The 112,500-nt window shown below is 48.3% G+C and overlaps 2 protein-coding genes across 5 annotated transcripts in view; one reads left to right on the top strand and one right to left on the bottom strand.

Moving 5' to 3' along the window:
• lurap1l (leucine rich adaptor protein 1 like) overlaps positions 1-4,663 on the top strand; it is a 4,706-nt gene extending 43 nt beyond the window's left edge. The window contains exons 1-2 of the mRNA XM_079757804.1: positions 1-597; positions 2,797-4,663. The exon at positions 1-597 is cut by the window's left edge and continues 43 nt beyond it. Of these exons, the coding sequence (XP_079613930.1) occupies positions 388-597; positions 2,797-3,189 (603 nt within the window). The 5' untranslated portion in view covers positions 1-387 and the 3' untranslated portion in view covers positions 3,190-4,663. The remainder of the gene's footprint in view (positions 598-2,796) is intronic.
• A 17,345-nt stretch (positions 4,664-22,008) lies between these two features.
• mpdz (multiple PDZ domain crumbs cell polarity complex component) lies at positions 22,009-86,132 on the bottom strand. 4 transcript variants are annotated; one of them, XM_079758334.1, is made up of 45 exons: positions 86,085-86,132; positions 83,720-83,804; positions 81,680-81,849; positions 78,312-78,485; positions 76,861-77,000; positions 75,507-75,720; positions 72,933-73,058; positions 68,847-69,041; positions 66,691-66,799; positions 66,141-66,229; positions 65,352-65,622; positions 64,049-64,138; positions 63,237-63,316; positions 62,626-62,772; positions 61,994-62,158; positions 60,661-60,903; positions 59,515-59,724; positions 56,623-56,829; positions 55,025-55,369; positions 54,607-54,718; positions 53,475-53,673; positions 52,280-52,321; positions 50,293-50,388; positions 49,893-49,982; positions 48,520-48,697; positions 47,866-47,976; positions 44,779-44,841; positions 43,109-43,298; positions 40,246-40,442; positions 39,324-39,415; positions 38,660-38,747; positions 36,635-36,718; positions 36,099-36,194; positions 35,942-36,016; positions 35,232-35,463; positions 34,821-34,966; positions 33,427-33,510; positions 31,586-31,779; positions 28,423-28,570; positions 27,575-27,737; positions 26,459-26,622; positions 24,926-25,030; positions 24,186-24,280; positions 23,621-23,744; positions 22,009-23,212 (listed from the first exon to the last, which is right to left on the bottom strand). In XM_079758334.1, exons 2-45 carry the CDS (start codon positions 83,733-83,735, stop codon positions 23,066-23,068), a joined length of 6,306 nt encoding a protein of 2,101 aa, XP_079614460.1. In that variant the 5' UTR covers positions 83,736-83,804; positions 86,085-86,132; the 3' UTR covers positions 22,009-23,065. The 4 variants fall into 4 exon arrangements, with proteins under 4 accessions (XP_079614460.1, XP_079614461.1, XP_079614463.1 ...); XM_079758335.1 differs by having other exon boundaries at positions 72,933-73,055; XM_079758337.1 differs by lacking the exon at positions 35,942-36,016.
• Positions 86,133-112,500: the final 26,368 nt, after the last annotated feature.

Here is a 112,500-nt window from a genome sequence, read left to right as displayed (position 1 = left end):
CGGCCGCTCCCCTCCACCGAGGTTGTATATATATATATCTATATCTGCGAGCCTGCTCCGTTTTCTGCTCTATCCTCCGTTTGCATTGGTTAACAAAGTCCTGGGCAACAAGTGTGGTTTGCTGGGACCAAACGACCTCCTCTTAAGAGTGGAGAGAGAGGACTTGCTCGTTGTGGATAGTTTGCTGCCCGGTTCCTCCACCACCACCTCCCAGCCTCCCAGTCACCGACCTATTCTCTGCTTATGAAGTCATTGGGAGTAGTTCTGAGGTCGGAACCCCATAATCTGCTGCGCTGACGGCTCGGAGCCACTGGCAGTGATTGCACCGCGCCGAGACAGCCTTGCAAAAGGACACTTTTTTGTTGTTGTATACGTTTGGATTTGAGCATGGACGAGGACAGCGTCATGCCGGATTTTAAGGATCTGGAGGCTAAACTGGGTCGCAAAGTCCCCGAGAGTCTGGTTCGGTCTCTGGTGGACGGGAAGGTGGACAAGAAGCAGGAGAAGTCCAGTGGGAACACAGCGGTGAAGTGCCGGGCCAACTCTGCAGACCTGAAGCGACTGCAGAGCAAGATGCTGTTTCTGAAGCAGGAAATGGTGAGTGGTCCCCACTTGATCCCCACACATTGCATGGATTGATGCAATGTGTCCGCGGAGTAGTTCAAACGCAACAGGACTCTGATCTGTTTGAATGTGATGTCTGTCCCCCATGGTAGGACACCCTACAAGGTGTAAGCCGATACCGTTTTGATTTATATCTATATCTTGTCAAGTAGATCTACCGACTTGTGTCCCAAGACCAATGTGAGGGTAATTGCTTTAGGATGACTCAGACTTCCACTTGCCAACTATAAAAGTCATTAAATTATTAATATAGGGCAATTGTCCCTGATTGGACAGATTGGATGCATTTCATCTGCAGCCTGACAATGCATACAGGTGGTTTATACGGGCCTTGGAAACGTTATTGAAAACGTATGATCATTGATGATTGACAGCCTTTCAACAGGTGTCATGATTCTAACCAATCAGCTCAGTCACAAAAAAGTGACAATTTTTTACCGTCCTTCCTCAAATATCTTGACTTTTTGTATTCAAGGTCCTTGCAGCAGCTTAGTTTAAGTCGATACGAGTGTCAAGTCGTCTCAGTTGACCCTCAATCAGGGAAAATCCCCTTCGGATCGCCAGGGTCATTCATGCCCTGAGTTAGGCCTGGGCAGATGGTCAAGTTGACCGCGTTTCCCCAGCTGTAGTCAAGCCCTGTCATTATACTGAGTCAGCTCAGCAGCGAACAAAACAAACGAAAACATGGACGGAGTTTCAACTCGACCTGGAAGTACTGAATAATTCATGAGATGACCTCACTTAGAGTGAGCTGAGATTTGAGATGTTATCAGTGCATATTCAACTAGTCTCAAGGGGGAAGGGAACGGCCACACAATGGGACTGTTTAATTCCATTATGAGACTACTTAGTCTGCGCCGTCTTCCTGGTCCCTTTTGTGCTGCAGTGAACCCCGACTGTGTTTACATCTTAATCCCTAATCCAGTCGAGCCAACGTCTCTTCCTCCTCTTTGACATTCAGACCCATGTTATACGGCAGACAGAATGTATGGGACCACTGGAACATGTCACGTGCAGCCACGTGTGGATTGGCTTTCAGTCTTTTAGAGGAAAAACATGGTATCCAAAATCCTGACCCTTAGGTCCTAAATTAACTTTAGTGTCTGCGTGCGGATGCCTGTGTGTGTGATATGCATTTGCTTGAATATGATATGGACACAATCAAGTCATCAATCATAATCAAGGTAACATGCAAGAATAAAATGGCAGTGAGGGGCACCCTTCCCATGCCTTATAGCACCCCTTCATGTAGACATCCTTGCGCTACACCTCTGCAGATCCCGGCAGCAGCCACTAGCCCAGCTCGCTTTGCATGAGGAGATTAGCCCTGCACGCAGTGCCTCGGTGTTATCACTGAGTTCAACAGTGGCCAGGTTTATTGTTGTTCAACATGCAGCCACCCACATACAGCTCTTGTTTTATCAAGGCCGTTCGCAGCAGTGGGGAAACCGTCTTTTCAGCGCCTGCAGGGATCAGTGTGTGTTTGGGTACTGGGGGGGAGGGTCTGGCTCGGAGACTCACACCCAGAGGCCAGAGAGTGCATCTGAACGGCAGAGCTAATCAATGGCACGGTTGTGTCTATGGCAGGAAGTTAAGATGTCTCTGTCTGGTTCACTGTGACCCTCTCAAGTTGAGGACTGAGTTCACTGACTGGTGCCGTTACAGGGTGAACAACAGATCCATATCAACACAGTGGACACCTTTTTTGTTTATGTATTGTTGTGTCTGCCACAACGAGAATTACAGCACAGGATGTTCTCTCCAGTCTGCCCACTCTCCCTTATGCGGCTGACAGTGCTTTTGTTTTCTTCTGCTGGACTATCTTGTTTATACTTGGCTTCTAGCGACTAGTTGGATGTGATTAAGGTGATATACCGAAGAGGACTCAAGGGCTGCTGCTGTTGTGTAGGCTGACAAAGTGTGTGTGTGTGTGTGTGTGTGTGTGTGTGTGTGTGCGTGTGCGTGTGCGTGAGAGATCGATCTGTGGGCCTCCATCAACCTCCAAAGCCCTTCTGTGAGGTCTTTCACCCCGCCCTTCCTATGCGTCCACCTGATACGCGAATACGCTCTCACAAAACAGTAGATTGATGCTTAAGGTACAACTGTGTGTGTGTGTGTGTGTACCTATGTGTATGTTTGTTCTAATGTGCTCCGTGTCCCCTGCAATCGCAGGCCCACTTGCGAGCCATCGACGGGCAGCTGATGCAGCAGCTCATGTCCATCAACGAGGGCATCGAGTCCATCCGCTGGGTGATGGACGACAAGGGGGGTGTGGCCAGCCAGGAGGGCAGCCTGATGGGCAGCCTGTACAGCCTATCGGACAGCCAGGATGGGTCGTCGCTGCGCGGGAGCTTCAACAGCCTGAACGACGGCAACAGCGACGGGTTGGACGGGCTGTCGGTGGGCAGCTATCTGGACACCTTAGGGGAGGACTTCCCGGACCGGCCCTCACCCACGGACCTCGAGACATTTGAGGAGAAAAGCGCGATTAACGGAGAGACGGCGTTCAGTAAATCGCCGCTCAAACTCAGGGTTGAATCCGATGAGTACTACTGCTTCGGGTAGAGCGGAGAAGTGCACAGTGGTGGTGCTTCATCCGGATTGTTTTAATGTGTTTTTTTTTTTAAAGGAAGGATGTGCAGAAATGACACGATAATCTGTTTTGTAAATGACGTTGGGATTGACTCTTGCAGCAACAAGTGGGCGCCAGGTTGTTGGGAATAAATTATCTCGACGTTACCGTGAATCCTAATTCTTAATTTATGTGTATGGTGTAAACGCTAAAGTCACACATTGCCACTTGCCAGTCAATATAGAGGCTCCAGAAGAATCATTTGCCGGTTCATTTTTGTGTTTTGTTTTTTTATGCTTTGTTTATTCATATGTTTCAGCATCACAGGCTATTTTATCACCCCATGTGCTATCCCCTTTGAATAATAAGCTTGACAGCGGCGAGTCATGCCTCGTAAAGTGGATTTAAGAGCAGCCCTGACATCTGGAACTCCCACATCTGGAACTCCCACCGCCACACTGCATTCTGGGAGGAATTGTCTCTTTAAGTGAGTCACGCTAAACGTGTTCACACGGTAGCGGTTGCGTCAGTCAGTTGGTCTGGCGTCTGGGAAATAATCCTGACGATAAAGTTTAAACGACTGTTGTAACTTTTATTCAAGGTTGCTGTTAATGGAGGTGCAAACGGCGTCAGGTGCAATTATCTCGGAAAATTTTGTGCAATTTTCTTTTCCGATCCAAAGTTGTTGTTTTTTTCTATTTTGATCTTTTTTTCTAATTTGGGCTTTTCTAAGATTGCTATTGTCTGTACGGTACTGTAAAGCCTCCCGCACTCAGAAACCAAACCTTTCACACCGGTTTTAAAAAGTACTCTCGTTGTTCAAGGCTGATTCCAAAACAGTTGCTTGGATGTTTGTCTGCCCAAAGCTATACTATTGTGGCCTTTTTGAAGGTGCTTTAAGCATTTAAGCTTGCATACCTGGTTGTGGTTTGGCACGGTCGGTCGGCTGATAAGACAAACACATGTGAAACAGGTGTGTGTGTGTGTGTGTGTGTGTGTGTGTGTGTGTGTGTGTGTGTCTAGTGGGCTACTTTCAAAATAAGCTCTGTTTTTATCTAAAACAAAACAAAATTGTCAAGAAAAAGGATTCTGGTCTTGCTTGATCAGTTGTCTTCGTTTTTGGTACCGATGTACTGTACTGTTTGTTGGGTGCTTCCTTCATATTGTTGTTTTGATACGTTTATTTTTATTTTTAAGTCAAGTCAAAATGATAATATATTGTGATCTTTCTAACCCCTGTGTACAATAGTTTGTATTGCCTAATACAGAAATTGAACTGCATGCTTGTTCAACGAGGGCGAGAAGGAGAGTCTAAAAGGGAGAGAGTATGAGACAGAATAAAACATGTCTGTTACACGTCCTGCCCTCTCCTGCCACGAATGAGTCCCAATGATCCTACATTTTGAATGTGTAACGTGGCAAAGACAAAGGCCTGTATTAAATCGGGTCACCCCTCCTTAAACTCAATTTGACTCAATCATTTATTTCGGAAATGACTTCTCTTTTTTTGCCAGAAATATTTTTTTGGCTTTTTGCAGAGGAAGGGAATTCTGTGTGGCGCTTGGCTGATATGGTGGTGGAAGGGGATGGGAGACAAAGCATCTTGTTTCAGCCTTGAAATCCCCTGGTAATCCCTGTTATCCCAGTACGTTGCTTGCACCCCGTTAATTCCAACTAGCCCCGGTCAGAGACCAGACAAAGTTAGGACCCATGCAATGTTTCACCATTGTTTTGTTTCGGCGCTCTCATTACGATGGGTGTGAGTTACACACACATACACACACACACACACCGAGAGACACACACATACACCGAGAGAGACATACACACACACACACACACACACATGCACCGAGAGACACATACACACACACACACACACACAGCAAGAGACACATCCACACACACACACAGCGAGAGACACATCCACACACACACACACGTGCGTGAGAGAGACACTCACGCACGCACGCACTCAGTCTCATTGATGTTCCCGGGATAATCGGAGCTCCAGACAGAATGCCCACTGGGAAAGTCATCACTCGGGAAGCTGAGAACATTTGGTCTCCGTGGCCAGCGAATAAATGAGTGACCATGATGGGGCGAAACTTTCCAGCGCTAAAGTTACACTCTCTTTATGCGGCGTGACACTGGACCCTCGGTTGGGCCAGCCACGGCGCTGTTTGATCAGCCACAGCTTATTCTATTCTTAATGAGCCCTCCGGGGCTGGGGGGATTGGGTAAATGCCGGGGTTTCGGATTTCAGACTCATCCAATGGTTTCTTTTTTAACAAGGAGGCCAGAGTGTGAAGAACCTGAACCCTTTGCTCATTGTATGTGCGGCGCTTTGCGTGGACTGTATGGGTGGTGAGGAAAACACGATAGCACAGATGCTGAACAGCGTCAGCTCAGTCTCTGCTCAACCCGCGTTCAGTGATTCACCCCTAGCCACGCAGATTGAGCTGTCCCACCGGCAGTGCCAGCTTGGCCCCATTTGGTTTCATGTTACTGGTCTAATCGCTTCTACACGGAGCGTTTGACATGCTGCAAATGTCCTTCAAGCTAAACCGCGATTCAAAATCCCAGAGAATTATGAACGGCAAAACACAATCTCTCTTTAAATCAATTATAAATATTATAGGGTCCTAATTTAGACCTGCTAGTACAATAGGGGCCCTTAAGTATTTAGCATTTTTGATTATCCTTCCAATAGGTGTGAATTCGCTGCCGCATTAGGCCCCTAATTCACCACCAGAGTGAGATTAGACATCACAAGCCATTTCAGAATCTGCGATCTGGTGACATCATGAGATTGCGTGCCCACCAAGATGATTGATGAAAAGACAAGCCTACCAGTTCGCACAGTCGACTGGCTAAGCTGGTAGACTGATCTTTCGATCATAGCCAGAGGGCAGGTTTTGAAATGGCCAATCACACTCACGCCTGGTGGTAAAATCGGGCACTCTCTTACAATCGATGAGAATTACTCGGTATCCCAATCACTTTCCAACACTAGTTGGTAAATTGAGGGCCCAAGGGCAAGTGCATTAGTGCGTTAACAATGGCCTGACGTAACCGGGTCATTCAATGGGGGTCTGGTCAGTTGTCACTTGACAGGTGCTCTGAATTCCACCATTGGTCGAGATGGATTTAATCAAGGTTTATCAACAGTTTCTTGCTTTATGGTGTGTTGATGCATAACACCGAAGATACTCGTGACATATCAACCCAGACACAGTACGTTAACATGCACAGCTCGTTCACATTACAGATTTTTCGATTTACATCTACATGTATATTTTTATATCTCTCAGTGCAAAATGACTGAGGTCTTGTTCAGAATTCAGATTTTATACTCATAATTCTGACTTTATATTTATAACTCTGAGTTTATTCTCATAAAACTCAAAATGTATTATTGTTATTAATAATAATTCCCACGTGGCCCTGATACTCGTGTGTTTCCGTGCAGAGAACGCGCGTGTCATCTCGTTTACGTATTCCTGTGTATTTTCGGGAGAACGTGTCGTAGCACCGGACCGACTGCGGCTCAACGTCTGTTAACTTTATGGACGATATTTAAAAAGGAAATCATAATCGAAAGTCATCCTTGAGTTATTGATCACCGCGGTTTGGTTGCCAGATAAATGACCGTCTGTAAGGACCCTGGTTTCTACCGCGCTGTCGACTGAAAAGTGTTTGGTGAGTATAATTTATTGTTCATTCCAGGGTTATCATTATCAATGAAGCTTGAACTGAAGCTCCAATTCAAATACTATCCAAAATGTCTGCCCAAAAAGGTATAGCAAAGGTTTTTCCTATACTTTGTGGACCCTATAAATAGGTCCAAAACTATTACTTGTTTTGGACAATGATGGGCTGCGTTCCAAATCGCAGAACTTTTTTTTACCTGTAGTAGGCCTACGTACTGCAGCTACCCTTACCCCTGTTGGAAGTCAGGGATGAATATAAGCAATTGTGAGGATGAGGGAGTGTATTCTTGACATTCACAAGTGGATGAAGCTTGAATTTAAGCTACTTCTTATTTGTTGTGAACAATGATGGGGTGTGTTCCAAATCGCATACCTTTTTCTTTTTACGTGTAGTACGTACTGTAGCTACCCTTCCCTTTATTGGGACGCAGGGATGGATAGTAGCTATTGATGATGAAGGAAATATATTCTTGAACTTCACTAGTGGATGGTGGAGGAGTGATGGGGAAGCTCCCATGATGCACTCTGTTGTACAAGCCCCCAATTTGGTGGGCCTGCATTATGTAGCTGACATATTGGCCTGTTGTGAAGAATAAAGGAGCTTTTGCTTTAGCTCAAAGCAATGATTGGGATCATTTGTGTTGATAAGGTCTTCAATTAGTTTTTCAACAAACCAAATTATACCTGAAAGAGATAGAGCTTCAATGAGCGATCCACTGACAAACGACTTAGCAACCGTTGGAGCTAGTGCCACGATGTGATTAGGGGGAAGCATTCTGGTATCTGGGAGACCTGTCGCTATGCTACGGGGAGGACACACTGGAACGTATCCATTACTGCCAGGGGAAACATGGAGAGGGCTGTATTTACTGAGCCACACGCACCCCTTAAGATGGAAAAACATGGCTGGAAACAAGTCGGCGCTGACCTCAAGTTTACGTTAGATTTCTCGTTTCACATTTTCCAACCTCCCCGATGTAGTTTATCTGAATCTCAGCAAATTGAGTGCATCTTAATTCAATCCAATTTTCTGTCTAGCAGACTTCGCACCCACAGACACATTTATTCAAAAGATGTCATCTCAGCATCAGGAACGATTGCCCTTGGACTGATATGGTGGTTCAGCAGTGATGGCTTGTACGAAGTCTGCGCTGTGAAAGAGATGCAGCATATTAGATTCACTGGGTCAGCCCTATTAAATTGCCAGACTTGAGCGCACTCTGTTAAAAGATTTATGAAACCATTGGAAAACTTAACAAGGCCTGGCCTCTATAAATATCCTCTTTCCTCGAGGAAAATGACTTGATGTATTTTAGGCCTAGCCACACTGCTAATGTGCCGTTTCTTTTCGGCGGTTCTCTCCGCGGCACGCACTCTCTGCGTGTCCTGCGTGAGCACTTCATTCCTAGAATATTATTACATCACTGCCTTTACCTCAAGACGGACATCCCACTTTGGCAGTTAATAGAGTCCTCTCTCTCTCTCTCTCTCTCTCTCTCTCTCTCTCTCTCTCTCTCTCTCTACCAGCCCCTCTCTCTTTCTCTCCCAATCTCGCTCTCTCTATCCCAGCCTCTCTCTCTCTACCAGCCTCTCTCTCTCCCAGTCTCTCTCCCAGCCTCTCTCTCTCCCAGTCTCTCTCTCTCTACCAGCCTCTCTGTCAGTCTCTCTACCAGCCTCTCTCTCTCTCTCTCTCTCTCTCTCTCTCTCCCAGCCTCTCTCTCTCTCTCAGCCTCTCTCTCTCTCTTGGCCCCCCACCACAGAGTAGAGGACACATCATTGCTGACCGCCACACATGGGCCTCATGAAATCACATTGGTCTTGGGGACCCGCCTAACCAAATATGGTAGAAGTACACTCTGGAAAGGTTTTCTTCCATGCAGGTTTGCCAGTTGGGATCCCTCTGCTATTTGCACTTCAGCGATCCGCAGTGCCTAAGCTCCCGGCTCTCGCAAATTGTTCACCCGCCACTGTTGCACCCAGGCAGGAGCCTTTTAAGAGCTCTGCAAATACCACCCAGCAAATAAACACAAGCGTGCACACCAAATGATAAACTAAACAAATTAAGGTTGACATGAGAACTGCTGAGGCTTTCCCGCGTGACCTTGTGAGTCCACACACGCTGTTTTCTTTTCAAGGGAAAGGTATTTCGAATCCCACTTGGACGCTTAATGAGGTATGATTTCAGCTGGAATCATTACAGTCTTGACAACCAATTACAAATTCCTCATCGGTTTCATGTTGTTGTTGTGTGTCTTTGTACAGCAGTGTCAGAGCTGTTCTACAGTCACTTTAGGCACACTGGGACACTGCCCTTTATATTTCTATGGGCATGCAGTGCTTCAGTGTGATAGGGTGATAACAGAGGTCAGATGCGTCATAAAATAAATTCATCCGTTGGCACACTTAAAATTTGAATCTTTTCTCACCGACTCACTCACTGAACACACTGTTACATTTCCTCAGTTAATATTTAGTCAGTGACTCACCACACAAACCTCATCAAGTCATCGTTGTGTTAAAGGCATGTGTTAACATCCATCACTTTACAGTAGAGACAATATAACTCTTTGCCTGACTGCTGTGTGTCTGCTCCTTTTGTGTACCCCTCTTAGTTAGTTTTTTTATACTTAAGTCAGTGGTGCCCCCAGAAAAGATGCAAGACTATGAACCAGCAAACAAACTTTGACATGTCGCCTAGTTCATTCTTTCCTCCATCCTCCCACAAGTGCTGACATGAAGGCAAAAGATAGACATTGCGTTCCCTGTTTTGTCCCTGTCTCTAAACGCAACCATCAGGACAAAAAGCTGGTTTAATGAAGTCGCCCCACCACAGTCTACCTCTCAGACCGGTGTTACTGGTATCTGCGTGTCCCGATTCTAACGACAACATTTTCCACATTCTCCATTTTCTCAAGTTGTCGTCGTGTTTCCGCGGAAAACCTTGAGTCTTTAAGCATGAGGAACTAAGAATTTCCTGATTGGTCGTTAGTTACAATCTGCTGCACGTAGGTGTCGCACACACAAGGGGAAGGCAGGCATTCACACACGCACACTAAAGATTAGCTTATTATCCCTCTGTTTCGGAATGCACACTTGTGAAATATGTAATGTCCCTGAGACCGGGCCTTTACTCCGCGACGAAGCGCTAATTCTCTGTGTGCTTCAGTAGAGGAAGGGCATGACGTTCCCCAAGAGACGTCGCCTGAAGGACAAGACGCTGAACTGTTGAACTGATCATATCTAATCCACCTGCAGGCGGACGTGCCTGTCTGAGTGTGTCTGTGTGTGTATGTGTCTGTGTTGATGCATTGCCATACAATCACGACTAGCTTCTCTCATTTTAACACTGTCTGAGTGCGGCAGTCCCCATTCTCCTGCTTTCGGACCTATAGCTGCTCCTCCTGTCAATCCCTTGATGTCCACAACATCAAGGCTTTGTCCTGTGACATTCAGGATGCTTTGATGGGCCTCTCTCTTTGTCTCTCCTTCTCTACTTCTAACTCTACCTCTCTCTCTCAATGCCCCATATCCCACAGGAAATGCAGTGCAGTCGCTAGAACGGGACCCTATCAGCTGTCAAAGGATAGAGAAGAAATCAAAACTCTATCTAGCTTGGTCTCTCTGTTCTTCACTGGCACTCTCTCTCTCTTTTCTCACCAATCTGTGCCTCTCTCTTTCCCTGCCTGGTACCAACCAAGCCTTTGCCTTGCTGTATTAGGAATCAAAAAGGTCTCTACAGAAAGGCCCTGACCCCATCATCTTGGCTTATGCTGTGCTCTTTTCAGACACACACAGAGAGAGAGAGAGAGAGAGAGAGAGAGAGAGAGAGAGAGAGAGAGAGAGAGAGAGAGAGAGAGAGAGAGAGAGAGAGAGAGAGAGAGAGAGAGAGAGAGAGAGAGAGAGAGAGAGAGAGAGAGAGCTATTGTGTTATCTGGAATTCCTAAACAGGAGTCAGAATTCTGACTCCCAGCAGCAATGTCCGCCATTTGGTTAAATTTGTCCCCAGTGCCGCTGCAGTATTCAATTTGGCCTCCAACTTGACGATTCAGGAGTCAGATTGGACATGGACTTCCTGAAATGTGATTCGTTTGAAGCCTGCCAAATGCGGTCTGCAGAAAGCACACGACCAATAGTGTGTAGATAAATTGCATCTGAGTTGAGTGACACGGATAGAGAACAGGCCATGGATAGGTCTGGATAAATCGGGTATCTGTATGTATTAGGCTGAGAGGTGGTTTTAGGTGGAGGCCTTAATGAATTTCTGAGGTATTTTAGTCGCTAACAAGGGTCTTCTCTGAACTCATGTGCAGGTAAGTTAATGTGGCCTAAATCAGGTACGATATTCCCATTCCCTGGTTCTCAACCCTTTAGTGTTTCATCATCCTCATCATCACACTCGATTTATCCAGGGTACAAAGTGACAGTCTCTTTAGTGAGCCCGGATCATCATGGCCATTTTAAATGCATAACAGACATCAGTTAAAAGCCGGTATCTTTCTGCCTGTCTTCATTACATAGTTAATTGTACAAGTCACGTAGACATCTTCCCCTCACTGAGGACGGAAATCCCTCTAAGCAGCAGCCTTGTCTCTGATCACTCATAAACCGGCATCCTCTGCTGGTGATGTTCCAGAACGCTCCGTGAGAGATGGGATCCTCAGGGGGAAAAACAGCAAGTTTTGTCCGGCTCCCAGAACTGTCTCTCACTTTTTTCCGGTTGTTTCAGAGGGACACTGTTTGAGTCGTATTTCGCTTTTCTATCGCTCGCAGCGCATGAAAATAATGTATCATCTCTGTCTCAGTTGATGTTTCCGGAGATTTTTTTTTTTTGCCTGTGTTGATTTATTCAGATATTCTCTTTCGGGCTTCTTGCCTGTTTCTCTCTGTATGTGGCAGCATGTGGTTTGCAGTCGCTTGTGGTTTGTGTTCTTTATCTTGCCACGGTTGCTTGTTTGTCTAGAAGCTTCTTGTGTAATTATGTGTTGTCAGCGGGGCCCTGTTTGATCATCGGCCAGAAAGCATGGCATGTCCACCCAAATCTGGTTGGTTGTCAAACAGTCCCAGTAAGGCCTAGTCTGATCTGGCCCTGGTATTCAATATTTACATTTATCGTCTTTGAGAAAGTTGTTGGATTGTGAGTGTGTTGTGAGACTCAGTTTTGTTAAAACAATTTTTTAATGAGGAGATGGATCAAAGAGATCCAAACGAGAGTTTTGAAAAGCTACAACCTCAAATCCATAGTTAGACTGATTTACCAATGATTGGTATTTTTAATTGTTAAATGTATAATGACCATATTCGGGTGGTCACTGGTTAATCCGGATTATCTAAGAAGTCACCTCACCCCTGTCCCTCTCCCCCCCTTTTTTCCCAGCAATTCAGATTAAAATTGCTGGAGGTCAAACACCAAATACAGACAAAACAACAGATACCGGAGAGCCTTAAAGATTTCCCCCGTTAGTGTGCTGGGTCAGTGGGCAAATAAAGCTTCCGGAACAGGCCCTGAAGCCCTGGCACTCTCTCCCTGGCACCCACTTAAAGCCCGTCCGTCCCCTTTTCAGCGCTTCAATGAAAACAGAAAGGCCATTTTCCACTCAAGGGAGGTTCAGACAGCGACGACTGGTGTAGCGCAGAGTTTGGCAGGTTTTGAAGCACCCTCGCTGTTCTGTTTGCAAACAAATACGACGCGGCATGAATTTCAAACGGTTCGAAGATCCGACTGATATGAAAACAGAGTGACTCACATAATGTTGTTCATTATATAATGTCCTGTGTTGCCCGTTTTGTATTTCCTCTCAAATATGAGGTTTTTTTCGTAATCTGAGCTTGACCTTTTTAAAGAGTTACCATGTTTGTCCCTCATTTATTCCTGTGTTGTCTTTATCTTCGTCTATCATCAGTGTCATTTATAACTTCCAAAAATGTCCCCAAGAGGCAACATGATATCCAGTCCATGTGCCGCACGCTCACAAAACCAATCTCCTTTTGAACAGATGCATAAACAGTCTACTAAAACCCACGAAACACACACACACACACGCACACGCACACACACACACACACACACACACACACCTCGGCTTGTGTTGTGTCCGACTTGACTCCGATTACTCTAGCAGACACACACACACACACACACACACACACACACACACACACACACACTCCCCCGTGGGGTTGGCCACCTGTCCAGGCCCACTCCCGGGTTGGCCCCAACAGGCAGCTCTTTGTGGCGGGGGCAGGCTGAGCCCCTTAGAAGCCCGTTAGTGATAGGACCCCAGGGTGGAGGTGGAGGGTGGAGGAGTTACAGCAGCGTGGTGCTGGCTGTGTTCCGGCGCCACGGGTCGCCGGTTTTGCTTTTTAATGACCTTTTTGTTTTTTCGGTACTTCCTGCAGAGTTCTCGGGCGTGGCGAGTTGGGGGGTGCCGGTTTGCATTTCTCTCTACAGGCGATGCGTATCGCTTAGGCCTGGGCTTATTCTCGTTTTTGATGAGGTAGTAGGACTCGCACCGTCAACCTCTAGAAATTGACCTGTAAAAATAAATAGTTTAACTAAGTAACCATCGACAATGACCTCGGTTTAGAAAACAAATACACACATCATTAAGTACAGAGTCACTTGAGTCCTGGCTCTTAGAACAAGCTCAGGTAATTACTGTCGGGCAATCTCTGCGGACCTTATTTTGTTGATGATTAGCCCTGCATCAGATCATCAGTTGTGCATCCATAGCAGGCCACCCCCCCCAACACCCTCCCCAGTCCCCAACAGCCTGTCCTGCCCGTGTAGACAGATGGACCCCCCACCCACCACCGGCTCCATTGACTAGTGGGGGCTCCTGTTGGAGGTGTGTGTGTGGAGCCAGGGTGTGCTATTAGCACGCGGGCTAAGTAAGACTAATGCATGTCGCCGATGGAGCGTGTGGTGAATAAGGAAAGCAGAGGGAGGGCCTGGTGATTCTTCAGTAGGCCTACTCAGTAGGTTAAAGTAATGTTCACAAAGTCGTGTTATGATGCCAAACACTTGGAGCCTCTCATCTTTATGCTGTGCTGTATTGGTTATTAGTCTTGGTTGGTGTTCCGGTTTAAGCACTTCATAACAGTGGTTACTCACTAGTAAGGTTCTGATTGATTCGACACATTTTATTACGCATGGGTTTTATGAGGTCATTCTAGCAGCTACTCTGCGTGGACATCTATGTCTGAGTAAAAGGGGGAGGCGAACTGGAGTGGAAGGGAGTTTGGCCTATTTAAAATGTAAAGGGCACGCCGTGTGTCAAAGATGGACCTGTTGAACTTTGCTGAGCTTCGTTGGAGCCTGTGGCATTGTTTGAAGTAGGAAGCTTGAGGATTTATATAGGAAATGGACCGGTACATTTCCTATACACAATAAGTGTGTACATTAAGTGCAAGAATGTACAACATACAACAAATGCATTAGAGGGGTGGGGGGAAGTGATAACAGGAATATGATCCAAGAAATCAGATTGGAACATTCTGCTATAGTTTACAAATGTACGATTTGTCTTCTACCAACAGGAACCTGTCTCGCTCGGCTGGCCTGAAGCCCAGTCACAATAAATGCCATAAACAGGCCTATTCTTTAAAAGAACGTATAGAAAACCCTTTCAGTAAAACGTATCCAATTATAAAAAATGTGCGTGGTATGCAACCCATTCTTGTTTAGAATAAAAGACGTAGAGCCGCAATACAAAACAGTGCCAAAGGTTATCTTAAATCCTCCACAGCCATAATTATACCCTGAGCTGGTATAAAGTGAAGTGAGGGAGAGCGGCGTCCATTGTGGGAGAATAATGCTCACGCAATGTCTGTTGGCGGATCGCTTTGCATGGGCCTACTCGGCGTGGAGCACAGCGGTGACTTCATCGTTTTCACGAGAACAAAACAACCAGCGCTGAGGCGTGTGTTTAAAAACTGGGGCTCATTAAAGTGAACTTTCCCATGCGAAAAACCCATACTTGCATCACGCCTGAATGAATTGGTATTAAGTTGTGTCTGCGTAGCATAAGGGCCGATTGAGACGCCTCGCTCATGGGAACCTTTTATGTTTATGAGGATGTCAATCAAGATTAGTTTTAAAGATGACAGCCGTGTGTTGTTATCTTAAGTCACTGAATATTTGATTAGCTCAGAGAGAGAGAGAGAGAGAGAGAGAGAGAGAGAGAGAGAGAGAGAGAGAGAGAGAGAGAGAGAGAGAGAGAGAGAGAGAGAGAGAGAGAGAGAGAGAGAGAGAGAGAGAGAGAGAGAGAGAGAGAGAGAGAGAGAGAGAGAGAGAGCTCTGTTTCTGGTGGCATCCACGATTGCATTCAAATTCTGGATTGTGTGCCTGTGTTGGTTGGCACGCTCTGCCCATGTTGTTTCCGTCATGCTTATCGCTGTGACAACCGCTGGATTGTTGAGGCTTGAGTCCAGTGTGGGCCACAAACTGAAGGGACATTGTTGTTGAACGCCGCGGTGGCCGGACATGGCGCCTGGACCGAGCCATAGGGTCCTGGCCTCTCATTCAGCTGCAGGCAGCATTGACTGCGTCTTACACAAGGCTTTTAATAGAGCTGGATCCCTCCCTGGCATCGCCAAACATGCAAAGCAATGTTGACAAAAAGAGCTTCATTTCATATGCCAACGCAAATAGAGGCATGAAAAGGCGTGTACAAGTGAGCTTTTACTTTCTTTGTATCATACTGTTCTTATACTTATTTATTTCATATTTATAGAATAAACTAAAAGAGACTACCTTAACGCCACCCATTCTGTGCTCATAGCTCAAGCTTTGTCGGTTGGCTAATGGGGGGTCACCTGATTTCAATACGGCAGTAAGTGTAGCACCATGCTTCTAATGAGAAGCTAATTAAAAAGAAGTGTGCTGGATCAAAGACGGCTCTATGGACGGATGCAGTATGACCATTGATAATGACTTACATCATGACGACAGTGCTGGCCTCTGTGCCTTCAAGGGCTGAGGACTGGATGGTGTTCCCTCGTCTCTTCCCGGCTGTAGGCCTACCATCCACCTACAGATCTGACCGCGATGGCAAAGCAGTAGTTAACCAGTGTTCAGGCTTCAGGGCGGAAATGTGTGGAGTTTGTCCCTCTCAAAGGACACTGCTTGTCCATAGGGCTTGTGCATTGTAGCGTCACATCGCAATGATTTGCCTCCATTTGGGAAGTATAGGAAGATAGGAATATTATTGATGGTAATGGTGTTTTGGTCATCGTTTAGTAATTATTCGTGAAATAGTTTATCATTATCGGGTGACATTGTTGTGTTTGAAACTGCCACAGCGTTTCTCGTGCGAGACGTGGCAAGACACTTTTTATTAGCCTAGGTTATGGTATATTTATGTTTATTTAGGATTTTATGTTACAACTCTCGAGATCATAAGATGGCGGAGAATCACCAACAACAATTCCCATGATGCATCCTGATATACTTGTCCTGGCTATAGGGACTGCTAGGGTGTGACTCACTGGCCCAACGTCTCTGGATGTCCACATCCTAGATAAGAAGTGCATCCTGGAGCGAGCTGCCTGACCCTAGCCTCCCCTGAATGACATGGGTATGTGTGCTCTAAAATCACTTTGACTAATGGTAAGTTATGGTAATTTAGTGGTTCTCAAGGGATTCTATTATATTTTGAAATAAATTTCTCTTCTCATGGAAAAAAGGAATGAATAAACAGAATGAACAAGCATCGCAATAAAGACATCATGAATGCAATAATGATTTAATAAAACAGCAGTAGTATGACAGCTCTGGTGTCCCTGAATTGATGTTCGGGCCCCTTCAACATTAAGAAAATCAATTGGGGCCCCTTTTAAAAACAAGAAAATCAATTGTTCGGACGTATTCAGATCGATAACACCTCCCACTGACGAATCGTCCATAGTCCATACAAATTATTTCTAGACTTTTGTGATTGTTGTTGTGTTTCTTGTAATGGCGCTCATGTGTTGTGAAGCCAACTGTATAATAAATCAACAACAACAGTTAGGCTTGGACTACAAAATAACATCCTCAAACTGACACATACGTACAATGCTGGGTAACGGACTTGCACCCATTGCCATGAATATTGTGTATTCCCATACGCTGTCCGACCAGTGTCAACCGGAGATGTTGTGAGGCCATTGAACTTCAGCCCATTGAACAGAGAGAGGGGGGGGAGGCTGCACTACTGGTTTGCCATTAGTTTTCAATCTCTTGTCACCGGGGTAATTAGTAAACTACTGAACAATAACCTGGCACAGCGATATTCTTTTTTTGAAGGGATGGATTACTTATCTCCAACAAGTCCCGGAAAAGTTTCCGCTCTGGCCTTAATGTCAAGAAATGGTGCGGGTGAAGTTAGCATGGTGGCTACTAAAACCATTCGCTCTATTGAACCACTGACACACACTTTAACAACAGATCAGTTGGAACAAGGGCTAATTTTGCCACCATGAGTTCTGGTAAAGCAAGTCCTGCTGCCATGTCTAGCTAGAAGAACCCGCCTGAGCTAGCTAGCTCAGGCGGGTTCTTCCACTCTCGGCTACGCAAACACACTCCCTGCGGCGGCCGGCAGTGCACACATGGGAGGAGGGCAATAAAACCGCGGTGACTTAAACATTAGCTAATCAGGGACCCTTCAGTTCGCATGATGTAATGGGAGTCGTCCGTTTAATCAGTAACCGACCACGAGGGACACGTTTCCCTACACACAAAGGAGTGGACCAAAAGCAAACACAGCGGGCAGGTTTGCATAGTCGCTATCGATCCCGTCGGTTGGAGGCTCTGTGGGTGTAGCAGGGAGACTGACGGCAGGTTACTTTTGTTTTTTACAAACCCGGGGACGTTGAAAAAAAGTAAAAACGTCCCGTCTGTTCGTCTGGTAAACATGTCATAAGCGGCGAGGCGTGGAGAGGAATGGGGGCCGCTTTAACTGTTTTGACTCCAACTGCTATTTTGGGACACAAGACAGCTTTCTGTTTGCGGTGTTCCCTTGTCACACACACACAACAATACAGACGGGCCTTGTTGTCACTCCACACAGCCTCGGAGGGCAGACCTGCGACCTGTGGTTCGTGTGCAAACACACCCAGCCCAGCACGGGCTGTGACACCTGATCCCAGGTGATGTCACGGGTAGGAGGGGGCGGGGGGGGGGGGGGGGCTGTCATTCGAGTCTTTCCAGTCTCACCTTTCAGCCGTTTCAGCAAACATTTGGGTAGAGGGAAGGGTTCACCGCGCACAAGCTCACACACTGACACACGTCTCGCCCTGTTACAAAGAGGGAAAAACCGGACAGTAAATCAGCATTGCATTGTGTTCCCTGGCTCCATCATAATTCTAGGTTAGGCAGGCCGGGGAGGAAAAAGCCACTTGTTCATCCCTTTCTGTTTACTGTTTACTGCAACTATGATTGCTATGATCCTAGTTAAAGATATGCAGTTGTTTGTTTGAGCTGAGAAGTTTTGTGTCCGCAAAAGGGAGCAGGAAATGGATAGTTTAGACTTGCATTTTTTATGTGAACTAGTGTTTGCACTGGACTTGTTGTAAATAGTGTTTAGTTCTAGAGCGAAGGCCTTGCTCACTTCCAATAATCCTCACTCACGTTCTCCTGTGTTGTTTCTTTTCCAGTCAAATCACTACATGGATGCACACCACTTCATGTATAATACCGGCCTCCCTTTGTCGAGACAGCGGACAACACATCGGCCTTTCATATATTAAATCTCACAGTTATTATAACCATCTCAATTGCTTGTGTAACTGAGTTAGTGGCGTGTCAATAAGATCAGACGACGACTAATAAAGAACAATCTCTAAAGAACGCTATGCGCTTCGTGTGCAGTCACGACCATCAAAGTGAAAACGTCTGACTGATCGGCTGGAATGCGGCCGTGTTCGAAAGTTGTGGGCGAAAAAAACACAAGAATCCGCAGCCAAGAGAACCTCTCAGCCCATTTGTCTCCATTTACACCTGTGTGTTGACTGAGCAAGACCTTGAGAATGGCAGCTAATGTGCGCTGACGCCAGCGCGGCAGGTAATTACACCGACGCCAAGGCAGTTCTTATCTCCTCCGACAGCTCTCCTGATGTCAGGGAGACAGCCCACCCTCCCCCCCCCCCCCCATTCTCCCCCACCCTCCCCCTCGAGGCAACGCAGAGCTGTACAGTCTGAAAACATTTACATATTTTCCCTCAACGTCGGCTAAACGCCTTTGTGTCTTTTCATTGTCGCTCCTAAACCTTCCGCCGTTGATTCACTACGGTAGGCTGGAAGTAGGAAGACGTAGTAACGTAACCGGAAGGTTGCTAGTTCGATCCCCGGCTCATCCTAGCTGAGTCTCGAGGGGTCCCTGAGCAAGACACTTGACCTTAACTGCTCCTGACGAGCTGGCTGTCGCCCTTGCAAGGTTGACTCCGCCGTCGGTGTGCCAATGTGTGTATGAACCGTTGTAAGTCGCTTTGGATAAACTTGGCGTCTGCTAAATTCCCTTGATGTAAATGTAAACGTAGGCCTGCATACCACCGGCCACTCTGACCTCTTCACACTCAAGGCCAGCGAGGTGAAACCCAAGTCGTTGGCGTACTGGCGCCACCCGTATTCAAAGGAGGCTCTTGGCACGTGACGGAGAAACGCTCCCAAACAGGAAGCGAAGCCGTCGGGAGCAGGAAGATCGGTTAATCTCCGCAGATACGACCGTGTTGTGAAAGGGGTTTGAACACACACTGGTGCCTGGTGTTTGGGCTTCCGCACTGCTGCAGAGTCGTGCGTGTCGGGGCACGTCGATAGAAGGGCGTGTTATGTCAGCGATGATAATAAGCCTCATGCAGTTTTATATAGAAGGAACCTAGACGGATTCACTTGTCGAAACAGTTGTTGTGATAAACCGCCGTAGGCCAAAGATCGGTGATTCATTTGACAGAAAACTAAGTATGACATTTATAACTTGTCTTTTAAGTAATTCCTAGGGTGTTATACACCAATATTTTTTGCATTTATGGTAAGAATGTATACTCTAAAATACATTCCTACCCATATCTAGTGTACCATGGCTCCTTAAGCAGACAGTACAGAAATGTATACTTTTGCCGAAGACTATAACTATAACAAAGACCTATAACTACCTAAAGGTTGTTCCCTCCCTTAGCACCACTATGGAAACGTGCACTTCCTTGAGTTTACGTGGCTCTACCCTTAATTGTTGTTCAACAGATGTAAGGAAGGAAGGGCCCATTAATAGCCGAGGCAGAACAGGTGTCAAGCCGAGGTGGAATGGCGTAGCACCACAGGTATGCAGGCTGAGTCATCATCAACGAGACACACACACACACCCACCCCCACACACACACACACACACACATCTTAGTTTATTGACCTAACCTCTGACTGGGCAGCAGGTAGTTAAACTTAGTCACACCGGTGATAGGGGGCATGGGAAACGTTTGAACAAGTAGCGACAACTGTTTGAAGCCTGGGGCTGAAGAGGTCAAACGCATTAATAAATAGGGACTGACCCAAAGAAAGGTCCACCAATATTAACTCCCTTTATCAGTCAGGATTGGAAACAGGGGGAATTCAAGCTGATACAAGATATCTGGCGGATGTTTTAGAAGGAGCCTGATTAACTGCCCGGGTCATTCGATAGGCTCCCCGGGTTGAGTCGGTGGGGTTGTTTTTTTTCATCACGGTAACGTGAAACCCCTGTTCCGGGTCATGCACCGTCGGATCCGCACATCTGAAGGACTTGTTCTGACAAGCCCCCGGTGACCCCGAGACCAGGGGCCTGCTGCAGTGAGGGAGGGAAACAACCGCACGGCGGTGGCGACGGGACACTCAGACAACAGGTGGCGGGGGAGTCCAGCTGTCGGTGTCGGTGGACCCTCGCCGTGCGCTCTGTTGTGCAGCAGCTGTCGCTTGTACTGTCGTCAGGAAGCAGGAAAGGGCGCCAGCATAAACTACCCACTCTCTGTATTTGCTGAATATTTTTTGTCAAAGTATTTGACAAAAAATGTTATTAAGTAGAAATTTGGTAAATAGATAGTAAAGTATTTGACAAGTCAACGTATTTGCTTTCAAAAGAGGGCCTGGTTTATTTGCTTTTTTTCCTTTTGTTTTATCCCCACCGTTTCCTGCTGAAAGGGTTTTAAGACGTGATTTTATTGGTAACTGTCTAGGATAGATGTAAGAATGCTGACTGTACACTATGCTTGTGGTTGTTGATTCATGACATTTTTTGAGGGTTTCAGGAAAGACAAGTGTGTAACGGCCCTGGGAACTAACAAATACATTTTATGAATTTATTATTTATTATATTATTTTTTTAAAGGTTGGGCAATCTGTTCATCACGGCAGTGTTGTCACAGGGTAACCTGAGTCGACTCTCTGCTTCTCCATGTTTCTTGGGCAATTTTAATGAGGGCTGTCAGTCACAATCTCCCAGCTGTACCTTCTGACACAACCTTTATTATGCACGTCTCCAGTGACAACACAGGCCCTATTCAGTCCTTCAGTCTGTGTTTGCAGTTCACATGGACTTCCACACAGTCAACATTTATGTTTGACAGGCCATCCGGTTGGTTTTGACATTAATTGATTGTTTGACATAGCTTCATTGTCTGAATTATAGCTTTTCTCATCGAGGACATTAAGTGCAGATTGTTTGCTTCTGGTGAATCATGACGGATATCGTGTGTAAAATGTAACATGCGTTCGATGACTTGGCTGTTCAGATGTCGACACACATGTGGATGTACTGAGCTGAGCTGAGGGAGTATCGCCTTTACTCAGAGAAGCACAGAAGAGACCCTTATTTTTATAATTTCTGTTAACGGGAAATGATGGATATCCATCTGTTGGTCAATTTCTGTCTTTTATTGGATGTCGAAGAAAGGCTTGACAACGTTTGGACAAAAACATGAATTAATGTGTGGATATAATATACTCGAATGCCAACCAAAGCTTGTAAGTGACGAGAGCGAAATTCGATATAGAATGGCGAGGAAACTATAAACTTTATCCAAACATATTACATTTACACGAACATCAATGGAAAAACGAACCACGCCAGTACAACATGAGTCTGAAGGTCACTTTTATTAAATTCACAGCAAGGAAACAGAATCGGTAGTATCCGGTGCCGAGCCTAGAGAAACCAGACAGTTCAGTGGTATACGAAAGAAAGAACGAGTTCATTGGTGTGAAACATAGCAGACAGTACGTATACCGAGTCTGTCTTTGAGTTCTGGCTCGTCATAATACACCCGGGGAATACAGCCCTCAAAGATCTACAGCAACAACACAAAGGACACTGGATAAATGTGCTCTTGGATATGATTAAGCTCAGGCTCACGCGCTCATGGGACTTCAGATATTTACAGAATACTGTCATGTAAAGGTTGCTTTAGCAGCGCTAGGTTTCAGTGGATGAGGTGGGATCACTCCCCCGTTGCGGCGACTTTGTGAATCGGATCCCGTTTTAAACAGCAGTTGGAGCAGCGTCTACCATTGAGTTAAAATCAAACAGTTTATACATGTATTAACAGTGGCTACGCACACCCCAGGACAGAACAATGATACAGTGAAATAATAACACAGATGATGATTACTTATTGACTCTCAAGTGTTTAAATACTTCTCAAATCATCTTTTATGTTCAAAGCAACTCAATCGGTACAACCAAGGGTTTTTATATTGCGGTTTTATAATCGTTATCTTCAACCCACAGCAGCCCCATGTCATTTTAGTGTTTTATTACCAAACACACCACGTAAGTATTGCTCTCCAGTCCGTCCCCAGAGTGTGTGTGAACGAGTGTATCCGGTTCAACTCGGATATTTAGTATTTGCGGACGCCGTGTGGTTCAGCTACGCTAGTCTACGACTGTGTGTGGGCGTACCCGTGAATGAGATTCATAGTTTTAAGTATAGTATAAAATAAAACTACAACGTGTGTGTGTGTGTGTGTGTGTGTGTGTGTGTGTGTGTGTGTGTGTGTGTGTGTGTGTGTGTGTGTGTGTGTGTGTGTGTGTGTGTGTGTGTGTGGGTGCGTGCGTGCGCATGTTCAGTGGGTTTAATATGCATGCATTTAATGATACGCAAGGAGTTCATCTGTTGCGGTTATCCACTGGTGTTGCCATGGGGACGGGGACGGTTTCTACGACAACACGGTGAGGGTGACGGTGCCCTTGGTCTTCTTCAGGATGCCCACGGCCTCCTCGTGGGTCACGCCCTCCAGCGTCACGCCGTTCACCGCCATGATCTGGTCCCCGCGCTTCAGACGCCCGTCCTCCGCCGCCGCACCCTGGGGCACGCAGACAGTCAGACACGGGCACGCACGTTGGCAGGCAGACAGGCACGCAGACATTGGCACGCAGACAAGACGCACAAACACATTCACGCACACACACAGACACAGACACGGACACAGACATGTGAGCAGCAGATGGACACACACATTCACGCAGACAGACGAGCACACATGCACACAGACAGGCAGACACACGCGCACACAGACGCACGGGCAGACAGACAGACACACATTCACACAAAAAGACAGACATTCACACGTACACACATGCAGGCAAACAAACACACACACACACAGCAATTTTTTTATGAAAAGGGTCCTCAATAATACAGATAAATAAATAAATGCACAACGTCCAGATGTCGCAAACTCCTGAAACCGAATCCATTTGTTGCGGCTCACCTTTCCGAAGACGGTCTTGACGTAGATGGGCAGGTCTCCGTGGGGGCTGCCGTAGCCCCCCACGATGCTGAAGCCCAGGCCATCGGGCCCCCGGTCCAGGGTGATGGACTTGTACTGCGGGGGGCTGCAAGCAAGCAGACAGCGTGGTCAGAACGGACGGAGGTATAAAGGCTGCAGCGGGGGGGGGGGGGGGGGGTCTCGTCGAGTCGTAGAGGCAGTATACATACTTAACGTCGGAACGACAACAAGATGGATCAGACGATACGCTCAGTGGACAATGAGGGTAGGGGTGAGGCGTTTGATCCTTGATGCCAAACCACTTCTTACTTCTTACATGCATCTAATGAGAGTGAAAATTTGTCGTGTTTGGTCGCTAGATCACTAGACTAGATCAGACGATAAGCTAACTTGGACATTAATTATAGGAGTGAGGTGTTTGATCCTGATGCTAAACCATGACTTAGTACTTCATGACATGCGTCTAATGTAAGTGAAGGTTTGTCGCGCTTGGTCAAAACATCTGCAGGGGGGTGGGGGAGTAAAGTCGATGGTGTGCTGGTGATACCTGAGGTCGTCCTGGAAGATGCAGCTGGGTGTGAGAGACTCGGCCGTCTTGGTCTCTGAGGGGTCTGCCACTGTGGTGTCACCACCCGACACCACCTGGGACACACACATATGCACGCACGCAACAACACGCACACATGCATCGGATGTAGACAAAACACATACACACACACACGCACAAACACACACAGACACACGCATTATAGACAAATACAAACACACCAAACACACATATACACAAACAAACACACACATAAGCATAGACACACAACCATGTAGAGAAACATACACACACGCATATAGACACACAAAAAGACAACCACACACATGCATACAGACGCAGAGAAACACACATGCGGGCAAAAGGATTGCAGCTTAGTTCAATCGCTCCACCGGCGGTATAATCAATGCAAAACCGTGATACAGCCCGGCTATCTAGACGATAAGCCCGTGCCACTTGGCCGGCTGAACCGGTTTACGGTACACTTCAAAGTCTACAGTAGACAAGGCTTTCGCAGTTCACTTCCCGCGCTCACACAGTCTGTTCCGGGATAAGATCATTGGTTATCAGTAAGCTTACAGATGCATTTATTTATAAGAACAATACGTGGGTGGCATGTTGTGTCTGCGTGTGTGAGCGTGGTTGCGTGCGTGTGTATCTGGTGTCCGGCGTCTTGATGCGTGTGCGCGCGTGCATGCGTGCTTGTGCGTCTGGGTGCATGTGTGCGTGCCTGCACACACCTGCAGCTCGATGGTTCCCGTGGCGTTCTTCAGCAGAGCCACGGCCTGTGCGTGGCTCATGCCGTCTGCTGGCGTTCCACAGATGCTCACGATCCGGTCGCCCGTCTTCGATTTGCCGTGAGTGGAGAGAAACGGTAGTCAGTGGTGTCAGGAGTTCCGCCAGACATCTTTTTACTTTTTGACCACCTTCTTCTTGCTTCTATACAAGTGCTAGGAGCTATAATTGGGGAGGAAATGACTGCACTGTTCTTATATCAGCACCTGTGGTCATTTATCCGGCTGAGGTACTTTTGGGAGTATTAGGTGGAAAATAGTACCGGGAATGTCGAGCTGTAACAGTGGAAAGAATCCATTAGGCCAGCGAAATCACCCGGTATTTAAGATGTAGGAGAGACAATGAAAATGGGCCTTTTGAGTGTTGGAAATTCACTGAGAAAGGGGCTGTATGAAGCAGGTTAATTCACTAAGAAAAGTTACAAAAGCTTCAGAAAAATATGATGTCAATTATAGAGGGAGGGAGGTCTACCACTGTAATCTTTGTATTCATACAGAGGATAATAAACAAAGGCAAACCATGCTTGCGTTTGTCTTGCTTGCGTTTTCAGTGACCTTTTTCCCGTCTTGTTTGGTGAAAGGAGGCTGTATGAACGAGCCATAACAGATTATTCCCCCGTTCGTCTGGAGCAAGTCGTCTCTATATACTAGGCTCAATGTTCTGGTCACGGCCGTGACAGATTTATTGCTCGCAGTTGTCTCTCGGGCTATTGTTCTCCTCCTCTCGGCCTGTCGTCACACAGAGAAACAATTGTCTGTGCTTTCGGTTCCATTTTAACCAGAAGGAGCTAGAAAATCAGTTGAGGCTGTAGGCGCGCTTGTCCTTTAAGTCTGAGGCCCACAGGACTGAACTGAGTGGGAACAAGTAAATAGTTGTGGCTCGCATTTCATTATCCGTCATGGCCTTTTTTTGTTCTGTTTGGTTCCCAAGCGTTTGGGCTCTGAGACCCACCTGTGTGGGGGCACCTTTTGACCTTTGAAACCACCAAATATTGAGCGCACTAAAATAAGCACTACATTCTCAATGCCATGGCACGAAATGCGAGATTTTTATTTATTTATATATTGTTGTCCAATACCGTAATCTCCTCGGTCAGTCTTCAAACATACCAATGATTGAATTTACAGGCGAGTCATGTAGGAATGCGTATTGTAGGAATGCGTATATATTTACAGGGTTGCCACTCTTTTGTACTAATAAATTTCAAGCACTTTTCAAGGACAAATTCAGGGTTTTTCCAGGCCCAAAATAAGGCTTAGGCGAAAGCAGCGGAGGGGAAGAAAATAAATTCTGCACGCTACTGTGAGGGACTTAGTTAAAGACCAAAGAAATGATCATAAATAAATAATTTAGATTTGATATATTGATATATTTCTTTGGTCCCCTGCAGCCACTTATGGTCCCAGACCCACTGGTTGGAAACCCCCTGTCTATACCAAGCCTTCCTAGCGGGATGCGACCCCATACCAGCTCCTCACCTTTAGCTGCTGGGTCTGGGCGGCGAGCCCACCCGGGTTCATCATGGCGATGAAGATGGGAACGTCCCCCAAGGGGCTGGCCAGGCCGCCCGCGATGCTGATGCCCAGCGAGTCGGAGGGGCCTTTGGTGAACTGCACGCTCCTGACCTCCTGCTGGTCTAGAGCTGGGACGGGGGAACATCGGGTGAAGGAGAATTACGGGCGACATCGAACCAGAAATGTAAAGATTCTTTAGATTAAATGTTAAAATAAATTATACAGGGCCCATTTGTACATCACAACCCTCTTACACACTTATTTGTACGTCCTGGCACTTAATGTACGCCCTTATTGTATGTCGTACGTCCTGGCACTTAATGTACGCACTTATTGTATGTTTGTACGTCCTGGCACTGAATGTATAAATTATTATAATTTGTACGTCCTGGCAATTAATGTACGCACTTATTTTCTGTACGTCCTGCCACTTAATATACGTGCTTATTTTATGTTGTACGACCTTGCACTTAAAAATATTGTGTAGCATCTTATCCTAGCTATTTTTGTTGTATACAGGGTATGGGTTAACCTAACAATTGTTAGTGCTTGGCACTTGGTTCTATGAACATCCTTACTGTACCGACAGCGATATATTGTTGTTTCTCTTTCTTCTGACAAATGTACTTATTGTAAGTCGCTTTGGATAAAATGCCTGCTAAATGCCTGCTAAGTGTGAATGTAAAGGTTGTAGAATCAGAAGACTCCAAACAGAGCTTCAGGGTCATGATGGAGACTCGCCATGTGGCTAGCAGTGACCGGTGCACTTTCAGCCTTGTAAGCCCTTCAGAACCACAAACCGGGGGGTCGAAAAGGTGGGGAATGACCCCTAGCCTGATGATGGTGATATTTATAGACCAGCCACACAGACCAGCTTAATGCTCTGAATATAAATGTAGAAATGTCTTTTAGATCAATCGTTTTTTAAAGCAGTTTGTCGCCCTGTCGCCCTGTCACAGCAGAAACAGTCTCATTGTTCCCCGGGTGTGCGTGAATCAATATCAGGACGTCAGCAGCGACGACTGCGCTCCGCCGTGTGTTTGCACAGGGCCCGGGACCTGAAAGGCCGGTTGCACTTACATTCCTGACTCCTGCCGTGTGTGTCCAGGTCGCCATGGCTCCCCGGGTCGCCGGGCGAGGAGGCCAGCCCCACGGGGCCGCTGCCCTGGGACAGCCTCCTCTCGGAGTGGAAGGGCCCCGCTTTGAACCGGCCCACCTCCATGACGATGGGCCCCACGCAGCGCTGGGGGACACGACACACACAGTGGTTTCATGCGGAGGAATTCAAAATGATAGTCGGTAGGTGGGTTACGGGAGTCGAGTTGGTGTAACTCAAAGAGGGCGGTCACGCGGTGCTCACAAGCTGTGAAGGAATAAAGCAGTTAGAAGTAGGCATGCTGGTAAGCAACCAAACACAGAGAAGCAGGTTGGAAAACTACAGTCGCAGTTTCTTTTTAAAAGGGCTCACAGAGTTCCAAAGCGTGTGGAGGCAAGGGCAGTGTGGCATTATTTAATTCATTGGTTTGGATTCAATCATTTTTTTCTCGACGTAGTTCATGAGAAAATGTTGTTATTGTGAGACAAAACTATGCGGAGTATTTTCCATTACACCACTCCTCCCCTTCTGCGGTGTTCCCCATCACCCAGCCAAGGGGTCAGGGGTGTGCTGAGCTCGGGGGGGGGGGGGTGGGTTGCCTTGGTTGTTGCTAGTTAGATCCCCAGAGTGTCAAGGTGTCCCTGAGCAAAGCTCCTCAACCCGACCGCTCCCAACGCGCTGGCTTTCGCCCTTGCACCGGCCGACGCCGCCGTCGGTGTGTGAATGTGCGCGTGAAATCGTGGGTAAATGCCACCCACGATTAGCCGGTGGAGTCCAGGCAGCTGGTCTGGGGGTAGGGTGAGGGGTCTGGGTGTCTGGGGCGCAGGGGTACCTTCAGGATGGCCGCCACCCCTTCCTGGGTGGAGGACCTCACGTCCTCGCCGTTGACGGACAGGATCTGGTCGCCCTGCATCAGACGGCCGTCGCTCTCCACTAGGCCCCCGCTGACGATGTCCGACACGAACACGCCCGTGTCACTCCTGAGCACAAACGCACACGCGCACGCACACAGAATGGGTTACATGACGGCAGGATAGAACTGAAGTCACTTTCTCTACCCTCGGTTTCACTTTGAATTGGTGCTTGCACCTGAATCCCTACGGTCAATTTGTCAAATACAACCGGGCCAATTTGGCTAATTCATCCCGACAATCCAACACAAACGTGGAAGCAAACTCGTGAGCGGAAAAAAGCAATTGCAGCCACTTGGGACCGCTGAAGTGTAGCAGGTTGGAGCGGGCCCTATTTAAAGGTTTCTACCTAGACAAACACAGAGAATAGCATTTGTTTGCGGGCCGAATCTGTCCTCTCCACACACGGCGCACGATCCGATTACCATATAGAGTACTGCTTAAACCAACCACGTCCATAAAGGGATAAGGCCTGACAGTGTATATCTCAGCGCTAGCATCGGGTGTCCGAGTAATTGTCAGTCTCGCGGCCGGCACCTGTAATTGTGTGGCCTCGATTTTTGCCTCCTGTGCTCCAAGAGATAGCATCTCTTAAGAGAAACAAACAAAAAAACTGAGATAATTTCTCAACCCCCCCCCCCCCCGTATCTTCGTTTTGGCGTGCCTTAAGTCCATACGAGAGGATGTTGAAGTGACGGGGGGGATTTTTGTTTTTCCTTCATTTCATCTGCAATCTTTAACCAGTGCGGACGCTGCAGTTTCTGAAGTGACGATCGCCGCGTGGGGATTAGGAAAAACGTGGGGTTTGGAGGCGTGCACACACACACACACACACACACACACACACACACACACACACACACACACACACACACACACACACACACACACACACACACACACACATATATATATATATACACACACACACACGCGCTGACGCACGGACACACACGCGCACTGACGCACACACCGCGACCACAGGAGCCTGGCTGTGACTAACCCCTGACCACTAAATGCCAGGTTCCAGCTTAGTTCTTTGTTATTCTTCTTCATATTTTTCTGTTGCAGTCATTTCTTTTTTCCACTTGGGTACTTTTTCCCCTCCCTGCTCGAGTCGCATCGGAACAACGTCGTGCATGGCCGCCGTGAGAGAAGGGGTATGCTAGCTTTAATGTATTCAACGTGAGCTAGCCTTCATCCTATTGGTTGAAGGGGGGAGTGCGCTTGAGCACCATAGCGCTCCCTTGATAGTTTTATTTACAGGCTACTGCTAGCCTAGGCAGTATTAAAAATGTTCTTTCATTGCATTTTTTGGTTTCTTGGCAAGCACAGACACATTTTATAGCACACTGTAAATCTTAACAGGGACACATGGGGGCAGGTAACGCACGCACGCACGCACACACACACACACACACACACACACACACACACACACACACACACAGGGGCGTTATGTTTGTACATGCTTGTTGTGTGTTTGCTTGGCTGCGAAATCCATGAGGTTTGCCTTTGCAAGGCCTTTGGCTCATCCTGGGGGGTCAGGTGGACCACCATGCAACACCACACACACACACACACACACACACACACACACACACACACACACACACACACACACACACACACACACACACACACCTGTGAGCGACAGCAGTGGAATGCCCTCAAGGCCATTTTGTTCAGGGAGAAAAACAAGCGCAAAAACATATGCAAGCCTCTGCTAATCTACTCTGAGTAGGTTATGCATGGCTGGTTGTGAGTTGGGCTGTTAAGGTTATGCAAAACCGGGGTTGTGGGACGAATGTAACATGTGTTTGTGTGTGTCTGCGTGTACGTGCGTGTGTATGTGTATGTTTGTGCGTCTGTGTGCGTGTGTCTGCGCGTACGGGCTTGGGCACGTGGGTGTCTTTGTGCACGTGTGTGTCTGTGTGTGCGTGTGAGTGTGCGTGTGTGCCTGCTTGGCACTGCAGACGAAATCTAAATCTGTGGAACTGTTTTTGTAATTTCTACCTCGGCACACACACACACTATCCTAAGGCCTGTTTCGAAACATTTACCTTAACTCCCGTGATCTGCATTAACGAGAGAGAAAGACCAGACGTTACTTTGAAATGGCTACAGGTTAGGATGAAGGAGGAAATTACAGCGCGACCAGGATCATTCGGATAAAGTATGCACCGGCCAGAAACAAAATCCAGTCGACTAATTATCCCCAGTTTAAAGTCTAGTGGTGCATGCAGCTTCAGTATTGCGACTAGATTTTAGTACAAGGCTTCCAGACAGTACTTAAGGCTATCTGTTGCAGGGAGGGTAATCTACTAATTGTCCTCCTCGCTGTTCGTTTATTGGCCGGTGCATTCCTTTAAGATGAACAAAAGGACAATAACCATACCAGGTTGTCACAGATGACATGATTTCTATTATGCAATTATGAAGGTCTCCGCTGACGACAGTAACATCATCATTTGGAGTGCACACATCGTCGTCTACACAACTATTTAAAGGGAATAACGCAAGGCCGTGTGCTATAAACATAGGCTAGAAGAGGAGATGCAGGTCTATTGTGCTAGGTTTGTATTGCTACTGTAAACATTCCTCTCATTCCCTCAGAACATCACAAGGGCAGGGTTTTGTGTTATTCCGATAACTGACAGATTGTGCATTTGTCGACCTGCGGCAGAACCAGTGAGTGAAATAAAGTGGTATTTTGCTCCCATGCGGCCTCCATTGAAAGCACAGCCAAACAGCTGATAGTCAAGGACGCCTGCATGCAGCCGCGCTTTACAAAGACAACACAAAATGGGAAAGGCGTCGAGAACAAAACCCAACTCAATAAACCGAGCACAATCAGTCACGGATAAGGGAGAAATATTTACATGGAGTTGAAATCTCTACCCAAAAGAATGTGGAAATTCAAATGCCAATATCGAAAGAGAGATTTCAAGGGACATTCTTTTACTTTTGGCACGACTCGAGTAGTGCAGCCAACGGTAATAACAATGCGCGAATTTTTTTCGAGAATTCCGGAATTCCGGAGAAATTTGGGAATTCCAAAAATTCCCATTGAAGTTCCCTCACCTTCTTCCCACGATGCTGAGGCCCAGGCCCTGGCCGGGGCTCTTCAGGAGCGCCACGGTGAAGGTGTCCCACAGGTCCTCCTCCTTGAACTGGGCCTCGTCCCGGTACACCCGCAGTCTCACCTGCTGGGGGGTCTGCCGCAGAACGCTGATGGCCTGGTCGTGGCTGGCCGCGCGCAGGTCCATGTCGTTCACCTTGAGGAGGAGGAGGAGGAGGAGGAGGAGGAGGAGGAGGAGGAGAAGGAGGGGGAGGAGGAGGAGGGGGAGGAGGAGGAGGAGGGGGAGAAGGAGGAGGGGAGGAGGAGGAGGAGGAGGAGGAAGGGGGGAGGAGGAGGAGGAGGAGGAGGAGGAGGAGAAGGAGGGGGAGGAGGAGGAGGGGGAGAAGGAGGAGGGGAGGAGGAGGAGGAGGAGGAGAAGGGGGAGGAGGAGGAGGAGGAGGAGGGGGAGAAGGAGGAGGAGGGCGGGAGGAGGAGGAGGAGAAGGGGGAGGAGGAGGAGAAGGGGGAGGAGGAGGAGGAGGAGGAGAAGGGGGAGGAGGGGGAGGGGGAGGAGGAGGAGGAGGAGGAGGAGGGGGAGGTGAAGAAGAAGGTGAAGAAGTGGAAATTTCATTGGCTTGTGACATCTTGACATATGAAGCCAAAAGGGACAATGGAGTTTTTCAGTGAAGGTCGCTTTTTAAAGTATTATTATATTATTCTTTAAGAAAAGTTACATTTTACTCTTAAATTGGTACAGAGGAGATACAAAAATGACAAAATCCACGAATTAACTTTGAACTCTGTCCTCTGTGTCCGGCAGCGGACTTCACTCGGTCACTCTATCGCCTTATCATGACGCCGAATAAACAAATTCATTAGCCCCTTGCTACAGGCCATGTATACATTTCCATCGGTGATCGCCTCCACTGGCATGTGTTGGGCCCAGGGAAAACTTCAGCACAATAACAAAGCACCGAAGGTATCCCTTTTCAGTCACGGGCACAACAATGGCCGTCTTGTTTTCTTTCCAATAGATGCTGGGGATGGAGAAGAATGGCCCTCTGAAGACACTGGTTCTGCTGCTGACGTTTTTCATCTCTGGGACTTTGTTGCCAAACACTGGGCTGGTGGCTCCACTCCAGCAGCGAATAGAAGTCGAGGGGCAATTAAGTCGTAAGGTGGTCTGTGTGTGTGCGTGTGTGTGCGTGGGTGAATGCTTCTCCATTGACTGCGATACCAAACCCTTCCTCCCCTTCATCCTTGCCCTGCCTCCTATTGAAGCCCCAGAGGTCACCGAAAGGCTGAACCCAAAACTTCAGTCACTTGATTCGCCGTCTGAAGCCGGTTTTTGAAACCCTACTCCGACGTGTTTCCTAGCTTTGATGAGTTAATTCTGGCCGATGCTCTTGTGATCTCCGCGTTTGACACGTGCAGAATTTGAGGAATGTATACTACGTGAGGAAAGGATCAATGCGTCGTTGTCGCGGTGTCGTAACAGGTCACTTCCTGCCGGCTCGCATTCCCCCTGACCTCATAAGAAATTCCAGCGACAACCTCCCTGTCTCTAATGAACGGTGGGAGTTCTTAATCAAACCTCCGCTTTAGATTTATATTGTGGAGAGATGTGTTTTCCAGTCGTCGTTAAAACACAGAGTCCATAGTGGGGGTCTCCGTAAAACTTTAACACGCCGTTAACCCTGCCAGAACAAATACTAGCCAAGACCAAGCGTGAGAGATGGCCTTTTTCTTTTTCCATCTAACTTAAGTTCGCCGGGAACGTTGCCATCGCCTTTTAAAACTAACAACTGCGCTTTGGAGCTCTTCCTGCTACTAGAAGGTGCCACGCGGCGTTCCTGACACCACACCTCCAGTATGTGGTCTCCTGCCCAAAGCCGGCCGTCCTTGGAGGCCGCCCCCTCCTCGTAAACCTCGTGGATAATGATGGCCCCCTGTGGTGATAAAATGAGAAGAAGGAGAATGAAGAGAGGAGGGGAGAGCAGGAGAGGGGGGCGGGGGGAGAGAGAGGTGTAGAGGGAGGGGGAGAGAGAGAGTGTTAATGGTTTGGACGAGAGACAAAAAGTCTGCCTGAGGCGTGAGAAGATATAATCATGGCCTTCAAGAAGAGCGAGAAGACGAGAAAAAATGACTCGGGACGAAAGTGACCTTGATTTAAAGGAAAGATTATGAACGATAAAGGTTTTAATAAGAATAATGTCTGTCGGGGGAAAGAAATGGTGAAGCGGTGATTCGTGTGACGTGATTCATTAAAGGAAAATGAGTGGGTGAGCGGCTATTCAACACACCTCTGTGTGTGTGCCGAGCTTTTCCCACACCCGCGATCAAAGCGCAGCATCTCTGTTCACCGTTTGACACCGCCCGCCCGCTGGGCCTTCAGCCGCGCGCCTACGTCACGCGTACTTTTCCACTGGGAGCGACGGCGCCACCGCCCGAGGTTCACACAGGGTTCAGAGGTCACATTCCCAAGCTGGATATTGTCTCCCGTGGCCCAGGCTAGACAAAGAGGCAGTGCGCCCCCCACCCAGACCCCCCCCCCCCCCCCTCCCCCCTCCCACACCAACGCCACCGCCACCACTATCCCCCCAAGCCTGACTGAGCCGACAGAATGGAGCGACCTGGGAGAACCGGGCGGAGGGGAGGGGGGTTCTGACAACATCGTCTCTGCATTCCTCTTCCTGCCGGGGGCTGTGTGTGTGTCAGAGCGACCCGTGTGTGCGTTGTCGTGGAACCGTCCCAGCAGGGCTCCAGGTGGGCACGGCTTGCTGCCGTTTTTCACGGTGTGCTTGGAACACGCGGAAGCGTCAGGGCGACGTCAGGGTGGCGGAATGGTCGGTGGAGCCGGGTCGAGGGGAAGAGGGAGCGTGAGCGCGCTCGCGGACGCGGACGCACTCCGACGACACACCCCGAGTGTGACTACACAAACCGAAACGCACACTCACTCACTCAGACATAGGCAGGCAACAGACCAACAGATGCACGCAGGGACACACAAACACAAACTCACGCACACAAACAGGAACACACTCTAACTCAGACACACGCGCGCACACAAACAGACGCAGGCAGACTCACACTCACTTACTCACACTGACTAAAAGACACAAACACTCACAGACAAACAGACCCACACACACACACACACACACAAACACTCCAAGTCCAATGGAAAGCAAAAGGGGAGGGAAATCATCTCTCGGCAGTAGTACTTGTTTGGGAAGCTGTTTGGGGGGGGGATACCTACCAGCAGGGTGTCGACGCCCCCGACGATGCTGAGGCCAAGGCCCGTCCGGCCCTTGGAGATGTCGATGGTGGTCTCACAGCCGGGGATGATGGGGCAGGTCGAGGGGTCAGAGGTCAGGGTGCTCGGGGTCGAAGGGCGACTCGGACCTGGGAGAGGGAAATGTGTTTTCTTTAAAATTCTAGCACAGTTATTTTTTGACAGTTTGTTTTGTTTAGTCATGGTCACAATGACAAAAAACATCACCACACTATTTTTCTAAATTCGACTTTAAAGATGCAATGAACGTTTGATTTACAATTTATATAAGAACTAAACTACACTAACTAAACTTTAAATACATTAAAGTGATCTAATTCCATCATCCTCCACATCCATGTCAGTCTTCGTCTGAACCCGGGCGACTGCACTCACTGCTGACGAGTTCCGGTTCCGCCTGGTCGATGGAGTCCAAGCTGCTGCAAGGCATGCTGGGAGAGCTGGTGAGGCCCACATCGGTCGACGCCCCCTGGCTCTGGCTGGTCACCACGGCGTCCACCGTTGGGCAAAAGGAGGAGGAGGACGAGGAGGTGCAGGGAGGTAGGATCTTGTCCGAGCAGAAGGTTATCTTGGCCGGCCCCGTGGTGTTCCTCAGCAGTGAGTAGACCTGGGGAGTGAATTATTTGTTATTATTAACGCGGGAGTTAAAATAATCTGATATTCATGACACTCAAAGCTGCTGTCAGCAGTTTTTGTTTTGATTGGATTGGGTTTTGATTGAGTCTTGTTGATCTTTTACGTTCAGCTCCGTAGCGATGGCCAAACCAAGAACCAGAAGTCAATCTAAACACAATTTCATTGCAACGAAGTAGGCCAAGCAATAAGCGCTGATTGCAGCTTTAAAAACCATGCGTGAGTGTTAACTAAATACTATTTAAAGCAATGTATGAACTTAAATAAAAGATTATGTTAAACTAGGAGCTAATGACAATGTTAAAACAACGTCCTATTATTAGACTCGTACACTATGTACAATATGCACGCCTGTATTTTAATCCAATGGGGAAATCCACAACTATTTCTGAAGTAACCCTATATCCACTACTGCTACGGGACGGGTTTTGTTTGTCCTCCGCATACTCTACCTTCTCTAGGGAGTAGCCCAGCACAGATTCACCGTTCACTGTCAACAGTTTATCCCCCGGTTTCATGCAACCCTCCTGTACGTGATAAAAGCAGCGCGAGAAGCGTTAGCGTGCTAGCGGCTAAAGCGGGCTGTCGTAGCCGCATGCTAGCTCTCACCTTCGCCGTGTGTCCCTGCATCTCCGATATGCTCTGAACCTCCGCCCCCTGCGAGGTGTCCCCGTCCAGGAAGGTGATGCCTAGCTCGCCGTCGTCCTGTTTTCAAAGTGGAAAATCAAACTTTTGGATAAACGGACCTGAACCGAACACACTAGAAAATATGCTTCTTTATTTTTGTTTAAATTATAACAATGCAGAAGGTATACAAAGTTCCGGGTTGTGCTCTGCTTCACAAGGCCTTGCTGAAACTTCTCCACTGTGCGAAAGACCCTGAAAGGTACTTTCTGTGTATGTATGCGTTTTGTGTTGGTATGCGTTGTGTGTTAGTATGCGTTATGTGTCTCTATGCATGTATAGTCCTGCAGACCATTCTAAGTTTCTGGTAAGTACGTTTCTATTGAAGACACAACACCACAACATACACAACATCACTACATTTTGGTTTCCCATAGAGCTTGAGATCACTCTATTCCAAAAGTGAAGTCAAGTGTGTACGTCTGTGTGAGTGTGTGTGTGTGTGCGTGCGCGTTGCAAACCTTGTGTTGTACGATATGGTGTGGGTCGTGTTCCTCCTTGTCGTCCTCATCTCTCTCAGTCTCACATGGAGAGCTCGATTCAAACTGACGGGGAGAAAGAGAGAGAGAGAGGCGCTGGCATCAAGGAGCAAACGCTAAAAAATGAATTTGGGTTAGATGAGGGTGTGTGTGGTGTTGAAGGGAGGGGGGGGTTCAAATTCTGACTCCTTTCCACGTTTCTTTCCCTTTGTTGTCAGTCTGAGTGAAGTTAAACCTCAACCTGTCAGCCAACCGAGTTGGAGCCCCAAGTCTTATTCCCAGAGAACTTTTACATCGTCAAAACTTTTGAGCGAGTCGGAAAAAATGACTTTTTTCAGGTTTGCGGCTCAGAAGAACGTACAATTAGGGAAACAACTCCATCATCTCTCTTTCTCCCGTCTCTCTTAATCTCGACATGAATCAAACTTTGATTCGGTACGTAAAGAGCATTATAGATTCGTCGTCATTAACCCCCAAAGAAAGCCCCAGCCGACTGATATCCGTGGCTGATGCACAGACTACTATACTCTGTCTTGGCTGTCAATTGCTCCCACATCCAGTCCCTGGCCTACATCATCCTGAGACAGGGAGAGAAATTGACTACAACCTTGTACAACATGGCACTACCTCCTGCTCTTGCTAGAGGCTCAACTTAAACAAGAAGAATTACCAGATCACCCCCCACTGCCTTGGATTCCACTTCATGCTAGGGCAGATTTCTGAGGGCGCTAATGCCTACCTATAAAACGCTACATGAGGTAGCACATTCTTGCCTCCGCTCATACTTGATGATAGGTGCGTGTTCGCCCCTTGGCACCCTATCAATCAAAACGTTTAAAGAGGACGGAGGGAATCGAATGAAATGCTAACGCCAGGGTTGGCGGTTTGGAGGAACCAGCAAAGCATGCTCGATTTTGAAAGTAACCAACCGAAGAAATCCCACCCCTCCCTTCAGACTTCCCGCCAAAGCCACGCCCCCAAAACATGCAATTAGCTCGCTAGCTTTAGCAACCAGGCTGCCTGGCCTTGTGGAAGACTCCGGTCACGTGCAATGAGTGACAGGCAGAGAGCGCTCGATTATTCGAATTCATTTGTCAGAGCATTCGAGTTATTGATTGCTGTCACAATGTCCAAAAATGAAAACAAATCGCCTACCCTCCCTTTTAAAGAAGACTCTACCTTAACCCTTCCTTTCTGAGCTGCAGTCCTTCTTTACCGTAACAACCACTGCAGAATAACACTCCACTGGATGCTTCTCAGCTGAACCTTCAACCAATGTTTGTCTCTCTTTGATCCATCCCTCTCACCCATCGATATTAGCACTCATTAACATTAGCACTGATGAGGCTAATGCTATCATTAGCATTGTCAGGCGACCATATAGATCGGGCATTAGCCTGGCCCTGTGACCATGACAACCAGGGTCTCTCTACATGCGCCACATGTCGACGCCATGGTATGTTGTACTGTTTAGTCTTTCCTGCGTGTGCCGGGGTGTTGTGACTGGTTTAGGGACACCGTGACCTGTCCCTCTGGGAGCGACCTGGTACGGCTGGGCGAGCTCACGTGGGGTCTCGATCGACGGCCCGCGCCCTACATAGAGTGATCGGCCACGTGATTTACCCCCCCAGACACACACAAACACAAACACACACACCACACACGTCTGCACAAAGTGATACCAGATCCACTGTCACTGATCCACTGGTTTGTGTGGTGCTGGTCTGAGCTAAGGCCCTGTGTGAATGGCCAATCGCCATCAATCCCTAATAATAATAATAATAATAATAATAATAATAATAATAATAATAGTACATTTATAAAAAAAGTAAAGCATGTTTAGAAAATGGTTCAAAAATAAAACTACTCAATACTACTAAAAACAAAACTACTAAATACGCTACAATATTTTATTCAACACGAACACGAACCCTATGGGAAGGCGTGTACACCTTGACCACGATTCAGACGGCTACTACCAGCCAGCCAGTCCGAGGGGTCTCTTACCTTTACGGGGGGCTGCTCCTGGGGGCACCCCTCCTCTTGGCGCTCTCCCACCGGCCCCACGGCCATCTGGCCCAGGGCCCCAGTGTTCCTGAGGGCCAAAGACAGGGCGTCATAACTCACATTAACCACCCATTCCTCTGTCCAAACCTGACCCCTCGGGGCCTCGTGTGTGTGTGTGTGTGTGTGTGTGTGTGTGTGTGTGTGTGTGTGTGTGTGTGAGTGTGTGTTGCTGGGTGTCTGAAAGGGGCTTTCAGGTTAAGCAAAGGGTCAAGGGAGTGAGATCCTATTGAGGCATTGGTTCCTAACACCCCCCACTCAAGCCATTTAGTTTAAATGTTGTGTGTTGAAAGGGGGGATGTATTGAAAGGATGAGCATCAGTGTTCTCAGTGCAGGTCATTTAGATAACGTGAACAAGCAAGGGTATTTGTGTTTGTAGACAGACGTCACAGGCTATATTGCAGTTTGACCAAACACTTCTTTGTTTTCTCTGTACCAGCTCCCTCTAGTGGGTTACAGGGATACGACAGGCGTTAACTTGTACTTTAAGGTCAATGTTTAAAGAAATGCATTTCAATGAATCAGAATTTGGGAGGCTTTTGTAATCAAGGCTGTGGGGGCAGTGGCGTTTTGGAGAAAAAACAAAAGCGAAAGAACTACAGCTACCTGACAAATATGATCTTGACTTTCGACGGAGAGCTCTTGATGATGGAGGACGCGTTCTGGTGGCTGTGGCCGTGCAGCTTCTGCCCATTGATCTGGAAAAATACAACATACGTGAAGATATATCGTTATTAGTAGTTTAAATGGCGTTTGAAGAAAACTATATTTGACATCTCTACTTTATGTCTTCAGAAGCAGTCTGTCTGCCGCTGTTAAACACCAACCTAATAAATCACTATACTTTCTTACCCACACCAAAAAGACATGCCTCCATCACGCAGACATATTCCAGCCCGTCTTCCCTTTGTCCTCTCGCTCTCTATCTCACTCTGTCTCCGTCTCTCTCTCTCTATATCCCTCTATCTCTCTGAGTCTCTCTCTCTCTCTCTCTCTCTCTCTCTCTCTCTCTCTCTATATATATATATATATATATATATATATATATATATATATATATCCCTCTATCTCTCTGAGTCTCTGTCTCTGTCTCTCTCTCTCTCTCTCTATATCCCTCTATCTCTCCGTCTCTCTGAGTCTCTCTGTCTCTCTCTGAGTCTCTGTCTCTGTCTCTCTCTCTCTCTCTCTCTCTCTCTCTCTCTATATCCCTCTATCTCTCCGTCTCTCTCTGGGTCTCTTTCTCTCTCTCTCTGTCTCTCTCTCACTGCCTCCGGGTCTCTCTCTGTCTCTCTCTCACTACCTCGGGGTCTCTCTCTGTCTCTCTCTCTCTCTTGCTCTCTCCCTGTCTCCGGCTCTGTGGTCTCTTTGCTGTCCTCTCTCACAAGGACACAATCAAACCCGGGCCCTGAACCCGGTCTGTCCCCTCAACCCGTACCGCGGACCCCAACCCCCCTCTCCCTCTGAGCCCCCCTTTACCTCCAGCAGCTCGTCCCCCACCGCCATGCGTCCCCGCTGAGCCCCCCTTTACCTCCAGCAGCTCGTCCCCCACCGCCATGCGTCCGTCGCGCCCCACTGCCCCCTGGGGGTCGATGCCCACCACGAAGACGCTCCGGCGGGCGCGGTCCCGGTTCCCCGCCAGGCTGAGGCCCAGGCCGGCCCGGCCCTTCTCCAGCTGCAGCATGTGGAGGGCCCCCGGGAGCCCACTGTACCGCTGGGTGATCTGACCTACCGGTGGGGGGCCACAGGGGGTCAGGGGTCAACGTGAGGTCCGTGACGTCACATGGGTCATCAATCAGTAATCATAATCAGAACAAAACATTTATTTAGTAAAGCGTGTTTCAAAATCGTTTTGAATAAAATATTCAATAATACCTCTATAAAAATATTAAATATAAGTATTCATACCACTATAAAAAATATTAAATATAAATATTCAATACCAATTTCAACAAAACAAAACAAAAATTACTATACAGTATAGTATATAGCAGTTTTATTTGCAGTGTTAAATATTACATTCAACACTACATTATATTTTAAACAAAATATGGTCCAGCAAAGTACAATCCTATACTATCCTATATGTGATTTAATATACTAAATAAAAGTGCTATACTTTACACAGCAAGAATAAAATCCCTTGATAAAAACAAGCGAATAATAGCGCGAGTCCGCGGTTCAGGCGAGGTCACCGCGCTGGAAGTGTTACGGAACGACCTGAAGTGACAAGTACTGTCGACTTAAAGAGACCCTCTCTCCACCGCCGCCACAGACCTTGTGGTTGACAATTGGCGTCCCCTCGTCACTACTTATCGCTAGCACCCCGAGTGAAGCAAGCAGTCTGCCTCCCTCCGGCTCATAACAAACCGAATAAACAACACAAACAACGTCGTTGTTTTTCGGGAATCTTCCTTGTTGACACTTGCACCGGATCTGACAAAAAGCGGGACGTGCGTCCTTGATGTTTGGATGGGACTGAGTGTACGTCTGTCTGTCTCCATGTCTCTTGCCCTCTCTGTCTGTCTGTCTGTCTCTCTCTCTGTCTCTCCCTCTCTCTGTCTCCCTCTTTCTGTCTCTCTCTCCCTGTGTCGCTCTCTCTGTCTCCCTCTCTCTGTCTCTCTCCCTCCCTGTGTCACTCTCTCTCTCTGTCTCTCTCCCTGTGTCACTCTCTCCGTCTCTCTCCATGTGTCTGTCTGTCTTTCTTTATTTCTTTCTTTCTTTCTTTCTCTCTATCTCTCTGTGTCTGTCCCTGTCTCTTTCAACCTCTCTATCTGTGTCTCCATGTCTCTCTCTCTCTCAGCGATGCTGGTTGGGGCCGGGCCTTAAGGAATAGACTGAGTGGGCAGACTATAGTAGATAGAGATTATGCATCCGCACGTAAAGTAAAGGCTGGGAGTCGAGGGAGGGGGCCGATGGGGGGGGGGGGGGGAGAACCCACAGCGATTGAAATGTCAGGCTGTCGCCTTAGTATTCCGAAAAGCTTTCTCGTCCTGCGCCACGTTCCCTTCAGCCGTCTATCTCTCCTTTGTCCTTCTCCCCATCGCCACTGAACCCCCCCCCCCCACACACTATCAGCCGCTACCTTCCCTGCATTCTCTCTCTATCGCATCTCTCTCTCTCTCTCGCGCTGTCTCTCTCTCTGGCTCTCTCTCACTTTCTCTGTCAGTATCGCATCTCCGGCTCCACTTTGAGTCCTATCACATCTCTCTCTCTCTCTCTCTCTCTCTCTCTCTCTCTCTCTCTCTCTCTCTCTCCCCTCTCTCTCCCATGTCTCAGGTGGGTTGGGGCCCCGCTGTGCAGTAGATATTGGGGGCCCCTGGTGTTGGTTGGCGTTCGCCCACTGATGCATCAGTCCTCCGCTAATCTCCCCCCGGTTCACCTTCTCCCTCGCGACCTCATCCATCTTAAACCCCCGGGACACACACACACACACACACACACATACACACACACACACACACACACACACACACACACACACACACACACACACACACACACACACACATACCGTCGTGCACACCCACAAACACGAGAAAGTACGGAAAAAGTACAAACACACCCAGATACAGTAATATCATGCACAAACAAGTACGCAAGCACGCACACTCGCACATGGGCGTGCTTAACACACACCAACAGATTTGCATCCACACACACACGCACAAGCAGAAACGCATTGAATTGGAGGATTGGATAGAAACACCCACACTCATAGACGCATCCATCCATCTCAATAATGAAGTCACACACACAGTCTCTAACACACATGCACAAAACGAACCACAGCATGTGATATTCAACCCTCTCACTCAACTCAGATACACATCGAGTCCTGGGCTCGGATGAGCGTCACCATGTGTGCACTGGGAATCTAATTGAGACGGTGAGGCATTGCCTTCACCGTACAGCTCCGGTAAAATCGCCAGATGCATTGAGGCAAGGTACGGGCCTCATCTGTCCCTCCTCATCTGAGACCCGTAGGTGTTTTTGTATTCTTGTTTTGCATAACAGATGGGTCTAAAGTGGGTCATTTGGGGGGAAAGATAACAAGAGAATGGGGACCTCTAGTGGCTGCTCTGAAGCAGTGCATGCTGGAGGCACGACCACGTTGAGAGCATCTTAATGGAAACTTTTCATGTTGGCCCTGCCGTCACCACCACTCATCAGAGGGCATCCTGCGGATTAAGGCTCTGTCCTCCACACACATACATACAGACACACACATACACACAAACACGCAGTACACACATACACATTCAAATACACGCACACAGATGGACACACAGACGCACACATACACACAGAGCACACAGCCTTTCTGCAAATCGATGGTATCAACGGTGGCATGTCTCCTCCGTAACACAAAGGACAAACTCTGGAAAACTCACTCCAGCTGTAGCCAAACTCATCCTCCTCGTCCTCTTCGTCTTCCTCTCGTTCTTCCTCACGACGGTCGGGGGTGGGGCTGTCCGGGACCTGGCTCAGGGTGTCCGTGTCTGTCTCCCCCACGTGGGGGACCACCAGGAGCGGGGGAGGGGGCCAGGTGGGCGACGCCCTACCCACCTCCCACTTCGTCGGCTGTGGGGGGAAACGGGGGGCGAGAGTAGAGAGAGAGAGTGAGAGAGAGCGGGTGAGTGAGAGGACGTGTGGGGGAGAGACGGGGGGGGGGGCTCGTGGGATTGACCCGTGCCAGGTTGGGTTTACGCGGCCTGGGGGGTTTTATAAAGTTTACTGGGCTTTTAAAAGCGGCCTCGTGAACTGGTGAATTTGTCCAACAGTTATACTGGCCACTTCTTTACTTTACTTCCTTTATGTGTCACTTTGACATTTCAAGCCTCTTTATGGCGAGTAGACCTTGGAGGAAAGTTGTGGGGTCTTTAAAGTTAAAGACTGGAAAGAAAAAGGAGTCCTTTAGGGCCACCCTGTAGGGCCATATATAAATATATATATACATATGGATGTATATATATTTATTCAAATAATTATAATTTATATGATTATAAATATGATGTAGTTATTGTTATTATAATCATAATCATGATCATAATAATTATAGAAATCAAGCTAGCTTTCAAAGTGGAAAACAATAATACTTATAATAATAATAATATATAATAATATAGCACTTGATAATTACAGGGTAGCCCAAGGAAAAGCATAACCTTCTTTGAAGCAACCATGCAGGTCATGAGTTTAAACGTCGGCCATTTTAGTTTAGTTTTGTTTATCCTCTACTCATAGTATGCAGGACAGAATGTAACACAACCACGCCGGACTGTACACACAAAACAACGCACACACATCACAACAGAGTGTGTTGGCACATGTCCCAACACACACACACCACTTATATGTGCATCTCCAACACACGGCCGCGAGGATACGTGATGAGGGTATGACGGTGTGAGACCACACTCACACCCCCACCCCACCCACCTTAAAGGGCGTAGGAGTGAAAGGGTTAGTCGGGGAGAGGCGGAGGTAGAGTCTACTGTGACTCTCATCCTCCTACAGGAAACAAGAGACAAACAGAAGACACATGTGGCGTGACCAGCGGGACGTTTCTAAACCGCTTAGAAAGTCTCTTATCTATTTTTCAAACGCCGGTTGGGTAAGAGGCTATCGCGTCCGCGGGGCGAGCCGCTGGCTCAGTGGGTGGAGCGCGTACCGTTAAGGCTCAGTCCTTACCGCAGCGACTCGGGTTTGATTCCCGCCCGCGGTCCTTCGCTGCTTGTCTTCCCCTCTCTCTCCCATATACCTTCCTGTCCGACTCAACTCTTTAAATTCATTCATTAAACCTGCAAGTCACTCTTAAAAAAATAGATAATAATATCGAGGCCTATCCACACACGAGATTTGCGTTCACAGCGGACGCCTCTTTCGAGAGATCAGGTTCGCCGCCAGCGACCGCAACCACGACGCCACGAGACGCTATAAACCCCCATGATAGACGAGGGCGGGCTTTTACGGGCCAGTCGGGGCTTCCATAACTTCCCCTTACGACTACTCTCCTCTCCTTCCCGCAATGTTTTTGTTGTTTTGTTGGAGAGAGGCGTACCTTGCCCTTGGTGGCGGCTTCGGCGGCGGCGGCCCGTTCCTCGTGTGAGTCGGTGGTGGAGGACTGAGACAAAAGAGACAAAACGGGAACACAGAATCACAAACCGACTCTGCGCTTTCATTGCGTCGCTCATAGCAGCCGTTAGAAGCTGGGATCTTTGACCTTGGGAACGCGGCCAAACGCAGGCTGTGCTCGTTTCCATGCGGCGTCGGCTGGTCAATAATACGAAAGGCACAATAGTGGTGATGAATCACATGCAGGTTGTTTCTGGGTGAAAACCGGGTTGTCCGCGGTGCGTTCACCGAAGCATAGTCACCCGTGTTTACCGGTTATCTCATCAAGAGGATTCAAGTGCTTTCACCAAAAACAACCAGGACATCTCCACGGCAACCTTGCGATTACCGGCTTGACAGAGCAGTGAAACCAAGGTCAAAGTCGTGGGTTTATATAGCACAGACGTAGTTCGTCAGGGGAAATATATGGTTGTCAGGAAATGTGGCTACTGTAGGAAGTTCATGCTATTTATAATAGCTGCACGCACATGCACATGCACACGCACACACCACAGAAGAAGAAAGACATGCACCATGCAAGGCAGTGTAGCGACACTCGTATCAGCACATCGCGAGACAAACACGAGTTACGAGATATCATGCGAATTTCCACCACAGACTCGAGGGTGGGGACGAGCGACGGCGGGGTGGGGTTGGCTGCGGTTAGGGGGGGTGGGGTTGGTCTAACCTGGGGGAGAGCAGGGTGCGTTAGGCAGGTTTGATTAGTGCGGAGCGGGCCTCCGAGCTGGAGGAAGGGCAGAGGCGGCTTCTGGAGGCAACACACCACAGGGCATGACGTTCACACGCGCCGCAAGGGGGCAATTGTCATTTCAAACGCTTCCGACAGGAAATGATTTCACCCGGAATGAAGGAGAAAAAGTGTGAAAGAAAGAAACGGCGTGTGGTGATGACAATGAGCTGCCATCTTGTTTCCTCTTTTCACCCCCCTCTCTCTCTCCACAATAGCGAACGTCGGTTATTTCTTCCTGTGAAAAGAACGAGTCGACGGCTCCTCTGGGCTCGCTCGTTCGGCGCGCACCAGAAGGATTTCAGACTCTCGAAACGGGCGGACGTGTAATTGTACTCCCTAGGCGGTGAGGGAGCCATTTTCTCCGGCTGGTTGTTATAAAAAGGCCATCTTTAAAGAAATCCAATAAATAGGTGGGGAAAAAAAGAAGGCATTTGAGTGCGGCCTATCTGCCGTGACGCCGACAGCAATCTCATGGGATGTGGGCTGAAGGAAATAGGCCTTCTCTCCCCCTCTCTTATCTCTCACATGTGGCCTCCTCCGTAGCACTTCCACTTGGCTGGAGTGGTTGCGGTGTTTGATTTGCAGCGTATACGTTTATGTGTAGAGGCTGCGTCGGCCTTAGGATAGTATGGCAACAAAGCGGCCATTTTAGAGAGGTCGAGATGGCCTGGAAGCAAAACGGGGCGCTGTGGTTATTCTGGATGAGAAGAGCTGGAACGTTGATGTTTCTCAACCGACCTGATTAGTCGTTTTTATTCGAGGGCTTCTGATCTATGTGGAGTAAAACAGGATATGTTTTATGTAAAATAGATATAATAAAATGTAATGTGAATATAAAAAACCGGTTGCGAAATGTAGACCTTTCAAGATGTTTTGGATAAATGTCACCAAATGGCAGTTATTGCTTTATATATATATATATATATATTTTTTTTTTCATTTTGTGTTAATTTATTTTTTTCCCTGTAATACATTTTCTGTCTAAAGGTTTGCTAAAGGTCCACCCTAGCTGCAAGTGTCCTAGTTCATAAGAAGACGCCATTTCAACCATCGTTCTCTAACCTTGGGTCCAACTCTTCCATCCCCTCTGTACTCAGGTGTGTTTGTGCACAGTTTCCCACCGTGACATCCGTTCAGCGACGCCTCAAAATATAAACGAGTGGGGGGTTGGGGGGGGGGGGGTCTTTCACGAGATAAACGTCAGGGAGCGGGGAGACGGATGGAGGGAGATTGAGAGGGATAGGGTGATGAGAGGGATGGATGAAGAGGAGGGGGCAGATTGAACGGCAAGCCGGGGAGACAGATTGCCTGGTGTGCGTGTTGGGGCGTGTGTGTGGAAGGCGTGAGATATCCCCTCTGGAACGGATACCGACGATGGGGGGAACCAGGGTGTCTGTTGACTCGGAGGGAGCGAGAGAAAAGCAGCATCAATTTAGTGGAAGAGAGAGAGAGAGAGAGACACAGAGAGAAAGAGAGAGACAGAGAGAGAGAGAGAGAGAGAGAGAGAGAGAGAGAGAGACACACAGAGAAAGAGAGAGAGACAGAGAGATGGAGATGAGATGGTAAGCGGTGCGTTTCATCAAAAACCCTTGAGGCTTCCCGGGTCGCTCGGTGATTCATGAACCGTCGGAGACGACGCGATTGTGTTGAGTCAGACGGTAGAGATGGACGCCGGCCGAGGGAAACTCTAGTCAGCGGAGCTCGTAGGGCCGCGGTCACTCACCGACCGAACTAATGAGTCAGATAATTACAAACACGGCGAGAGTCGACCCTCTGTCTCTTTCTTCTCTTTAACAGAGGTCACCGCAGCTAGAAGCTAACCATGGGATACATATCGGATTGAGACGCACTTGTTCAGAGGTCGCCTAGTCTCTGCATAGCCTCTTATTGTATGTTTGAACGTCCTGGCACTTAATGTACGCACTTATTGTATGTTGTACGCCCTTGTACTTAATGTACGCACATATTGTATGCTGTACGTCCTGGCACTTAAAAATAGTACTCAGCATTGTGTATCATCTCATCATAGCTATCTTTCTTGTATACGTGGAATGGGTTAAACTAGCGATTGTTTGTGTAAGTCCCTTTGGATATAAGCCTCTGCTAAATGCCCTGATGAGAGCCCCCCCCCCCCCACAAACAACATGACCACAAAGAACTGTTGGAAGTGCGTGAAGAACTCGACCGTTGGGACTTTCATAAGATGAGGAGGCACCCTGTTGTCACTGGACCAGGGTGGGAGTTTAAGGCTAGCATGTGGGTGCGGGGGTACACCCATCTTACCCGGGGACGGTGGATGATGCTCTGGACCAGGAAGGCGACGGGGTTTCCCGCCTTGCGTATGGCCTCCACAGCCTCCTCGTGGCTGGCGTCCCTCAGGTCCACGCCGTCCACCTGATCAATGCAATCAATACATCAATACATCAATACATCAATACATCAACCCATCAATGCATCAATAAATCAACACAACAACCATCAATACTGCAACACAAGTCCCAGAGGATCGACCAATCAGGGGATCCGTAGTGCCTACAGTCAGTCAAACGTGTCGACCCATTCCAGTGGGACCTGATTAGTTTATTATGCTTTTTGACCCTTTTTAATCAAGGGCGATGAGTTTGAACTTGCTAATTGAACTGAAGTCAATCAGGCGTTGGGAAGATGTTGTTAATTGCGTTATCCTATCAACGACGGCAATCATAGACGTTTAAAATCAAATTCCCAATAGATTGGACCGCCTGAAATGACATTAAAACAGGCACAGCAAAGTGACAACAGTGCATTCATCAACATCCCCCCCCAACCCCTCTAAACACGTGCCCTTGGCCTGACCTCTGCCCATGCCCTTGGCCTGACCTCTACGCGACCCCTCTGGCCTGACCTCTGCGCGACCCCTCAGCCTGACCTCTGCGCGACCCCTTCGGCGGCCCTCACCTCGACGATGCGGTCGCCCGTCTTCAGCGTGCCGTTGTGTCCGGCGGGGCTGTCGTCCAGGATGTGCTTGATGAAGATGCCCCTCATCACCTCCCCGTTGCTGAGCCGGCTGCCCATGCCGCGCCCCCCCACGATGCTGATGCCCAGGGACTTGCCCGTCTCTCTGAACAGCTCCACCCTGGCGACGACGACGGAGAGGAGGGGTTATTAACATGGGTTAGACCCCCTTACCTGCTCCTCGTACCTGACCTGTTTCTGTATCTGTGTTTATTTACCACAAGTCCGGCAATTCATGTGCAGACTTATTGTATATTGTACGTCATTGCGCTTAAAAACAGTACTAAGCATTGTGAAGCGTCTTATCCTAGCTAGCTTTGTTGTAAATACGGAATGGGTATAACCTGCTAATGCCCTAAATGTAAATGTTTGTAAATCTAAAAGTCAGTTTGATACAAGAATCTGCTAACTAGCTAAAGAGAACACGTCAGACTATGCCCGCTGTGCACTCTGATCAGTTTGTATACAGCAGTTGTCTGCATTTTTAAAGATAGAGAAAAGGTGTCAGTGGGGTTTAAACGGCTGAGGAAATTGGACGCAATTTTGTCATTTTGATTTCCTTTCGGGCTGATCGTTGACACGCTGTTCCTGCCTCCTTGTAGCCTCAGCGATGATTAGCCTACACCAGGCTACAAGCAAGGCCGCCTTAATGCACGGGCTCACCTGGGCTGAAGCCCCAGGGCCTACGACTATCAGGGGGCCTATCATGAGCTGCAGAAAAAAAAAAAAAAAAAAATCTTTTTTTTAATACTGCCTCATGATAGCCCCCCCGATCGGCGTACGCCCAAGACTATGTGATTGTCCCTCCCGTCGACAACAGCAAAATGTCTGCAAATAATTTACACATCTTCATTGCAAGATCCCCTCTCAGGGGGCCTACGAACACTCTCAGCCCCAGGGCCCAATGGCAGTTAATGCAGGCCTGGCTACAAGGCTAGGCTATATCTAGGCTAGGATTCGCTTAGGCTAGGATACATCTTCCTAAAAAGTATGATGATGATAATAATAATAATAATAATGATGATAATAATAATAATAATAATAATAATAATAATAATAATAAATGTTATTTGTATTGCTCTTTATATTACTAGAATCTCAAAGTGCTACAGAGAAGTAAAAATAAAATCTATGCAATTACAACAATTAAAAATGACCAATAAATGGTTATAAAGGAAGAAGGAAGACTAGGATAATGCTTTCAAAGGGCCCCTTGTTCCCTTATTCTCCCCTAGTTAACTACCTAACTAACCAACTAACTAAATCCCCATGGGTGATCAAACTGAGTGCGTCAGACTGTCGTTTAGCGAGCATACTTCCGAGCTTGGTTCCAGTTGCTGTATGAGGCGCTCTCCTCTCCCTCTCCGTCCTCTCGCTCCGGTAGCTTCGGACTGCTCCGGCCCGCCCTACGAGGGAGACCACAAAGAACACAGTTAGTGTTTATATATCCCAAAAGAACACAGTTAGTGTTTATATATCCCAAAAGAACACAGTTAGTGTTTATTTATCCCAGGTGAGGAACAGCAGTTTTTAATCAAATCGGCCGCAAAACATGTGGAAGGCGATCCGGGCTTAATGTTGAGTGTTGAAACTGAGATTTAGCGTGTTTTAATTTCCCGTCTTGGATCGATAAAGTACGAGCTATCTCGCGTCCATATCGGATGTTTTTTTTTTTTATAATGGTGTTTTATTATTTGCAGGGAGGAGGGGCTGTACGGTTGGGCGAGGGCTCCGGGGGTGAGGTCGTCTTTAGCCTTCATCACCAGGCTGGCCTTGTAGTCCTCCAGGTACTCCGCCGGGACGTAGGTGATGCTGCACACACACACACACACACACACACACAAACACACACACACACACACACACACACACACACACACACACACACACACACACACGCAGACGAGCACAAACACACAGTAGACACACACACGCACACACATACAGATGGACACACACACAGTAGACACACACATAAACATACACACATATACACACACACATATAGACACACACAAACAAGCACACACACACACGCACAAATGTAAATTAGATAAAATAACATACATAATACAAACATTTGTCAGCCTCTCTGAGCTTGAGACACCGGGGGTCTGACGTACCCCCCCCAAACTATTTTCACGTCAACATCCACGAGCATCCCTGGTAAACAGACACTTCGGTGCTCATTGCTTAATACAACAGCCGGCATTCACTCGAAGGGAGTGTGAGCTCGCACACGACTAAATATGACTGTGTCAAACCTCCGCTGCCTGTGGTTGTAAACAGGGAAATCACCTCTTTATGCATCCGTAGCTGTCTCATTTACATTCAAGAGTTCTCTCTCTCTGTCTCTCGCTGCCTCTCTCTCTCTCTGCCTCTCGCTCTCTGCCTCTCTCTCTCTGCCTCTACATCTCTTTCTCTGCCTCTCTCTGTCTCTCTCTCTGCCTCTCTCTGCCTCTCTCTGTCTCTCTCTCTGCCTCTCTCTCTCTCCAAGCCCCGTTCCAATTTAACTGTGTGCAAAACACTGCAGAGAGAATGAACCGGCACGCCGGCTCCATTATTCAGACGATAGATCGCACGCCGCCTGTCATGGTGCTCAAGGTGAGATGTGGATGAATTATGCATGCCCCCCCCCCCCCACCCGCGTTTAATCATCCACAACAGATGTTTGTCTCATTCATAACTGTCTGATCAAATGTTTGTTCATGCGTTGTCCAAATCTCCTCCTCCCAAATTACGTCTTAAAAGTTTGATGGGTGAGACATCAATAATTCATTTGCTCAGAGTTGAGTATCGACCGATGAGAAGGGGGGTGGGGGGTGGGGGGATGTGTCGGTTTCCGTGGTGATAGCACTATTAGCAATCTGTTGATGACGTGAGGGGATTTTTGAAGAGGGGCTCAGTGGAGAGAAAGAGGGGGGGGGTGAAGGTGGCATGGCTTCCTGTGCGGTTCTGTCGACATGGTGGCATGCGTGACTGTGGAATGAATCATCACAAGGGGGGGTTCGTCAAAGGACACAAATCCAATCTGGCAACACATTCCAAAATGTAGGAAAAAGCAGTTGACGGGCACACTTTTGACGAGCACATAAACGGCCAAAAACGAGTGACATAGGTGAGTTAGTCGCACGGTAACACAAGGAATAACCAGACAAACAAACAGTTATGATCAAATATTTTTCCTTTCTCAAGCCACACGGAAAGAGATGAATAAATGAGAAGAAAAGATGGTTAAAAGGCGTCGTTAGTTTGGTTGTTAGTGGGTCAGTCATTTCAAGAGATTTATCCAGCTATTATCCTCAACCGTGTGCTGTTCAGACGTGAAACGGCCATCTCTCGTCTGCTCCCACAAGAGGTTATTTATGGTGAATATGGAAATAAATGGGAGGCCTGCGCGCATGGAAATTGCTTTTTCACAAAATAGGCCAACATTTAAATCTTTAGTTAAAGAATAATGTCGTGTCAAATTTCTGTTTAAAGAGGTGATTCATCCTGCGCCGGCATTAAGGATCCACCACGTTATTTTAACGTGAATTGTCAGCGCAGCTACAGACGATGGCTGTTTCCCTGGATAAAACCCTTGTGATGAGGAGCTTGCATGCGAGTGGAGGCGGGAAATGGAGAAGAAGAAGGAAAAAATCAAGATGGCCTCCGGTGATTTTTGTCACTGACACACGGGCAGCGTGGATGTTATACTCACACATAAAAGGGGCACACATCATCCTCGGGTGCACAAGCAGATCTAGAACATGAAGATTTGGGGTGGGGGGGGGGGGGGCAATGAGTTTGTTTTGTTGAAAGAAGTGAAGCAAACAAAATCTGACAAGTTGATCACAGCAGCCCCTGCACTTAGTGGCACAGCGGTAGACAGTTTTTTTCGTCTGTGGGTAATTTAAAAAGATAATGGCGTGAAGACAGGGGAAGCAAAGAACGTCATATCTTTGAAAAAACAAATGTCTGCTAGATAACTGACGTGTTGCGCTCGGCACCCTCAAGGAAGCACCTGAAAAGAAAAGTATACTGCGAGACGATTCAACTCATGATGTCTGTGATAAATAAGCAGTCCCCCTCTGTTATCTACTGCTACTGCCTGACCTGCTGCCTTGTAAATAAAACGCAACTGTTTGCTTTCTCACTATATAAAAAAGATAATGTCGTTAATTTACTAAGAAAGAAACAACGACAAACAACACACCGGTAAGACAACTAAATCATGAGCACTTATTTTCACATTACGGACCGCCTTTGAACGTTTACATCATAAAAAGCGACATAACCGCAGACTACAAAGTATATGTAATTTTGTTAATTTACTGAGAAGGAAACAACGACAAACAGCACACCAGTAAAACAACTAGATCATGAGTGCTTATTTTCACATTATGGACCGCCATTGAACGTTTACATCGTAAAAAGCGACATAACCGCAGACTACAAAAAATATGTAATTTTGTTAATTTACTTTGAAAGAAACATCGACATCAACACATCAGTAAACCAACTTAATCAAGCACGTTTATTTTTTTAATTTCCCTATCGGATTCCGTATTTCTTCTATTCAACGAAGGTCGCCTTAGCTCGAAGCTAGGTAAAAACTTCGGATTGACCCTTTGAGCGTTCACATTGGAAAAACAGCGACATATCCGGCGTCTAGAAAAAGAAAGATAATTTCGTTCATTTGCTATGAAAGAGACAACGACATCAACACACCGGTACTGGTAAAACAAGTAGAGCACAAGCGCCTATTTTCACATTCCCCTTACGGACTAAACCTCTTTCATCCTCGTCAGAGCTTGAAGCTAATGGGCTACGTATCGGATTGAGCCATTTGAACATTCCCATCGTGAAAACAAAACCCGACATAACCGCCGGCGGCGAGGAGGGCGTGGCCTCACCCCAGGTCGGGCCCAATGAGGGAGTGGCGTCGCAGCATGGCGCGGGCCTGGGCGTTGCTCAGGTCGGCGGTGGGCTCTCCGTTGATGGCCAGGATGAGGTCGCCCACGCCCAGACGCCCGTCGCGGCTGATGGAGCCGCCGTGGATCACGCTGCGGACCTGCATGCCCAGACCCTCCTTCACCGCGCTCACCGTCATGCCTGGAGGAGAGAGGGGGGTCAGGGCAGTCGGAGTCTGGGCCGGTGTGGGGTTGTCTATTTGTGTGTGTGTGTATGTGTGCATGCTTGTCTGTGTGGGTTGTTCGTCTTAATTGTGTGTGTGTGTGTGTATGTGTGCATGGTTGTCTATTTGTGTGTGTGGTTGTCTATTTGTGTGTCTGTATGGGTGCATGCCTGTGTGTGTGTGGTTTTCTGTGTGTGTGAGTGTGTCTTGTGTATGTGTGTGTGAGATAATAAGTCAGAATAATATCTGATGAACTACTTTTTAGTGAACAAATGCCAAATTACATCCATGAAGAACTATTCATTGTCTCACAAATCAGACTTTAGATTAGGTCCCCTAACCTAAAGTCTGATGGCAGACTGGCTGAGCTGATGAGGCGTTTCTTTTTCTTTCACTTCATATTTGTTGAGACCATTCGATGTTTCTGGAAGCGGTGATCTGTCATTTTGATAACATAAACTCGGCCAACCCCAGTTAACAGTAAACAAGTCTCTGTAAAGGTTTCCAACCAACGCCGTCTAGACTGGCCGCTGTAGAAATATACGTATTAAAATACCCTTCTGAACGCCTGGTCTAAGTGCGTGAATCAACTCTTCTCTCCTAGGATATCCTCGTAACAAAATAGGAAACGCCACATAACTCCGGCCCTTTGATTATTGGTTCAAATTAAAGTAAACTGAAAAACCAAACTAAGGTAACTTAGTTTGATAATTACAGGTGTGGACCCCCGCCACCCCATAATGGCGTTGTTGCCGCAGGAGGTGCTTTTCATTGAAAAAGTCATGTTTTGGCACAGATTTTAGCGAAATTCTGAATGCGACATTTCCTGACTCTTCACCCCCTCTGTTATGAATTCCGGAGATGACAAAATAACAAAAATAAAAACATGCGTTGCCGACAACAAGACCCACCGAGACTGGAGTTGCCCTTGACGACCGTGATGGTTCTTTCAAAATCGCTGCCGAGAGTCGTCGTATCCTCTTCACTGTCTCCTGATGGAGGGCTCATGACCTCTGACCCATCCTTCAAGGTGGAAATTGAAAGCAATTATTCACGATTTTTTTTTATGGTGGGGAGCTAGAGTGCAGGGAAAAGTCTGGCACCATTAAAATAAAACATTTAAAAGAGGTGAGAAAAAAAATAAAGTAAGCTGCTGGCTTTTGCAGATGGTTGAAACATGGTTTGCTTATGGGAATAGAGAGTTATTGAAATCGGACACTTTGTCTTTGGACCAAAGGGTTAATTTATCGATCACCTTTGAGGTGATCGATAAATTAACCCTTTGGTCCAAAGACAAAGTGTTCAGGTTCGTTTGACGGACGACCATACCTTCACGAAGAGAGCGCTGGCGTTCCCGGCGTCTCCCGCCTCGATCTCGTAGCGCCGGGCCTCCACCGTCTCCTCCTCCTCCTCCTCCTCGTTACCTCCACCCCCCCCTCCCACCAGCGGCTCCATGCTGCCGTAGAGATCCATCCCGCCTTCTGCTTCCGCGAAACCGCAGACGGCGGCCATGGAGGCCATGGCGTCCGGCCCCGGGTACGACGTCTCGTACCCCGGGGGCCCGAACGCCGTCGAGGCGTCGGCGGGCGAGAAGGGCTCCGTGGCGTCGCCGAAGGCGTCCATCGCTTCGAGGGCGGCCATTTCGTCCAGAGGCTCCGAGCGCCGTGGCAACAGCTAGGACGCAAACAAAGCCGAAAAAAAAAGTTGATCAATTGATATGAAAACCCGAAACCCGAACAGGCAGCGTTTTAAAGGCGACATATTGTACCACCAGGTGTGAGTGTGATTAGCCGTTACAAGCCGCTTTGAAAATCGGCTGCGTGTGTGTGCTGGATATGAGCAACGTTTGCTACAGTCCACTGGGTGGGCTGGTAGACTGATCTATCCAGCACACATCTAGGTGTGGACACGCCCACCTGTGATGTCAGAGGAGGCCGATTTTCAAAACGGCTTTTGGTGGCTAATCACACTCGCACCTGCTGGTATAATATGGCACCTTTAAGGTCGTCAGTCGCACTCTGTTGGGCCTGAGAACCACAGAATGGCCTGGAGGGAGGGGATTGAGATGAGCTAGGTGGGCAGCCTCTGGGGTTTGTCTTAAAGATACGCGGCGGTGAAGCCATCCCGCCATAGACGGCCACAAGCAGTTCCCGGAAAGATGGTTGTTTTGTGTTCAATGCAGCAAAACAAGGCTGTGTTCTGTGTTTTACACCAGGGCCACGAGGACCGGCTTAGGGAAGGCCTTTTTTATATTTGTTTAATGACATAAAGATTAACGGGTGATGAAACTATACGGTGCACAGTGGAAATATAAAAGATGAGAGGAGTGTAAACACGACGCAGGAATGTGTTTTATGGGACGACACGCAATCTTTGAAGCAGACTAATTGAACGGCGAAATGTATTTTACAGAACCAGATTCCACCTACCATCTATCATGTGACCACTATATATGTATATATATATATATATATATATATATATATATATATATATATATACCGTATATCAATACAATATAAAGGGCAAGTGGTGTGCTATTACTTTTTCTGTCTGATAAATTAGAGAGAAAGAGGGGGATACAATAGAGGCAAACTAAACATGTGGTCTGCACGGGTCCTTCTTTGTCAGAAATGCGTTTTGTTATTATACAGCAGCACCCCATGGCTATCGGAGGGCGCTTTTGAAAACAACAATGCGGACGACATTTTGGCCCCTGCCCCGTCACACATATATTATTGATCCCCCGCTGCCTCTTTCAATCTCCACAATATCCGAGCCGCCGCCGACACACATCCCATATAATGAAACGTCCCGACGAAAATAACAATAACCTAGGAATGTTTTATTGTTTTTGCTCCAACGCTTCAATCTGCGGCCGGCCTGCTGGTCAGAACCGGTGAAACGCAAGGGGGGGGGGGAGGTACCTTGGGGGTGGAGGAGGAGTGCAGGGGTCCCAGGTGGTGGTCTAGGGGGTCCGTGGCGTCACCCCCGCCCGCGGCGGCGCTGACCCGGCCGCTGCACATGCTGCCGTGCAGGGCGATCATGGAGGCGTGCAGCGAGTCGTCCTCCATCCCAGAATAGCTGAGGTCCAGCGCCCGGTCGTCATGGAGATCCGTGTCGCCGGCGTCGATCTGCAACCACAGACGCAGACACGAGGGGCACGTTTAGAAAACAAAGATGTCGCTTGTTTTGTCGTGGTGTTTGTGGACTTGCGTTGGTTTGTGAAGCGTATAAGCGCAGGGGGGGGGGGGGGGGGGGGGGGGGGGAGGAGCCGGCCAATCGCGGACCAGCCCCTAGCAGAGGTTAGCGTTCTGTGCTAAGGACGGCGAGAGAGCGCTGATCGTTTTTCTTTAAAATGGGTTGGGGGGTTCCGAGGAAGGGGTTGGGGGGAGGGGGAGACACAGGTTGTGTGTTTGTGCAGAAGGGATGCTTGAGATTCACCGGGAAGCACTGATACCATTCTTGTGTTTTGAGTGTCACTTCGGGTCAGATCAACTGCCAGCACTGGAAGCTATCTTCAAATCGGATCATGAAGACTAACAGCGCTTTTCCTACTCACGTTACAAACAAACAAACATCCATCTAAACAAACGACAACCAGAACAACATCCTCTCACAGTTATAGCCAGGACAGACAAGGGGATTAGAGGGAGGGAATGATTGACAGGTTGTTTTTTTTCACCCAATTATTATTAGTCTGGACTTTGATTAGTCCCCGCCCCCTCCCAGAGCAGGCCAACTGACCAGGGCCGGTTCTGCCCGGTACAGAGTCCCCTCGGTATCTCCGTCTCTACCCCACACAGCCGGCCACCCTAGTAAGCCAATGGCGGGCGACGGCGGTGACGGTGACGATGGCGAGGAAGAAGAAGGTGAGGAGGAACTTCTTTGCTCATCGCATGGCGGCTGTCGAGAGCCGGAATATCTGTGTATTCCCTGGACGGATTGGGAAGACGCGTTCATTTTATTGCGGCAGGTTTTTCTTTTCTTTTCCTTTTAAAATGAATCATGAATGAATACACATGAACGAGCCGTTTCATCTGTTGGCTCCATCACATTTCAATCAAAGCCCAGCCGAGGAACGATGGAAAGTTGAGAAGAAATGTACTCTATGTGTGTGTGTATATATGTGTATATGTGTATATATGTGTGTATGTGTGTATGCATATATATATATATGTGTATATATGTGTATGTGTGTATGCATATATATATATATATACACACATATACACACACACACACACAGAGTACATTTTTTTTAACTTTCCATCGTTCCATGTGTAGATAGTGTTTCTTTCTTCTTCAGTCTGCTGGATGTTGAACATTGTCTGCATTGTCTTCTCCATGCCTTGTACAGATAACCGATTTAAAGCAAGAGAGTAGAACAGAGGTTACACAGGTCAGGGCCGGTTCTGGGGCCTCAGGCAGGGGGGGGGGGGGGGGGGGTCGGTGTGATGGAGACCGACCCAGAACACACAACACACAGACTTCCTTCCTACAACACTCTTCCAACCCACAAGCACAGATGCACACGCTTGCGGGCACTCACACACACACACGTGCACACAGGCACGCACACACAGGTGTTCACACACAAACAGGCATGCACGCTCACCCACACACAGGCAAACAGGCACACAAACACACACACACAGACACAAACAGCCTGACTGAGCGTAACCCTGGCCTCTGCCTCGTCCTCCCCGTAGCAGATCCCACACAAAGCCATCATGAGTGTGAACCTGACAGACGGATCGTGACGCATCGTGCACACAGTATTTCCTACAGAGGCTTTTTAAAAACATAGTGTGTGCGCTCGTCGAAAGATAGACGTCTCAATAACAGCGTCAATATCAAACAAAGGCCAGGGCGTATGGTAGCGATTCCCGACGTTGATCTGAAGCCATTGAAGATGTTTAACCATGCGGCCTCACTCAGCTGTCTGCTATGAAATATTCAAGTGCCGGTAAGGTGAAGCCCTCATTATAACAGAGTCGGCTGCATCGTGAAAGAAGAAAACACACACACACACACACACACACACACACACACACACACACACACACACACACACACACACACACACACACACACACACACAGACACACAATCACTCATCACTAGACTTACACACACACACACACACACACACTACAACTACAACAGACTAGAAACCAATGCCTTGGGAAAGGTCGGTCGATGAAACAAGGAAACTTAAGAAGCCCCCTCTCATGGAGAGAGGCGAGTGGAATCGCCTGTGAGGGCCTCTTGACTTATTAAAGTACGCTTGGACAACGAGGTCCTACACTAACGCGCCTCAAACAGAAACAACGCCTACAAGTACAGGCGGCAGCGGCTCAGGGTGTAGAGCGGGTTGGCTGCTAGCCGCAAGGTTTCTAGTCCGATCCCCGGCTCCTCCTAGCTGAATGCCAAGGGGTGTCCCTGAGCGAGGCACCTACAACCTCACTGCTCCCGACGAGCTGGCTGGTCGCCTCGCATGGTCGACACCGCCGTCGGTGTGCGAACGTGTGCATGAATGGGTGAATGTCAGGCAGTACTGTAAAGCGCTTTGGATAAAAGCGCTATATAAATGCTAGTGCATTTACTACGTATCGTTACTCTGCCACGGTAACGCGCAGCATAAGCAACACGAAAGACCAACTGTAACCAACACCATCAATATTAATATTTTCTTGCAGGCAGTGGTTTGGCCATCCCTAACACACACCTATCATTACGCTTACATGATAACGCTCAGCATTAACAACACAAATGACAAACCGGAACCATTAACATCAATATAAATATTTTCTTACAGGCAGTGGTTTGGCCACCCCGATCTGGACGGCGCCCAGCTTGGCGCCCTTCAGGGCCTGGACGGCGTCCTCTAGCGTGGCGTTCTCCAGGTCGGTGGCGTTGACGAACATCAGCCGGTCGCCCGGCAAAAGCCTGCCGTCGCACTCGGCCACGCCATTGGGCACCAGGGAGCGAATCACGATCACTGTTTTGGCGGGGTCCATCGGGTCCTGCAGCGGTAAGCAAAACGTATACTGTAGCTTTAATGTTTAGCTTAGAGTTAGAGCTACACGAACTGTGACTTTACTCACAACTGCCGTCACTCTTGTTTATGAGGGATAATAATGAGATAAAAACTAAAATAACCTGTAAATAATAAATACTACTTAAATAAATAATAGTAGTTGCCTACAAGATAAGTTGGATTTAAAAACCGCTAGGCCTGTTTAAAGGATCGCTTAGAGTCACTTCCTCTCCTGAATGCAACATTTCCAAAATACAACGGAACAAAAAACAGAAGGCTGCGGTGAAAGAAGTTTCCCCGGTTAATTAAACTTTGAGCACAAAACGAGATGGGAACATAATGTTAAGGGTGATTTGAGTGGCGTGTGCTCTTCAGGGGAGAAACTTTTTTCCTATGTTTGCCAAAAGAAAGTATAACAACTACTGCGTGTGTGATTATTGTGCAACTCCTCAAGGTAGGGGTACCGCCTTGAACTGCATATCAAACACAAATCACAAAAAACGATTTTCTGAATTCCATTCGGCTGCTTTTGTCCTGGAGGAATACAGCCACAGCAGCCGGTTCAAACCAGCTTAAGTTAGTTTTATTGTTCGGCTTTAGCTATCCTTTATTGAAAATGGCAGGTTTATTCCAACAAAGGCCCTTCCTCTGCAGTGTGTTCCCCACCAGTTGACAACTTGACAACAGAATTAAAGGGCAGTGATAACTATGCTACGCAATAAAGACGTTGCGTTAGCATGGCGTCAACAAGAGTCAACGTGTCAGGATATCACTGCAGCATAAAACACAAATTATTCCCCTCACAAAAAGTCATAAACAAAAGCTGGGTACGCAGCCGAAGGCACAGAAAGAAACCAAGAAAGAAAATCCCAAGAGAGGGAAAACCGAGTCCCAGAGGGTTTCCTCCCAGCGTTCCCAGTACCTGGTAGTCCAGGATGCTGAATCCCAGTCCTCCCTCGCTCTTCTCCAGCTCGATGTGCTGGATCCCCGACTCCCACATGGCCAGGGGGGACGCCGGCCCCTCCCCCGGCACGGCCTCTTCCTCCTGCACCTCCGCCTCCGTCATCATCGTCATCATCGCCGCCGTCATCGCCGCCGTCATCTCCGCCGCGTCCGCCTCCGAGAGTTCCGGCGTGGCCAGGAAAGCGCCCGGGTCCGCTTGCGTCTGCGGAACCAAAAGTAGGAAAAACTAAAATCGCAGGGCTGTGTGTTTGTGGTGCATTGCACCCCCCCCCCCACCTCTCGCTCACACGCTACTCCCAGATACCACGGCGTCCCTCACACCCCTGTGGTTCTGTTTCAGAAGTTTCTGGCGCGAGATGAAAGGGAAATATCAGCGGGATGCAAAGCGAAGAGAGGAGGTGGTGGAGGGGGGAGTAGTGGGTGGTGGCGGTGGTGGCGGTGGTGGCGGTGGTGGTGGTGGGGGGCTGAATTGGACACATCTGCAGCTGAAACTCCCCCAGCCCATCTCCATCACTCTCTCCCCCTCTCTCTGCCTCTTCTTCCTCGCTCTCGGTGCGGCGTTGGCTGCTGCCCCGCCCCCGCTGCACGGTGCCGGAGGTGTCACTCGGTGGATTGGCGTTCATAAAGTGCCAGCCATCTCTTGCGTTAACCCGCACGCCGCCGCACTTCCCGCGTCTTAATCCAGCCAGTCAGCGTTGATTGGCAGGCATGAAAGCCAATGGAGCGACGGGCGGCTTGTGCCGAGCTAATAATAACTGATAAGCGACGAGGGGAGGGAAGGGCTTACGGTGATTTCGCTCTAATCAGGTCCGCTGGCAGGCTTGCGGGTGCGCTGGATTTGTGGAGGCATGACAATGCACGGGAGGGGATTTCCTTCAATCGCACGTAGAGTTTATTCTTTTGACCTCAGCTGAATAGAAAGTGCAATCTTCCGCTAGAACTAGATGGTTGACAGTATCAGTTAATAACGGGCCACTGATAACAGCTCTATTATATTAATGTATCAAGCATATGGCCTGGGTGTTTTCGTTAATGAGATATTAATTGAATCTTTTTCACCCCTTCTAGAAGAAAATGACTCCATTATAGCATCGGTTTAGATATATGCTGATTTCTCATAGTTTCGTTCAAATACCTAATGTACTTCCGCAATTGTTTCCTCTATTATCATAAAATGCCTGATATAACTTAAAAAAAAAAAAAAAAGTTACATTCGTAACGTATAGCGTTTTTTCGATCCTAAAGAAATATATGTTTCAGTTATTTTCTATACCACTAATAGTGTACAATACCTTTACAAGAGAGTCCATAGACAAGTCATCTGATTGGCTGACGTCCGCGTCAGTCGATGGAACGGGGGCGGGCCTACAGCATGCCATGTACACACAGAGGGGAAGCTCCTTCAGGATCCGGACCACTTCCTTGTGGCTCTCACCAATCAGGGAGATGCCATTGACCTGAGAGGAGGCACAGGATGAGCGACATGGTTAAACGGTCTCAGCACTCAGTGTTCTTTCTTCTGAGAAATGTACTTTTTAGTAAATTGCTTTGGATAAAAGCGTCTGCTAAATGCCCTGAAGGTAAATGTAAAAATGACACCCGAATCCTACCCTTTACAGACAGAATGTTGGAAACAATAAAATCATGGACGAATCATTGTGAAATCATAAAAATACTCATTATTTTAACAAATTTACTTATTGTAAGTCTCTTTGGACAAAGGCGTTTGCCAAATGCCCTCAATGTAAATGTAAAAATAACAGCCCAAACACCACACCATCCCTCCCCTATACAGACGGCACGTTAGCAACAAAGTGCGAATGGGTGTGTGTGTGTGTGTGTGTGTGTGTGTGTGTGTGTGTGTGTGCGTGCGTGCGCTTCACTTCCAAAAAAAAACCCCAAACGTCGTTAAGCCAATCAGTACCTCCAGCAGCTCGTCTCCGCTGAACAGCTTCCCGCAGCGCCCCAGAGGCCCCTCGGGCAGGACGGAGCGGACATAGTGGTGCCCCCCGCTGGCCTCCAGGCTCACCCCCAGACCGCTGCTCTCTGTGAACTTCTCCACCTGGGCCACCTGCACGCCACAGCCCCCCCCACGGACAGAGGCAATGGCTCAGAGGCGGACACGTTTCGGGCGCTAGCTTATCGGCGCTGAGGTCCCTTTCGGGGTGATGTAACTGACAGCGGTGTATTGTGTTGTTTGTCTTTCTTCTGGCTAATGTACGCATTAGTACGGCGCTTTGGTTTGAGGCGTCTGCTAAACGCCCTACGTTTAAATGTAAAGGTCGAAAAAATACCACCACCAACACCACACCCTACTGTAATGCTAAAGTGCTAAGGTCATCTAATTCTTCACAGCATCACAGTATGTCTCTAGTAACCGTTCTTTGCCCTTCCCGCCACTTTAGAGGATATCCCCAGCCCGGGTGTTAAGCCCCGGTTGTGAATTTAACCCAATAAAAAAAAAAAGGGTTCAATCATTTGGAAATAATAAAACCACCAGCGGCGATAAAAACAAACACAAAGAAACACACTTACTACTACTTCATTGCTTGGTCCCAGAAGGCCCTGCCACTTCTCCGTGACCTGCTGCTCTTCGAAGGCGGTGAGGCGCTTCCCTGGGGAGCGAGTTTTGGCAGTTTATACACGGTACACGTCGCCGTGGAGATCGAGACCGAGTCAACCGCCGCACCCACGCGCGGGAGCGGCGCGGCGCCGCCGTTTACAGCGAGACGGTTTTGTGGAGGCGGGTCGTACACTGCAACCGCTTGGCCTTCTGCTCTCTCGTTACGCAACGGAGATGGATATTATGGGATGGACGGATAAAAAAACGGCTCCTCTGGAAACCGGGCGGGAAAATGCAGAGTCTGACGAAAACCCAGCAAAAATGTGGAAAAGAAGGCGCAGGGCATTACGAGTGAGTTCGTAAGGTACGGCGCGTGCTGCCGGTCGGACAGACACACAAACAACACACACACGAACAAAAGGGCCGTTGTCCTTCAGGGTGTCCGGTGTGTCCCGGGATCTGAGCCGCTCCTGTGTGTGTGTGTGTGTGTATGTGCCTCGTTAAAAGTGTATGTGTGTGTGTCTCGTGACGAATGAGTGTGTGTGTGTGTCTAGTGGTGAGTGAGTCTCTGTGTGTGTGTGTGTGTGTGTGTGTTTATGTCGTGATAAGTGTTTCTGTGTGTGTGTGTCTGAGTTAGGGTATTCATTCACCTGTGTGTGTGTGTGTGTGTGTGTGTGTGCGTGTTAGGGTATTCATTCAAGTGTGTCTGTGTGTGTGTTAGGGTATTCATTCACGTGTGTGTGTGTGTGTGTGTGTGTGTGTCGGGAGGTATTTATTCACGTACCGTCCCTTTCCGATGTCAGGTGATCGCTAGCGAGGCTGACATCGGATCCGTCGCTGCGGTCCGGGCTGAGTGGCTTGATGTCCTCGTAGGCTGAATACACACACAAAACATTTTTTACTTTAGCAATAAGTTGGGTTTTTGATTCAGCAGTGAATATTGAACATTCACGATCGCACACTGCTGGAGCCAGCAGCTCCTGTCACAGCTCTTCTGACCATGAACCCTGTGTGTGTGTGTGTTTGCCTTTGTGTGTGTGTGTGTTTGTGTGTGTGTGTGTGTGTTTGTGTGTATGTGTGTGTCTGGGTGTGCGTCATAGGTGCCTGAGCGTGTGTGTGCATGCTCTGCATGTGCTTGTGTCAGTAGAGTGTTCTTACTGCTGTCTCAGTTACACTCCCTACTGCAGTCCCTGGTGTTTCATTGTGAGAGGGGACGGCTCTGGTGTCTCACTAAAGGATGTGTGTGGCTGACGTTTCTACCAGAGAGTGGAAGTGAAAAAACGGAAGGAAGACAATTGCCTTCCGTCCATAACTCTGAAGACTGAAGTCCTGATGCTGTCTATTGCACCTTGTCAGTGATGCTGTCACACTCTATTCTCCATGGGTGGAATCTATGGCTCGTTTGTCAGCATTCACCGCTGGCTCTCCCAAACAACCAGGGCGAAACAAAAGTCACACAACTCAGAACAGAAGCACAAGCCACAGCTCCAGTAGAGCAACGGATTCCGAAATCAGTTGTTCTACTCGAGCTGTGACTTGTGTTTCTGTTTTTTGGTTGAATTCTTCTTGGCTCACGATGTCTGTGAGTCTATAATTTATTACATCTACCCCTCTATTCCAAATAACAACTCATTCCTCTCCTCCACCCTCCTTTCTGTGACATAGCCCCGCCCCCACCTATTTCTTCCCTCCCTAGCTCCGCCCCCTCCACCCACCTCTGTGTAACATAGCGCCGCCCCCCACCTCCCTCTTCCCTCCCTAGCTCCGCTCCCTCCACCCACCTCTGTGTAACATAGCGCCGCCCCCCACCTCCCTCTTCCCTCCCTAGCTCCGCCCCCTCCACCCACCTCTGTGTAACATAGCGCCGCCCCCCACCTCCCTCTTCCCTCCCTAGCTCCGCCCCCTCCACCCACCTCTGTGTAACATAGCGCCGCCCCCCACCTCCCTCTTCCCTCCCTAGCTCCGCCCCTCCACCCACCTCTGTGTAACATAGCGCCGCCCCCCACCTCCCTCTTCCCTCCCTAGCTCCGCCCCCTCCACCCACCTCTGTGTAACATAGCGCCGCCCCCCACCGCCCTCTTCCCTACCTAGCTCCGCCTCCCCGGCCGTCGTCTCCGGCTCCTCCTCCAGCTCCAGGGTGACGGTGGTGGTGGTGGTGGTGCTGGGGCTGTTGATGGGGGTGGGGCAGATAGGGCGGTGCTCCACGGTGACCCCGGGGACCTCGTCGGCGGCGGGGGGCCCGGTCTCCTCCGGCCTGAAGCCGCGGGGGACCAGGCGGAGGTGGACCGTCTGGCCCGTGTGGCGGAGGACCTCCACCGCCTGCTGGTTGGTGTAGCCCTGGATGTTCACCCCGTCCACCTGCCACGGGGGGGGGGGGGGGGGGGTTAGGTGGAGGTCCAGGTGGAGGTCCAGGTGGAGGTTAGGTGGAGGTCCAGGTGGAGGTTAGGTGGAGGTCCAGGTGGAGGTTAGGTGGAGGTGCGGGGGTTTCGGATTGTGCCAGAACGTTTAAAACTTCTACTTTCTAAAAGTAGAATTAACATTGCGAGAAATACCCGTAAAGTGATGGATATTGTATGAAGGTCTCATCTGTAATTATTCTTAACATTATTACCAGACAGACACCATACACAAAGCAACCGTTGAAATTATTTTTTTTACAATTGTTCATTTGTGTACCAATTGCATAAAAAGGCATCTACATTAATGTAAAAAGTATAAAAAAATCATCTGAAAAAAAGCAGTGAGATCTTTGCGCCGGCCGTCAGATACGGTAACTCTGAATTATTCACGACGATTGAATAATTAACCCTCTGAGAGCGCCCACTCTACCCGAGCAGCGGCGGCCTGTAAACAGAGCGTCCCCCCTGGCCACTCACCGCCACGATCTGATCCCCCACGGCGATGCGGCCGTCCTGCTCCACCGCACTGTCTTTGGTGATGCTCTTCACGAAGATACCGGAGGGCTCTGGTACGCAAAGCGCAGTCCGATGCAATGGCAGGAAACAATGATCATGGTAAATGGACTGCATTTATACAGGGCTTTTCCCACCACTGGCCACTGAAAGCGCTTTACAGAATTGCCTAACATTCACCCATTCACGCACACATTCACACACCGACGGCGGTGTCAGCCATGCAAGGTGACAGCCAGCTCGTCGGGAGCAGTTAGGTTGAGGCGTCTTGCTCAGGGACACCTCGACACTCAGCTAGGGGGAGCCGGGGATCGAACTAGCATCCTTCCGGTCACAAGCCAATGTGCTCCACCTACTCAGTTAAGCCGGCCCCGAGAAATGCGTCACCGCATGAGAAAGCCATCCTCGTGACGTACGGCCATTCCTGTGTCAAAACGTCAACGGACACAGAGGATAACGGGTCGCTGTGACGGCGTGTCGACGCGGGGACACGCTTTGTGCCCTGAGCGCTCACCCAGGTTCTTGTCCGCCACGTAGCCGGCGATGGTGATGCCCAGGCCTTGGGCGTTCTTGGCGAGGCTGACATCGAAGGCGTCCGCCTCCTCCTCTTCGTCCTCTGAGCCCTGCGGGGGGTGAACACACGGAGGAGAACGGGCGCTAAGTGACAGCCGGTGTCGGCGCCCGTTTACGAGCCTCCGCCTCCGACAAGCGATAGCACGCAATAACCGCTGTTCGGTGTGTAGCTCTCTCACCAAAATACGATAAGACAAAAAGTAAACATATAGGTAGGGCCAGTGAGGGGGCCCCAAAGGCCCAGGAGGAGCCAGAAACGTGTTGAACTATTGTATACTCGGCTGGTGAATACTGTGATTAATGTGCACTCAGAACACACAACCGCAGACCGAAAAATAAACGGCAACAAAAAACGTGTGCGACACCGATAAAAGCGGGTGTATTTTAAAAGGGCCATTGAAAGGCGTTCAGGCGCGTATAGCAGGGAGAGTGTCGATAAGAGTCGGGGAATCGGTGTTTATCAGCGGGCGGCCCAGGTGCCGGGCTGCTGCAATTTGCTCTTTGAAAGAGGGGGACTCCAGAGCCGGTGGCAGGGGGTCCTCACTGACCCCCTCGCAGAGCTTTGTGCCTGACAGAAGTATGGACGGCCTTGGTCTGTGTTCGAGGAAAGGGCCAGGGGGCTAGATTCTGCATAGCCTCCACCTCACCCCCCCAGCCCACTTAATGTAAGCACTTATTTTGCGTTGCACGTCCTTGCGTTTAATGTACGCACTTATTGTGTGTTTGTACTTCCTGGCACTTAATGTACGCACTTATTGTATGCTGTATGTCCTGGCACTTAATCTACCCACCTATTGAGTGTTGTATGCTTTGTATGCTGTACGTCCTTGCACTTAAAAATAGTACTTAGCATCGTGTAGCATCTTATCCTAGCTATCTTTGTTGCTTATGGGGAAGGGGTTAATCTAGCAATTGTGAGTGCTTGGCAATTGTTTCTATGAACATCCTTATTGTACCGAAGCAATATATATTGTTGTTTCTCTTTATTGTGACAATTGTACTTATTGTAAGTCCCTTTCGATAAAATGAATGCCCTTAATGTAAATGTAAATGCTTCTCATTAACATGTGATGTCATCTTCTCATTTGTGAGGGATGTCATCTTCTGATTTGTGTGTGATGTCATCATCTCATTTGTGTGTGATGTCATCATCTCATTTGGGTGTGATGTCATCATCTCATTTGTGAGTGATGTCATCTTCTCATTTGTGTGTGATGTCATCTTCTCATTTGTGTATGATGTCATCATCTCATTTGTGTGTGATGTCATCGTCTCATTTGTGAGTGATGTCATCATCTCATTTGTGAGTGATGTCATCATCTCATTTGTGTGTGATGTCATCATCTCATTTGGGTGTGATGTCATCATCTCATTTGTGAGTGATGTCATCTTCTCATTTGTGTGTGATGTCATCTTCTCATTTGTGTGTGATGTCATCATCTCATTTGTGTGTGATGTCATCGTCTCATTTGTGAGTGATGTCATCATCTCATTTGTGAGTGATGTCATCATCTCATTTGTGTGTGATGTCATCATCTCATTTGGGTGTGATGTCATCATCTCATTTGTGAGTGATGTCATCATCTCATTTGGGTGTGATGTCATCATCTCATTTGTGAGTGATGTCATCTTCTCATTTGTGTGTGATGTCATCTTCTCATTTGTGTGTGATGTCATCATCTCATTTGGGTGTGATGTCATCATCTCATTTGTGAGTGATGTCATCTTCTCATTTGTGTGTGATGTCATCTTCTCATTTGTGTATGATGTCATCATCTCATTTGTGTGTGATGTCATTGTCTCATTTGTGAGTGATGTCATCATCTCATTTGTGAGTGATGTCATCATCTCATTTGTGTGATGTCATCATCTCATTTGTGAGTGATGTCATCTTCTCATTTGTGAGTGATGTCATCATCTCATTTGTGAGTGATGCCATCGTCTCATTTGTGAGTGATGCCATCGTCTCATTTGTGTGTGATGTCATCATCTCATCTGTGAGCGATGTCATCTTTAAGCTTCGAGTGCTTCGCCCCGTTGCCGCGGAGACAGAACCCCCTCTGGGGGGGGGGGGGGGTCCTGAACCGTCGGACCCACCTGTTGCTCGGTGACGGTGGGGAGGGAGACGGGGGCCGCGGCGGGGGCCCCCTCGTCCGCGGGGCCCCTGGTGACCACCAGCCGCACCCGGTTCCCACACTGCCGCAGCACCTGGGCCACCTGGTCGCTGCCCATGCCCTGCAGGTCGGTGTCCCCGATCCGCAGGATGTGGTCCCCGCTGTGGAGCCGGCCGTCCTGGGGGGGGGGGGGGGGGGGGGGAACGGATGGGTGTGAGTCGGGAGGTTGGGTGAGCGGGGGTGGGGTAGGGGGGGAGGGAGAGGCGGGAGAGAGCGGGGCGTGCGGTTAGGACTGCTGCCGGGGAACGCGCGGACAGTGTGAACGTCGCCACGGCAACCGCTCGGAGATGTGAAGGGCATTTCTGCGTCACACACACACACACACACACACACACACCCACACGCTGGCTTTTTTTTCTTTCTTTTTTTTTGGGGGAGGGCTCTGCGCATTAATGTGCTAAATATACCCCCGATCCTCCCACAACACCGTTCCTCCACGCTGAACATCTTTGCCATCAGAGGAACTGCGCCGGGGCCCCTGCTCCATCACAGGGGCTGTGGGGAGCGTCTAGACTTCACTCTATTACATGCTGAGCTGCCTCAGCACCACGGGAACACGCTGCAGCTGGTATCGCCGCTAGCAACCAGCAAGGCACGGCTTTGACCTCAAATACTTCCTCCTCTCCCCGCCTTCCCTACCCCCCTCCCCTTCCTCCTGAGGCATTTGTTTCACCAAATGGCTTTCTCTTTTCTGGGTAATCACCTTTAGCTTGGATGTATCGTCCGAGGGCTGTGGGGCTGCCCACAGGAAGCTGGCTTTAATCCGACACCTAGGGTAGGGCGATTTGTGAGAAACCGGCCACAGTGGAGCGAGATACTGAAAGAATCCAACCCAAAAAATCCCACACCTGTCTTCAGGCCTCCCTCCAAGCCCCTCCCCCAAAACATGGGACTAGCCTGATGGCTTTAGCGGTAGCTCTGCCTAGCCTTGTGGAAGACTGCGGTCTTCCACAAGGCAATGGGTGACGGGGCAGAGAGCGCTTAGATAGCCTACGGGCTACCAGACCACCTACCTACCTCCAGGTAGGTAGTTGGTCTACCGGAAGTAGTCTGTAGTCTGTCCATCAACCTACCTACCATCAATTGTAGCTACCTACCTACCTACCTACCTACCTGTAGGTAGGTAGGTAGGTAGCAGAGATGGTACAGGGCACAGCTTTACCCTAAAGTTGGTAAAGCTGTGCCTTGAGTAGTGTGACATATGAGCTATGTATGGATGTCTGAAAGGACTGCTTGAGCGGATGTCAGTTGTGTCTTCAGTAGTAGAACTTGAAGTAGAAGTAGCTGATTAGTAGTAGTAGTAGTAGTAGTAGTAGTAGTAGCTGAAGTAGTACTAGTGGTGGTAGCCAGTCAATAGAGGGCGCTAGGGCGCCTCCCCTCCGTGAAATATTCACTTGAATATATCTGCCAACTATTAATCAACTATTATCAATACAAAATAAATCAACAAAAATAAATAGCGTTTATCCTTGTTTAATTGTGTGAGATACTTGTCACTGCCAGCGACCATTTAAATGCGTCTGAACGTCAATGATTTAGGCTAGGCTAGTTATTGGTCATTCGAAATAAAGCCCTCCTCCAAGTCAGGAGCGCCTGCCACGTTGAAGTCAATGTAAGCTCGCTAACTTTTTGCTGTCTATCAAGCAGAGACAGCTTTTCATTGGCGCAAGAATTCGCCCTCGGGTCACACCAGTGTGCGCCCCAGGCCAATGGTATCGCTTTTCTTCTTAGTTATCACCACATGATTGGACAATTCAGCGAATCAATCAAATAGGCTACCTCCCTCAGCAGCATTCGCGCAACACAACTACATGTAGAGAAGAGATAGATCGCTAACTAGCAGAGTTGTAAGCACTTTCCACCCTTTTCAGTGGAGGAATTGGACTCCCCAAGCAATGTTATACTTAAAAGGAGCAAGTAAGTTACATATTAATTTAGTCTTTCGGCCTGTAGCATATAAACAAAATGAAGCAACTGTCACATATTTATAACTGCATTTGAAGTAGACATTGAGACTCACGAAAAATGGACGCTATAGGACAGTGATCATGATTTTTCTCAATATCAGGATAACAACAATGGGTCAAATAGCAATGGCTGGTGTAATGGCCATAAAGTAGGTCTGCATATGCAGTGAAAGCTTGTCCAGGCCCTGAAAGTCAGGATGTAGGCTATGAATCTGAATGAGTAGAAGGTAAATAGGTAGTGGCCATCCCCAAAATGACCCAGAATACAGGAAATCAAATCTATTAAATTACATTTTTTTTATGGGGGGAACCCCAGACTCCATGTCTATTACTGTGCCCCACCAACATTTTAGATCACCAGCCGCCACTGGTAGTAGCTAAAGTAGTAGTAGTTGATGAAGTAGTAGTAGTAGCTGAATTTGTAGTACTAATGTTAGTAATGGTATTCTCTTTAAGAAAATAGCGTAGCCGGTGCGTGATTAAAAGTAGCTCAATAGGGCTGTAAAAACCGCCCAATCTGGCAACACTGCTGAACGTCCTCACGCTCCAACGTCAACGTAAATCAATGAGACCAACTGAAACAAAGCCGATATGCAACTTAAACTGATTGTGATTATGAAGAAAGCATAAATGATATTGAAATTCTGTTTAGATATTATTGAAGATACGAGTGTGTAGATTTGTGACATTTTTTGAACAAAGGTAAACGGTTGAAAAATGATTTAGTTACGATGTCTTAAGTGTCAGAGGCTGGCCAGATGGCTTCAATGGGACCAACTCAAAACGCAGCCGATATGAGACTAAAACTGTTATTCTGAATAAAGTATAACTGATATCAAAATTTCATTTTGATATTATTGAAAGTAAAAGTGTAGATTTGTCTTCGCTCGCTGTTTTGTTTTTCATCTTCACAGAAGTGAATGCGTCTTGGGTGTCTAGCCCTCCAGGCGGGAAATAGGTTAGCTATCTAAAACGATAAATGTTTTTGACTCAAGACATGTCGAGTCATTACAAGTCAAAGAGGCAATGTCCGAGTCAAGTCTCAAGTCAATAGCAGTCAAGTCTAAGTCGAGTCGCAAGTCATGCATAATTTTGTCAAGTCGAGTCTGAAGTCATCAAAATCATGACTCGAGTCTGACTCGAGTCCAAGTCATGTGACTCGAGTCCACATTTCTGGTAGGTAGGTAGGTAGATAGAAAGGTAGGCCATCTCAACATTTAAATTAAAGTTTTGGAAGTCTGCGCCAGCAACAATAACTAATTTCTTTATTTTTTTGGTCAGGTCATTTAATTAATCGATTGCTCTCGGGACGTAAAGTTAAATTAAACAATAATGAAACAATGCTTCTAAAATAAACTGCCTAGCCTTACTGCCTCACTGAAGGACTTCACTTTCAGTTCCAATTCAAAGTAGTTTTAGGATGACGAGGATGACAACAGTATCATGTGGAATCCAGTCTTGTGGAAGTAGCCTACATTAATACATTGCTTTCCATCCGTTGGTGTAAACACTGTGTGTGTGCGAGCTGACACATGTTCAGTCTGAATCATTGTGTCACTAGTTTGGCTCCCACGCTATCTCTGACGGCAGGCCAACTCCATCTCCTTGAATGTGTCACTGAAGACAATTGCCAAAAACAAGCCCAGATTTTATTCCACTTGGCATTTTTTAATATGCCTCGAAATTGGGTGGGTGATGATTTAAAACACAAAGATAAAATTAAATTAAATGGCTCAATACGTAAGTCATTGCCCCGGAAATGGAATTCACGTAGAGGTATAAATAAAAACAACTGTATAAATGAAGATGCAACGATAAAACTGAATTAATCTGAATCAACGATGGGATAGGTCATGTGTAGAGCAGATGTTATAGTGTGAATGATTAAAAGGAATAAAATAAATCCAACTGAATTTTGATGTTTAAAATACAGTTGAGCGACTGCTTTTCATCTTAATATGTGACAGAAACCCAGTGCAGTGTTGTTATAGATACAACAGCTGTACTGTGAGAGCCAATGGGAATGGAGGGGGAGGAGTTACCTTATCGGCGACGCCTCCTGGCAGGATCGTCTTGACGATGACGCCGGTGGTTTTCCCGCCCACGATGCCAAAGCCCAGGCCTGTGCCGTCGTTGACCAGCTCAATGGTTTCCACGTGCTGCCACTGCTTTACGAGGGCGAGAGACAGTGGGGGACAGTGTGGGGGGGGGGGGGGGGGGAGAGAGAGAGAGCCAGTGAACCACAGGGAGAGAGAGCAGAGTGGCCCCATCCACTTCAAGGAGTTTAACAAAAGGTTAAATAAACCGAGGATTGGTTTGTATGAAGATGACACACCATTTATACTGGTGTGTCTCATTAAAGAAAGTAATATTAATATTGAGTCCCCGTTGAGTAATATTACATAAATTCCACTCCACACTGTTAATGATTTTGGTATGGCTTTATGCAAACCTTAATCGTCTTTTAATGGTGAACATATTCAAAGCTACACGTGTAATCTTCTTTTACTGAAAGGCTCGATTTGGTAGAATGATCTAGTGCATTTGGCCCTCTACCATCGCCATGGCAATAACAGCACAAATAATGACCTGTATAACGAAACAATTCAAATGCTAATTTATCCATATTACTTTTTTCTGCTGGTGTGCCAATTTTCTGACGCACAGGTTGCATGCACAGCTTGTGTGCACTAGTCGTGTGTTTTGCTGATATTAGTGTTGGATATGTCACCCTTGGCCAGCCATGCACAGCATTGCTTGCTCCGATTTTGCCAAACGCGATGCACCTGTCAGCGTAGGAGGGGATTGCATCTGTGTAGAGCGCACAATTGTGCGTGTGTGTGTGTGTGTAAGTGCGTGCTTGTGCATGTGTGCCTGTGGCACAGATATGCATAAGCATTATTCTGTGTATAACACAGTGCACTACATCACATGCACAGGTACTCGGTTCCCTGCTTATTTCATGAAATACTTTCAATGCGTTGGCTTGTGCGTGTTGTGTGTTTGTGTGAGCGTTGTGTTCGTGAGAGTGGGTCATTAGCTACCTCTTAGGACGAAGATTCAGGCCACTGAGAGTTCAAACCAATCATGCCCTAGGAACTCCATCACCACCACTCAACTCATCCTATTCCTTATTTTCATTGTTTAAACCCATTCAGCTGACCCTTGTTTGTGGAGGTTTCAGACAGCTTTCAACATGCACTCTTGCTTTTATTTGACTAAAAAGGAAATTCTACATCTAAAGGGCAAATTAGAAAATCGTAGTCCGCTATCTACCTGTAAAGTTTAGAATGAACCTCAGATATATGTAAAACATAACATAACGCCACCTCTGCGTTTCACCTGTAAAGCTTAGAATGAACCTCAGATATATGTAAAACATAACATAACGCCACCTCTGCGTTTCACCTGTAAAGCTTAGAATGAACCCCAGATATATGTAAAACATAACATAACGCCACCTCTCTGTTTCACCTGTAAAGTTTAAAATGAACCCCAAATATATGTAAAACATAACACAACGCCCCCTCTGCGTTTCACCTGTAAAGTTTAGAATGAACCTCAGATATATGTAAAACATAACATAACGCCCCCTCTGCGTTTCACCTGTAGAGTTTAGAATGAACCCCAGATATATGTAAAACATAACATAACTCCACCTCTCTGTTTCACCTGCAGAGTTTAGAATGAACCTCAGATATATGTAAAACATAACATAACGCCACCTCTCTGTTTCACCTGTAAAGTTTAAAATGAACCCCAGATATATGTAAAACATAACACAACGCCCCCTCTGCGTTTCACCTGTAGAGTTTAGAATGAACCTCAGATATATGTAAAACATAACATAACGCCCCCTCTGCGTTTCACCTGTAGAGTTTAGAATGAACCCCAGATATATGTAAAACATAACATAACTCCACCTCTCTGTTTCACCTGTAGAGTTTAGAATGAACCTCAGATATATGTAAAACATAACATAACGCCACCTCTCTGTTTCACCTGTAAAGTTTAAAATGAACCCCAGATATATGTAAAACATAACACAACGCCCCCTCTGCGTTTCACCTGTAGAGTTTAGAATGAACCTCAGATATATGTAAAACATAACATAACGCCACCTCTCTGTTTCACCTGTAAAGTTTAGAATGAACCTCAGATATATGTAAAACATAACATAACGCCACCTCTGCGTTTCACCTGTAGAGTTTAAAATGAACCTCAGATATATGTAAAACATAACATAACGCCACCTCTCTGTTTCACCTGTAGAGTTTAAAATGAACCCCAGATATATGTAAAACATAACACAACGCCACCTCTGCGTTTCACCTGTAGAGTTTAGAATGAACCTCAGATATATGTAAAACATAACATAACGCCACCTCTCTGTTTCACCTGTAGAGTTTAGAATGAACCTCAGATATATGTAAAACATAACATAACGCCACCTCTGCGTTTCACCTGTAGAGTTTAAAATGAACCCCAGATATATGTAAAACATAACATAACTCCACCTCTGCGTTTCACCTGTAGAGTTTAAAATGAACCTCAGCGATTATCAAGGCAGCCAGACTGAGTGTCATCGGTGTGGGCGGTGGGCCGGGGAGTCGTACCGCACTGGAGTTGGCCGACAGGGTGCTGGCGGCAGAGGGGGTCCGGGACACCAGGGGGCTGGCCAGCTGGGGTATGGGCCCCCGGGCCACCGTGAGCTGGACGTGCTCGGAGGCCCTCTGCAGGATCCCGATGGCCTGCTGGTGGGTCACGCTGTGGTCCAGCGGCTGGCCGTTGATGGCCAGGATCTGGTCCGCCTCCCGCAGCTTCCCGTCGCTATGGCGACGGGAGGGAGGATGGGGGGAAGGCGGGACGGAGGGAGGGGGAGGGAGGAAGGAGGGAGGGAGGGAAGTAAGAGAGAGAGAGGGAGGGAGGAAGGGAGAGGGGAGTTAGGTAGAAAAGGAATGGGAGGAAGGGAAGATGGAAGGAAGGAGGGAAGGTTGAAGGAAGGAGGGAGGAAAGGGAGGTAGAAAAGGAACGGTAGGGAGGGAGGATGGAGGGATGGAGATGGGAGGAAGAAGGGAGAGAGCGAGGTGGGAGGGATGGGGTGAGGGACGATGGAAGGAAGAGAGGGAGGAAAGAAAGAGAAGAAAATGAGGTAGAAAAGGGATGGTAGGGAGGGAGGATGGAAGGGGGGGAGGGATGTAGACGGGAAGGAGGGAGGAGGAGGGAGGGATGGGTGAGAGATGATGGAAGGAAGAGAGGGTGAAAAGGGAGAGAGGGAAAGGGAGGTAGAAAATTCATGGTAGGGAGGGAGGATGGAGGGGGGAGGGAGGGATGTAGAGGGGAGGAAGTGAGACAGTTGAGACAAGAGCAATCATTACTGTAGCTACTCTGCACTCTGTCTAGGTATCATTTAGAAAATTGCCCGTGCAGTCCTTGGATTTTTCCAATTTGTATTTTCGATTGTATGCTTTGGTACTTCGCAATTTGCCCGTCAATTCGGATAAAGCTGTCTGACAAACGGCTAATTGGAAAATTAAATGTAGGAGTTTAGGACTGGATTGGGTCTGATTTGTGTGGGTCAGAAGAGGAATGCTTCGGAAGCCGTTACAGTGTGAATGATCTGGGCTTCACAAAGGAACTTATTTCCATATTTTCTAATATATTTAATTCCTTTGAATTTCCTTGTGTGCTTCTTTGTCAAAAGTAAGAAATATAATTTTGTAAACCTTCTTGAGCGTTCTTGAGAATTCTTTCTTTGGCTACATTTACAAAACAAAAATGTTTTCAACTAAATCTTTTAAAAGGTGCATACGAAAAAATATGCTTCTTTGAGATGTTTTGAAAAGGAAGAAACATCATTTCATAATCATCCTTCAGTCTTGCTACTTTTAATCCTCTGTCCTTGGTCAGCTACACTTTTCGACGTCAACACATATTAGCAAATTGAAAAGGTTGAGATGTTCTCCATACCAGTGTGCCACGCTGCCCCTCTGGATCTCCTGGATGAAGATGCCCAGCTCGCCGCGGTTCTCGCTTCTCAGGCCCACCACGCTGAAGCCAAGGCCCCCCGACACAGGCTTCAGGAGCTCCACGTAGGTCACTTGGCGGCCCTGTGTGTATCATCAACATTCAGGGCATGTAGCAGACGCGTTTATCCAAAGCGACTTACAAAAGTACACTTGTCAAAAGAAGGAGAAACAAAGCTATATCGCTGTCGGTACAGTAAGGATGTTCATAGGTACAAGTGCCAAGCACTAACAAATGTTAGGTTAACCCCTTCCCCGTATACAATAAAAGATAGCTAGGATAAGACGCTATGCCACAATGCTAAGTACAATTAAGTGCCAGGACGTACAAACATACAATAAGTGCGTACATTAAGAGCCAGGATGTACAACATACAATAAGTGCGTACATTAAGAGCCAGGACGTACAACATCCAATAAGTGTGTACATTAAGAGCCAGGACGTACAACATCCAATAAGTGTGTACATTAAGTGCCAGGTGGTACAAACGATACGTGCGTAGGAGGGGTGGGGGGGTGGCTATGAAGAGTCCAGGTGAACTCTGAACGAGTCTCACATTCATTTTGGGAACATCAGCAGTGAATCTAAATACCTCCACACACACTTCAGCCTCTAAAGACCTCAATAGAGGATCAAAGCCATGGAAAGCAGCTGGAAGCCTATTCAAAATGCTTTCGGCAGATCAAAACCTGAGCAAGCATGCGTCTAGTCTGTTAATGTCTATCGGATTTCGGAGTTTAAGTTGAAACAAGCTCTCGTTTGTGTTATCAAAGAGGAGTATTCTAAAGGCAGGGTGCTAGATTTAGTCTGTGACTGGGGAGAGCGTCCATAAACTGTTGTTAATGCACCTGCAGAGATAAAAGAAAAATGGGCTTCAGCCGGCTTTAGATCCGTGAGACGAAACTCCCTGTGCGACTGCGACTGAAATACCTGTCCACCTAATTTCCTCTAGGGGGCTTTCGCTACATGATTGGCGAAAAAGGGAAACAGGTTAGGACTTTCATTAACTGTCAATTATGCACAGCTGCAAAGAGTGGTTTCCCTCTCTCAAACCCTGCCAGGGCCAGTTGCGTAAGACTTAAGACTTTGTACCACGCGTCAATGAACCAAAGTAGGCTTACTACATTTTGAATGTTTGCTGTTCATAATTTGTCAATATTGATGTTAGCTCTGGTGTATAAATGTTTGCATAGCGTCCCTCATCTGCTTATGCGGATAAACATATGCAAGAGCCCCAAACAACAATGGCAAGGCCTTGAGCACACTCTTAAACATAATCCTTAAGATGATAATGTTACAGTTTAAAACAACAGTTTAAATCCAAAAGGAGGCACATAGCATCAGCTCATCTGCGTGTGTTTCATTGTTTTATCTTCTTTTAGCGGTGGCCGTACCTGCGCCATAGTTTGGAGGATCTGTTCGAACCCGTCTGGGGAAGAGGGCTTGCTGTTGCCGTGCGGGGCGGTGGAGGTGTCCGAGTAGGGAAGATGGACGCCGTTGGGCTTCGCCGCCGCAACATCGTTGGTCAAGTCTCCCCCGAGACAGGACGGGACGTTTTCCTGGAATTCCTACGCAACGCAGGTCAGGTGATTATTAGTTTAAGAATCAGAATCGGAATCAGTTACTTTTATTACATCTTATTATAACAAGTACACAATAGTGAAATGGTTAGGCTTGTTTCAACAGCCACATAGCAGCAACAATAAAAGATAAACTAATTAAATAATCAAAATATGTAAATGAGGAGTGAGGGAGCGGGGTTGGGTGGCACTGGCTCAGTAGGAAGAGCGCCCGACTGCTCCTGACGAGCTGGCTGTCGCCTTGCATGCCTGACACCGCCGTCTGTGTGTGAATGGGCCTACGAATGGGTGAATGTGACGCAATGATTGAACAGCGCTCTGAGTGACCACAGGACGGAAGAGCGCACTGTAAATGCCGATTTACCATTCATACCATTCATATTAAAGTGAAGGACAAAAACCTTTACGAGTCAGCTACATAAAAAATGCCAAACTGTGATAAATTCCCCCCCAGAGGAATCAAAAGACTGGTTTAAACACAACAAAGCCCCCTGTCTATCTCACTCCCAGCATGCAACACTCTTTCCTGATAACCTCGCCAAGGATGCTTTTAGAAAGGAAACTGCATTGTTTCAAATTACCCGATCAGAGACAATTAAAAGTTTGAACTTCCCCTGCCCCCCCCCCCCCCCCCCCCCCCCCTCATTATCTTATCTGAGAATGTTCCCAATCAAGCTAGGTTTTGGGGCAGATAGTAAACGCACACAAGGCTGAGGATGTTATCCCGCTGCGATGAGATAGATCTATGGCCGTCCAAATCCTCCCAGACACAATGACTCTTTAGGTATGAAATGCATCAGTCAATGGGTGGAATTGCTGTGGTTTTAATTGATCCAATGACTTTACATTTGGTGGTTGGGGGTGGGGAGGGGATGGATGAATTCAGAACAGCTACATGCTCATTAGGACTGATGGATTTTATGTCTACTCATTGCGATGAGTCATAGCCAGGTTGAGCGAGCACTCTTTAGTCAATTTCACTTTATCCATTTTAAACTTTCGGGAAACCTCCCGCGGTGATTAATTAATATTCCTTCCACCACTTGGAGTTTGATGTTTATAAATAACACCCAGACAGGGCCAGACAGGCGCCGCCGCGGTATAGGCTAAGCTACGCTAGCCTTAGCGGCTAAGATGTGGCCCCCATGCATGGGCTTTGTTAGCCGCGGTCTGGCTAAGAGGATTAAAGTTCCAGTGTGGTTCTTGCACATTTAAAGAAATTGTTTCTGCCCCACTTCACGCGGGGGAGGCGGCGGCCGCACTCCCATTGGCCCGGGCCGGCCCCGTCGTCATGGCGACGGGAGGCGCACGGTGGGGCCCCGCCGGCAGACCGAAGGGGGGGGGGGGGGGGGAGCGCATTGGTTTTGTCTCGCCTGGCTCATGTCTCCAAAGAGAAGCAGAGTCGGCTGCATCCTTTACCAAATTGGTTCTGCCTCACGAGGTCAGCCCGGCACTGAACGGATTTTAAACTCCACACAAAAAAACAACACAACAACGCACGCAAGCACACAACTTCTGGGGCTCGAGCGACTTGAACTTTGGGTTTGCTGGTGTGAAATGTCTGAGCGTTTCAATCAGACTGTCTGGCTTGAACAACAGGTGGATGTAACCAGGGAGTTCTCTCTCTCTCTCTCTCTCTCTCTCTCTCTCTCTCTCTCTCTCTCTCTCTCTCTCTCTCTCTCTCTCTCTCTCGGTAGGCAGGCTCTGCAACCCTGCCTCCCTTCACATAGCTCGCATACCTTCCCGTCTGCGTCTCGAAGCCTCCACTCTGCCCCCCACCCCCCCACACACACACACACAAGAGAGTGGCTTACACTTTTTCTTTCATGCTCCAGTCTTGACATAATTGTGAGTACTCATCGTCAACAATTGTACTTCGTACCGAGTGCGAGATTACGTCCTCTACTATAGGTCTCTGTGTAGATCGGGTCACAACAGAAAAATAACAAGGCGTTCTTTTCACTTTTTCTATCTTTCTTTCCTTCCATTCTTCCGTCCCTTCCTGAGGCCGGTACGGTCTGCATTCCTAAGCGCTTAGTGTTATCAGTAGCTCCATAGCTGACGTTCAGAGTGGATATTATCTTATCTGCCAATCCGCTGATACCACACTAGACTGTATGCTTACATTTTACATTCAAGTCTATTGGAATTTTGTTATTAAAGACGATGAATTACTAAAGTACGACCTCTGCTTTTTGTTTAATACACACGCATTGTCAGCATTTACAACATATTGGACCGTCGTTACTCAATAACTCATGAATCACAACGCTTGGCAGGTTAACTCTGTAGAGTTATTACTCTATGAAAGGAAATCATTATAAATCATAATCCTCTTTGTCCATCACGTCACTTTGTCTGTGCAACCAATCTCCAAAAATGAGATTTATGCCTCTCTGAGTGTCTCTCTGCCTGATTCTGAGTTCAACATGAAGATTTATTGTTCAGAGTATGCCCTGAAAAGAAAACGTACACCGCAACTTAACATTTGCAGCTTGCACTAGAACTGAAGTGAACCCTGGATGCTTGACTTATATTAAACATGACTAGCTCTCGTCTGTTTAGCTAGCTCGGACTAACACGGGCTGTGAACTACAGCGAGCTACGAGCACTGTGTCTGGTTCGTCTCTTTGATTAGCGTAGCCGCCGACGCCGCGCCCACGTTGATTGCGTCTGATGTTTGAACGAGCCACGCGGGCGGTTGTCTAATAACGAGCAGGAGAAGAACAACCGCTTGACATTACGTGATAGGTCGATGGCGATTGGCTGCGGTGTAAAAAATATGCGCACCAAACCAGTGTCTTGATTATTAATGAGGGCTCAGTGGATTCTAGCCCTAGTCCATATAACAGTCGTTTAAGAGTAGGGGATTTGATTTCCAACCAAACCACTTGGTGTGGGTGTGTGCATGTCTGTGTGTGTCTGGGTGGTTGGATGCGGTAGGGCTTGCTGGGGGGGGGGGGGGGGGGGGGGGTGTTGTGGCTTGGGAGTGTATGTGGCAAGGCAGTGTCTGTACTCGGCAGATTTCCTTTTAAACGTTTTGAATTTGCGCTATCCATTTTTAATTACTTTAAAATCCTGTATTTCCTCACTTGCTGCGACCCGCAGTTTCCCCCATGGGGATGAACCGCGTCTCCCACCACGGCATCACGGTAGACCCACAGACTGACGGGCCGGCCTACCTGGTCTTTGGCCTGCTGGACCGTCTTCTGCAGGGCCAGGATCTGGTGGAAGAGGGGGCTCTGGAGCACGGAGCGCAGCAGGCTCAGCTTGTCCTCGGTGGGCTTCTCCTCCCCCCGCTCCCGCAGCCGGGCCTGGAGCCGCTCCACCGCCTGCAAGGCATGCTGGGTATCTGCCAAACGTTCACATAGTTCAGTGACAGAAACTGGCGGTGGTAGGGCCTGCAAGGCATCATGGGTATCTGCCAAAAGTCCCGTAGTTCAGTGTAAGCCACTGGTGGTGAGGGGGTAGGTGGCGGGGCCTGCAAAGCATGCTGGGTATCTGCCTATCGTCACGTAGTTCTGTTGACAGCAACTGGTGGTGGAGGTGGAGGTGGTGGATAGTGGTGGTGGTGGTGGTGGGTGGAGGAATGAAAGCGACTGGACTTGAGAGATACCAGGCGAAGAGTTGGGTGGAGGATTGAATTGGACTCATTCGTCAAAGACAGAGTGACCGACACACGGAGTGACCCGGAGTGTGGTTTTAATGGCGTACGTCTGTGTTTCTGTAGTCGAGCGGGCCTTTGAAGTTTGTGTGCGTCTAATGTCTGTTTAACTCTGCTGAGAATAAAAATACATACCTATACACCCACACATGCACTGCTCTGTTTGGCCAAGGGGAGCGAGAAGAGTGTATGAAAAGGATTTTAGAGTGTAGGGAGACAGAGAGTGAGAGACACAAACACAGACACACACACAAACGCACATGCACACACACAGTAACGCACACACACACAGAAACACACACACACACAGAAACCCGTACGCGCATGCACGCACGCACTCACACAGAAACACGCACGAAAACACAAACACAAACGCACGCACACACAGAAACACAAACGCACGCGCACACACACACACACACACACACACCAGTGTGTGTGTGTGTGTGTGTGTGTGTGTGTGCCCGTTTCCACCTGTGAGCTTAGAGCTGCTTGGCTGCTCCTAAGCAGGGCTTGAGCTATCAGCCTAGCGTGGCTGCCAGCGATGCACCCGAAAGGCAAGCAAAAGCCAACGCGGACAGAGAACAAACGAGCATGTTCAACGCGCAAGAAAAACCCCGCCAACGCTCCCTTCTTGTTTTTGCTGTGCTTTCGGGGGCCCACGGAGGGACTCACTCGGGGGGGGGGGGGGGCATAAACGGGCTTTAGTGGAGAGGAATAGAGCCGTCTGCGGTTTTTGCCTACTGGACCCTGAATAAGCTCCGCAACCCAAACCACTCTGAGTCCCCACGCTCGCCGGGATGTACCCCGGAGCGTCTCGGGCTCGGGCTGGAGTCCCCGCGCTCTGTGACGCCCGGCGACTGTGACTCCCACCTAATGGGCCCGGCCCCGGGGTCCGAGCCTGCTTCGGGTTCTCCTATTAGTTTGGTGCATGGGGAACGAGGGCGGGCCGATGAGACGGGCCGCTAAACGAGGTCATCGGCACCCTGCTGCTGCGACAAGCGCACGCACACATGCACATGCATGTACACAGCCACACACACTGCTGTCGGCCATTCTTTCCTAGGCACAGCAGCCCTCCTGTTGTCCCAGTCCACCCTCGGCTGAGGCGCAAAGTGTGCGTGCGTGGTCAGGTTGTGTGCGTGCGGGGTCAGGTTGTGCTTGTGTGTGATAACATTGATCCTCTGTGTGCGTGGGCATTCATGCACTGTGTGTGTGTGGTCAGGTTGTGTGCGTCTGTGTGTGTGCGTGTACACTCATGCATGTGCCCGTGCGTGCGTGGGACACGGTGCGCTCTCTTGAGACGCAGCAGAAGCTTAGAGGTGATAACATTAGCACCAGGGCCCTTTTTAAATGGACCAGGGCTGATGAGGTCAAGGTGACTAATAACCCAGCCACGCAAGGGAGACGTTTCCACCTCCACCCTCCTCCTATACAGATGGTTTAATTAAACCCCTTTTGTTGCAGGAGCCGGTATGTATTGTGGTGGGCGAACAAGGGAAACCTTTTGTTTACTTACCGAAATGGCCACACGGGAACAAAGAAACGGTCAACTCACCTATTGTTTCAATCATGTCGGACTTCAGGGGCCACACACACTTGTTCAGCTTCAAAGGGCCGCTTCAGTGGCGTGTGTCCTGTACCTGGACAGAAACACGCAGGGTTTTATTATTATGTTAGGAGAACGCAGAACGCAAAACTGAGGAAATCGGCACAACAGACTGACTTAATAATTGTGTAACGCACACAGTGTGTTCACTTAACCGTGAACTCAGGTGGGTCACCTCCCTGAATCGTATCAGATTCAGGGCGGGGTAGAGCTCTGAAGTGCTGAAATAAAATATCCATTCCTGAAAAGGTCAACGCGGGAAATGTACCCCTTTTGCTTTCCCTCTCCGGGCTCCATGTTTTTATTATCTGCGGGCTTGTTCCACCTAAATATCCCAGAGATGTTCCGATTGGCCGAGAGCTGTAGACAAAGTTCAGGGAGCACCGACGATGGTTCCTTACACAAGCCTGGCTATTACCGGTGACATGCTACAGCTCCTTCCAGACCCTATACCTCCACCGTGTTTATATATGACTTAAGGCTCTTATGGCGATGGATTAACACGGCTGGAACTCAATTCAAATGGCTCTCCGCCGTGACTTTCGCACATGCATCACAGCCGGCGTGGTGTGTGAAGGCTAAGGTTTGCGGCATGGGGAAGGTAGTCAGGGCCAGGCTGACTCATCACCAAGCCTGTATGCCTCAACGCTCTGCTGGTTATCCGTATGGAATGGTGTGGCATGGGAATTCAGCTGGAATTGTGTTAACAGCGTTTGGATGTGTTCACGTCATTGAATTGATCAGACCTAGTTCTGTTCTCGTCCATAAACAGGTAAGGCCTTGGCCTTGAACAGAACCCTCGTTGTTCATAGTTGACCATTTTTGGGGGGGGATACACCCAACCCCAAACACTGGAGACATCATTGGACGCTGAAGGCAACAGGTGTCAAAAGGCAGAATGGAAGCTCTATCTGAGACGCAGTGAATGGCGTCGGCTTGAATTCGCTCCACGGGAGCCCAGGGAGAGAGGCCTGGTTACTACGACAACACAAGTACAGTGTTTCCATAAAGGCCAATGAGAGATAAGATGTTAATCGGTGCGAAACATCAAGGAGCCTGAATGTCAACAAGCCTGTACCGCCTACTTCATGTTTTTAATAGATAACATTAAAAGGTTCATAGATCAGCTAAGATCAAATCCCGCTGTTATGGATTCAAGTGTATCGGAGCTTAACAAGAAAGATCCAACATCATTGCCAAGCTTTTGGTAGAAACCATTTAAATAAGATGCCTTTTGGTTTTATTGTTTACATTGTTTTGGATAGACGTGAACCTTTTAATTGGGAGTTTGATTTGGGATGGATGCATTGTGTGTACCTGATCTATTAAGTCATTTCCTCTCCTAAAGTTAGACCTACACACACGACCCACACTGTCAATTATCCAACTGGCAAAACAAATCTCCCAGTTGATAATGTTTGTGATGAGCAAAACTATTATTCTAACGGTATTGTAGCCCCACAGTGTAATTGCATGTTTATAAGCATAACATAAACCCTAACTCAACCTCCAATCACACGAATTTAACAGTTCCCACTGTATACAATGTTTTTAAAATAGTTTACATTCTAACTGTAACTCGTAACTAAATGAATAATTGCCTCGCGTTGTTGATTCAAACCACACGGAATCTTAGCGGAAATAAACAATAAGATGACACAGAGGACTGGGACTGTTTTAGAAAATAGTTTTTTGATGTCGACCATACACTTCAAGCTCTGCTGTCTCTGCAGGCTCACTGATCCCGAACCACTGGTTCATAATAAAGGTGCTCCCCTCAGTCCAGTCCTGACACCACCTGGTCTCAACCAAACGGATCATGATCCTCTAATAACTGCTCTATTAAAACATTAAATCAACATGCACTTTGCACTAATGATGTAGTGGACGGCTTTTAGTCCGTCGGGGCTCAATTTGAGTCCACGCATGTATATTGTTGTGAGAGCATGCAGACAGACACTAGGGACAATCCGCTTTCCTCGGCTCCTCCTCCTCTCGCATCCCTGGAGCAAGAAGGAGCAACAGGCGATCAACAAGTTGGCCGATGTGGTATCAGATCGGAACCGAAAGCACATGCTGCACACAAGCGACAGTATGAAAAACCAAACCTATATACACTTAAATCTGTATTGTTCGCGTTTCTGGTTGGAGACGGCCGCGTTTTGCGCACAGAGTCGCCGTCTTTATTTGGCAACAGCCGATCGTGTATGGATCCGCTGCACTAATCCACGCTAGTCTGAGATCACCACACCACTAGGCCATATCCCGACAACCTTCCCGTGGGCATAACTAGTCTAAACGGAGGTAAACTTACTTGGAAGAGGCCCTTAGTTCCACACGGACTGCCCTGCGCCCCGTCGTCCCTTCATCTAACGGCGCACGCATTACGGATAGACAACAGTAGCGGCAGAATGGGGCGGACTGTAATCTGATCCTCCTCGGACCCAAAGCGCCACTTGGTGGATGCCATGACAACTGGGCCTGCAGGGGCATCCTTGAGTAGTGGTTTGGATATGGTTGTGATTGATCCCAGGGTCCGAGCGTACGGTGGGCGGTGCCTTTCAATTCAATTTAGAAAAAAGCTTTATTGGCAAGAGAAACAATCATTTACATCGCCAAAGTGGGTGAACAATAAAGACGTTATAATATTAAACGCTGTATACAAAATATATATACACATCAGATTTTACACTATTAAACACTGAATACATAACAAGTAACATGACAAATTCCGGTATCTCTTATACACGATTAATAAAAAATAAATAATGAAAAATCCACAGCATTTACAATGGAGAACCTTTGCAATAGTGCAATCACTGTGAAAAAGTTAGTCCAGTGGGGGTGAGGATCTCTCCGTCTCCGGAAAATCACCGAGCCAAGTGTACAATATGCCGATCGTTGATTGGTCGGATAAGGAGAGAGGTACCGCCCACTGTACGTTCGGACCCTTGGATCGATCCAACGCCATCCTTGTCAGCCAGGGCCCCCCGGCTCTGTTCCAAGCATGCAGTGTTTGAAACAAAGTAGAAAATTGCAAAACGATGCTGGCTACAAATCCAATATGAGGCCCGCAGCAAGTCTCTGTCATTCCTGGACTGGCAACAGGATATTAAGGATATTAAACTGTAGCGCAGAGAGTTCATGAGTGACGTTTCCAAATTGTTCACTTTATTATTGTCTCCGCAGCCGTAGCCTTGGCTGCCCTTGCGTGGACCGAGAAGTGAAAACCTTCACAATGTGGCCACTGTGTTGTGTTGCTATGGTGCTGTGGTGGTTGTCGGATGAATCATGAAAAAAAACAAAGTGCCCAAATATGGACATGCGTTAACAAAGTCAGTCAAACACTTTTTGAAAGGTCACGTCGGGATAATGAGTGTTCCTGCCACGAGTTGCACAATGTGATCTCGGCTGGACGAAACCAGGCGGTGCCCAGGAAGGCACCTTGGAGTAAGGACACTGATAAAAAACACGCTGATAAAACAAATATCTATATTCCCCGTCTGCCTCACGTTTATCGGATTACAGGCTGCTTTTTTTAGCCCCTGTGCCTCCTAGCCTTATCCAATTTGTACGCAAGATGTAATTTGAGTTGAAATGCATCAAACTCCCTTCACCCTCTGACACTAAGCACCCAATTTATGGGATGCCCTACTGGATTGCTTTCCTTCTCTGTGCTTTGGTTTCCTTCCTATGTTGTTTTTATTCTTCCTCTGTATAACGCCGTCTGCTGTGATTTAGGAGTGTGTGTGTGTGTGTGTGTGTGTGTGTGTGTGTGTGTGTGTGTGTGTGTGTGTGTGTGTGTTTGACACTATGCTTCCTTTTGATAAGAGAAGTGACTAAGGACCAGGCCACACCCTTAGGCTGAACGGAAAGATAGTAAACACAGAGAGGGAGAGAGAGGGAGGAAGGAAGGGGGGAAAAGTGGGATGGGGGGGGGGGTGTACATCTGTAGGCTGAGAGGCGAACTCAAGGACAGTCTTAACTAATGCATTGTGGGAGTGGACCCCAACAGACTATATTGTTGTAGTAGTCCTGGCAGCTGTCACAACAGTTCCAGGTCGCTGCTTTTATCCCCGTATCTCTGGGCTATTTCGGTGTCTGAGGATATGTTTTGGGGGAGGCAGGTGTTGACGGCCCTGCCCAAATGACACGTTTTCTTCAGGTGGCAAAGCGACAAGAAACGTACTCCTCTACCTCTACCCACTAAAAATGTCCTCTTTCATTTTCATATTCATCCGTTCTGAGTGTCATTCTTCCCACTTTCCCACTTTTTGTAGTCTAGTCCGGTTTGGTCTTGTGTATTCTCTTCATGTGAACCAGATAATTCCGGAAGTGTAATGTCCAGTGTTGCAAACTTCTCTCTCAGGCAGTCTTTTCAGCTGTCTTTTAATTAATCAACAACATGGGGCATTCATTTCAGGCATTTTATATGAAGGATATAGCATATGATATTCATGCGTGTTTCAAATGTTTGCATCCCCGCATGTGTCTTTGGTCTTGTCACATTCCGCATATTTATTTCAAGTGTTGTTTCATATTTTGCAGTTTGGCTGCAGAAACACAGAGCCATTTCACTGCCGCTTGCTCAATTACAACGGACTGCCAAATGTGGGCCGTTAAACATCACCATGCCCCTGGAAGAGCTAAAAAAGCTTTCCAATAATCTATTATGCATCGAACAGTTATTCATTCTATTACACCGTTCGGATTGTAACCGCGCAAAGTACGGCCATCAATATTGTAAGAGACGCGAGTCACTAACGAGCCCAAACTCGACGAGGATGAGACGGAGATGATATTTAGTGCCGCCCGCCCGTCGGAGCCGTTCCAGTCATTCATTTTTAAAATGTTAAATCTTCCCCAATGAGCTTGTTTTGCTGACGTGGATCAGTTACGAGGTTAGACCGGTTACACTCTCGGATGAATGGATGGTGTTTGCCTTCCGACTCAAAGGATTTACAGCGACACACACGCTTACATTTTTAATTACAATTTGTGCCACCGGGCGCATTTACAAGGTGTTTGTGACTGTGGACTGCATTTATCGGCGTAAGAACACAACAATATGGTGACTGGTCCAAAACCTCCCGCATTGATTCTGGACTGCCCTGCCAACAGCCCCCCCCCTACCCCCTGTCAGAAACACTGAACTGTTTAATACAATGTGAACAGTGTGGGCCGAATATACAGGAAAAAATAATTGGGAAAGCAATGGAACCCAACAGGATGTAGGCATTGCAGTATGTGTCGAAGGCTCTAGTGCAGATGGTTTACAACCTTTATCTGATCCGTTCATGCAAATACAAATCGATATACATAGTGTGTATAAATATACATACTATGTGCGCATCTGCCCGTGTCGTGTGGTTTGATCAATAAGGACGAGGCATCTTCGGGTAGAAGATACCTCAAATAAATTTGGGGTCTTGACATGTGGTCAAAGGTCATGTAACCAGCAGAGCTTCAAAGTGTTGATTAAATCTGCTGCTGCTAGGATACAGGAATGTATTTCGCTATCGAGAACTCAAGGGGCCAGACATTAAGACTAAATTTGAAGGTCCAGCACCCTCTACTTTTAACCGGAGCATCTTATCATCAGTCAAACTATCTTTAATAAAAACGTCCCTCCTAATACAACACAATCTTCTTTGGCTGTTTGTGTGTTTAAGGCACAAGTGCGTCCTTAACCGATAGCAGAGACACTCCCATGGTTGGCCCGCCTGAATATAGACCAACAAAGATGTCTCCTACTTTGTTGAGTTGGCCCAACAAATATCCCCCCCCAAAGCCTTTAGGTTTGGCAGGTGTATTCTTTATCTATCTCTTTGTCGTGGTGAGTCGGTAGCAAAAGGGTTTTAGGGTTCTCTGTCTGTTTATAGTGTTCAATTACGGCCAATGTCTCCGGTGCTTAGAGTCCTTCGTTGGATTAATCGATTGTTCCCGTCCTGTCCCACGTTTTGGTTTTTGACATTGGACACGCCCTGACGTACACGCACGCACACACGCACAGACAAACGCCCACGCACACAGGTATTGCCACAGAACTCGGATGCGCAGTGATTACGAGACAAATTAAACAAGTCTTTTTGACAAACAACGTTGGGATTCAGGCCTTTTTTATGACGTTGTTTTTGTCCTTGCACGTCGGCGTGGACGTGTTTGCCTTGTCATGGTGGCGGCGCGCTTGTAAACAGAAGGGCATTTACACCTTCACTCCGTCACGTAACTCCTGTATATCGACACACTGCAGCCGCGGTGGCGGCTCTCTCAGGAGAAGGTTTTAGCAATTTGTCTCTCGCTATATATATACAGAAAATATATACATTGTGGCGAGCAGCACGGGAAGGACGAGACGGGAGCCCGGGTTTGGCAGTTTTACCAGCACGTCGTACACGAAAAACGCGCGTAACATTCCACGGCCGTAACACTTACAGTAATGGTGCATTGGTACACAACATGGTACACAACATTAACACAGCGACCCACCCCAACCCATGAACCCCACTAAATGTCTGCGCCGCTAATGACCCGGGAGGGCCCCGAAAGGTCCAAACCGATAGGGAAGACCCCTCCCAGAGTCCTTTGCGCGCCCAGAACCAGCGTCCGTCCCTGTGGTCGCTACCATATGAGCAGTATATACTGAGGTCTGTCTTTGGACTTGGTGGTAGTCTTGCAGGCGGGGGGGTGCCACGGTGGGGGGAATAAGGTGAGGGTCGCCCAGATTCCCTGCTGTCTCCATGGCTGTCGGTAGCGAAGGCGCAAGGGCGGAAGGTCTGTTGTGGTCGGGGATCGGGGCGCTGGGGTTGGCCTCGTCTGTCGGCCAGAGAGACGCACGGTCCCTGCACTGGGGGGGGTGGTTGTTATGGATGCTGACCTGGACCCCCCGGTCTCTAGGGGTACATGCGGGGGGGGGGTCACCGCCTGCTGCCCTGGTGCCTGTCAACGGCACAACCCCGTGTTTGGAGTTGCTGGGTGGGGGGGGTGGGGGGGGTGGGGGGGGGGGGGGGGGGGGGATATGGGATTGCAGAACATGAGGGTGGCCTCACTGGGTGATTTGGACCCCGGTCATGGTCGACGGGGGCGTCTGTTTCCTGGCCCGGATCGTCCGGATCACCGGCATGGCTTCCAGTGGGTGCGCTCAGGCTTTAAGGCCAACATTTTCCCTTATGTTCCCTGATTAATGTTTTGCATTCATTATGTATTCGTTTCTTTTGGATCCTCTGTCACGCTGCCACCTTGTATTTAAAAACATGCTATACGTCTCCTCTCACAAGCAGCTGTGCCTTGTTGTCGTCTGGCTGATTATCATTCTGATTATTCAGTGTCCAAGCGCTGGCCAATGTGCTATGTAAATAAAGTGTATTATTGTAATTATCGCGTCGACAGCCACGGTAAACAATCAGGTGTGTTCAGCTTGTGGATATACATTAGTAGTACGCATGTCTGCAGATTTAGAAAGATGAATCCAAATGTCCATTTATTTATTTTTTAATTTTTAACACATAATTTTAGTTTCTTTACTCTGTCGTCACACACACGGAAAAAGCATGCAGTCTATATCCACAACCGCTCAAGGTTGTTGTTTTTTTCCTAAGCCATACCCAAGAAGACTCGCGACTGTAACAGCGTGCACACCGCTGCAGAAACAACGCATTTGCATTGGCGGCGGCGGCAGTGGCCTCTACGAAAGATAACACTTCATCTGTTCAAACGCTACTACTCGGTGAAAAATAACCTCAAGCCTTCAGCAGTTCAAGGTGTCCCCTTGAACGAGGAGGTAGTAGGACTGAAAAAAAACAAAAAAAACAGGCGCTTTTTTCTCACTCGGGTTTCTGTGGCTCCGCGTGCTCATTAGGAGAGCACTGTGTCAGCGGTTGGACCGTTGTATTTATTTATCCACTATATCTCCCCCTGCTGTACTGGTATATGCAGCCCGAGTAATTGATGGGGTGAACGCGGTACAGGTATCGTAGGTGACCGTGCATGCCGTACCTGGCTAACTGGGTTTAACCGGGTGCGAGGCGAGGTGAGAACTGCACTTGGATGCGGCGTTCGTTATGACACGGTGGAACCGCGTTTAGCCTTATTATGTGTTTTTATTAATGCGTGCCTGCTGGATCAGGGTTTTTCATTAGGGAGGACGCCCTTAAGTCACGCAAAGTCCTTGGACATGTGTCAAGGCGGAAACAAAGGTAGCCTATTCAAGGCAAATTATTATTATTTTTTCTTTTTACTAGGACATTGTACCTATTATGTTTAAACGTGTTTAATTTGGCACTTGATCATTAGAATATAATAGATTAAGGTCGTTATATTCTAGCAAATCCTTCAACTTTTGTGATCTGGGGATATCACATGTTTTTTTAAATGCTGAATGTTAAGTTTTTGTCGTGCTTTTTGGTCGATGACGTCATCGCACGACGCAACTCGTTTTCATGAGGTTAGAAAAAAAGTCAACAACCATAGCTCCACAGACCAATCAGTCCGACTCCATCACATTTTCTCTAGCCTACTCATTGATTCCAATAGTTGGGATGATTTCCTAAAATATAGTAAAAAGATAAAAGACGTCGACGATTTATTTGCCCCTATTATATAAAAAAGACTAAAAAAATTGCCCCCGAAAGGCCCGTCCTCGTTCCCTTCTCTTTCATGTTATTTAACACACACTCGGCAATAGAGACGGCATCCGCATCCAAGCCAGCAAGTGCAAGTGTTGCGTAACATGTCGAAACACTGATACAGATGCGCTCCAGATGATCCCTTCATCACCCAAAACCATCCACCAGAACCATCCACCAGCTCAGCCTCAGCACCAGTCCCGACCGTCCAGCCTCCCCTCCGGCCCCGCAGTCTCCAGCAGCCTCTGTTCTCCAGCACCTGCAGTCTCCAGCCCGCTGCTAGGGGGCGCCCCAGTATACAGCGTGAACGGCGCCCTGCCGGAGAGTCTCTCTCCTCACCTTTCCCTCGCTGCTTACCCACCGAGCCCTCCTCTGCCTCAGTCTCAACCTGGCGCTACCGAGGCAGCTTCCTCCACGCGGACGAGGGTCGCGACTGGGAAGAACAGCGTTTTCTTTTGGGTTTTGACTCAATTTTTTTAATCCTTCTCTTCCGTGGAGTTTTATGTTTTAACCCCCCCCCCACCCCCACCCAGTCCTCCTCCTTAGCAGACCCAATCCAGTGGATACTCGGTTTTGCGGTGGCTTTCTCTCTTTTTTTCCCCCCTCCTTCTTGGCGGGACGTGATGTGATGTAGCCGCGGTGCGAGGGGACTCGTCGTGGCCCTACAGGGGACGCACAGGGGAACCGGGAGCAGGGACAACCGGGACCACCGGGGACACTGGGAGCACCGAGGAAACTCTTCTGTCGCCGGAGCGGCACGAGGCGAGGCGAGGTGCGGTGCGCATTATTTTGGAGCTGGGCTGCATGCGGGCTCTGGTCGCATCTGATCCGAGGGGAAGAGAGCCAGCCTCGCGGAACGTGAGCAAAACGACAGTTTGGATCCGTGGGTCCCCGTTTGGATGACGTGTGATCCGAGGACCTCGTGCGTAACCGGACTATAGCAGAGAGAAGGGACCCAGAAGAACACACCAAACACGGCGTGATGTCTAAAGGCAAGACGTTGAGACGTGGAGCGTAACACACACACACACACACACACACACACACACACACACACACACACACACACACACACACACACACACACACACACACACACACACACACAACGCAGACCCTCTAAAAAAAAAACGTGGTGAGTGTGACTCTTATGCAGCTCCTGTATTTGTTTTTGTTTTTTTTGTACTGTTGCTCACAATTATCTGCAATCTGTGCAATCTGGAGATCACGCGCACAAGTGTGCACCCCTGTGTCCGGGGTCTGCAGCCCGGGGTTTGTCTCCGTGATCGTCAGTTGTTGCATGCGGTCTGCAGTTCGTTCATAAGAGGGTTCGTCTCAGTGGAGTCAAAGAGTGGCGCAGATGAGGACACCGCAATCAGACGGAGCATCGCCAGGCTGTCAGTGGTCCGTCCGGAATGTGTGCACTGCGCTGCGTGGATCTGTTCTGAGTGGAAAGGCGTGGATAGGAAAGGTGAGATGCTTTGCGGTTGTGCACGATGCGCAAAGCAGACGATTCTGGGTAAAGTTCCGCGTTTGGACGCACGCCTCATGGATGGAGAGGTCTGGAGCCGAGCACCATCTCCATGGCGCCGTAGTCTCCCGTGCGTTTTTTAATAGTTAAACGCGCTTTCCTTCGGGTGCACAGACCACAACAACACGAGAAGGTACCCGTGTGATGGACGATGCTGTGCAATGGTGATTTTTTTTTTAATTGCTAAATGAGGATGGATGTGGATGTCAAGAGGCGATTTGACGCTGCGCAATAGCGAGTTGTTTTTACCGCGCGTGTTGTGTAAGCAAAAGGAAAACGTTAAAAACTGACGGAGGCAGGAAGGGTGGAGAGTGTTTGCGTGTGTTGTGTATTTTGTCCGATTTGTGTGACAGACTGCTACGGAGTTGTTAGGCCAGTCAGTGTAGCCCCACTCGAGTCTGTGTTTTATGTGAAGACAGCCCAGTCTTGATCCATCCTCTGGGATGATGTTTGACATTTCCCCCTCGCTGGGCACCTAAATCCCCTTTACCTCGTGTTCCACTCTGACTGTCGTTCTGCATCCTTTGAGCAGAATAGCTTCATAGTGAAATGCTTGGATATCGTTTCAACGGATGCCCAACCCACATCCCTTATTAATCTGCTATTCGGTCGTGCTGCCTCCAATACAGCATGACTACAACAAATGATTTTAATACCAGTGTGCTGTGTGTCTCCAGGGATTGTCAACGGTCGCATGTGGCATTGGTTTGCATTCTACACACGGCACCCAACCCTACCACTGTCTAAATCACACCTGTGAAGGGCCTTGAAACACACGTATTGATCACATACACACACATACACACACACACACACACACACACACACACACACACACACACACACACACACACACACACACCTCTGCAGATGGAATATCATTATGTCGATAGCCGGTCAATTAGCCTGATGTTAGTTACAGCGCCGTCTCTGAGTCGTGCGTGGCCATTGCTAGGACCCTCTAGCTACTGCCGGGCAACCAGGTGATGCTAGGTGGTATAGATCGAGACAAGACAGCGCAAGGGGGGGGGTCCTTAGAGTCGAACAAAAGACAGAAGCTATAACGACTGCATAGGCCTGCAGGTCACGCGATTGTCGAATCGCCGGTGGGCTAAACGTAAACAATTAGGTATTTTTGAAGCACTTTGTAAAAATCCATTGAACTTCTGTGATTCTGGGGTGTGTGTGTCAAAGCAGATGGAATCGTGCACAAGGCAAATGGTTTAGTTCAGCAAACAGCTGTGTCACACATACTTCAGACCAACGCTCTCCGTGCAGGAGCATTCGCATCCATAGTGGCGGCAGAGACGTACACGCACAGACGCACAACGTTGTGTGTGTGTGCGTGTGTGTGTGTGTGTGTGTGTGTGTGTGTGTGTGTGTGTGTGTGTGTGTGTGTGTGCTCCTGCATTCACCGAAAGGCCCCACAAGGGAGGGGAGGGGAGAGGCGAGATGCGTGCGTGTGTGTGTGTTGCTCTCTCAATGTTCCCACTGTGTTTGCCTTCTTGTTATTCCGAGAGCATATGCACCCCAACCTAGGGGTGGTGGTGGTGGTGTGTGTGTGTGTGTGTGTGTGTGTGTGTGTGTGTGTGTGTGTGTGTGTGTGTGTGTGTGTGTGTGTCGTGGGGGTGGGGGGGAACTCAACTACAGAGGTCCAACCGCCTGCTAGAATGGCAGCCATTCACACGGCACTGCATCGATTGTTGTGTCTACTCTCCGTCTACAAGGGCTGGTATTATCTCCCTATCCACTCCCTCCGTGGGGGGTGAGACATCAGTCTTGAAGGATATGTAAATAGGTGAATGATTGTTGTTTAGCCTCGTGTGTCTCTGGGGTGTGTGTGTGTGTGTGTGTGTGTGTGTGAGGGAGAGTTTGCAGTACCGCACTGCACTGTAAGGCCCCCCCACCTTCTCCCGGTGTTAATATTGGTGCCGGTAATGGTGTTGTCACCGTATCCATATCCAATATGTGAGGCTATTTAGCGTCTCCGATCAACGCTTCGTGGTGGTCGTTTTCACAGCTTGTGGGACTTCCATCCCGGCTATTCTGCTGCATTACGCCGGCCGTAAACATTACAGCGACAGCCGTTTATTATTTTTCATCTTTTGTTGTACGCCGCGCTCGCCGCTTAATAAATACTGTGCGTTTTCGGTTTCCTCTTTCCCCCCCGCTGCCTTTTAGTCTGACGCCATTTGTCCGGGCCACAAAGAAAGGGTTGTTTGGTGCCTCTGAACAAAGTCTAGTTTCCTCGTTGATCTAAGGGGGGGGGGGGGGGTTCACACCTCCTTTGACCCGTGCTATACGAGCGGTCCTGTTTGGGAGGAGGACCGGAACGTCCTCCCGTTTCAGCCCGGATTAACGCGGGGCTGGCCCTCCTCTCGCTATTACGGCGTCGGAATAAGCTTTGATTTAATGCGCTGTCATACTCCTCCTTCTGTCTGTTGTCGGGTTGCCTTCTCGGCAAGTGTATTTACGTTTCTCCCTAAGGCCTCCTCCATCTCTTTCATTCAATTTCGGCCTTTTGGACTTGATTACATGCCAAGGTGGAATCCAATTTGCCGTTTGGGTATGAATGGAGGTACAGGCTCTTCAATGGTCTTTATTGGGTTAGCGCATGGCGGCTAGCGCTTCAGAGCCCAACCCCATGTACCGCCAAGGCCCGTTCAATTGTATGTTTTATTTACGTGGACAATTTCCCTTTTTTCATTGTGTGGAAAATACGTTCGGGATGTATTTGGAATCTTCTCCACGCCCCGTTGTTGTTGTTTACACTGATTGGTGTGTGGTGACAGACCACAGACTCCACTCCATCTCTGTGTACGCACGGACAGTTACAGACACACTGAACAAACTGTTTTCTTGTGCAACACATTTTTTCACCAGGGTGTGGTTGGTTTATTCATCGGAATGCAGTTTATATCATCTCCAGGGTGACACAATGTAACCACTGCCTAGCCACAACAAACTCAAGTACAGTATTTAGTCCAATGGAATAATGCTTTCTTAAGCTTATGTGGTGGCTTTGGTGGATGTTTGCTTTGTTTATTGCATCACTGGCATTCCAGTCATGGATATTCCTTGGATTGCCATATGTAGACCTGTGAAATACAAATTACATACACGACGTCATTCAAACCATATGCCTAGTTACATTTGTTATGTCGTTAAGCAGAATGTGTTTTTTGTATGGTCAATGTATTGTCAGGCGTTCCCTTGGCCAGTCGCATGTCATTCTGTCACTGTATCGCCGTTAATTTAATTAACCAATTCAACATTGAAACACTCACCCTGGTTTTCCAATCCACTTTCCAATGTGTGGCTGCATAAACGCGCGGCTTCCAGACAACTGGTTTCATTATTTATTTTTCGGAGGGCGCACTGGGGAGACGGGGACTAGTAATCCCTCTTGGCGCGTAATCATCTCCTCTGCGAAACCAAAAGCTGTTTGTTTGTGGCTGCACTCCTAATTCCCTCCCCTCCCCCTCCTCGGGTACATTAGCCGTAATGGGAGCCGGTAATTTATTAATGAAAGTAGGAGGATCAATTATAAGGAAAAGATGGGCGACGATGGCAACACCTGGTAATCAAACCCTCGACTCCTCTCCCCCCCCCCCCCCCGTTGGGGCCGTGCAGGTCTGTTGTGTTTCAGCGGAGGTTCACACGGACTAAAGCGTTAATGACTGTTACCGTTGTTCATCAAGCGGTAAACGCGTCGTCTTGATTGCGGTGGGGGGTTGCCGGGTGGCTGCGTTGTTCATAACAATGTTTTTTTGCGGTTTATTTATTCTGGTAGGCCACGTTGCAGACCGCTGGTATTTGTGGGTTTGTGTGTGGGCACGAGAAAAATGTCTTTGGTACCAGAAAGCTCATTCCACTTCTATCACCTTGAGGTCCCCTTCCTCCTGCCTCTGATGTCTAAAGACAGGGGGGCGGGCGGCCTCACGGCTCGGGGGGAGACGTCGGAGCACTCTCTGTTGTCACATTTTCCTTTCACGGAGAATGTCAGGGATGCAGGGGAGAGGGGAAAAAAGGGCAGGCTGTTGTTGTTGTTGTTTCAGGAGGGGGCCAGACTCTAAGGGAGCGAGCACGGCGGTTTCATCAAAGACAATCACACCGCTGAAAACTCCAGGAAAATGGTCGGGGGGGTTGTCAGTGGTGAGGGGAGTTGGGGGGGGGGGGGGGGGGACTCCGATCAGGGTGTCCATTAATGTTCAGACAGACATCGGGTTGACAGACGGGCCCCTTTGATTCTGCGAGCCGGGGGTGACCTCTTAAACGTTGTGGGGCGCAGACGGACGCGTAAAGCGACTGCACACGGCTTTTGGAGCATGTCAAGAGAAAGGGCCACCAACGACAACAACAACAGCATGTTGTATTGGTGGAGTGGCGGTGTCTTCCTCAAGGACCCCCGTCTGAAAGGGAAAAGATCGCCAAACTGAGTGCATTGAGTGACATCTATATATCTATATAGAGATAGATATATAGAGATACAGATGTATAAATAGAGATATTGAAATATAAATAGAGATGGATATAGATGCATAGATATTGATGGATATAGCGATATAGAGATATATTTATAGATAAAGATGTGAATGCCTCACACATAACAAGGCGGGTTAAATGACAAAGACTAAGGACTTCACGGCTTTAAAATAGCTGGAGAGTTAAATCAGAATCAGAATCAGAAAACTTTATTGATCCCCGGAAGGAAATTGTTTCGTTCCAGGTGCTCTGTACAAATAGAAATTACAAGCATAGAAGATAAGATTATAAATAGAAAATTATAAATAAAATACAATAAACTAAAAGTAAGAATAAAGTAAGAAGTGGACATCCTTAGTGAAAGTGGAAATCTCTTAGTGGGTTATATTCACAAATTTACAATACAATATTTAAATTCTGTTTTATAAAACAAAGCGCCGTGAATGCATCTTTAGCCCTTTATGTGGCCTTTGTCAGACACCAAGGGTGTGTGTGTGTGTGTGTGTGTGTGTGTGTGTGTGTGTGTGTGTGTGTGTGTGTGTGTGTGAGTGTGTCCAGTGTGACTTTGGTGCGTTGTGGTCCCGCCCGCTCTGAGAAGCCATCAGTCCGTTTTCCGCCACCAATCACTCAGCGCGCGCGTCGACAAGACCATTATCCTCTTAAACTGTAAGTCCTTCCTCCTCTGCAGCAATGCTGAATGTGCTGAACGACCCCGGGGCAAAGGCATGGCGTATGGAGGTGGTGCTGGTCGTGTTTTTAAGCTGCGAGCGAGCGTGTCGGTGTGGTTAATACAACGAGCTGTTGGGGGCGGCAGTAGCTCAGGAGGCAGAGGGGGTTGACTGGTAACCAGAAGGTTGCCAGTTCGATCCCGGTCCCTCCTAGCGTTTCGAGGTGTCCCTGAGCAAGATACGCCCAACCCTGACTGCTCCCGACGAGCCGGCTGTCTCCTTGCGTGGTTGACTCCGCCGTCGGGGTGTGAATGAATGGATGGATGTAAGTCGCTTTGTAGAAAAGTGTCCCTTGAAAAATCCCCTTGATATAAAATAAGTTAATGCACAGAGGTTGGGCAATGACCTGCGCGACTTTTTATTGTCGTGAAAAAGTTTGTAAACCAACTCCGTGAGTATGTGTCACACGGAAAGACAAGTTATTTTTGGTGATGAACAGGGATGTCAGGAGGATGTACGGGCACGCCACAAGGATTTACTCATTGGGTCAATTCGGGGCGGTTTTGGAGAAGGTTCCGGTCTACCCAGAGGACGGCTGTTTGTTGCGTTGCCAAGTGTGGACACAAAATAAAACCATGGCTGTGTTTAGTGTTCCAGTACGCCGTCACATTAATCCTCGTAATTTATGCGTCCAATTTGAATAAAAGCCTACGCGTCGACCGCGTTCGAGGCGAGGGCGAGTCGAGGAGGTTGTGCGCACCACAGTTTGCGCAGTGGTACCTCTCCTTCCCAAAGTTTATTCAGTTTAACTGCGTAGAAGTCCTTCCCGCTAAGTCGGCCAACTGTATTTGGTTTCATTATTTGTGTGGGAGTCCATAGCTCCGCCCCCAATTTGCCACTTAGTTAACCTGTCCCCTGCGGGGTCAGACCACTTAGCAGGGAGCTCTCTGCCACTTAGCAGGGCCTCTGGCCTACTAGTCAAAGCGGAGGTGCTAGCGCCGCGGACGGCGTGGGTGTGCGTGGCGTTCAACCGTTTTCAGCGTTCAGGATTTAATGGCGTGGTTCATGTGGTCTGAGGCGCTTTGGGGCACGAAAAACAGGCTCCCTTTGTTATTTATGTTTTGATTTGATTTTTCACATCTGGATTTATTGGTTTATGAATCTACTATAGTGCCGTATTTTTATTGTAATTTTGTAGTTGTATTTTTAGATATTTAATTATTTAATTTTACGTTTTTTTGTATTTTCTTCTTATATTGAATTTTAAATGTCTTCTTTACATTTAGGTTTGAATCTCCTCTGCTAGCTGTCTTTTATTTCTCCGTCTCCATTTTGAGACAACATCCTCACACTCACCGGTGTCTCGCTCGTATCGTCTCTATCCGCCCATCTAACCGAGCTGGAATTGTGAGTGAATGGAAAATGGGATCGCTCGAATGTACGGGAGAGGGAGCGGAGGCGGCGGGAAGAAAAAATAAAAATAAGAAATGACCCAATCTCTGCAAAGACTTAACCCGAACCAAATCGGCCCGGTGCTGACAGCACAGCAGAACGCGGCCGCCAGAAATGTTGACTTAGCACCCGCGGCAATTCAGGCCACCGTTATGGCTCTTTAGACGCAGTGGAAAGGTAGAGTAGAACTATCAAACTGCCACGACACGACCAAGACAGTACATCAGCCACTCTTATCACTCTCCCCGGACTGATGTGTGTGTGCCGTGTGTGTGTTTTATAACCCCAACACTTTTGCCATCGGCCGGGATTTTTTTCTTTTTTGTGCAGCAATATCGACATGACTTAGCTTCGCTTTCTGGCTTGGCTTTATTTATTTATTTTTTGGTTCTGTTTCACTTTCTTTTTCTTGTTGATGTTGTCCTTTAACCTCGAATCAGTGCAGGGGGGAATGAAAGAAAGATGCACTGGTTCTGTGCAGGCAAAGCTCTAACAGAAGATAATTTATGTCCCATTTGGGAGGCAGGGTAGGCCCTGAATGGCTGATGAGTCGGTGCACCTGCAGCCGCATACAAATGAACGGTGGAGGAGAAGGGTTAGTACTGGCGCCTCAACGAAAGCCACCGGGATCTCGGCTGATCTCGCCTCTTAATTGGCCAGCAAAAAGCAAAGGAAGACGATTTTTCGCGCGTTTTTCACACAGGGTGACGTTTTTATTTTTTTGGAAGTTGCAATCGTCGACGGATTCACGTGCAACCATGGCAACTTGACATTTCCTGTCTGATGCTCGTCACCTACGCAGTGCAATTAATAATGGCCACCCCATTAACCACACAGTCGTGGGAGAATGCCATTTACTGGGAAGTGAAAGGGTGAAATGTCACTTGAAGAGGACGTGGATCCCGGGAAAAGCAAGCAGAGAACTCTGTTTCTGTCAAAAAGAGATGAAGCATATTCAACATGGATTATTATTTAATTATTCATTGAATCCATCCACTTTCTGCCTTTCTGAGGAATATTAAGGATGTCAGTGGAATGCTTCAAAATCATAAATTGGAGTTAAAATGTGTTTTTTTGCTTAGAGGAATTTGCAGAGTAAACACATTCTATTCACTCAACTCGTCTAAATGATAACCACATGCGTGTACTTTTTTTTTGCTCCCTGTCGCCTCGTGGTTTTAATCTGTAAAAATCGGATGAAATATTGTCGCACGAGGAGAGATTTACAACCGTGTGAATCCAGTGGCGAATCACACAACTCAATCCCTCTCCTGCTAATCAAGATAATTGGAGAGTGTCATACAATACGAGGTGGGTCGAGGTCATCCATTCATTTGATCAGAATCAGATCACTCTGATGACTTCCACGATATACCGCAGTAACTCAGCTCCCACATCAACTCTCCCCTTCCGCGAGCATGTGCCTTTGAGACCAATTGATTTTCTTTTTGCCTTTTAATCAATGGGGGTAGAATTGAATCGTGGCAGTTGTAGGCCGAAGTGTCTCGGTGTGCCCCGGGCTTCAAGCCCTGCGCACATTGTACCCCTGATGGAATGAGTGTTGGTCGTGTTCTGTACTCTGAGCTGTCTCCCCTGCTTTATCTGGGAGTCTGAGAGGAGGTGGAAGGTTTGAGAGCCGGAGAATAGGGCTTCCATGCCGCTGGTTTGATATCTGGATGGATGCGGTCGTTTGTTCCAATGATTTTCCAGGCGAGAATGTAGATCTTTGTCTCACCTCGCGCCTCAACGCCTCGTGTGAATATGTCCGCGTTGATCTCGTCATTTGAACTCGCAATGTGTTCACGCAACGGAGACCCGGTTCTGTGCTGATGCGGAATCGCCATGGGATAAATCGAGGTTGGGTTTCTGCTTTTGTTGCCTTTTTTCTGGAATTACAACTACCAGACACCAGTAACGGGAGGAAAAAAAACAAACATTAAATTACATTTTATTTGTACAGCCCTTAATCAAAGGTACAGTCTCAAAGGGCTAACAGGCCATATTTTTATGACACAACTACATCCCTGTCTCAGCACCATGAGAGGCAGTGGAGCACCATGAGAGCACCTGTTTAACCCTTCTGTGCCGTAGCTTACCCTCTGGTATCACGAGGTAGAGTAGTCTTAGTAACGCCTAACGGCGAGCTCAGATCCGGCGACCCTGCCGTCTGCCCGCTGACGTGCTGTCAACCTTGACGTGTAGCGACGGCATCGCACTGTCACCCCCGAAACCTCACCCGTCTTTCCGCCTCCACCACCACCACCACCACCACCACCACACCCATCACTACTACCACCACCACCACCACCACCACCACCACCACCACCACCACCACCACCACCACCACACCCATCACTACTACCACCACCACCACCACCACCACCCTGTCACGGTACGAGACTTCCCCCGTGGTGGCAGAACCATTGGGTGCATCGTTTGCAGCCGCCGTGGGACGTCTCCGGGGGGAGAAGGCCCACAAGTCTATAATAAGTCATCATGTCAGAACCCCCCCCCCCCCCTCCCACCACTCCTCCCTCAAGGGCACCCCCAACCACCCCCCCCCAGGTTCTGGCTCATTCAGCCAAATAATAAGCAGCCGATAACGGCCCTTGCTGCTGAGCAGGCGGTGAACAGCCGCCTGCGGGCTGAGAGGGGTCCTCGTAACAGGGGGGCTGGAGGTGGTGAGGTGAATGAGGGGGTGGGGCTGGTGTTAGTGAGAGTCTGCTTCCACCGAAGCGCGCGGGGGACATCACCTTGGTTCCAAGGGCTTTGAGCCTGCTTCGGTTTCCGCAGCGAGACGCCGGAGGGTTTCGCTCGCCCGGCGTTGGGTGCGCGTGCGTTCTGATGTGCCGATGGGCCTCGAGGTGCGATATTCGACTCAGCAGGGGGGCCTGCTCACGTGGGCACGGCGGCAGCGGCGGCGCTGTGCCAGGGCTTGCATTGCATTTGTTCAAGCGGGTGTGGAGCTGCCGTTACAGGCGCCAGGAGTACGAGGAGCACTTTTTAACAAGGGTGTAGGAGGTTGCACACTTACTTCCCTCCTCATGACTCCAGCCCGTAAAACACTGGGAGCGTAGGCAATGTAAATGAAAAGACCCTCCCCACACACACACACACACACACACAAACTGACTCAAAACACAATCGTAGCCCCCAACACCCCTCCCCCATGAGTCCACACTCATGGATTTTTGTCATTCCATAACAAGGGTCAGAGCTCGCCATTGTTTGGCCGTTGCATTCCTCAGCCCAGCGGTATTGACCAGTAACCGCCACAACCATCCATCAACCAGACGCAGCGAGTGACAGGACGGACAGAGGGGAGTCTTGACGAGACGTCCACCTCCCCTGGCACGTTGAACAGAGACACTCCCTCTCTTGTGTCGTGGCCCTGGGGCCGGCCTGCCCTCGGCCTGACCCTCTGAGACTGTTGACACCAACATCTCCTCTGTGCCGAAGTAGTATGTGCGTATTATAAGCATGTTTGCACACATTGTTCGCTTCCTCCGTTCATAGACCAATCGTAGCCTTTTTCTGACGCAACACAGAAGTATGGTCAGGTGCAGTGGCCAGGTTGTTTGACTCCCGGTCAATATGTTTTGGGTTCGATTCCCATTGGCCACAGCTTACCTGCGTCCGTTAAATTGCGAAATAGTGAAATAATTCTCCAGCAGTTGAAACATTTGATCCTAAACCACAACCTGTTAATCATTGATCGTCCCCCACCTGATCTAATTCCACAACTATGCATTTGCAGAGCGAATAGCTAGTTCACCACCGATGAGTTATCCGTGATGCCGAGGCACGCCACTCGACCAATGAGCTCGACCTGAGGTCGGTGAGGGGTCAAACCATTATAGTATTCCTGTCTGCGGTTATTAACTGAGTAGGTGTGGACGGGAAGGCCAATGGTCATCAGCTAAGGGGTGGACTTTACCACTTGTTCTAAAAATGTCCTTCGCAACGCTCCCTACCTTCCAACGGTCGGGGGTGGTGGGCTTTACGCTTTATCCAAAGAACGTCCTTCACACCGCTCCCTACCTTCCAACGGTCGGGGGTGGTGGGCTTTACGCTTTAAGCTAACAAGGTCCTTCACACCGCTCACTACCTTCCAACGGTTGCTTCTTTGCATGTGCTCCGTCTATTTTTTCAACTTAACACGGTTCCTCTTTGTCTAAGCCCTTCTGCCCAACAAAGACGTTAATTAACGTTAGGGGAAGGCACTTGGTGTCTTTTCGCACGCATTCAGAGACGGAACAAAAAGGATGAACCGTGGGGTCCACACAGCGAGACCTTCCCCCCCACCCCCCCTATCCCACATTTCCTCTGGCCGGACCTTGACGGTCCGTTTAGCAGGGGGTTCTGCTGTCGCTGACAAGTGCTGTGAAAGGTTAGGCCGGTGTAATCTTGTTTATGTTTTTGGTCGGCGCTAAGCCCCTCCGTAAGCCAGCTTTGTGTCAAACACAGCTGGGCAGGCGGCTTATAATTGCAGCTGGACAGGAATAATTGGACGGGCAACTTGGAGGCAGCCGGGCCGACACACACAGGTAATTTACTGATCTGCGCGCTCGGCTGGGATCAATACAGGAGGTCTTTTTTTGCTCGTTTTGCAGAGCCCAGAACTGCATCTACTTCATACTCATTTCATTACGCTTTCCTGGCCCAACTGTAATGGCAGTTGGAGACTTCAGTGCGCTTTAGTGCTCCAGGCGGCATTCTGGGTCAGATGGATGGTTTTGACCGTACGTTCTTCAATAGTTTTAAATAGACCCTTTTAGAGCTTAAATGTACATTAAATGTTACGTGTTGTAATGTGGCGAAATGCAAGTGTTTTCCTAGTATACATAAATAAATGGCTGAAAGATATGGCAATGGATGGCTGTTGAACCGCTGGTCTATCAATGATCCAATGAATCGAGACGCTTGGTCAACTCGGATGTAGAGGAAGTGATCGGTCAGCAGTGATCAGTCCACGGGGCGCGGTGATAATGTACCTCGCTGAAGGACTTCTTTGCTTTATTTAACCCGAGTTCCTTAGCCACTCTTCTGTGTAGTTTCAACGTAGGACAGATCCACTGTGTTGTACAGCTCACCGCCTCTGGCGTTTTGGTTTGTTTGCTAAGATTGCATAATGCATAATGCTTTAATTGACACCATCATTGCCAGCCAAACTAATTACATCTGTGCAGCAGAATTGCCCTCAGAGTAATGAGCACAGTGGTCCCAAAAAGATATGCTCTTTTCTTTTCGAACTAGATTTATAGATCATCGTTTTGAGAAGGCCAATTTGGTTTAAAAGCGAAGTCTGGGTTTTAATTGTATTGCTGTTGCATCATTGTAAAAGATGAAATTAAGCTGAAGTTCCTTCTTTCTTCTTTTTTTTTTCTGGATCGATTTCCCTCGGGGGGGTGGCTGGGAGGTAGATGGTCCATGTGTAACCTTCCCAACCACTGTGCTGTATGCAAACAGGGGTACAGCCAAGCAAAACAGGGAGAGACCACAGCCATCACCAAGGCCTTTCTGTGCCAACATCGGCGGATATCAACAATGGCAGCGGTGTAATCCCTGCACATCGGGGGGCGGCTCTTTTTCTGCTGAGAAGACGAGAACGTTGTGCCTGTTGTCGCCGCGTCGCGGATCACAAAAGGAGCAGGCGGCTCGTCTCGGGGAACGGTGCCTTTTGTCGCGGCATGGCAGCCCCCCAACAAAAAACCTGGCTTTATCGTCGCCTATTTCAGGGCCCTGTGCGGTGGTGGCGGTGGCGACCGTAATCCTTTTTGTTGCGTCAGGATGTCAGCTCCGGCGGGTGGCCGGTCGGTCGGTCGGTGGGTGGGTGGCTGGGTGTCCTGTCTGGGATCCTGACGTCCCCCTGGACGTCCGCGCGACGCCCACGACGGCTCGGGGCGACTGGCTCCTCGACGGCGGCTCCACAGAACCGAACGCCGTGCATTCTGGGTCCAAAGGGGCTGACGGCCGCAGCTTTTGTTTTGCTTGTGTGTTGTTTTTCAGTCCCAGAGAGCGCCGCGTGACGGCGAGCACTCCGCTCACGCCCCCGTCGCCGCGCCCGGCATATGCGTCGGTTCCTTCCCCGTGCATAAGATGTCGCCCCACCCCCCTCTTTGGAAGCCATCTGTCTCTCGTTCCTCGCCCCCCACCCAACCCACTGACTTTCCCCTTCATGCCAGTTCTGCTCGTTCTTTCTTTCTTCACAGACCTTCTTTTACATTAACTTTAATGGTATGTAAGATGTACACAGAGTGATTCTTTTCTTGACCCCCTCCCCACACTGCCGAATATTGCGTGTGCTACGGAATACTGAAAGCCACATTAAGACGAGTGAGGATGGTGTGTGTGTGTGTGTGTGTGTGTGTGTGGGTGTGTGGGTGGGTGGGTGGTTTGGTGTGTCGAGATCAAAGTGATGTTTGATGTAATGGTTTGCTCTATGTAATATCCTCTGTTCCCATCAGCTTTTCCATCACTGCACATACCAGTCCCACTGCCTCGAGTTGTTATTCAATTGAACAAAATGGCGTCAACTCGGACCTGAGTGTGGGGTCGTTACAATAGGAGCCTTTTTAATATGCATTTAGGTGTCGAAAGGCATTTACTTCTCTGTAGCATTTGGTGTGTTTCATGACACTCAATGGACATGAAATCATACCACCGGTGAGCTAACACTAGCTACTGCTAGTGGTGAGTCATCAAGGAGGAACTTTAATCAGAAGTGACCTATTCCAATGCATGACTTATAGGGTCAGGCATCTTGTCTATCGCAACACACATACCTCCTATTACTGCCAGCATTCCCTGCTTGTTGCTAACCACCGCCTCAACGGTCTAGCACAAACACAAACAAAATGCTAATCTTGGTAGCTGTAGGCTACCATGTCAGGGAGATCACGCTACCTTTAATGCTTTTGAACAGCTTGCAATGAATCGCTTCAGACCTTCCTGTTTTTGGAAACTGGATTTGGCACATCACTTCACATACGAAGACCAGACAGGGCCTCCGTTTGTGGTTAGGGATGGACAACTTTGATCTGAAGTTGTTGTTTTATCCTGCAACGCGCCTAGTACAACACTTTGGTTCAAGAGGGAAGGCTGGCCGACCGCTTCAAAGAGCCTTGTAACCATTAGCTTGTAGCTTCATCCCAGTCAATACATGCATAAACACACACGCACGCACAAACAATGATAACATTCACCCACCACAAAAGTTTCGATGTGCTGATTTCCAGCTCAATCATTCAATGAAACATTGTCTTAATTTGGGTTTGTGATTACATCTTACGTGGTTCAGAGGTTATCACAAAATACCGTGTAAAACCTCCTTAAAAAGATATTATCCGTTGACGGGCTGCAATTAATAATTAATCCTTGCAACCAAAGCACCTGGCAAAAAACTGCTTCAGGCACACAACAGTAGATTGTCCACGGAAGCGTCAATCATCGTCAAACTGTCAGCCTGTCGCAGATTAGTCACGTATTAGCGGGGCTTGCATTCAGCGTTTCCTTCGACAGGTTAAATTTAAACACCTATACTTCCTTGACATATTTAGCTGATTGCCGGCAACTGGATGAGCACATCTCCCCTGCGCTGTATTCTATAAGAACTGCCTACACCTGCGCAACCCATAAAACACTAGCTTCCACCTAGAGAACTGCCATGGCTCATAGCGTCAGCCACTGTGCCGGAATAATGCATTGTGGGGCCTTGCAGGAATGGAAAGATCTGTATCATTCTCCTCCTCCTGTCTCGACCTCCCTCAGGGATTTAATGTTAAATATGACTTCCTCTAGGATTCACCGGGGAGATAGTCACGGCACGGCAAAATGGCTTCCTTGTGTTGAACTTTGTATACAATTTAGTGTGGAGTGATAAGGCTGAGGTTAAAAGCGCAGAGTGTACCGATATGGAAAGACGATGATGAGGAGTTGGATTAAAGGAGAAATCTAAAACCAATTTCCTCGAAGAATCTATTTTTGGTTTTTCATACTTATCTCTGTTATCATGCATGGAAACAGTGAACACAATTTTTTTTATTATTATAATTTGTTTTGGAATGCAATGTTTGGCCTTTCCTGGAACAATTCCGAGATTATTTTTCCCATTTTCCGCAACCTGTTTCTTCACTCAGCCGGAGATTAGAATGTCTCTTTGTTGGTTATCCCTTAGGAATAAAAGAAGTCGACTTGCTGTTTTTTTTTTCTTTTCTAATACAACTGAACCACACACCCACGCACGCGCACACACAAACACACACACACACACACAACCCCCCCCACCCACCATGGGACATGTTTTTTCCCTACAACTCTAATCCCGGCCTGTCTATATTTATCACCAGTTCAATTACTTTTCCGTTTTTTCGGCAGAGAATTCCACCGCGGTGTATTGCTCCCGGTGTGTGTTGCTGGCCCCCCAGATTTATGCCCGCGTCGCTGGGACTCTGTTCAATTTTCTGCATGGCTAGATGTGGCCGGTGGCATCGGCATTGCGTTTCACCGTTCCTCACTTCCCAACGTTGTGCTTTGGGAAGTCTGCACCGCACAGCCAAACCCCCTCCTTGTAATTTCTTCCAGACGCCAGCCATTTATGTCGCTTTTCACTGCTGGCTTTTGTAGGGCTGATCATTTCTGGCCTCACTCAGTTCTCAAGGTCTGTGCGTGTGTCGCACACTTGTGTCACACACTTGTATCCGGAGCACACAGTTGTGTGCGAACCTTAACACGATTTGTGGCGATACTGACAGCATGTGTATGCAGAGCTCTCCCTGCCTCCCTCCCCACCCACCTACCCCCCCACACCTGGGTTAATAATTTTCAAAGTAGTAAAATGTGAACCTTTTTCAAAAGGTCAAGCCTTTCTTCCTCCTTCAGCGCGGGAAGCGAATGAATAATACAACGGCGCCAATTTGTTAGCACAATTATATTGGACATGAAACCTTAAAGTTTTATAACGTACGTCTCTGATGTGGGCGAACTCCCTCAGCGCCTGGTCCTCACACGCGTCGACTCAGCGTTCAGGTTCAGTGTTTTGGGGTTCAGAGACGGTTCAGTTCCCCTGAGCTCCAGCCTAAGGTGTCTCCTTTGAGCGCTAATGGAGTCTGGTGATTGGTTGGTGGGTGGAAGTTCTGGCCCCCACCACCACCACCACGGATAAACAGTGTGACGGCCGCACACACTGCATCATCCGAAGGGGAGATGAGTAAATCACAAACGGCTTCATCAAGTCGCCACGTCGGGTCTGAGCCGGGACCACCGGCGCTACCTTGGGGGGGAACCACCTCCAGCGGCCGCTGTGTCTCTGTCCACGTCTTTGGAATCACTTTTGATTTGCCGTTCGCTTTGGAGAGCCACCAATCACGTCTGGCCATTTGACTTTAAGCAAAATGTGAATGTTTCAATGACAACATTTGCTGCGTTCGTAATCACTCGGGTTGGGTGTAGATTCGGGGGTAGTACGAGTACACAGACCCCGGCTTCTCACAAGGACGAATGACCTCCACCCAGGCATGTCCATAAATCGCCGGCCCCCGCCGGTACATGAATACCATTCCAGCACTGTCGAGGCTCAAAACCCAGCGGACCATGGCTGTCTAACCCCCCTCTCCCCCCTACCTTCCCCCCAAAACTCTCATTTTCTGCCCTCTCCTTCTCCTCATTCAGATTCCTCTAATGTCCACGCTTGACAGCTTAAAATAATGACGCAGCGACCCGCCCGTCCACAATGGAGACATAGAGAAATCTGCTTCCTGCTTGGCGGCCGGCCAACGGGTTGGTTGGGGCGGGTCACGCAGCCCATTAGCCAGTTGATACCGTCACAGTTATGGCTCTCTTTGTAGGTGCAATGAAAGGGTTGACAGGGTCCCGAATGGCTGGCCCCTCGTTACAGGGGTCCTGGGCTATCTCGCCTGTCTCTCCCCCCCCCCCCCCCCCCCCCCCCCCCCCATTCCTCCCTCCCCTGTTGGGCCTGAATGGGCACATTGTGAGTTCATGTGCTCCTGGGTCTGGAGACTAGTGACACCCCCCCCCCCCCCCCCCCCCCCAAACCTTACACACACACTTATTCTCTCTCGCTCGCCCCTCTCTCTCTCTCTCTCTCTCTCGTCAAACCGTGTCATCGGCACCTCACGTCCTGACACACACCAGATCACATATATTAAATGTACCTTTTTTACTCATGCACGCACGCATGCACACGCACACGCACACACACACACACACACACACACACACACACACACACACACACACACACACACACGTGCATGCTTACACATGCCATTGGAGTAATTCACCCAAATATACTGTGTTGTTACATGTCAAGGGCAAGATAACACTGAGATGGGATTGGACAGGCACCAGTAGTCTCACACATGGACGTCCATATTATTTAACGCACTCCCGCAGTGTCCACACACACACACACACACACACACACACACACACACACACACACACACACACACACACGCGCACTCTTCCTCTCCGGTTTATTGGAAACACATCTGTCCTCCCCCTCACCCATGCGTCAAGGTTGCGTTCGCTGCTTGGCTTGCCTTCAGAATTAAAAAAAGCAAAGAGGTCAAGTTCCCTAAAGGAGGGGGAGGTGGGGCCGGGCATTAGGGGCAGGAGAGGTCGGCAGGGGGCAAAACACAACCAAAACAGCAGTCGGAATAGAACGGGCCGTAACTCAACCCTCGCTCCAAATGAGAAGCAGGTTTTTCAGTGCATGGGGAGCTCTGGATGGAAGGGAGGCAGGGGGGTCCTGGTTGTAATTGTGTGTGGCTGTGTTTGTGTGTCTGGGGGTACCCTGTCACCCCTTTAGTTTGTCCTCTCAATTACCCCACTATTTTAACTTGACAGCAGTGTACACCAATCCCCCCCCCCCCCCCCCCTTCCATCCAAAGACGTCGGGTTCCTTGAATGTCGGAAAAAAAATCAATTCCAAGGAAAGATGTAAATATTGTGTGCACTTGGAGCATCTCTCTCTCTCTCTCCCTCTGTACCTCTCTCTCTCTCTCTCTCTCTCTCTCCCTCTGTACCTCTCTATCTCTCTCTCTCTCTCCCTCTGTACCTCTCTGTCTCTCTCTACCTCTGTCTCTCTCTCTCTCTCTCTCTCTCTCTACCTCTCTCTCTCTACCTCTCTCTCTCTCTACCTCTGTCTCTCTCTCTCTCTCTCTCTCTCTCTACCTCTCTCTCTCTACCTCTCTCTCTCTACCTCTCTCTCTCTCTCCCTCTGTACCTCTCTCTCTCTCTCTCTCTCTCTCTCCCTCTGTACCTCTCTGTCTCTCTCTACCTCTGTCTCTCTCTCTCTCTCTCTCTCTCTACCTCTCTCTCTCTACCTCTCTCTCTCTCTCTGTCTCTCTATCTCTCTCTCTCTCTCTCTCTCTCTCTCTCTCTCTCTCTCTCTCTCTCTCTCTCTCTTTGTCTCTCTCTGTGTCTCTCTACCCAAGTAGTGACCACCACAGGCCTCTCATAAAGGAAATATTGTGCGGAGTCTTCCACCAGCCATCTCAAGTGCGTCCTTCTCCCCCCACACACACTCCCTAGTCCCCAGAGCGGCTATATGCTAAAGGCTAATTGTACATGTGCCTGAACGCACTCCCGATGGACTCCTGAAGGGCCTATCACGTCAAGTCGCCCCCTCCCCTCCCCACACCCACGACCGCGAGCCCGCCTCCTCCTCTGATGGTTTTACGTCCTTCCCCAAGTGGGATGTGATGGTGTGTGTGGGGGTTTTAGTGTGTGTGTGTGTGTGGGTGCGTGTGTGTGTGCGTGTGCGTGTGATTGTGATTGTGTGTGTTAAAACAAGTGAGATCGTCACTAGGCCTCTATCCAGTCGAGAGAAGAAGAACGGATGGCATTTTGAACGTCGTGGTCGCCGCTGTTACAGTATCGCAAAAACAAACCAGACACGCAAAGGTTTTAGTGGAGGGAGGGGGGGGATGGTGTATTTATATAAAT

This window comes from Pollachius pollachius (genome assembly GCF_949987615.1).
Source record: "Pollachius pollachius genome assembly, chromosome: 20".
In the NCBI taxonomy this organism is placed as follows: domain Eukaryota; kingdom Metazoa; phylum Chordata; class Actinopteri; order Gadiformes; family Gadidae; genus Pollachius; species Pollachius pollachius.
The sequence above is the reverse complement of the archived record's forward strand: the minus strand, read 5'-3'. Positions and strand labels throughout refer to the sequence as shown.

Excerpts from the sequence above, each read along its gene's own strand:
- mpdz (XM_079758334.1), bottom strand. Across the intron at positions 54,719-55,024 it reads CCAGCGCTCTCTTCGTGAAG|GATGGGTCAGAGGTCATGAG; the intron begins GTATGGTCGTCC and ends TCCACCTTGAAG. Across the intron at positions 36,195-36,634 it reads ACCATATCGTACAACACAAG|GACGACGGCGAGCTAGGCAT; the intron begins GTTTGCAACGCG and ends CTTTGAAAACAG.